At 30.0% G+C, this 144,179-nt stretch overlaps 5 protein-coding genes and 1 pseudogene across 7 annotated transcripts; 3 read left to right on the top strand and 3 right to left on the bottom strand.

Moving 5' to 3' along the window:
• The first annotated feature begins 25,162 nt into the window (after positions 1-25,162).
• LOC132922402 (uncharacterized) lies at positions 25,163-27,095 on the top strand. Its single transcript, XM_060985902.1, has 4 exons — positions 25,163-25,982; positions 26,114-26,615; positions 26,697-27,051; positions 27,086-27,095. The coding sequence occupies exons 1-4, from the start codon at positions 25,503-25,505 to the stop codon at positions 27,093-27,095; spliced, it is 1,347 nt and encodes a 448-aa protein (XP_060841885.1). The 5' UTR covers positions 25,163-25,502.
• Positions 27,073-30,016, top strand: LOC132921995 (uncharacterized). Its single transcript, XM_060985284.1, has one exon. The coding sequence runs from the start codon at positions 27,109-27,111 to the stop codon at positions 29,914-29,916; it is 2,808 nt and encodes a 935-aa protein (XP_060841267.1). The 5' UTR covers positions 27,073-27,108; the 3' UTR covers positions 29,917-30,016.
• Positions 30,017-53,124: 23,108 nt separating this feature from the next.
• On the top strand, positions 53,125-115,264 carry LOC132923181 (gamma-aminobutyric acid receptor subunit beta-like; annotated as a pseudogene).
• A 3,143-nt stretch (positions 115,265-118,407) lies between these two features.
• Positions 118,408-130,171, bottom strand: LOC132920486 (zinc finger protein 84-like). Of its 3 annotated transcripts, XM_060982912.1 has the most exons (7): positions 129,706-130,171; positions 128,456-128,779; positions 126,668-126,805; positions 124,252-124,327; positions 122,683-122,788; positions 122,421-122,599; positions 118,408-121,982 (listed from the first exon to the last, which is right to left on the bottom strand). In XM_060982912.1, exons 2-7 carry the CDS (start codon positions 128,660-128,662, stop codon positions 120,817-120,819), a joined length of 1,872 nt encoding a protein of 623 aa, XP_060838895.1. In that variant the 5' UTR covers positions 128,663-128,779; positions 129,706-130,171; the 3' UTR covers positions 118,408-120,816. The 3 variants fall into 3 exon arrangements, with proteins under 3 accessions (XP_060838895.1, XP_060838894.1, XP_060838893.1); XM_060982911.1 differs by lacking the exon at positions 129,706-130,171 and having other exon boundaries at positions 128,456-129,270; XM_060982910.1 differs by lacking the exons at positions 128,456-128,779; positions 129,706-130,171 and adding an exon at positions 127,836-128,156.
• A 1,063-nt stretch (positions 130,172-131,234) lies between these two features.
• Positions 131,235-133,364, bottom strand: LOC132922262 (ATP-dependent DNA helicase pif1-like). Its single transcript, XM_060985681.1, has one exon. It carries the CDS (start codon positions 133,330-133,332, stop codon positions 131,413-131,415), a length of 1,920 nt encoding a protein of 639 aa, XP_060841664.1. The 5' UTR covers positions 133,333-133,364; the 3' UTR covers positions 131,235-131,412.
• LOC132922399 (uncharacterized) lies at positions 133,346-135,052 on the bottom strand. The gene is made up of 4 exons (XM_060985893.1): positions 134,976-135,052; positions 134,343-134,844; positions 133,422-134,261; positions 133,346-133,359 (listed from the first exon to the last, which is right to left on the bottom strand). Exons 1-4 carry the CDS (start codon positions 134,988-134,990, stop codon positions 133,346-133,348), a joined length of 1,371 nt encoding a protein of 456 aa, XP_060841876.1. The 5' UTR covers positions 134,991-135,052.
• Between the last annotated feature and the right edge of the window lie 9,127 nt (positions 135,053-144,179).

Here is a 144,179-nt window from a genome sequence, read left to right as displayed (position 1 = left end):
CTTTCGCGGGATGTGTAGTGGGTGATTGCGGCTGTACTCACTTAGCTGGTTGGCTTCTTTTCCCGTTAATCATTGGCACCCGTGCGAATATTTTTACCCTCGTACACCCGTCACACAGTATATAATATACAGAGTGTTCGTCCTAATTTTTGTCTATAATATTATGCATTTATTCGATTTCCAACAACAGTATAAATTACTTAAATTGTTTATGCAATTGAAAAAGTGTCCCGTAGTAATACAAACTTTTTTTTCAAATGAAAGCTACTAATTTTGAATGTAAATTATTAAGTATTTGTTTTTTTTTTTAATGTTCAAGTATCTTTGTTGAAATGCAAACGAGTAGTTTTTGAGTAGTTAAACTTTGTGTTATTTAAGGTCTTAAGGATGATAATTCATTTTAAGATTTTTGAAGTTAAGAGGCCTGAGTAGAATTAATACTAGACTAAGTGTTAATTTTTTTTTTGTATGTAAAACTATTGTTAAGGACTATTTTTTTTAAATTTAGATTTTTAGATTCAACAACATTTTCAGAAAAAACTTAATCAAAATGAATTTAAAAAATAATAATAATATACAATAATATTGACTGAAAAAAACATTTTATTATTACAAAACACCCATAGATTAAAAAAAATCTAAGTATTTTAAAATATGGACCTTAAGCATACTTAAAATTTAACGAATACATTTTTAAAGGATAAAATGGTCGTGAGCATGCTTGGTGAATCGCCCTAGTTTATAATACTATTATGTAAATCACATTTTATAAGTACCTCGATACGCCTTCGCGTACGTTTTCTTCCACATCGTTTTATTAAACATAACATAATAATATTTTAATATAATACTTATTTATTATATCATTATCGCGAGTATTAGGGCACTGTATTACAGTGTAATAATAGCTGCATTTATATTAATAATATTAAAATATAATGTTTTAATAAAATAATATACTTACACGCACGACATATCACGCACGAGAGACGCTTTAATATTTGTAAAACATTATTTTAATAATTTATCAAGGTTTCTATAACACGTATCCCTTACATAATATATTATGTCATAACTGTTAATTGTTTCGTTTCTTCAGCGAATTAATGAATTCATGTGCTAATTGCGATATCGCGGCGTGCAAGGTGTAAGACACAACTTACTGTGTGCGTCAGTCTTATAATTATCTCTTCTGCGAAGATAATCGTGTTGGGGTCTAAATATTTTTTTAATAGAAGGCATAAACATCTCAAAACTCGATCCTAGTTGAGATATTAAAAAAAAAAAATAACATACATAAGACCTTGAAAATTCCACTGTAAATAATATAAAAATATAACTATAAGTGGTGTGTACACATTTTTTTATTGATACCGTAAAAAGAATTTTGTGGCAAAATCCGTTAGTTATAATTTAGATTAAATTTGTGACAGAGTTAATTAAATAATAATAATATTAAATAGTATGTAGCTTTGAGAGAAAAATATAAAACTTTGAGAATAATATTTTTATCCACAAATCTATATTTTTACAGCAACTGTATTTTAGCTGACAGTCGTCCGTTGCAGGTAATAGCAATATTTAGGTTAGTGCGTAATTTATACCAGGCAGTCGTTGACTGCAGTCTTGCAATCCAACTACGTGTTATGATATGTAACTGATTATATTTATCATATTATCAATCTACCAAAGAAATGATTTCAGTTCAATATGGCCCGAAGATCTATCGAAACTACCAAAACAACGACGGTGGTGCCTTACGCGCCACGTTGTATAATAATATAGGAAAACGGTTTGACAATAATGGCTTAGGTTTTTTTTTTTTTTTTTTTTAATTTAAAAATCAGTATAATCGTTTGACTACCGACCGCTTTTCCGGAAATACCGTTTATCCTAACTTCATTTTTTTAGTCACGTTCTGACTTTTTTGTGTTTATATTCAGTGCGCAGCAATAGTTATTGGGGATAAACAAAACGTTGTTGTTGATTTAGGTGTATATATTTTTATCGTAATATAACGTTAAAACCACTGATATACAAAATAATAAGGCAAAACTATATTATTATTTAGTATATTAACTATTATAATTGGACGTTTATATACGTTTATATACATTTACGCCCCTGGTAAATATTAATTTCTCGCTTCAAATAAAATGTCTATAAAACAGTTATCGTGCGATTGACTTCGTTTTTTATATTTTTGAACTTACGATTGAGTACACTCGAAATGAAGCAATGAAATACCGTAGACCCGAAAAACCAACACTATTGAGTATTGATCACAATCTTATGTGCAACAAGGTATTTAAATTTAAAATTTCGTATCGAAACTCGTATATTATTCTTGTTAATTAATAACAATCGTTTTATGATGACAAATGACTATTGTCAAATAGTCGAAATTCTAATGCAACTTTGAAATATATTTTTGTTAATTTATGTGGATAGGTTAAAAATTTCATGTCAATTTTCCACTAACTGTAAATATTTTATTAATTCTCCCAAATATTTGTTTTGACAGTAATTTCTATATAGAATTGCACTGTTTTTGATATTTTTTTGAACAGTCGTATATCTAATTAAATTGTAGTGAGTTATAGCAATATTTCTGTCCGAGTTTCTAGTAATGTTTGATTATCAACGAAAACGATAACAATATTCGGCAACGTTGCATAGAATTATAAAAACCAAGCGCACTCAATCTTAATAGTCAAAAAGGTCTCAAAAAATGTTATTGACGATAAGAACTGTGCTCAATCATATTTCTATCTTTAAAAGTGAATGAAAGGATGACGCTACTATTACAGGAGATAAGTAATTATAAAAATGTAATAATTATAATACAACTTAATTAAATGATATGTAATATCAATCAATATATATACATATTTTTTTAAATGCAATGTTATTATTTTGTATTATTAATAATTAATTAAAATTGAAAGCGACACTATTTGCCGTTTTCATAGGTAAACGTCAACGCAAGGCTTTATATTAATAACGTTTGATCTCAAATATTTTTGCACCTCCTATTTGTGTTCTCTCGTATCACTAGTTGAAATACTTTGTAGAATTTATCAAGCGTAGTACTATCATTAAAATAATTATTATTTAACTAGTCCGTTTTCATATTTTTAGCTCACTTATTTTTTTATTAAAACAGCAACAACATTGGTTATCGGTTTGTTATATATTATTTAAAATATATTCAAACATAGGGAAATTGCTTATTATTAAGTTATATTATTTTCAAGTATATAATTTTTACTTATAGTACATTAATAATTTAATATTGTTGCATAAGTATTTCGTGTGGTATCTCGATATGCCACAATTTGTGTGCCACAATATATATATTAACTATAATAATATAACAGCTTTTAATTTTTTGATTTAAATTTTATAATATAGTGTAATAATTATTATTTTATACATAAATTTGAAATCAAGTTTTGAGTGTAACGGTTAACTACTTTACTATTTTATTGAAAATCGAGTTATATCAGTAGAATTTTTAAGACTTAAAGGATGGTTTTTAATTAGTGGATTTCGTTTAACTATTGAAAATAGGATATTTAATTGTGTTTTATACAGTTTCTAATGATTACAGACCATTTTTGTAATTAGTTATTAGGAATATAGCAGATAAATAAATCGGCTATATATTATGTTCTCAAAAAAAAAAGAAAGAAAAAACTATTTGTGAATATTATTACAATTATTTTATTTTTGTTTATTATTTCTGTATTTTATTTTATTTTTTTTTGTGATTTTAAGTTAATTTCATTTCAATTTAATTTTGCTTGATATCAAACATATTTAGATTTAAGTAATAACCTCATAGTGTCGTATTGATTACATACTTTTATATTAAAACTTACATTACTTTGATACACTTTGATAACACTACTCAATTGTGATTTCTGTTACATTTAATCATACCTGACATACTTATTATTTTGAGCGTAAGGAAAATGGGCTACAGTGAACTTTTTTTCAAAAAGCATACGGTAATATTGATCCATTAAAATTTCACATTTATTACTGGTAAATTCAGTAATTGGACAACTATTTTAAAAGATTTGTATTATTTAATCTAGTAATTGGGCAGCCACATTTTAATACATTTTAAAATTTAATAAAATAGTATAATTTAATTTGCTATATCACTGCAATGCACATGAAACTTTACTCCAAACAACCGTATGTCTTAGGTAATAAATTGTCTAGTATTAAATAATACAGAATTATCAGCTTCAATAACAGCTATAGTTTATCATCAAATTAAATAGATAAAAATAGCAAAAAGTGTAATTATTTACAAAGATTATAAAACATTGCGATCGTAGCGTGCAAATTACAAGATTTACGTTTGAAAGCAATGTACTAGTAAATGAGTAGAATAACCATTTTTTTAATAATTGCATTAGGAGTTGTAATCTGAAAGAGGAAAACAAAATTATTGATTTTTAATAATTATAAATATTCTTTTACTCACGGGAGTCGATATGAAAAAATGTAATGGCAATGTGCCTAGAAAACATATCCAACTAAAATATATAGGCACTATTTTATTCTGTAATTATTAAATGTAATATATTTATATATTTTTGTGTTGTACATTTGTGGCCCAATCTCAGAGAATTTTTCCCGAGTGTGTCCTGAATGACCTTATTTAATGTTTCGAGTATGTCCAGAATAAGGTATCATCCGAGTGCGTCCCAAGAAAAAAAAGGGTCATTTTTTGACGTATCCTGAATGCGTCCAAGTTAATTTAGAGTTACCCCTGGGAAACAGGGTGTACCATGAGGAAGTGATCTGGCTTATACCCTAAAAATATTTGCTTATTATTATTTATTTAATTATCTTGGCTTACAACCATTTTTAAAAACTAAGTGAGTGTACTAATATTTTAATAATGATTATATTTTTATATAAATTATTTATTTTTGGTTAGTTTTCCAATGTCATAATTTTCATATAATTTAGTCTAGATTTATTTCTAGTTAAGTATTTTATTATATTACCTTAAACGAATTAAATTGTTTTCTAAATGCGTGATCTAATTTCTTTAGATACCTATTACGATTAGAAGTTTGAATCATTTTTTTGCATCTGCATGATTTGTTTTTAATATTTCTAAGAAGGTATAATGTTATTTACGAATAATAGGTCCCTAAGTATGGGCTTAGTTTCAATGTAAACTAAAATAAAGTTATATTATAGGTGCCGTTATATAGTATACGTATTATTAGTGATAACATTACGGATGCACTTGGGGTATACCAAAATTACTAGCGTTATTATGGCGGACGCACTTGAGCTATTAAAAAGGTATGATATAGATAACAGGACACACTCGGGCGACGCCCATCTCAGAGTACTCTTTAAAAATATATATTTCATTTTTGGCCCAATATCCGGGCAATAAAATGTAAACAAATATTGTGTACTAAACAGGTAGATAAAATGTGGCCCAATTACTAACCACCCATTATTTTTTGATGTTATAAAATGCTAAAAATAAAATCCAGTATTTTACGCGATACACAAGGGGTAAAGCGATTTTGTTATGATTTGAAATATGAAACGACCGCCAATAGGAAAATCCGTAACGTTCATGAACGTTAAACATATTCTACTTTACAGCAAGCAGAAATAATTGCTCTCTATCAAAATAATATTATACAACCATAAATTCTTAATTTAACACTCTCTTTTATACGACGGAAAAACGTTCGAATTTAAGTATGACGTTTCAATTGATTACACAAAAGATGCTCATATTTCTACTGGAAATATGAGTTAGAATTGACAGTATTGCCTAGCAATAAAATGGCCTTATGAAAACATTCTGTGATATTCTATATGAAAAGTTATATTAGTTGAAAATCAAGCGCCACCAAAACCATTGAAAAGTGTTCTTGAACGCACTCGCCGTCGATTTATAATTTTCCTCGATAATAAACGGAAGTATAATAGTCTGCATTTCAATTGAAAATATTATAGTGCAATGAACATTTTATAACTACATTAAAAATTCAAAGTTATCTCTATGATGTATTAGTTCAATATAACCAAACACTAATAAAGAACAACAACTTATCTTTATGTATTTAAATCAAAAATATGTCCATACTTAAGAAAGTAAATCATAAAATTAATCATTGTCATATGATTGTAAGGATTTTTATTATATTTTTCGGATGAAGCAAAACAGAAAATAATAGACAGATCTATAAATTTTAACCCAAGTAAATATAGGTAAACGCAGCTAGAAAAATATTATAGTTATTAAAATTCAAACGCACGTGTGGTGTTATAGCTGAAGAAAATTGTGAATAATATAAATATATTAGCAATATTATATGACTTATACGAGTAGATTAGTTTTAATCTACCCGCCGAATTAAAAACAAGTGTCGTTTTCTCCTAAACCACTTTCGAGCTGCCGAGGCACTCTCCTCTCTTTTTCAACACAATGTAAAATATCTCGTGGAAAATATAAGGATAATAACAATAATAATAATAAAACGTAGGTATATATATTGTTATGTACAATGTAAAATGATTAATGACCGGAACTTTCTTTTTTTCGCGACCGTGGCGTGGTAAAAAAGACCCTGCAGGATACGAAACAAATGGACATCGTCGCCGTCGCCACTCGGTTGTTGAATCGTCTGAATCGTACGACGCCAGCCTTTTTATTATTTATTTACTTTTTTTTTTTTTTTTAATATGGTTCGATCATATTTTATTCCATCCACCGCTGCGAACGTTTCGCACATGGCACGTCACAAACGAACGGCTCAGAGAAAAAGAAAGAGATAGCGAGAGAAATCCAAAAAAAAAAAAACTATTAGTTTTGCTAAAATTGGTTTCGAATTTTTATAATATATATTTTTCGAACGTCTCGATAATACAAAATATCCAATCTGTTTACAATATTTTTAATATTTAATATTTATAACTGTTATGTATATCTATGTGTAATATATATAAATAATACACAAAAACCATCACTGAGTGTTATTGTCATATATTATTATATTTTGGGCAATAATATATATATGCTAGAAACCCTGAACGACATTTTACAATGCCAGTTTTCAGTGATAAATTATATAATAAAAATAAATTGATAATAATTAAAAATATAAAAGCAACTTAGTGATCAATTAAATAATGTGTATAATAGTAATTAAACTAATACTATAATCAATACAAATATATATTATATGTACTGAAGCAAATGGTATCTATACCATAAGTGGTTTTCAGTATCGCTCTATGTCTATACAGTAGGGGATCGTGATCGTTAGTTATAAAAAGTAGGTATGGTTCCATGGGATTGATAATAAATAATAATATTAACACATTTTAAGATAGAGTAAAAATATATTTTAGTTTTAGTGGTAGTAGATTAACTTCGATCTTATAACGAATCGTGGTTATATTGTTTATAATAAACTTTATATCAATATTTTCAAGTATAGAAATAAAATAAAATTTATTGAATTACTTGTGCCTTGATCACGAATTAGGTGAAAGAGACGTCCAATTATATAATATTAGACTCAATGTATGTGCGTAGATTAGGTAGGCCTTTTATTTTTATATAATTATGTGGTTTTATAATTTTAAAAAATATCTTCTTCTGAGATATTTTTTAAAATAGGTACCTATTTAAACGTATTATTTTTGTAAAAGTCATTAAACGAAAAATAAATAAATACATATATATACAATTATATTGTATTCATCAATTTTTAAGAAATCATTATGTTCGTAAATATAAAATATACAGTTATTATTAATACATAAATATATTAGTTTTAAAAATTTGCATATAAATCTTAAAAATACCTTAAGCTAATAACTGCTTCGAAGGGGCAACTTTATAAAGCCTCCTGAATTTGTCTGGTTATTACAAAAAATGTGTTAATATTTTGTAAATTAATTAAAAAATATTGTAAATTGGTTTCTTGAATTTGCAAATTAATACTTATTCTTTTGTTAACTTTACAAATTTGTTTATGACAGATATGGTTTTTAGCTTATTATAACATTCTAATGACTTATTTGTTAATTATAAAAATTAATTTAAAATTAGTTCAAAAAATATTAAAATATTGGCATATTTAAAGTTAGACGGCTAGCAACTTTACGGGCATACAATTTCAAAATAAATAACAATTATTATTCTTTACACTTTACCTATACTTATAAATTTATAACTTTATCGTGCGTGTGCCTATATTATGTTTGGTCGATTATTACCTATATAAGTCACGCAAACGGTTTTAAACAGACAAATATATAAACATAGTATATGTTGACAGACACCGGACATTTTACTATAATAATATACACTATTATAATTATTACAAACGATATGGATCCAAAACCTAGAAATCCTGACAGCATTTAGATTAATAGGATTTACAACTAATAAGCATATTATACCGTTTGAATTATGTATTAATCCTTTTCAAAAATCATGCGTATTCGTTATGTGAACTTAGTCCTTCAGTACCACATAGGTACTTACACGGGTAACACGTCTAGGCACAAATGAGCCGAACACTTGGGATGAGTGAGATTTTTGGCCACGGTAGTGCGGGTAAGAATATGATTGGGTGTTTTTAGTATTCGTCAAAAATCTTCGAAATCTGGATTAACGTCCGAAACGGGTGACTTAGTAATCATATTGTATCCCCGGATTAATAATATTATTTAAATATTACAATAAACACTAAGGGGGTTGTAGTATGAACAGTATCAGCTCAAGCTCAAGCTAGAACATTGGAGATTATTAAAAATATATGTATAATTCACCAGAAATACTTATCGTAAACTCGTATGATTTTTAACACGCAAAGTAAACATTCATAATTTTGTTAATAAAAAATTTTTTTTAATCAAGCAAAAGCAAAAAAATGATAAAAAATGATAAAAATATAAACTATTTTAATTTTAAAATAATAATATAAATCTGTTTTATTTTTTATTTGTAAACTAAAATCTATAATCGCTTAGAATTCTACTTCAATGTCTTTATCATAATACCTATATTTAATAAATCCAAACTCGTTGGCCTGCATTTAAATAAGATGATATTTTTATCGCTACTATTTGAACTATAACAAATTTTAAATAGTATACTAATTTTTATTTTTAGGTTTTCAATATGCGAGTAACTGTTTCACTAATAAAATTAACCATTTTCGTATTGATCAAAAAATAACACGTGCAATATTATGAACTGCAGTAAACTTGTTTGTTTATAATATATACTCCGAGTATAATGGTCATGTGTATTAGATTTAAATATTTTAAATAATAAAAAGTATAAAGCATACATTTGTATGGTATTTATACAACATTGCTCATTATTATAAAAAATATTATAAGATATTATATATGTTTTTTTCACGTTTTGTAACGAATACTCGTATGTACTAAATATATATCACAAAATGGTCCTGGTTACGTCACTGTTCAATAAATATCTATCATATTATTGTGATGGATTTTAAATTTAAATTTAAAAAAAAACTTCTAATACCGGTAAAGCCAAATATTACATCACAATATAATTCAACGTACGCGGTTGGCCTTGTGTTGATCTCAATTGTGACCGAAGTGGATGCTGTTTTTAAAAGTTGAAGCGCATATTATACGCGAGTCTGCCTAACCCAAACGACGCCACCGTGTTCGGACTCCGGCAGTCGTATGTAATTTAACAAAATATTTTGACAACCGAATAATTATTACTATACACAAACGGGCTTAGCGATTTCTCGAATACCGTTGCTCGCATGCGAGCTCGGAAAACATTCGCTTTGGACAGTTTCCAGCGGTATGTATATTTTTTTGGTGAGGGGGTGAGGGTAAATGATAATTAGAAAGGTTTCGAATGGAGAGGAAAAATGAACAACAGAAAAAGGCGGTCACGATGCGACGTTTCCGAGGCAGTCATTTTATTATATAGGGTGTATCTTATATTCCCTCGTTATAACGTGGTTTTGGATTATTATGACGTATAAAATAAACTATTATTTCTTTATTTTTAATGGCCAATTTTTTAGTCCAATCTTATTATTTCTAAACATGCAAAAATACGAACCAAAAACCAACTTTATTTTTCAAATAATAATAACTGTTTTTAATAGTCCTACTTTTTTTAAAATTTTAATGGTTAGATCATTAATTATGCTTCACTACTTATTAAATACACTTTCTTAATTTTACTAAACTTGTAAACTTATGAACAGTTTTTATTAAAATAGTTTAAGTTATAATTATATTTTAATTACTAACTTCGCAATAATCGTTATTATAATACGATATAATATATTAAAATATGTACAACCTATCTTTTATGATTGCATTTAAAAATTTTTTTTCTACAAATATATTTATTTTAAAAAATTACTAATTTTTGTATTTTGCATGTTTATTTAACTAATAAATAATAACAAGTCAATTTTGAATTAGATTTTTTAGTAAAGTTGAATAGTTCTTCCTTATTTTAATTTTAAACGTTATTAACTATTATTTTTAATTCACACCACACTATTGAATTAAACCATGTAAATCATATCCATTTATATATTTTGAATTTGCTTTGTTAATAATATATTATTAAATGTTCATATTATTATGCACCTCAACTACTACCCGACAACCAAATCGCTGTCAATTATAATATTGCACGCATGTACATATATGTAACTATTTATTTGAATTTAAAGTTAATATAGATAATTAAAATACTTTTAATTTAGCTCTAATAATCAAGTTATTTCACGATGTATGTGCATTAATATAACTCAAATATATATTTCAATATTTAAATACATCAACTATAAATAAATGTTTAATTAACTTTGATAGTGTATGAATTATATCATTCATTAAATCAAGTCCAGCCTGAAGCTAGTCTGTATGGTTTGCGGACAATTTATTAATATTTACGTGTGCAATGAAAATTTCATTGCATATAAAACATGCATACACGGATGCAAGCAGCAGTATAATATGTATTATTTATCCCAGACATAACACTATGGTTTGATCACCATACTTGAATTATAAAATTCAACGTTTAGATAATGTTCAAAATCGTTTTCTTTGATTTATGACTTTCAAATATAACTTAGCTCATATGCAAAATTTTCTTTATCAAGCACTATTAAATTTGTTTGATATGCAAGTTTATCCAAACGAAGGTAAATAACGGATATTAAATTTGTATTTAAGCTGAAATGTTAGGTTTCCTCTATTTCAATATCCCTAATATAGAACTATAAGTACCACTATGTTTTATGCATTTACATATAAAAAAAAATATGCTTAGCTTCTCCTATATATAAGATAATGTAAATAGCCAATGAAATAAAAATTGAACTTGAACTTAAATTCCATTGAATCATTTAACAATAATTACGTAAACACATTTTTCTGTATTTAAATATATTTTGTGTTATTGTACAATTATTAATTATTGTGTGTTTATGTTGAACTATAAATTATAAATTATTGTAATTGAATTATATGATCTATTGGAATTTAAAAAAATAGTATTATAATAATATAAAGTATAAATCAACGAACGCTTAAATGATTCAAGTCGAGTGGCAGATTTACGGGAAAGAAACCAAACGTTACTGCAAAATGCTTCGTAGAATTCATTAAAAAATATATTATTTTAAATTAAATTTCATGCTAGATTGAATTGATTGATAATGATTACAGTTCATAAAAACGAAAACTGTTTAACAATTGATTGACTGAACCTTGTAAAAATAAAAGAAGGATCGATTTTACTTTGTGTCTAAAATATATTATGTTTGTTTAAATTTTAATTAATTTAACACATATATAAAAATACCGACAATGTTATTTAGAAAAAGAATCTAAAGTATAATGCCTTTGAAAAATATATTAAATTTCAGAACCCTTTCCTCCGACTAAGTAAAATGTTGGTAATCCGTCACTGGATTCTACTCTGCAGTATTATTTGATTTTGGTATTTCAGAAATTGAACAAATTTTATGAGAATATAATATTACAAAATAGAGTGCCCATGTTAATTTAAAATCAATTGATAAAATTACAAATTTAAATTTTTGTTCGGGAAGTTTTTCCTATATTTTTTGGTTCCGTTAAACTTACAATTTCAAATCAGTGGGATCAATAGTTTCAAGCGGTATACTAGCTTTATTAACCCCCTCGTCCTTACTCTACCAAACACGGCTCTTCGGTATCTTCTTTCATTTGAAACATTGAAACGATATTACAATAAATTTTGTTTGGATTATTAGGCAGTCAGTTGTTACTCGCATTGACGGAAAAGTCATATTTCTATTAATTGTAGTTATTTAAGTCAAAATTGTTTGCATAATATATGTCAGAGTTATTATTTAATACTAGCGGTACGCAGAAAGTTCAAGGGTGGTAAATGAATATTTCATAATTATGTAATTTTTAATCAAATCTAATAAAACGTGCCGTGCAAAACCGATAATGAAAATAATTTTTTATAAGCGTAACCGTAGGTTATACTAAACTAGCAGATAAGTGAATATGTTAAAAATGTGTAGACGGTACTTGAACGTTAAAATGTTGAAAACCACTGATGTATTTAATATATGTTAAGTTTATCCCCCTTTCCGACATCGTATAACTTATATCGGACAGTTTATATATTGCAGCCGTTTATCTGTAAGTGAATGTAAGTTAGATTTTATATATTATCATTTATCTAAGTACGGAGTGGCATACGGTGACCTAATGCGTTCTACGAGTGCAACTCTAGGCTGGACGAGGTTCAAGAAGTTAGAGCTTTTCGGAGACGAACACTCGGAATTGGCGTTCACACATTAAATTTCACGTTCGACTCGTTTACTATCCGGTCCGGCGAAACGTGTAAACGTCGTGTGCCCAAACTCGCTTTGTCCAGCACCGGTTGTGCGTATGTTGTGTAAAAACATGATTGGTTGTCGACGAACAACATTTGTCCGTTCGTCTTTTCTTCTATTTCCGACTTTGGGTCTGCGATTCATGAATTTTTATTTTTTTATTTACGGTTCTCATTCAACTTTAATTGAACCGTTCACTGTCGTAATGGCTTACATTGTACAATTCATTATTATTATTATGAATTTCCATCGTAATTAAATTTATGACCGAACAACAGTATTACCTAATCAGTCACCTTTTTTCAAGATGTATCCTTTTTTTATGTGAAAATAAATGTAATTAATTAATTACTTGTGATCAAACTTGTTTTTATTACTTACGCTAAAAATAAAAATAATTAATTAGGTATGTTAAGAAACTATTTCACAGGTATTCAAAAAAATGAATAACATGTTTTTTATGTGTTTCACTATAGATGTTTGATTCAATTTTATAAAAATAAAAAATTAACAAAATATTATAAAAATATTATATAACTCAAGTGAATGAATTTATTCAAATTATTTTAATTAAAACTGTTAATGAATTGACTAAACTTTTAAGGGCTATAGTTTTTAAAGTACTGAAACAAAGTCAATGGATTTGACAATCAAAATTTTCAGGAAAAAAACACTAACAGAATTCATTATAAAAATTATTATTAGGTAATATTATGATAAATAACCGTTTTGATTTGCTTTTGTCGGTCTAATTGCGTGTTAAAACATTTTTAATTTATCATACATTTTCCGTTAAAAATAAAGAAATTGATATTTTTTTAAATTGTTTGAAATTATATTTTATCGATTATATTTATTATCATTGATATGTTTACAATTTTACATTATAATATTATCATTGAAAACTACATGACTACATGAGATATATCTTTAATAATAATAATAAATACCTATATTATCTATTTCAGAGGAAAATACGGTTTCTTAATTTATTAAAATAAAAATGACTCAATTTTTGTATCTGTCATTACTCTGCGTAAGGCCTAAAGAAATCGTTCCTAGAAAAATTATTATATTTTTTCCAAATCTCTATAATAAGTAGATACAATATAAATTCGATTAACCACTATCGACGGAATCGGGACTATGATGGTTAACACATATTTTGCAACAAACGTACATAATATGTAGAAGCAGATTTATAATTACAAATTTTTATTTTAACTACATTAAACATTCGATAATAATGACTAATAAGTTTATAAGCAGCAGTGCTTTCTGTTGAGGCAAAAACACTTTAGGAAACCAATCTGAAAAATCTGTTTAGCAAACGCTTATTTGTATATAACAGTTCATAATATATATATATATATATTGATATTTTATATAACAAATAACGTGTTCAAATTTAAATGTTTGAGTGCACGTGTTTTTTGGATTTTCCATTCACCAGAAAGGGTAATCTATGATTTGCATATTTTTTGCGTGTAACGTGCAATAACAGCATGAAATAAAATTTACAAAATATATAGTTTAAAAATTGTAATAAATCAAAAAAAAACAAATATGAAAACGAAAATATACTATTATATATTTTTTTAACGTACTATTTATTTGAAGAACGTGGACACAATTAAAATATTTACTAAAACAAAGAAGCAAAAAATTGTGAAAAAAAATGCAATACAGAAACTACAAAATCAATCACGCTGGAACAATTTTTTAGATATTGAAAAAAATAAATACTGTAAAAATCTAAACTGGTATAATATTTGAAGAATCTGATTGAACCTGAAAAAAAAAAGAAGAAAGAGCAAACTTAAGAGAATTAAAACGAAATATAATATCCTGGATAATTTATAATAAATATACACTATGAATCGGCCTTACCCGACAAACCCACGGGTACTTAACGGGTAACAATGAACCCACAAACTGTGCACACCGTTTGGAGTCGGATTAACTGTAATACATATTACAATAGTACAGTGACCGAATGCTTGAATCCGAAGGAGATAGGAAAAAATGCAATATTATACCGACTCGTGATTTATTTGAAACAATTGGCGCCGATTCAACATTCTATTATAATATTATTATCTCCTTGCTCCTTCCAACGACCAACGAATTAAAACAATTAAAACAAAACAATTTTATCAATGTCTATATTAAATTGTTATACACCTACCTATTATAATTTTATTAGGTATAATATTATATAATATTTGAGCAGCCAATATTAATGAAAAGATGAAATGGCGCTGAATGAATTGTCATTGAAATTCAGTGCGATAATGCACGAGATTATAACAATTTAATAATATCATGTAGATAGTTCAACGTGTTTTTAATAGGTACAAAGATGCGCTTGCACACGAATCACGATTTAAATGAAAATATTGAGTTTTGCGTATCCTGTACGCAATCTGCGCTCGAGAACCATACGAATAATATTATAAAGCATTTTTAGACTGAATCGATAAGTTAGATTTTTTGAACTTTTACTTTTTTTCGTCATATAATTACAGTGTTATAAACCGAGTGCGAGTGCACTTAATGTTACAATAATGAAATCATACACATATGAGTCACATATGACATCTGTTATATAAATACTTAATAAATTGTACAGCTTCAAGTCTTTTTTAAACTTTGAATATAACTTATCATCGTTATCATCTCGGTCGATATTAATGATTACGAGAGTACAAATTTTCATAACGTTGGAATTATGTAATACAATAATAAGCGTATAAATATTATAAAGTTTAAAATGCGAGGTACAGTAAAAAATCATAATACATAATATTATTGTTGCGATGAATTTATTTTAATCATTATTATTATTATTTTTAAATATCAAAATGATTTCATATTTTTAAGTGGAAGATGATTATATCGGTTTGAATATAGGGATGTTTTAAAAATTTTAAAGTTGTTTATGAGTGAAATATCATATAATAGTGCACCACAATGATCTCGTTGTGACATTAACAACTATAAGTACGTAATATTATAGTTTTTTAATACATTTAAATTCTGGTAGTTAGTTTATTCATTGTATAGACCCCGAAATGTTCAACACTTATGACAAATCATTATGCAGCGTAAAATATATTAACGCAGTGTATCTAAGTGCCAGTGAGAGAGTATTTAAATCCAAACAGTCAAAGAACGCAAAATATTATATACCTAAACCAAAAATTAACCTGTTTAAAAATATGTGATTTATTGTATCACATATTACTACTTCAGTCGTATATTATAATGTATATGCAAATAGGTACCTGCTACCTACAAAATAACTATAATTTACTTACTGCAAATAATATTATGCAAAATACTAATACCATTAGAAATAAAGATTTACACAACACTGAACAACAAAATAAATTGACGCATTGAGTACCATATAATTGTAATATTGTATATAGTCACGTGAATAAATACAGTTTGTATAATCATTTGCGCTGTATAATGTTAATGTGTGTTTGATAGCATAATGTAGACATTTCGAGTGAAGTTTCGGCGTAAATATTATATTAATATACGTAAACATTGATTAAAGTTTGACATCCTAAACTACTCGACTGTTTACACTTTGGGTCTTGGTTGTTTACGACGTGTCTACATGAATTGCTTCGATACGTATTTTGGGGTTTATTTTTAACTCGAACTGCCCCAAGAGAATTGTTTACTGCATACTGCAGTATATATGTGTATTGTTACCTATACATATGTATACATTGACTGTAGGTAAGTACGTCTCTTATCATGTTGCATGATTATCATAATAATTATTAGGTTTATCAATTTTTGAGATAAGTGTAAAAAAAACTTTACAATTTTTGTCGCTTCTGCGATGTTGAATATAAATTTAAACCTGCATATAATCTACAGGTAAATATGCAAATAGTATTGGTTTTTATTGTCCAACCTAATAACTAGTAGAAAAATTACATATAAAAATGTTTAAAAATATATTTAAAAAAAAACAAATTTTAAAATCGCATGTATGCAAATATATTGCATGTAAATTAATACAATTTAATGTTTCAGTAAAATATTGGGAAACGAGTGGGAGTGGGTGCTAAAATATATGTTTTAGGAGATGTTGTAGGAGAGACTCACAGTGAATGGTGTATGCAGGTGGTGGATGATGTTGTTGATGGTGAGAGCGAGAGGTCATGCAGGCCGCGGGATTATGGTTTTAAGGATGATATAGGAAAAAGCGTATCGATGACTGTAGTAATGCTGAATTTGAAAAGTATTTGCTAAATAATGACTAAACGAAAATAATAGTAAAAACTCAGAAAATCTTAATTATAACAATTTGTTCTTTCTTTGTCAAACATCACTTTAGTTATTATACAGGAATCCGTTATCTTGGTTTTAAAAAGTCGTTTTTTTATGTTTCAGTTATGTAATGTGTTAATGATTCAAGTAAAACTGGTAAATTACTTGACGTCCTTAAATTGATCCATACTCCCACATGTCATTACCATAGCTTGTCACTCATAACTTGTGGCAGTATTTAAAAATAAATCAATAATATTGTATATTTTTGGAAAAATAACTACAACACAATAATTGAGAAAGGAAAAACGTTGAATCGATCTTTTGAATTTGGCCTCTCTTCCAAAATTGTATTCCGTATTAAATATTAGGTTACAAATTTTCTTGTGGAGGTTGCAAAAAGTTTCAAATAAGTTTCAAATGTTAGTACAAGTTGTGTTAATCAAATGGTTAAGCTAACTTCATAGAATTTATAACTTAATGACGTAGAGTAAGTGTATCATATGTATAATTTATTATTATTATGATTTGTTTTTTTTATTTAAAGTTATTCTCGGCACCAGCGCCTATTGGGAGTGATTCACGAATAAATATATATATATAGATAGATAGATAGATTGCAATATAAACTATCAAAAGTTCTTTTGAGAAGCAAATTAAGAATATACAGATGATATTCAGAGCAGATTAAAACGAGAAGATAAAAAACAAAATTAAATTTCAGAGCGATGACGTCGTATAACATAAGTACATTTTAAATAAGTATATTGTATAATAAATTCATTGGCTTAAAAGATAAAATGAATAAAGAAAAAAACATTGACAGTGAAAATGCGTATACACGTTGAATGACATGCCAACATTTTTAAAGACGTAAATAAACGTCATTTCTCGTCAAAAGATTATTATATAAACTACTTTTAAGCATGATCAGTACCTACCTATACTTTATTTTTTCGTGTACATTTTCCGAGACGACGAATTTTATATTAGCATACTGTCGTAAATGTAGTTCTACCGGAGCCCTGATTGAACAATTCCTGAATATCTGAGTAGTGAGTTATATAGTAGTTGTAATATTGTGTTTGACACTGAGCCACGCCATGCCATTGTTTATGTGAATTTAAAAGAAAAAAAGTTTTTATTTAATGCTATAATATTCTATTTGGGTCGATTTTGGTCGTGCTATATTTTTGAATATTTACGAATGAAAAACAAAAATATTATAACTTTTCTAATAATTTTGAGTAAAAACGATAAAAATACAACACCTAGTGGATAATGCTGGGTCAACGATAGCTATAATACTAAGTTTTTAATAACATTGTAGGGATTTATTTTTTTTTCGATTCACAAACCGTTTTGAACGCAATAAACGAAAATAAATGTACATGATATTGTGTGTGTTTAATAATCATTGTTATGGGCGTGACATAGTTATTTATGCGATAATGTCCGATGGATATTTCAATAAAAAACAAATATTATTTGATCTAATTTGGTTACAAAATGATAGGCATTATAAGCTATAGTTCAAATACCAAAATAATTTTAATTTATATACATGCGTTACCACGTACTCGTATATTATTCAATGAAATAAAAATTTACTTTCTTCGAGATTGATTGTAGACTTACTCAGCACTAAGTATTTTGTTTATGTATAATTATAGCATTCGTTTTTACTTGATTTTGATTTAAACTATTTTTTTAAATTTATCATATTGAAATGTAATTTATTACTTTGCAAAAAAATAAATGAATACGCATAATATGTATTCATTGTGTAGGTTGTGTATTCCGTTAGATATTGGTACTTCCAACTCAATAATGTTTTTATTCAACTGATTGAATCGAAAAATACTATGATTTTTAATGGTTTATTGTGGATCTTTAATATACCTATCGTGATGAATTTTCAAATTCAAATGACATTTTAAAATATTGAATAAAAAAAAATAATTATTGATGCCATTGACGGTGACAAACACACACTACATCACTATTCACTACACAATAATATACTATACACGTCGTTATACATATTACATTGTCGATAAAGTAGTAAAAACGTTCTGTTTTTCTATTTAGGTTATTCGAACAAATGGCGGGAACGTGAAAAAAAATCTGTATAATTATCGTAATTACAACGATCAAACATTTTTAACTTTGTTCAAAGACTAAATCATTATTCGTTTAATGTTTATAGGCTTCAGTAAATTTTCTCTGTGGGCCGTGGTCGTTACTATGCATTTTGTTTAAAAAATAATGTATACGGTGTTATCGACGGCATGATTTATTTATCTAACCGACCCTCTGAGAATCGAAATTATAGCGAGTATATGTGTAATATAATACCGATTTATTCAAGTCGAAATTCATAAAATATTGATTGTAACTTTGCGGGGGTGGTATGTAAATACGATTTTAATTTAATAATATGATAGTCAAATGTATTTAATTCCGTAGTGGCTCTCGTATTGTTCACGAGGAACAAATATAGTTCGGTAACATTTTTGAAATATATTCGAATTTATCATAAAAGAAATCGCATATTTACATAAATGTTTAAATTTATTCTGCAAGTTGAGACTTCACGTGTATAGTCAATTACTATATTTCAATTTTAAACGATGTTATTGAAAATATGTGTAATATATTATGTAAATGGTTATCAGTTGTTGAAATATTTTTGAAAATGTTCATTAGCCTTTTATTGCTAGTAGATGAGCAAAATATACATGACTATTTACTTTGATTTGTCCAAATAGCTTATATTATATGTTCCGATAAGAAATGTCGAAAATTAGGTTTTTCTATAAAGTGTGTTATTTTTAAAACTGTCGAAATTCAAAAATTCAAAAAATAATATAGATATACCACATGCAATCATATAATATATAACAATAGTTTTAATTGTCTCAATTCAATGAGTATTATTCTAATCGAATGCTCATATGGTTTTTATTTATTTTTCTATGCTAATGTTATAATGTAACGTTGTTATATTACATTTTAGATAAGTTCTGGATTTAATGTTGATACCTATTATGCTTATAATATCTTGATGGAAAATTTAAAAATATATTATAATGATATTATTCTACGAACTTTTTTGACTTTTGGGTTATAAAATACATTCTGGTAAGTAACAGTGACCTACCTGTACTTGAAGTCTTGAAATAAATCTAAATGATAGGTATAAAAGTTTTTCATTTAATATTTAATTACATTTAATTATGGGCAGTCATAATATATTAATATGGTATAGGAAAAATAATTTTTATTTTATACCTGCTATACAATATTCCAATAATTATTTAAAATCTGAATCTCTAAGTATCATTTATAGAAATTTCTTTAACGGGTAATTAATCTTATACTATAAAATATATAATATAAAAAATGTTTATACAAGCCCCAATATATTTCGTGACTACTTTATTATTATTGTTGTTGTTGATTCGACGTGTTTGTTGTACTTATCTGAATTTAAAATTAACATCTGATATTAATTACGTTTTTACTTGCGAAAACTTTAACGAGTTGAGTTTATGACGCAACACATTTCCTATATATTATAATATAAAACTTTGTCTATTTGAAATTAAAATAACAACACAAACTTCAAAAACTGTTGGTAGGAAGTTATAAGAGCAAAAGTTTAATTACTGTTATTTTTCGTTATTATTATTTATAAATTATAGTCAATAGATTTACGTGCGTAAAACTGAATCAAGCGATGATTAAATAAGGTTCTTTGAAAGTTTGAACTCAGATCATATTAGATAGAATTTTGATTCGTTATCAATATTTTGTTGATTTAGGTAATATTGATTTGCTAAACTGTTTAATGTTTCATACAGCAGTAATACGATTTAAAAAAAAAATGATATTCTTATATAATTATAATATACCGAAATTATGTCCGTCCGTGATACTATAGCTACCTATTATGATATTATAATATTGTAAAGTTATAGGTTATATGACGTATAATAGAGTAGATGTTTATATTCAAACGAGGCAAACTATTATATCAGCTATCGTGAGACCTTATGCTTCCCCGAAGTACTGTACTGCCAGGTATAGCGTGAGAAGTTTACTGTCGGACTTCATGATGGATACATCGTAATCGGTTAGGTTTCGTACACGTCCATGGTAACCCTTTTCTCGGGTTTCAAATAATAATTGATTAGATAAACGCGCCAAAAGGACATCATAACATAACGTGTCGCTGCGTTTTGAAATACTAATAACGACGTAATAATGTAATATAATATTATTTCTTTAAACATTTTTTTTTTTTTTTTTGTAATAAAGGATTTTTTTCATAATTTCGTGAAATTGTGAGTCTATAAACTTATATCATTACATTACTTTAATGAATAGCGAAGAGTAAAGTTTTATTTTAAAATTAAATTTTAACTTATAGTAATAATAATTATTCAAAATGTTATTAAAAAATTATTATTTTGCAGTGACACTATATTAATATGGCGTAAATATATTTTGAATTTCTAGTAAGAATTTCCAATTTCAAAAGTTTTTAGAATATCAGCAGCGTATACGTGTTATGGTCCATTCTGTATTCTATACTTTACTACTTCACTTATGGTTCGAAATGGATCACACGTACCTCGTTTATATATTTACACCGTGCCTATTATTTATTTAAATGCATTACCTTCATCGTGGTGGAATTTGACAGAATGAAAAATACTAGTTTAATATAAAGAGAAATGTATTAAAGTGGAAATGGACTATTTTAAAAAATAATACATCGTTTGAAAAAAAAGGCGTTTTCAAAATTAATAATTAATAATTAATATTTGTTTCGTACATCTATATAACTATTATAATATAGATCTATACAGTACACGTATAGTCTACACATGTCTATTACTAGGAAAATTTAACCATCAGATTAATTTAAACGGAACAGGAACATATCTAAAATAAATTATAATTGTTTAAATTAAATTTTTCAAAATTCCGGCAATATTTTTAGAAAATTAAATTGTGCATAAAGCATGAAGTATTATATTATCCTCCCACTATCAAAATATAATACATTTCAAATAAATTGGTCAAAACAATTAATTTGTAAAAAAAAATAATTTTTTCTACTTTTTTCACTACGTAAATGTTTTTTTTTTTTTAACTTTTACATGGTAGAAAATTCAAAATCGTGCATTTATTACTTCATAAAAATATATACATTCCAAAATCGCATTTCTCGTTTCCTATAAAATTTGTAGTATTTTATGAACATAATATATTATTTGTTGTAAAATCGACTGGAATATTATTTTGTGATAAGCCGTCGAATTGAAAAAAAAGCGTATTAAGTTTGAATTAATTAACGTAAACCGTCAGTTGCGAAAAACCCATTATACAATAATTAAACTCGTCAACTTTTGACACGACCTCTCGAGCCGAGTACGATAATATCACGTCCATTATTATTAATGCGTTGAATACTGTACCGATATTCACAAGAGAACAACTCTCAATAATATAAAAATTATTAGCGTCAAGAAAACCGTTTTCTTTTCCTCTCGACGAAAGAGTACCGTACAATAATATGACGATTGAGTATAAGTGCTAAAACCATCAAACACTTATTATACACTGCTATACGGTATACGTATAGTACAGACAATGTCAGACGGCGTGCCAAAATGGCCTAAAATATATGCGCGACATTAGTGCATATTATGTGATTTATAAATTAACTTTCGTTAACCTATCCGAGTTCTTATATTCACGTAGAATATGTGCACAAATATCGTAAACCAACACGACAACGACAACAAAAATCGATGTTATTTTTTTGCGGATTGCGTTTGTGTAAACTTCAATGATTTATCGTGTATACGTAATACGCGTTTGGGCAAATGACTTTAAAATATTACCTATGTTGCATAGGGTGACCTTTTTTTTTTTTTTTTAATATGGTGTAATGCATTTGGCCAAATTGTTCTAACGTATTTTTCTCTCTAATGGACTATTATGTAGTATTTCGGTGAACGCTACGGGCTTGAAAAATGTATTATTTTTCTTTTAAAAATAGCGAATATGTAATTAAAGATAGTTAATAGGTACCTATTAATGTGTATTTTGTTTTTTTTTATTCTTTATAAAATATCACAAATCAAGTAAAATATGTTCCTCGTTGATCATTAATTATATTATTTTTTCGTTGATAAACAGATACGAAATTATCACATTTAATTATTATTCGTCCGAGTACAATTCCCTTATTATTTGGACAATGACGGACATGTGTGTGGTTTTTAATGATACTAATGATAGTTTATTTAATAATTACGTCTTGTGAATAATTTGTATGTAAACGTGTTGTTCCGAATGAGTTATATTTTATTAATATATTTTTGAATACTATCTGTATATTAATTGATCACTTTATTACACACCGCACACGCGTGGTTTGCAGTCTAAATTGTCCAACCATCATCCAACCGCACATATTTTTATGTAACAAATTGTTTGCCAAGTCAGGAACTTTTGAATGAAATGCGTCCGAGATAATCGTACGATTCATGTTACTTTTTTAGTTACCAGCTACAGTAATATTATTTATAAGTAATATTGCCTAATACCAAATAACATTTAATTTGCATTACATAGTTAAAATTTAATATATTTTTAAAATCAAACATAGAATTTGATAATATTACAAAATAACTTATAAGTAATATGACTTATTAATCAAAAGTAACAGTTAATTACAATTATTTATGACATTTTTATTTGAATAACATTTATGGTATCCAAATTTAAAAATCTTATCTTATTTTTTACTTTGGAAAAAACTAAAAGATATATTTAATAATTCAACTTGGGACCAAATTTATATTTACCTTTATTTTAAAATAAGAGTGAGACACATTCGAGGCCTCGAGGGACTATTACGCGATTCATATATGTGTATCGGTATCGTATTCATTTTTATAGTCGATTACCTATCTAAAAACGTATTAATTGTTTAAATTTAATGTATTCCGATTCGTGAACTAAATCATTCGAAAATCATATATTATCTAACAAAAACCCGTTTACAATGTTTAAATAAAATATTTACTGCGAATCTCCTCCGTTCTCTATATAACATATATTACATCCTCGTAAAGTATAAACTTTATAATTTTTTTTTCGTACAACGCACAGCAGCAATGAATTCCTTCGAGTCCCGGGAAATTCTGAAATCGCTGTTGGTAACGAGATATGTAACCCGCGGATACCAATATATGATACAAAAATCGTATACACAAGATTCGTAATCGAAACACCTACTCTTAAAATAGCCATTTCTTCAGAAACTATATTTTAGGTATGAGAGAATTGAGCGTTTCACTTTACAACCAAAATCGACATTCCGATTTTCCACCAAGGACGTTTATCACCGGTTTAAAAATATATTATATTTCCATTTTCCACCACAATAAATTACATATTTTAAAATTTGGCGACGCTTAATATAAAAATATGAGAAGTTATTTGTAAATAACAATAATTTTAAATTTAAATAAAATAATTAAAGATAATCAATTAATAATCAAAATATTGAATATTTGAATGTACCTAATACATTAAATTAATACTTACAAACTAAATATATTAATAATATTCAGAGTATTTCGTATTTTGAGTTATAAAAATAATACAAAAATCCATTTACATTTACGTATACAAAATAAATAATTTATTTTAATTTTATTCACATAAAACGCATACTATGTAAGTTATACGAGTGGAAGCTTAATAAAATAAAATTTTAATTTTTTAAATCATACCAAAAATTATTTATCTTAATATATGAAAATGCATTGATAACGTAGTCTTTCGTCTCTTTTCTATTCATAGATAAAATTCACCTTCGTAATAATACTATCTACGTGATTTATCTATTATATAAAAATAAGTCCGGTTTTCCTCCCTGACGCTATAACTCCAGAACGCACGAACCGATTTCCACGGTTTTGCATTCGTTGGAAAGGTCTTGGGCTCCGTGAGGTTTATAGCAAAGAAAATTCTGGAAAATTCAGGAAAAATTCAACAGAAAAGTGGGGAAATCGTTTTTCACATACAGCGCCATCTATTATACATAGCATGTACTTCAAACCAATAGCAACGGTGCGTGATAAAGTGTGTGACAGATATCATTATTCTCTGTTCAGTTAATTTCATTTATTGTAAATTATATGGATCGTGCATTTGAAGTTAAATTCAACACTATGTCCATAGTCCAAAATGCCTAGAGAACGACGTGCGAACATCGGCCGCCGCACAAGACATGCAAGCCAGCAACAAGTCTATTCAAGGAACTTAAGAGAAGAAAGACAAAATATAATAAGAGAAAATGACCGATTGAGACATCGCGTGAGCACACGAAGATCATTGGCATCATACAATCGCTTGGCATTCCAATATGATCCCACTGCGAACTACAGTGATGATGAAAATTTGGATATTGGACGAATGACGACTATATGCCGATATTGCAATGCGGTAAAGTTCAAAAGAGAAACGGTTGGATTGTGCTGCGCAAGTGGAAAAGTCAAACTGGATCCATTACTTACACCACCACAGCCACTGAAAACATTGTTTGATGGAAGTGATCCCGATTCCAGCCATTTTCTTCAACACATCCTTGAATACAATAACTGCTTTCGCATGACTTCCTTTGGAGCTAATATCATTCGAGAAGGCGGCTTCATGCCGACTTGCAAGGTAAAAGATACAACACACATAACCAACACATAATTGCAACACATAACAACTTCATATACACCACACACTACACCATCACACGATTTACAATGTATTCATGAACAAATTTTAATGATTATTTGCAATTACAGATACAAGGTCAAATATATCATTTGCATGGTTCAATGGTGCCAACACCAGATGAACCGCATCAATTTCTGCAAATATATTTCATTTCGTCGATGGTGGATCAGCTGAACGTGCGGTGCAATATACAGGGAGCACAACAGTTAAAGAGACGAATTATTGAACAGTTGCAAGCATTTTTTCACGCTAATAATGCTGTGGTTAATATGTTCAAAACAGCATTGGAACGAATGCCATCGGATACGCACAAATTTGTCATAAGAGCGGATTGTACTCCGACAGGTGAACATGTGCGAAGATTCAATGCACCCACCGTTAATGATGTTGCTGCAATTATTGTTGGCGATCCAACTAAATCACGAGACATTGTCGTTCAGCGAAGAAGCAATATCATGCATCGTGTAAACGAGACACATCGTTTGTACGATGCGTTACAATATCCAATCATTTATTGGCAAGGGCAAGACGGATACGACATCACGTTGAAGATGGTCGATCCAATTACAGGTACAATATTCACACACTAATTATTTCCATTATTACTTTTATTGGTTTCCATTAACAATTCATTTAATTTTGCATTTTCAGGAGTATCAACGAATAATAAAAATCTAAGCGCAATGAATTACTATGCGTATCGTATGATGATTCGTACACATGAGGAGAATGTCATTCTGAAGTGCGGTCGGCTATTCCAGCAATTCGCTGTTGACATGTATGTCAAAGTCGAGACCGAACGTTTAGCGTTCATCAGATTCAATCAGCCAAAGCTACGATCTGAGGACTATATACACTTGCGTGATGCTATTCATTCAGATGGTGATGTTCAGAATATTGGACGACTGACGATTCTCCCATCAACTTATATCGGAAGCCCACGCCACATGCACGAATACGCTCAAGACGCTATGACGTACGTGCGAAATTATGGAACTCCGGATTTGCACATTTGCATTTTGTGCTTACTAAGTATCGAGTTTTTGGTGACACACGTTGTTATATGTACTCGGTGGAATGGCAGAAGCGTGGACTACCGCATGCTCATATCCTAATTTGGTTGCTGAACAAATTACATTCAAATGAAGTGGATGACATCATATCAGCTGAAATTCCTGATCCAGTCACTGATCCCCGTCTACACGACATTGTGACGACACAGATGGTGCATGGACCGTGCGGTGCATTAAATCCATTATCGCCTTGCATGGCTGATGGAAAGTGCACAAAACGATATCCGCGACCGTTAGTTGCTGAAACAGTCACAGGGAACGATGGATATCCAGTTTATCGTCGGCGTTCAAAAGAAGATAACGGTCGAACTATCAAAGTTAAAGTTCAAAATCAAGAGATTGAGATCGGAAATGAATTCATTGTACCATATTGCCCGCTGCTATCACGAATTTTCGAAACACATGCAAACGTTGAGAGTTGTCATTCGGCCAAATCAATCAAATATTTGTGCAAGTACGTCACAAAAGGCAGCGACATGGCTGTGTTTGGTATTGCGTCGGAAAATGTGAATGACGAAATCAGCAACTTCCAAATGGGCAGATACGTCAGTACTAATGAAGCACTGTGGCGATTATTGTCATTTCAAATTCATGAAAGATATCCCACAGTTGTACATTTAGCAGTGCATTTGGAAAATGGCCAAAGAGTTTACTTCACTGAGGCTAATGCGGCACAACGAGCTGAGAGACCACCATCGACAACATTGACTAGCTTCTTTGCAATGTGTGAAGCAGATCCATTCGCAGCGACGCTGATGTACGTTGAAATGCCCAAGTATTACACTTGGAATCAATCAACAAAGAAATTCCAACGTCGCAAACAAGGAACCCCAGTTCCAGACTGGCCACAGGTGTTTTCAACTGATGCACTAGGTCGTATGTACACTGTTCATCCTAGAAACGATGAATGTTTTTATTTGCGACTGCTGTTAGTAAATGTACGTGGACCGAAATCATTTGCGCATTTGAAAACTGTGAATGGCCACCAATGCCAAACATATCGAGAAGCATGTCAACTATTGGGTTTGCTGGAGAACGATTCTCATTGGGATTTAACACTTGCAGATTCAGTTGTTTCATCAAATGCGTACCAAATACGAACGCTGTTCGCAATTATCATCACCACATGTTTTCCTTCACAACCAATTCAGTTATGGAACAAATACAAAGACGCCATATGTGAAGATATCTTGCATCGCTTGCGTATTCAAACGAATAATCCTGACATCCAAATAACCGATGAAATCTACAATGAAGGATTGATTCTGATTGAGGATCAATGCTTGACTATTGCAAACAAGCTACTGATTGAAGTAGGAATGATTGCGCCAAATCGATCGATGCACGATGCATTCAACCAAGAATTAAATCGAGAGCTGCAATACAATGTTGATACATTGCAGGAATTCGTTAGAAATAATGTTCCGTTGCTGAATGAACAGCAAAAACAAGTATACAAAACATTAATGCAAGCGGTGGACAATAATACTGGTGGTCTATTCTTCCTGGATGCACCTGGAGGAACAGGGAAAACATTTGTCATTTCATTGATTTTGGCCACTATTCGATCAAGATGTGACATAGCTTTGGCGTTAGCATCATCTGGAATTGCGGCGACTCTTCTAGATGGCGGTCGTACTGCACATTCTGCGCTTAAGTTGCCACTCAATTTAAACACAATTGATACTCCAACGTGCAATATTTCCCGATCCAGTGCAATTGGAAAATTGTTAATGCAATGCAAGCTCATTGTTTGGGATGAGTGCACAATGGCACATAAGAAATCACTTGAAGCACTTAACTTCACACTGAAGGATCTTCGGAGAAATAACAACATCTTTGGCGGCTTGATGATATTGTTGGCAGGCGATTTCAGGCAGACGTTGCCAGTAGTTCCCCGTGGAACGCCTGCAGATGAATTGAATGCTTGCCTAAAGGCATCACCTTTATGGAATAACGTAAAAACATTATCGCTAACCACTAATATGAGAGTTCAACTTCAAAATGATCAAAGTGCTGCACAATTTTCCAAACAATTGTTAGATCTTGGAAATGGAAAAGTCCCAGTTGATGCGACATCTGGATTAATTACTCTTACCAACGACTTTTGCCGATTTGTAGACACTCAATTAGTTCTTATTGAAAATGTTTTCCCAAACATTAGTGAGAATTATAAGAATTATGCTTGGTTAAGTCAACGAGCAATTCTTGCAGCAAAGAATAATGATGTCCACGCACTGAATTTCACCATTCAATCAAAAATTGCTGGCGATTTGGTGACATACAAATCCGTTGATTCAATAACAAATCCCGATGATGTAGTAAATTATCCAACGGAGTTTTTGAACTCTCTGGAGATACCAGGATTTCCACCACATAACTTGCAACTGAAAGTTGGTACAGTTATTTTGATACTGCGTAATTTGAATCCACCGCGACTTTGCAACGGTACTCGACTTTCGGTAAAGAGACTTATGCCGAATTTAATTGAGGCAACCATTATTAACGGAAAGTACGCAGGTGAAAATGTATGTATTCCTCGAATACCAATGATTCCGACTGATCTTCCGTTTGACTTCAAACGATTGCAATTCCCAGTTCGCCTTGCGTTCGCAATGACAATTAATAAGTCGCAAGGCCAATCGCTTAGTGTTTGCGGGATAAATTTGGAAAATCATTGTTTTTCACATGGACAGTTATACGTTGCGTGTTCACGAGTTGGGAAACCATCCGCTTTGTTTGTGTTAACGTCAGACCAAAAAACAAAAAATGTGGTTTACCAAAGAGCACTACAATGAAACAATTAAATAACACTTCATTTTAGTAGGTAATTGAAATGAATTTATTACTGTTGTGAAATGAAATAAATATTTTCCTTTTCAAATATATAACAAAAAAAATTTTATTTCTTTATCTTTTAATCACCAAACGAAATGTTACATAAAACGAATCTGGTGGCGAAACGGAGTTCGCCGGGTCTGCTAGTAATGTATAAATTCTTAGGAAAAATACTGAATATTTTTTTTTATTACAAAATGAAAATTACATTATTTTCCAATACATATTACTATATTGGTAATGAACTTTGCGGTAAACGTAAAGATTGATTTTTAAGGAAAAAAGTGACATCCGTGGCCGTGAGTATAACACAAACAGTCCCCTATAACAGCTATAATACTTTTCGCGCCGTATAAATATTTATAAACATACTACGCGCATACAAAAATCATAAAAACTTGGACTCAATCACAAAATATTATATATTACCTTTACCGAAGCCGGTGTCAATTACCTCAAATAATTATTAAAACTATATTCTGTTTTCCGTGATAGTCAAAGGTTAGAAATTATATGCAAAACGAGTCTAAGACCACTGCAGGTTTCTTCTCGTTATAATATATTTTTTTAAATTCATAACTCATTGGGGACTAAAACCGTATAAAAAAGTAATAGTTCTTAAATAAAAACCTTTTCTACGTCTTATTTTAGAGCCCGACACTAACATTTCGAGAGCACTATAAAAGAATTGTTTCATATTAATGGCTTTGATCGTTTTAAATATTTGTATTAAAATGCTTTTTATTTTAACACAATTATATATTTGAACTACGTCTTAATATCAGGTAACATTTTTTGATTTTGAAAAGTGGATCAGAATTGTTTGTAATTATTAAAATACTGTAACTATTTTTAGCTGTAGTTAATTATGTCAAAAAAATAAGAATCAAATAATAAATAGAATATATTTCTATTAAAAAAAAAAAAAAAAAATGTCCTTAATATAAAATATCCGAGCGACTGTAATTGTATATTTTTATTATTGCCAGTTTCATAATCTCTTTGATATAATATTGCCCGCCGTGCTTCGCTCTCGGCTAAAAATGAATCCTTTTATTGTACAATGTGATGATGCTCCATCGTAACGTTTCCTACTGCATTGTCCGTCCACAATTTGTCATATGACCACAATCACCGTATTCAGAACGACCAATTATTCTTCACGACGAGGACCCCGCGAGTACTTAAACTTATCCACCCCGCATCCCAACTTCCAAGTCATAATTTCTTTCATGGCGTCTATTCTTTGTCTTATCTGATTATTTCTTTGTTCCTTTTTTTTTCAAAGTTAAATTATTATTATACTCAGCTGTTACGCTCTGCAATTGTTCCGCGGCTAATATTTTATTTCGCTGTTTTTATTTTATCATTTATATAAACATAATAATATATATTTTACATCTTTACAACAGGCCGCACAACTATTATAGAATATTATACTTTTTACTCAAAAAATAGAAATTATTGAAATTAAATTGGAAGAAAAACACGCGGTAATCTATAAACTATTTATATTTTCTAGCACTGCATGTGAATTCGAGTATAAAAGAAATTGTATGTGTATACCTTCATTATACGACCTGATGAACTGATTCTCTGAATCGGTCTATTATAATATAAAAGTTTAAAGTTGTATATATTTAAATTAATTATTAAATTTAATGCTAAAATATTATACCAAATACCTTAATTAAATATTACAATGTTTTAATTTATTGTCTGTTTCTACCACTACCCTATATAAATAAGTATTTTTTTTTTTTTTTTATAACTCAAGTATAATTTAAATTATGAAATTGGCGCGATCCTGCCCAACTGTTCCCATATTTTTTTTCCATCAAATGAATAAACGTATATTATGATATATATTAAATAGAATTAATAGTAACCTATTTAAAAATGTTATTTTTTAGTCGGAATTAAAAATTAACTAGTGACAACACCGCTGTTATCGATACCGTACGAACGAATAACTTTTCGTTTAAAGAATTTCAAAAATACTTCAATAATAATAACAGTGAAAACGCTAACGTCTATATCTTGGAATTGAAAAAAAATCCTTATCGTGATGCGTAAAGCAATAATATACATGTGGTGGTATCGGTGGCGGCATCGTTGGCGGCAGACGAATTCTTTACGACGAGGCAATAACGATCGAAGCGATAAGAATTGTTTCCTCTATAATATAAAAGAAGCCATTTCAAAACGATCAGCCGTCGCGTCGCGGTTCATGTATATATTTTCAAAACAACTAGTAAAATGTGTTATATCATATCACGGAAAACATTTTAAATGCCTATTGGCGAGTTAAGAAAATAATAATAAAATGTTTGTTGACAAATTCAAATATTAAGGTAGTATGACATGTGAAATATTGACAAATCCATGCCACAATAATTAAGTAGGTACATATATTACATCCATAACCTATTTGCATTCTACATTTTTTTTCAATAATTAACATCAATATAATATTCTAAATTTTTCGTGGTAACATATTGCAAGTAAATTAATTTGTTTCATCAGTAGCATTAATCGCAAATAACGTCATTATTATCTAAAATTATAGAAAATTCGATAGTGGTTATATTCATTGATGTTTGCAAAAAAAAAAAAATTGTTTAAGTCAAAATCTTGTTCAAAATAATCTCGATAAGCTTACATTTACCTATGATCTGCGAATAAATTATAATTACATATATATTTAAAATCCCATGATTGTATTAGGTATATAAGAAATATAATAGAAAATATTGCAATAATCATATTAGTATTATACTAGTACCTAATACCTATATATTATATTTATAATTTTAACATTAATTTTTACTTTAGTTAATTTTATACTATAATAAAAAATACATTAACGATGAGATCATAAACGATAAAGTTACAAGAACATAATTAAACCATTTTTCAAAGGAACCTATAACTCTACTGAACTTCAATTAGCAATCAAAAATATTTTATATTTCGTAGTTAACTGATAGTTATTAAAAGTAGGCAGGGAGTAAGCTATAGACATTTTAATGAAATGCCAGAAATTAGTTTGTCCAAAAAGTCTTAAAAACTATAATATTAATCACCACGCGTAGGTATATTATAATCACGTATTATATTTTACTGTCATTCACACCAATAAACATAAATTAAGAAGAATTAGAACATTAACAGTAAACTGTACATAAATCCGGGGCTACGTCACTTTGGTTTTACTTCTATTCTGTTCAGATCCAAAATGTAAAACGAGCAATGCCGGTGAAACTGAGCACGTAACAGTGCAGCAAGTATGTAACTATATATTGTAAGTGCAGTTAACTGTTGAAAAATAACAAATAATAATTGTTCGATCACTATAGTATTATCGTTTAATTTGTCGTGATATTAAACAAAAATAATAGTCATTACAATAACAATTCGGACCTACCTTCTCTGCGGTTTATTCAAAAACATGCATCATAATAATATAATATGTATTATAATGTATATTTATAATATTATACATGACAATAATAATGATAAAAAATACTACCCTTAATAAACCAAACTAAAACACTAAATTTATACAATAAAAAGATTCTTTTTGTAGGTACTTCGTTAACTGTGAAACGTTTATCTACATATATAATATTATGTTTTCGAAGAAACATCTCAGACACGGATATAATACAATTTGTGTAAACTTTATGAAATTACTTATTTAATTACGGCAATTTTGATAGCTACACACCGCCAACGCTTCTGCGTTTTCATAAATGTTTATAATAATAATAATAATACCGCAGTGCATTTAATTAGGTAGGGCAACTCAATTTCTTCGCGAACCGTCACGCCGATATAAACACTTTGAATGTATCCGAACACTTAGTTGCCAAAGTCTTCAGCATAATATTATAACTTAAATTCCAAATTAATACGACTTTGTATGCGTATGTGTTGTGTGTATAGCAGCCGATACTTAACTATTACCTGCAGCTTTTGACCTATATTTTTATTTATTTTTCATCGTTTACCATATAAAAAATAATAATGCTATTTTGATACTACAAAGTGTTCTAGTTTAATTAATCAACCAGTATTCTGTAGAAATTAAACAAATCGCTAAAACTAAATATAAATTATAAATAGGTATAGATTGTATATACTTTTTAAATATAAACATTATAAATTATATATGTATACACGAGTAACGTTCGATTTAAAAAATAAAATGAACACTTTTATTTATAGCAGAAATGGCATTTATCTACTAAATATAATCGTTTTGAATATTTTTAAATGGTCTGGTAATGTTCCGGTCAGCACGTCAGACACCTACAAAACATCCATTTATCATTATCGTTTTTATTATTATTCGTGGGTTTGGAAACAAAAGGCCCTTTCACGAAAATTAAAAATAATTTTTTGCCAATTGATGGTACCTATGTAAGTATGTTACTACCAAGTCGTTTACACAGAACAGTTATAATTTTTCATTTTTAACCAGTTTTTTCGTCAGGTGTTTGAAACAGAAAATTGAAGAAAAAAAATGGATGCCTGCTTTACCATTATGTTCCTGTTTATATAAACACGTAATATGTATGTTTTCACGTTGATTCGTCCAATACTCAGTTGTATCAATTTAAAATGTATTATTGTAACAAATAAAATCAAATGAAAAAAAAAAATAATAAATTGTCCTCATATATTATTGAAATGTATTTCGAGAACTGAATTCGTACTATATTATAAAAATAAACTATAAACTATAAACTATATTATAAAAATAAACATAATAATTATTTTAAGTATATTGTTTTTTTTTTTTTTATCTAAAACGACAATAATTGTCAATAATAAATATTATAATTATTATAATATTTATTACGCTACGTAAATATAATAATTTATATATACATATATACAATATTTATTTAAAAAGCGACTATGGATATTTCAGTGAATTAAATTTATTTATATTTGTAGTATTTATATTTATATTATTTATAAATACATTTTAGTTTAGGAGTTCAAATAATTATATATTTAAATTTTTAATAATAACAAATCTGTAATTACAGACAATGTGAAAAGACTTCAAATATGAAGAGAAATTTTCAGAAATTATACAATATAGCCCATATAGGTAATCTAAAATAGAATTTAACGCATATAAATATTCATACAATTTAAAGTATTAAATTGTAAGAGAATCAATATCAACACTATTAGATACACAATATAATTTTTTTTTTTTTGTATGAAAAAAGTATTCACATTTTTATTTAATATTTACGCCACAAAGTATACATATAGTTACTTATATTTCCGAAGCACTGAACACGTATACAGCATTTAGTTCATTATAATTGTTTGAAAATATTAATATTTATTTAATGAAGTTTGTTCATTGCAGCTTTTTAATGCAATAAAACAAACACCATAAATGTAACAGTACAATATTATTATAATGACAATTTATAAGATACACAAATAGTATTTTTTCCCCACGTAATAATTTACATATTTACTGTAGTGATTATGTCGTATTATTCACATTCATGGTAATTGACTATATCTGTGCAAGACTATCTTCCAAAATCCTTTTTGACTGGAACTAAATATTAGGGATTGTAAGACTGAGCGTTAAGGCTAAAAATTCAAAAAAAGCAACTCGCACAAGAAGAACTCTGCAGGAATCAATAGTGTTGGACAATCATAATCCTCTGAGAAATTCACCGTTACAGACCCTTTTCCTATTTCTAAGTGTAAACAGATCAAGTGCGTTAAGAACTGGTCGATAATCTCGTGGCTCATGAGTCATACCAATAACTCGGACAATTCCATTAAGAAATCTATATTGTTCACGTTTGTTCACAGACAGACTTGTATTCTACTGCGATTGAGTGAACTAGGGCAAATTGCCGACATGATAGAGCATTTTGTCTTATAAAACCCAAAATCTGCAATGCTATACCTACTGCGCAATCAATGCTGGACTTGAACAATGGAATATACTTTTTAAACCTTCTTGGAGTATTTGTTTTTCCATTAATTGTATGTATTGTCGTAGGCAATCAACGCCCGGGATGCAAATTGCACTGACGCCTACAAATAGATCCGACCTGACAGCTTTGATTCGGGTACGGTTGCACGTAGTCTGTATTATAGTAGTCTAACGTCTTCTGTAAATGATTAACAATATTACAATAGAACGAAATACACAATACGATATTATATACCCCAGTAAAATTCCTATTCAATTAAATATATTTGTTGATTCTAATTAGTACACGCGTTAAATTATGTGTAAAGATTTAAAATGTGATCAAAGGAGTTTCAATTTAACTGATTAAAAAAAATAAAAAATTAATGAACGATTTAAATGCAAGAGTTCACAGAAAAACTTGACGTTAACGCGATGGACTTAGATCTTAAAAAGCTGCATTAATAAGGTAAATAGCTAATTTAAAAAATGTATTAATCGATAAAAATAAATTAATAAATATCTATATATAGGTAATGGACGTCCAAAAGCGTTAATAAACTCACTAAAAACACGGGACATATCATTTTTGAAAATGTACGCAAAGTACGAACTATGAAAACATATAAATACTTAAATTGTTAATCTTATGACATTTTTTTAAACGGTAATATCAGTCGTAATATCTAACTCTTGAACAGTTGAATAATTTATAAACCAATTATTATAAATAAATATTTATTTTTAGGTCGACTTTAGTATAGATACAAAAATCTATTATTTATTGCCAAGACAAACCTATACGTGCCACATCATCTAGAGAATATAAATATATATTTTTTTTGAAGAGTTAGGCCGATTATTTTCGGTTATAAAAATAATATTATTCTATTACGTTTTCTAAAATAAACAATGTTTTTTCTGCGATCGAAAAAGTTGATTGATAGCGACGAAACCACTATATTATAAAGTTTTTGAACAAAGACGTTCGTCGAAAATATTGTTCTATCGAATATTATTAGCTCATTCATATTTTACAGTCTTACACTATTTAATACGTTGAGTAATAGCAACAAAAATAAAATAATATTCAAACAAGTGTTTCAGAATAAAAAATGAAACGATTGCGGTTGAAAACGAATTCAAGGGTGAATGATAATATATAATGTGCTTTCTCATACGATTTTTATACAATATTCACAGAATTAATTATTTCCGAACAAATAAGCATAATTTGAGTGCAGTTATTGTTAGAATATTGATTCGAAATGCATTGTTTTCAAATACTTGCATGCGAATACATTATTATTATTATATGTTATGAATAGTGCATCGAGATCTAAGAGCACAAGATGTGATCTAAACGAAATTTTAGCCTAGAAAAACCTAAGTAGATAATGGTGTATATTTAAAAAACACTAAAATACAATGAAATATTATTATGAGTATTTATTTTATACATTTCAGTAAGAGTATACATTTTTGGTACATTTGTTGAGTCAACGATCGGCTACTCAAAACTTTTTTTAATTGATAACTACCCGTGAAACGTGATAGGAAACGCGTACGTACTCATGTTATAATAAAAATCTTACGACGATAGTTAATGTATAATTAATTATTATTAACCGACTTTAATAATAATAATAAAAATATCAAACGATGCGATATAAATATAACATTATATTGTAGTAATATGTACACAGTGGATTCTTGTATTAGTAAATATAATCTTTTTTGAAAATTCATGTCTTAAGTTAGGACATGTGATATATATGTAGTCCATGACACTCACCAATGGAGATTTCAAATAATCAGCGCTGGATAGGTAAGGTAACGGCATACAATTTTTTAGGATTTCTAACGTTTGATTACAGCTATAGATTAATAATGTATAATAATTATTATTTACCATTTAATAATCTAATTTAGTTATATTTTCTAATAATGTTCGTATTAATTTATCATTATCGTAAAAAAAAAAATAAGATCACAACCAAACGTGTATAACTATTTACTAACCAGTTCATACTTTGAACGGTTCCCCGAGATTTTCTAGGTAACTCGATGGCCAATCCGGGTCTGTAAAATTATTATGATTAAAATACATGATAATAAATATGTATAATCTATCCAAAATATAACGTGACTTACAACTCAAGCCCAAATTTTTTTTTGTTTACAATTCAGACAAAATAATTAAATTTTTTTTTAGATAAAATGCTTCGAAGTTAACTAATTTGTGTTCAAATAAGATCTGTGACTGTGGGCTTATGGTAACACATGCTGTACGATTTTTCACGTTTACTTTACACTTAGTCGATATTTGCACCAACAAACTATTAGGTAATGGAAATTTTTACGCGCATAATAGTCAATTCTTCCGTTATTGTAATTTTTGTTATTATTATTGAATAGCAGTCGGCGTAGGTATACCTATATTACTAACTTTATTTAGTAAAATTTGTTTTAAAGTTTTTAACGATAACGTATACACCATTACACTGCTGCTGCTACTACTACTACTTCTACTACTTCTACTACTTCTACTACTACTACTACTACTACTACTACTACCACTGCTACTGCTACTGCTACTACTGTCTTTATTGTATTGTATTAGCGATGAAATTGAGACGCAATTTAAACATTTTATCTCCCTACGACGGTTTATTATATCGATCGCCGTGTGTTTATATTTGCCGAGAATTCGTAACAATGTACGCGCGCGTGTTTATATATATTTTCGCTCGGGCTCAGCTTGATATAGCTGCAGCAGGGGTGTCTGTGGAATGACGTCTTTCGTCATATATACTAAGCATAATATAATATTATAGATTATCGTCGTCGTCATTATTATTATTATATAGGACGCGGTGTGTGAATTTTCACATTTCGAAAGATAATATTATTGTTATTTTTCTTCCAATAAGTCCTTGACACGTCCTCGATACATCCTTATTGACTAACGTGCAAGGCATAGATAGCTGGTTTAATATATCATCAATTACAACGACCTTGTATAATATGTGAAAAGTTTTCGGTTTTACGAGGGTTTTACGTGAGATGTAAGATGACAATATATTGTGTTTCGTCGTTTTACCGTCCGATCCTGAATATAATTGAGATATAATATACGTATAGTAACATCATAAGCACATATTTTGTATCTCGATAGACGGTTTATCGTGTTGACTCATTTTTTAAATATTTTTACAAGAGAAGCTTCGGTAAAAATTATGTAATTCGGTAGTAAACGTAGCGTGTTACTTGATATTTTTGCTTTATGGAAAAAAATCAATCATAGATTTATTATTTTTAAATTATGATTAAAAAAAATGTATAAACGAAGTCGCTATGGTAACATAATTATATTATTTTGTATCGGTTGCTATAGGTATAATGTTTCAAAAACTTCGATTGCGTAAAAAAATTGTACTCAAATTGTGCAGGTCTATTTTATTTTTTTTTTTTTTGTTGCTTTGGTAACGTAATTATAATATTATTCGTGGGTTACTAAGGGCAACTTAGATATTGTAATGCAAAATTATAACGGTTGTAACATTATAATATACAACAAAATAAATTGTTATTACGAAAAAAAAAAATTGTATAACTTAAAGCATACATATATATATATATATTATAAATATACTATATTAAAATATAAAAATTAATTAATTATCGACAATATATTAATTATCAAAAGGGTACTTACATACTTACTTATTATAATTATTTCCGTATGTCAAGAAAATATACGATCATGAATCAAACAAACCGGTGGAAACATCTTCTGCAAATACATTATAATAAGATGTACTACGGAAATACTTTTATGTATAGTACACGTCATAAGATTATCAGACTTTGAACAAATTTATTTTACAGTTTGCTTATTTTTTATTTTTATTTCCCCAATAATCATAAATAGACATCGTGCGATTAACCATCTCTGATAACTAACACACGTAATATTATTTGGACAGACACGATGATGGATGGCAATTTTGAGATTATATTGGTTAAACACAATTTTTTTATAATTCACAATCTGATTTTATTAGCGTGTAAAAATAAACCATGTTATAACATTATTTTTTCAGAGGACTTCGAAAATCCCGTAAATGTGGTCCTCATACGTCGAGCATACTGCAATGTAGTACAGTGTGTTAATATTATATATTTTTATTATGACAAATAGTTCCAATACAGTTATATCATAGAGTGATTTTGGGTGAGCTCTGCAAACATAATCTGACAGATTGGTTCTCTTCTTCGCCGCCGCCACCGCCAATTCACTCGTATATACTTATATGGCTGAAATGGCACACTGCTATGGCTGGGATGAGAAAACCTCGTAGCATCTTATAAACCTTAGACAAGAAATAAAATCTAGGAATTGGATGACCTTGACTGACCAATAAAAAAGTTATTTTTAAAAAATGTGTCTGCGTACAAAAATGTCTGGCAGGTTATTAAGTGATTTTTAGAATTTATATTTTTATAGTAAGTTAATCAGTAATGTCACCAACCTCGTGAATTGGAATCGTGATCTCACTGCAGTTTTTTTGAATGAACAGACCGAGCAACGGTAACCAGCTACTATGGCTTTATTAAAAATGAAAGTTCATCACAGTGCAACGCTGATGAATATTTATGCTAAAAACAAATTTATGTTAAATTATTTTAACGACGAAATAGACATAGCAGTGCATATTAATTTTTATTTATTAACGCATCAAGTGCCAAGTGTTTATGCATATGTTTGTAATGTTATTGTGTTGGCAAAATTTTCACGTTTTTATAATAATTATTATACTTTATTATTTTTTTTATTGACAAAAATCCAGTGTTGGGTAGTAACGTGACGTGTAGTATGAGAAAATTATCATAGGCCCACCCCGAATTAATGTACTGTGTATAATTAAATATTCAACAAGTGCTAATAATATACTGTTCTAAATAGTAAATGTTCTGAAACGGTAGAATCTTATGGAGTTGATTATTAGATTATTATTACATAAATCATCTTTATCGACTTATTTAAATACATTTTATCTGATAGTTTTATTTTATATATAAACACTTTTCGACAGCAATAGATATTTGCAGTTCGTTAACACATTGGTTGATTCGTGCGGATACACAATCCTATTGCATTAAAAAAAAATATGTTTGTGTGTACTGTGTTTTAAGTTTTGTAACGGTGCAATGATTGTTCAGATAGGGAATGCTCAATAAAGTAAAGTATAAGTAACCAGTATATAAAGTTAAAAATTAACGAACTATTAGCAATCAAACAACTGGCAATAGATTTGAGATCTTCATCTAAATACTTACATTATTTGTCCCAACTAAATATGAAATACAATTTGAGATAATGTTTTATTGTTACATATTAATATATTATCATTAATAAAATTATCAATGTTTATCATTTTTTTTTCTAGGTATTGAGCAGAATATAAAAAAAAATAATCAAAAACGGATATAGTATGGTTAACCGTGGCAATCGCTTTAATTATATTCAAATATATTTCTACACAATTTTCTTCTTCTTCAAAAGTGTACTTTACGAATTTTGTTACATCAATTATAATTTGATAAATATTTTTATCCGGTAGGTATAAAATAAAACTAATTTAAAAAAATAAAATATTTGATTCTAACCAATCTAATTAATTTATTTTTATTACATTTTCAAATATATTTCCTATTATTGACATTTATAAATCAGTCAAAATCATTTAAAGATAGATTATGATATCGTTTATGTATCGTGCTTATTATAGCAAATTTAAAAATATTGAGATATCGTGTAGTACCAATATGATCAGCTATATTATTTGAGTGAGGCAATGCGATGCGATGGTCACACAGCTGGCCATAACGTGCGCAGTCATCGGTTCGAACCTTTGTACAGTGAAAAGAATACTACTTCATATTACTCCACCGTTGTTTCGATTGCTTTTCCTTACTCCGGCGGTTCCATTCCACTGGCAGTGACGTCCACGCACGTGGAAATTCTCTTTTTCAGAGAAAGGGGTGGTAGTGCACTAGACACATTCTACCCCTCCCAAGTGATAAGACATTGACAAAGACTAAGAAAGTCGTTTCAACGAAAAAAAAAACATTATTTGAGACAAACGATACAACACTAACATCAGTAGAGCGGAAATAACAAATTTTACACTCCCTTTAGTTGTGCAACTATTTAATTGACACTTTTGACATTTATAATATAATTATTGAATTTTAAAGTTATTACCTATTTATGTAGATAAGCTACTATCTCATCTTTGATAAAATGTGATCGACTTTTAATGAAATTAATAAAAACTTAGATTTTTCTCCCATCCTAAAATATCCATGATAATAAGCTACTATCGATTTCCTTCAGCTATTATATTATAATTTGTGCGTAAATAGCAAGCAATTTATTATTGTGAATATTTAGTATTATAGGTATTTAGGTATTATTCTACGTATAACTGTCAACTGAGACCTGAGTTCATAAAATCGATTGATTTTATGTTATAATTTATGGAAGTCTGTTTTGAGTTCTGTATGTTTATGACGTTGCTGACGATTAAGATTGACGGGCTTTTATTCCGAAGTAATTTAAAAATTCACCTAAATCTTTAAAAAATGTAAATAAAATAACTAAAAAAATCCAGATATAAATAAAAGTTATCTAAATTCATATTTAATTAATTAAAAAATGTTAATAATATATTTATATACATATATTTTTTTATAACATCGTGAACGCGTTATATTTTTTATATTATGTACAATTTATAAATTATATTTTTATTTTTATTTAATAGTATTTTATATAAGTTTTTAATAAGTAAAAATAATACGATAGCCATAACCGTTTGTTCACTAGTCTGTATATAATTTCATAAAATTGTTTAGAAAAGTATTCTGTTTCAGATTTCGCAATATTAAAACATAGATTTGTTATCAAAAAGTTATAAGTTGATAATTGTTTCACAAAACTAACGTACCTCTTATATTAAACAATTGCAATATAAATTGTTTGGAAAGTTAAAAATAATAAATGTAATATTCATTTTTAAAATAATTAATAACGTGTATTTCGTATAATATATAGATTATACGAAGCTAATTACAATTTTTAAGTATGATTTTTTACATTTTATTATAAATTCCTCAGTCCACGTATTTTATACTTAATAAGTATTCTTCTTTTTCTAATTATTTATCACTCGGGCAGTAACAATTTTGTGTTCTCAAATAGCAAACACTATTTTTTTTACAGATAATAATAGAAATATAAAAAAAAAATTTTTTAATGGTAAGTATACATTTAAATAATTTCATCGCCATGTACTAATTTTATAACATTTATTTAAAATTTAAACACATAATCTGATTGAGTGATAATTAAAAATAATCAAAAATAATTTAACGATAAGTACGAAAAATTAGAATTAAACTCATATTCTTATTTTCTTATAATTTAATCTCAATCCTTAAAATAAAATAAAATCATGCGTTTATAATATTATTAAAAATCGGTGACATAATACCTTCATAATATGGTAGTTAAAGTTATATTGAATAAGTTTTTTTTTATTTTTAATCTCATTGTATAATAATTGTGAATACTGAATACGATAAAGTACACCATAATATCTATTATTAATATAAAAATACAGACATAATTTAACTCAATTATAGATACCTACTTTAAATAATAAATATTTTTGTACGAATAGCGCATTATTTGAGATATTAGGTAGGTTTTTTGTAAATAGTTTTGATATAATCTGCAAACACGAGAACATGAAGATTAGCACATTATATTTTATGTATTTAGTATATCAGTAATTGATTTCTGATTTAAACTAATAAAATGCATTCCTATTTTAGTAATGTCATATTTTTTGCACTGAAACACTAATATTGTAAACAATAGATATATTTGTATATAACAATGTAACACGATAGCCTATCCAAGACGCCTTGTGATCAAATTATTGTTTACTTGTATTTATTTTGAAATTATATTTTGAATGATGAGCGTCAAATGCATGCTCCTGGTGTAGATAAATATTTTTAATAACATCCGTGTAAGTTGTCATGGAATACAATAAAATCAAACGCTTAAAATATGCAGTAAATTTAAATTATTATATTATCGAAATTATTTGCAGTTGCGGTTGTTTGATCACTTATCTTTTTCAGCGAGCACTCGCAACACTTAGATTACAATAAACACCTACTACATGCGCTAGCCGTACATAATAATATTAAATCTACACGTGATTGCAAAAACTAGGCAGCTATTATGCGTATAATCGCATCGGATCGGATTTTAATCGTTGATATAATATTATAATAATAATATGCAAATTCATGAAATCCCGAGCTCCGATCATTAGTCATACTGCGCTTCGCCTCGTGTATGGCTTTGTGCTTTAAAAGCCAAAAACGCGGACACAATAATGCGCGACGTGGTGAGTCCGATATACGTATAATAATATACAATATATACGCTTATTATTATTGCTGCCGAGCTCAAACCATTTCGCCGGTTTCCGACAAGTCGTGTGTATGTGTGTGTGTGTGTTTGTGTGCGTATAATATAGGTACCTCTATATATTATTACGTTTTGTTATCATACACAGTATGTACGTATTATATTTATACGCGATACCTATATATTATACAGAGTGATCCGTTTGACTGCTAAAATTATACAAAACTATACAACATTAACTCGCACAATAATTAAATCGTTATATCATTGACGACAATATAGTGTACCTCACAGTTAACAGTTTATACTGACTCGTCATCGTTTAAGCAATTCATCAACTTACCGGATAGAATTAGGTATAAATAATAAATATATTATATACATTCCCTCTAGTTGAAATAATGAGAGAGTTGTGTTGGTTGTACATTCGAACTGCACGAACCTGGGGCCGTTGAATAGTTCATATTTTAATCTAATTGAAGTTTTCTTAAATTATATTTTACTAGTTCCAGAAACTCATAAGGCTTAAAAGAAGTTCAATCTAACACGATAGGTGTATAGCGACTCACACGTAATGTCTGAAACACGAATACAATAATGCAGTACGCTATAGCCTGAGTATTACTCTGCAATGAGTAACCATGTTGTATCGATCGGTGAACAGCGATGAAGATCACATGAGTAGAAAAGCACTAATTAAACAATTAAATGAACTAATATAATTATATTGTATTATGTAATTTAAATAACGGCAAAATGTATTAAGATTTGTTTATGCGATGGGTTATTGCACTTATTATAGTGAATCGATTTAAAATAATAGTATTTAAAAACTGTAGAGTTAACTTTTGTCAATCTATATTACACAATACAAAATAAAGACTACTGTCCATGTAAATTATATTATACTTTTATATTCAACTTTCGTGTGACTTTCAAATCTTTCGTTTTATGAATATTATACGGTTTGATGAAAATAGTAGTTTTAGAAGAAAAAAATGTACTGTTATAAATATTCAACAGATAAAAATGACTTGAAAAATTAGTGTTCGTTGTATAGTATATGGTTAAACGAATCACTCCGTATATGCACGAGTTTAAGGTGTGGTATAAAATACGCCCGAGATACCTATATCGTAGTTGCCTTTTTGCGATATAATATATTATATTTTATTTTTTTCCAATTTTCTCGCAGTATTCAATATACTATTATTATATTAGATACCTCTGGTATCTATTATATTATTATATCATATTATACGCATACAACGCTGACATAGCGTGTGTGTTATGCAAAGACATCGAACGCGTTCTTAAATAGTCGTAGTCAGGATACTGTCAGATAACCTGCAATATCATCGTATCGTTCTCAAAAATTATCCAATGCTTTTAGAATTTTATAATATTTAATGATGATAATTAAATTTTAATTTTTTTGTATTTTTATTTCCGTATTAATATTTTATACAACGACGCGGATTCACAGAACACATTTATAGTATAGACAGTTAACGAAGGATAAACGAGGTCGTAAATAAAGCAATAAAATAACAGATAAAGCCCAAATTAATATAATATAAGTTATTATAATTCGTAATGTTTATATTGGCACTTGGACGAGGTCACAATAATTCACAGGTAATTAGTTGTAACCGTAGTCGTAACTATGGTTATAAAGAGATGACCAATATATATATATATATCATATGATAGGATCACGATTTTATATAGAAGTAGATAGAACTACAGCCGCGAATAAGACAAAGTTTTGTTGCTATATATTTTTCTAAAAATGTTGTTAAACTTTGCTTTCCCTTTTTTTTCTGTATATCTCGTTATTTATGGGAAATGATAGACGAAGTTGTATGCTGTTTTCCATAACTGCTCTCTTTACGATCATTCCATGTTTTATATGTCTACGAAATCTCACAAACCGTTTGAAAATCGATGTAGACATTTTCGCAATACTATTCGAAAACATTTGTAAGATATTATGTAGGTAGTTATCAAATGTATACGGGATAACCAATTGCTATATCAAGCAAATAATATGGTTTTATATTTTTATTGATTTCGTCATAATTAAATATCTGCCTACCTATATAATACTATACGTCATGTAATTTGGTATTACATTGCGGATTAATGATGATGTCTTTTTTAATATAATATAGTTTTCGGACCTTTGTTTTTTTTTTAATAATAACGATCGTCAGTAAAGCCGAGATAACTCGACAGCGTCAAGATAAAGTGGGTTATACCTAATGAAAAAATACAATCTTCAACCATATAAAAAGGCGTGGTCACGTAATAATATTATCCTAATATCTACTATCGAACTAATATTATTGTGAGCTGTAATGATATTATTTTCACCCGTTCACTCGTAGACGTTTCTGCACGATGTGGAGTACATACTCGTATTTTACTGTTAATGTTCTGCTCTATTTTAACCGACTGTGTACATTGTCAACACGATAATTCGTCTAAAAACGATGTCTGATAAACCTTGAACTCAATGTCGGAAAAGTTACTTGTATTTTATTAATTAAATGCATTGCGAATTATCTTTTAAAATTGTAATTAAATTATTTTTTATTTAATTACAATTAAGTGACTTTTTATTTTCAAAAATATTACTGGAGTTTAATGATTACAATTTCGCCAATAAATTAACAAAGGTCACCAGAATATTGGTCCTGTGCATAAAGCCCAATTTTTATTTAGTCCCACTATCAGTGGTGCCCAATATACATTTTTGGTTCAAAGTAAATACTTTGTAATATAAAATGTACTTTTATATATTATTTTATAAATTGATACACATTTTATGTATGTAACAAATTCAACAATGCTTGTATACAATGTATCCATTGAGTTATCAAAAAATTATTGCAAAAGTACTATAATGGTCTTAACGGTAAAGACATAAGCTTTACTAAATTATTTCTTATAGTTGGCTGATTATAGTTCAAATACTCTTCTATTAAGCTATGGTTCAATGGCTGATGCCATAAAAATTGTTTAAAATGAAAAAGACAATTTGTTATAATATATAACATGGGCTCATTAAATATAGTTCTAACGCTGACTCAAAATTTCGTACTAAAAATTGAAGATTTAAAGTCAAGTTGTACCTTTTACAGAATTTCTAAATTCTCGATAAATTATACTATAGATTGGTTCATTTTTATGAGCAGTCAGTGCATACCCCAGAGGAAATAAATTATTCATGTAAATTCCGTGTATAACTACTCGAAGGGCCTTGATACAGTTTTAAAAGTTCTATCGAAGAAAATAGTGTAACTTTCAGCCAATAATCGAATGCTCTCTACTGCTAAAAAAATTATTAATCTGTCGGGGTAATTATTCTCACTATCATAATATAATATAAATGGTTCATTACGTGTCGTAATGTTACAACTCAAGTGGTATAATAGAAGGTTCATTCTATTTTTTTTTTTTTTTTGTAAATTAATCGTTCATTTTAACTTCATATTCGTTCATTACGTTTAAAAATAACCAAATTTTCCAAATCATTGTTTGTTATACACCTTGCATTACAGATTGATCAGTTTTCACAACTCTGATATTGCCTGGTACGATTTTTGTTAAACAATTAATTATGTTGATAACAAATTTCATTGTTTATAGGTAACGATTTGTTCTTTTGTGATTTAATTAATCTTGGGTTAAGTCTTTGAATCATATTTAAATAGGTGGTTTTTACGTTAAAATTTTTATTTTAAAAGAAATAATTATTAAGTAAGAATAATAGTTTAAATTGAAAATGCCCATCAATGAAATCCAATTCTTGAAACCATAGTAGGTAATTAAAATGTTACCAAATAATGCATTTTTAAATTAAAAGTATTTTGGACTGCATGAATCGGACAAAAAATATATTATATTATATTCTGGCCTTTATTTTATCGACATTTTCAGACAATATATTAAATGGTTTTTATGAATTGGACTAAAATTCTATTTATCTTTACAGGATATCATAAATAACAATCATCAATATGGCATCATGTAAAATGTTTATAAAAGAACCAAAGAAAACAATACCTAATAATTATTTAACAAATTATGCATTATCTTTAAAATGTATTTCAAAAAACAATGCATTTTCCAAATTACTACTAATTAAATATGTATACTGTCAATTACTTATTAAAGAAATGTTACTGTCAGAAAAAATATATATTATAAATTAGTTTCTTAAGATGTATTAAAAAAAAAATTTAAGCAACGAGTAACTCAATAATTGTATTACAAAAAAGTAACTTAAATTGCGTAATAAATTGCTTACACAGTAAAACGTAATTAAATTACCATCAAATTAATTAAAAAGTAATTTCGTTACAGTAACTTGTAACACTATTAAGTTAAGTTACTCGTCTATATATATATATATATACACATCACACATTGCCGCAAGAGGAACATGTATTCTGTAACAAATATTATTATAACTATTCGATGTACATCGCATATTATAATATTATTAGCCTCCCCGCGCCGCCGAAAGCGACGGAAAAATAAATTATGTTTTGGAACCACTGGAAACGGTTTTTTTTTTCTTTTTTTTTTTTTTTTTTAGAACGACGAAAAATCGTGTTTAGTAAACAATAATAATATTATTATGAAGGGCGTTCGCCGGTGGGGAAAAAAAAAAAGCAACGTCGTTGAGGAGAACGCGCTCGTTGGCCATTGTTTTCGTCTGTCCATTGATCGTTTTGCCATTGAAGACAAAACCGTTTCGGACGAAAGCCGGGTCGAACCCGGGCGGCGACGGTGGTGGGTGGCGACAAGGGTGGGCTCGGCGCCTGGGTGTACCTCTCGCGGGTCCGTCGTCGTCGTCGTCGTGGTCGTCGCCGATGCCGCCGCCGCCCGAAACTCGTTCCGTATGAATGGGCCGCGCGCGACGCGGAGATGCGAAATTTTCGGTTTCGCCGCCGCCGCGCATCGCATCTTCGCTCTTCCCGCGGTATATTATCGTATGTCATATAATACAATGTACACGACAAATAACTGTTTGAAATATTACGAGAATAACGCGGCCATGGATACTGTCCCGTACTGACGGCGGAACGAGCAGCATCGCCAAAAATCGTGTGTACCGCGTTGGGAAAATGATAATATGTTTTCCACTTGAAACGATATCGTTTTCGCGGGCATCTTTAATTTTTTAAATTTTTTTCTATTTCATCGTTTTTTTTTTTTTTTTTTGGAAAACACTGCAGCTGATTCTAGCTCGCACGATCGTGCAAGAAAAATAAACTTTGCAAAGTGCAGCATCTCCATAAAAAAAAAAACGTTCTGTATGTACAGGACGTGTACATATACCGAAAAACCGTTTTAGCTAAGATTACTAGGTAAATATGCATTGGGAAATCAGTTTACTAAGAAAATATGCGGTATCTCCATTGTAAATACTGCTTTATTCTCTAGGTCATGCTATGTACTACGTTTTCCTTAGTATTAGACAATATTCTGATCGATACGATGTTTTATGATTCCTTTGAAACTTTAAACGGCCTTTATAGTGGATTAACTGCGTTTCACTTAAGCAAAAAACGCAGAATTATCCAATTACCTCGAATATGAAAAAAATCACGATTTTTAAAATTCGACGTTTACTGCTTATTTCACTAGCATACACACATATCATAAAATCGCGGTAATGACTAGACCACGGATTTTCTCGTAATAAAAAAATCGAAATCTGTAAATATTTATGTAGTTATTTTTGTCAAAATATGTATTAAAAACATGAAATATTTAACAAAAAAGTTTTAATTCAAAGTTAGTTTTTAAAATTGTAATCACATAAATAATAAAACCATACTAAATAGAAAAACAAATAAACGTAAGAGAAAATAGTACTCACTAGAGTAATAGATTGTAAAATATGTTTGGCTATATCAAAAATATTTTTACTTATATTAACATATTTACTAGGACTTTCTCAGTTACGATTTATGCAGACTGAAAATATTTCTCACAGAAATATTTTTGCACATATGCCTGTGAATAGGTTAATATAAAAATACGACGAATATTTATTGAAACAGTATATTATTATAATGTATTTATTGGTAAAATCTATTTAAAATATGTGAAATATTCAATAACATTACTAATCATGAAACGTTAGTAATTTTTAAACAGAATAAAGAAAATCTGCATTAACATCGTCGTTCCATAAAGCTAAAGATTCTATAATATTGCCAAAGATACGTTCTCTTGTTCAAAAATACTACATATATATTATATTATTATGTACAGGGTGGTTCGCTAAGTATGCTCACTCACAACTGTCTATAAAAAAGAGAAATAAAATATACGCACTTAACCAACTCACTGCGAAAATCGGTAACGAACACATCTATAGTATAGTTGTAGTGGAATTATACATCTCAGTTTTAATCGGGAAACGATTAAGCACACACTCTAATAAAATATGTTTTTCAAACGGAAATCAATTCCGTTGAATAGGAATAGATTTAGCTACGGAGTTTATCTTTAATAACATTGCTGTATAACAATTATTTATTTCAAAGAACTACGATGTTTGTTAAATAGATAATTAAGCGTATATAACTTCGGAGGGACAGTTTGAGTTATATAATCAGACTTGACTGTAATACTCGAGTAATAATAATATACAATATTATATGTCTTCGTCGTGATCATATAAGTATTATATTTACATAGTTATTAGTACACATAATGTTATGTTGTTTGCTCGTCAAATCGTCTATGAAAAGTGTTTCGTTTTAGGGTATACATTTTATTACATACCATATTATATATCATAGATATATTAATATATGTATTCAGTTTGGTGAGAGGGTACTTAAATCATTTACGTTTAGAGATTTTGGTCGACGGAGAATAATCATAATATATTGGACGATCACAACAATAATATATTATATTATAATCTCACCGACAACACATTCCCCTAGTTCGAAATATATACATATTATACGTATATATGTATATACAATCGAGTCTCGACCACTCGAGTTTCAAGAGGGATAAAAATAAATCCTACTTTTGTGTTTCCCAAGTTATATTTCTTAAATATAATATATACTATTATAAAACTTCAAGTGGCAATTCGAGTTATACGACGATTTGACTGTATAGCATGTGCCTTATAATTTACAATAATGTCGCTGTCGTCATTATTTACGTAATTAGTATAAATTCCATTTCCCGTTGAATCACCGATGAAACGCCGGGTTGGAAATCTAATTACATATAATTGATATTATATGCCATAGGCATAGAGTGACTTGCCAACATGCTCACCCTTATTTTTTAATTTTAGTAATTATTCATTTTCTCAAGTTTTAGTTAATGAAAGTTCTAAGTATTGTGGTATATTACTAGTATTTGATTACTTTTTATTTAATACCCTTAATCTTATCACATAATCTCATGGTCGTGGGTTGAGCCCCACGTTGGGCGCCACTTTGTCGCATACTCCGATCACTTCGACGCTGCACACGAATAAAAATGAAACACACACAATTTAAAATATAAGCACTGTATTAAACTATGGTAATCTATAAAGCGATCGTAAGTATAGAGCGGTCACCGCTGAAAAACTCATCTACGTCTTCTCTTATTTCGTATATACCTCACTCAATACCTGTTATCACATGTTTCTTATTTCGATATAGTTAACTTTTATTTACTTACTAATACTTATACTGATTAAGAATTACTACTGAATTCGGTAACTTATGATACAATTGTTTTCTTAATGTATTATCTAACGTATAGGTATAAAATGCACAATACAACAGTATATTTAGAAGAAATATTATTATTTATATTCAAAGAGTATTCCATAATACAAATTCGTTTTTTTTTCCAACGAGAATTGATGTTTGTGGTAGTAGATTGGGAAGTGATGAAAGTTATAGAGATTTGAAAATTATGGTAATTAAAACTAATCTACAACAAGTATCAGAATACATAATAAATATTACCTACATATATATTTTATAGTTTTGTAAGGAACTCAGAAACTACTCATTCGAATTTTAATCGCGATAAAATTGTCATTTTTCGAACAAATCATCTGGTTCATAGTCACTTAAAGTACCCAAACGAGCATAGTTAAAAAATAATTTTGTACCAACACTGCAGGGCACTCCTCGAACAGCGTAAAAAATCTGAGTGTTCAGAAACAATAAATAATGACGTGGTGGCCCTCATTAAGTATGGTTAAAAATTTCGAAAATCAGAATTTGAATAAATTCTTTTATTAGAGGAAAAATAAAGGGGAAGCAGCACGGTTGCAGGTGAATCACCCCTGTATTATGTCATATTTCTTCGGTTTTGAGGGATGAGGGGTGGTACTTGTGTCGTTTACGTTTAGAGATTTCGGTCGACGGAGACGCGCCGGAGAGCGTGTGTATGTGTGTGTGTGCAGTGTTCGTGGGCCGAGAGAAGTTTAACGACAACGCGCGGGCGGCGACGGGAGAGGTCGGCCCGTTGAATCAATACGGCGGCGGCGTGCCCGGCGCGCCGAACGGTGGCCGCCGCCGCCGCCGCGCTTGTGCCGTACACATATTCCGCGGCGGTGCGCGCCGGGCGGCACCCCTGCGACGGGGCGGGCGTCATCGTACACCGCCGCCGCCGCCACCGCCGCCACCGCCGCCAAGCAGCTGCTTGCGGGTAAGCACTGCTCGAAAGCCCGGAGATCTCCGGGAACGTTCGCACCGGAGACAACGCACGGCGGACCACGACGCGCACACCACCGCTGTTGTTGTTGTCGCTGTCGTTGTTGTTAAAGTCGTTTCCGCCGCCGCCGTCGCGCGTACAATTCGCCGCACTCGTCGGATTGATCCATTCCGTTATTTTTCCTGAAATTTTTTTCCCGTCCGATCCTTTTGGCCGGGGCCCCCACGAGACACCACGCTCGCAAGACGTGCGGTGGACGCCTTTATTTTGTCGTTTGATTATTTTCGGGGCTATTTTCTCTCCGGCCGTTGTCCGCGTTCCGATCATTATGTAACTCGCCCGCACCGGCACGGCAGCGCTGACCAGAAATCCTTCAAACGCGTCCTTTCCACGGCACACCGGCGGGCCGCTGCTGACCACGACGAGCACGAGGACGACGCCGAAGACGGTAGCGGAAGCAGAGGAGGCGGCGGCGGCGGCGATGGTGACTGCGTGCTGCTGCTGCTACGACGACCACACCGCCACGCCCGAGCCGCGATGACCGGCCGCGCCGCGCACACGGTGTCCGCGACGGCATGGCTCGTGGCCTGCGTCGCCTTTATGGCGCCGATGGCGCCGCCGGACGCGCACGCCGCGTGAGTACACGTCTCATCGTATTGTTATGGTTTTTGTTGTTGTTGTTGTTGTTGTTGTTTTGTCGTTCGTTAAGCGAGTCACTAGACAAGGCGGGAGGGTGTGGGATTACCGATCTGCTGAGGACCTTAAAACGGGGTTGCGTAGTAATCGCGGTACCGTTCATTAACCGCGATCCTTACCGGCAAGAGTAAGTTGAGCTCGACTTTTGGACACGGTACAATGACAGACGACGGAGCTGTGAGCCCGGTGCTTGATAATGTTTATAGGGGTCCGATAGTACCGCGATATATCCCCTAACCGCGGTATTAGTTGGTCGTTTTGCAGGACACGACGTTTGAAATCCATAACACCAGTCGTCCAACCCCGCCCAGTCTTCATTTCGGACTGGCGCGGACCGGTCAGCATTAATATCACATTGCATTGACGATAACACTCCACCGCGTCAATTTAGACTGGAATAATACAATTATTAATATTTGATTACTGCTATATAAAGCATTGACGAAAAGAGTAGGCATAGATGAAAATCGGTCATAATTATGATGGGGGAGGGGGGTAATTTCTTAAAATACAAATTTCAAAAAATGCACAGAAATTTAAAAATGTCGAGAATACGAGTACTTCGACATGCGTTCTAAAATCAATGTTTCCGTCTTTTTTTACGCTTATAGAACTGTTTTTTCGTATTTTCGAATTAATTCGATTTAAACCAACTGTGCAGCAAAAGCAAATCTACTAGCTAAAAATAAATAAAGTCGGTTACCGTTCGCAAAAGCACTTTAAGGAAAATAAACAAATTTTTTTCTATATTTACTTATATTATTCTATAATATGTACAGTATTTTTCTATTGGCAATTTGTATAATATAATATATAAAGAGGGGGCTTGAACGACTTTCTATAGCTGGAACAAAGCCCTAACCTAATCTTCTTTCCCTCTCTATCTCTCTACCTCTACAATTTCTATATCAATGAGCATGGTATGACTTTGAAATAAAACAGTTTTTCTGCCCGTCCGCGTACGTATTAATTCGTTATAAGTTGTGTAATATACAACACGCAGTCGAGTTCGAAAACCGATCCAAATCCTAACGGACCAATGAATGTTAATATTATAGTTACGTGTAACTGCAGTGTGTGTGTGTGTGTGCGTGTATTGTTGTTATTATCATCGTGTACGGAGACGCGCTGGTCGGAAAACCTACGCTTTTATTTAACGCCCGCCGAGTGCAGCAGTATATAATATTGTTCTATACCTATCGAAGAACAATAAAAACGGCGGAAATATGGGTTTTGCCATCCCTTCTCCGACTTCGCGTCGCTGTTTATATATATATATATTATAACTATTATTGTTGTACGCGAGCGTTATATACCTACGTAGTATAATATAGTGCATTTAAAGTGTGTGCGCCCGCGATAAATACTATTGCGCGTGTAACGGATGTTGGTTTTTCCTCGTTTTTTCCACCTACCGTCCCGAACCGTCGTGTGCATACCACACATGCACGACCCTCCGCCCGGGCGGTTTAAAGAGCTTTTTTAATATTTAAAAACATTTATTCTGTCGTTTTCCATTGCAACAATAATATATTTTCACACACGCTTACCTACCATAGAATATAATACGTTCTCCTGGGGACGTCTTGTCCACGGCCGCGTTCGGCATTACGTATGATATTTATAATATAATTATGTTAATACGACACACACACACACACACACACACGCGCATACAGATACACCACACGTAATATTCGGGTAGCCGGTGGTGTATTATAAAGGGCATTTGTTAACGACAAATGAATACGGCTACTCTGGTTATAACTTCGTGCGCAGTGTATTTTAAATATAATACCTACAATATCTTGTGATTCGTAATAGAAAATTAATAATTTAAATGGACTATTGCACAATGTAAACAAATCCAACAAAAGCTTGTTGCGATAAAAATCGTCGGTAAACACTGATTTGATTTTGTCACGGAAAAAAATAAAGGCTCACCTACTGTTATAACACTTGTAATATAATTTGAAATAATATCATAATGTAATTGTATTCAAAGGTGAAATTAGACACCTACAACGACTCACCAAAATATTATTGAATTGCCGTAATCGTATACAAATGTAACATAGTGTCATATTATATAAAAGCAAAGTACAGTATGCCTAAGTGTATAATATCGCCTTATCTCATCATGCAAACATAACACTCGTGTCTCATAGTTTCATATTGTCGAAATAGATTATATATATATATATATATATATATGTAATATTATAATAAACTTATTAGTACTTTAATATAAGTACTCTACTTTTCCACTTTGTCTTCGGTTACACTATTAAATTAACAATATGACAATAATCATGACGTGTTAAAATTATAAAATAAAATCAATGTGTAAATTTTTTACTTACTTATTTTGAAATCAGTACCGATTTAGTTCACTTCTCTCACAGCCATCATATATTATAGTAACACCGGTGATTTTTGCAAAATATATACATATAACAATTTACCTATATCTTAAAACAATATTTAAATTTTAAAAGTAAATACAACATATATATGTTTATATACACACTAGCAGGCTCTTACCCCTAGTTGATTCGCTCAGCACATTTTGCATCTTGAAATTTAAAATATTTAATATTTAAAAATAAATATGTACACAAAACTTTTTAAATAATAGAGAGTTTTAAGTAAATATTTATGTATTTATTTTTGGATTTTCGTAGCAATTATGTTGAGTGGAAAGCAAAATTTACAAAACGTTTTTAGATATAATAATATTATATTTATGAAATATGCGGTATATTATATATAAATGTTATTTAACGTAATTTACAATATTTACCTTTATAAAAATAGCTGTCACGTAATCGTACATAAATATATAACTAAAGTGCTCAATTGTTTCTTTTTTCTTCGTATAATACTATACTGTACACAATGTGTATCATTACACAATACATGAAATGAAAACGTCTTTTCAATAATAATAATATATATCATTATATATGTACACATCAATATATCTATTTATAATCCGTGTCTAGTTTTCTTACGAAAATGATTTCGTATTATATTTTCACTGTATATATATATATATGCGAGTCACAAATCTCCCTTGTGGCAGATTTGAGAGAAGGGATTATGACGCAGCTATTGCCTCCTGCCACCATCGTTTCGCTAATTTCTATTTTTACACCTGGTTATTGATTGAACGTTTTGGTAACTTTCAAATTTCGTACAGTTTATACCACAGTAAACTTTAGTTATTTCGTCGGCTCGCTATATATAGTACACATTTACAGTATAAATTAAGAGTGATCAACAGACGGCACGATATATTATAATATTATTTTATGAAATGGTTTATTATTTTTGACGCTAACAACTACTGATAACTTTCATTTTTTAAGCGATTTTTTTTTGTTTTGTCGTATATGAATTTCGTGATCTCCGAAATAGGTTTCCTCGGACGATCTCAACATTGTAGGTATCATAGAATACGCGCTCTACATTCATGTACGTGTATCAATCTAGTATGAAAATGTTGTTTTAATAAATTACCATAAAAATGTAACAGATGACCGAGTTTTTATCTCTCGGCGACGTATAAAAATAATAAGACATTCAAAAATAGCTCCGATATATTATGTATTATACATGCCTTAATATTGTATGGGATTAAGTGGCGTATCGGTAAATGCGACGATCCTCGCCACCCAACTCACCGATCCCATCACGAAATCCCCCAACGCCCTTCACGTGGCGCCAACGACACACGTCTTGCACGTTATTATTCGATCGTAATTCACACAACACGCGCGACACCGATCATTCGCCTTTTCCGATCGCATAATAATAACAATAATAAAAATATCGTTACGCTATGTACTTACACTGTTATTATTTATATAATATATTGTATTATTCGCGTACGTTTCTTATTAGGATATCGGAATATTATGCTCGTAGCATATTATATTATTATAATAATGGCGTTATTAATTTGTGTGTCACGTGTTAGGGATTCTGTGCCATAATATATTATGTATAATAAAATATATTATAATCGCTTAGGGCGGTCTCTTTTCAGTCGCGTATGAGATAAAGTCGAGCCGCGATCGTAAAAGTGTGCGTATTGCAGTATATCGTATAAGATCTGATTTAATATTAAAGTAATATTTATAATGATATATCGTGTGTCGTTATTTTACGATATTGTACGTGCGTGTATACGAACTTATTCTGAGCGATTGCATATACTCTATACACAATATTATATAGTAAAGTGTATGAAGATTACGCGTGTTATTATTATACCGCGCACGTTATAATATTCAATGCCCAATATTTCATATACGGAATATCATTATGTCTGTTATCTCGTGTCGGGGCTGCCAGGGTGACATTTGGGAACCACCGGCGAAACGTCGCGGTGTTACGTCACCGCCACCGGTTGCAGCGGTGTGTAATAAGCAGCGCTGGCCGCACGGGACGAAGGGAGAAACGTCGTGTAACGATGTTATTAAAAAAAAAAAAAAAAAAAAAAAAAACCACCCTGAAAATAAAACGCATTTTGTCTCATTAAACGCCCAAGGTCGTCCGCGTGTACACTCGTCCTTGGCCCGTCCCCTACAGCTAAAACGCAACGCGTACTTTGCTTTTCGACTTTCCGTCTATATACCTATACATACATATATATATATATATATACGTTATAATATATTTAGTCGTATATAGGCATTCAATTACCGTTGGTTTTATTTGTTGTACAGTAAGTTATTTTGTTTTATTTCGAACGAATGCGTTAAAACATCGTGTAGGTGCAGCACGGCTGACTGAAATCGTTTTCGTGTCGTAAACATTTTTATAGATTCCGAGCGAAACGAGGAATGAATTAATATACAGTTTAACAACGATGTGTTTTTATTTATATTTAATATGTCTTTGGTCGCTTCTTTTTTTTTTTTTGAAAAGAAACCGAGAAGAGAGCATCCCAATCATCTCGTGCTGTCTCTGTTGCCGCTAGTAAATCAGACGTATATTGTTGCAGTGTTTTAAAGATATCGTTTATTTGATTTTCTCACTTTTCCGCATAATGGCTATGAAAATACGAACCACAGTAAATTAATAAAGTCACAAACGTTTAAGTCGTAAAATCTAAATGTGATTTTAAAGTCATTATTAAAAAACTACCAACGCTATAGAAACTACGCGCTATTGCCGATTTGTTTGAAATTGCGTTAAAATAAATTGAGTAGTTTTGGAATCTATAATGGATATTTATTTTATTTAATATTCTGAATAATTGGAAATATTCAAAATATTTTTTTAGTTGTTTTTTAGATAATTGTAACTTATTTATTTATTTTTATATATTTAAGCTGATATTGTTTGTTTTTATATTCATTCGATAGTTATCCGATCTGATATAATATCATATAGCAAATAAATAAACGTACGTTATATATCTACTATGTATTACACTGTTACGTCCAATGGCCACAGCAGCCGTGGATCATTTTAATAATAATAATAATAATAAAAATATAATAAATGCACGCTTTAAAGTACCTATTCAATTATTAATATACTAACGTTTTATAATTCGTAAAAATGTTCGAATATAGTTTAAGTATTTAACAAAATAGTACATTTATTTTTTATTGTATGAGTTATCATAATCGAGGTCATCGATATTATTCTTAGTACCTACATATTATATCTAAATAACTCAAACCAATTCGTTTGAATTTCGATTTTAAAAAGGTGATTCAAGTTTAAAAATAAAATATTATCCTTAATATCGACATTTATTTTAATATACAAAATTTATGTATTTTAAAATATATAATTTGAAATTCCAAAAGGTAACCGAGTTAATCATAATAAATCTACTTGCATATTTTTATTTATCAGCCCATATTTAATACGATTTCAAGCAAATATCCCAAGCCCTTATATTCGTGTTAATAATACAATAAAACTGCACACTGCGTCAATTATATCATTCGCATTGTTTATGAAACCATCAAGTATATAGTTCTTGTCAACGATTGACACGTGTGTGAATGCCGCTGAAAATAATATAATATAGTGACAATTTATTCTTTAAAATCACACACATATTTTTAATTTCATGTTCCGATCAGAATATTATTCAGATTATTTTGATTTATAAAAATAAAGGAAATCGGTTTCTTCATCATACGTATTTAAAATTTAAATAGTAATGTAGTAGTAGTGGATGAACATTTTGTGTGGTAGATATACCCATAGGTATCACTACACTTTACTAATTAAGATTTCAAATACTTATAATTCATAAACATAAACGAATTGTCCAAAATTCTATTTTTATACATCGAAGTACTTCAAATAATATTCTGCTTTGGAACAAAAAATTTAAAAAAAAAATGAATTTTGTTATTATAAAAAGTAAAGAATTTAAAAAATAATATTGATAAAAAAAAAATAGGTAAAATATTATATCATTTTGAAAAATATCAATAGTTTTTTGAAATAATGATAGTGCTATGCGTTAAATGAATTACCCGGTATAATGTACATAACATAGTATTATAAATTGATAAATAATTATGATAAATTATTATTTTTCTTTTACGCACATTTTACTTTGTTGTTGTTTATTGTTCTTTCAGTTGTACTTATTGTAGTCGTCGTCGTCGTCGTCGCTGGCAGTTCTGAACAGTATATTAAGTTTTGTCGGGAAGTAGAACGAAATAAAGAAAAATAATATCTTAGAGAGATGATAAGAATAATTTATATCGAGCTGCAGCAGACCGTAATATTATATTATATATATTTATATATATTCGTATAGTATTGTGTCGCGGCCTTGTTTATTTTACTGGTGACCTTTTTGCCGAGGGTATTTCGGCTGTGTGGAAGAATTTACATAATCGCACACCGTTCAAAACTACTCGAAATCATTTATATATATATATTATGTGTGTATACACTGAACGAACGTCTTTTCGCGTAACAATTTTTTTACCGCTCCGAAAAGTTTTCGTCTGCAGAGACGCCATCGGGGGTGACGTCGCGCGCGAACTCAAACTTTATATATATATTTATTTTTTTTTTTGTTGTCGTATTCTCTCGTTTTCTGTGCACCGCGAATCAGCGACGAGTTCGTCTTCGTCGTGTACACATAATATAAATAATATATACGCGTGTACGAGGTTGTTATATACACAACAATGTGTACGTTTCTCTCCGCTGCAACGTTTTCGTCAACTCCGTCGTATTATTATACCGAGTCATCCACATAACGTTATAAACATTTATTATTTCAAAAAAAAAAAAACGCTAAGGTTTTTGAAAATATTTATTTTGTTTTAAGTCGCTACAAGACAACGTTTAAAAAAAAAAAAAAAACAACAATATTTCTTACTCTTTTTAATGACGACATAATAAGTTATATTGATCTTTTTTTTTTTGCGAGAGGATGCTACACCCATAATTATTATCCGTCTTATAAATAGATAATATAGCAAATTTACGACATAATTTTGTTTTATTAGTATTTTTTTAATGTTTGAGTGAATTGACTATAAATAAAATGTTAATACAAGAATATTATATGTGTTATCTCATCGGGTTAATTTATTTATCAAATTTATAACGAAAAATGTAGATCTTTTAATTACAATATTTTACGTGCTTATAAGTTATACAACTCATTTTATAGTTAAAATACCGTAAAATCTGACTAAAGAATAACCGTATACTTTTATAATATGCATTATTATACCTTTAAATTTGATGAAACTGACATAACTAAATAGGTCCCGTTAGATATGAATCTGTCATGTGGCTAGGGAATAGATTCTACAATAGTAGATATGTATTTTTGTTTTGTACCTTTTTTATTATTATTATTGATCAAAACCCTTCAATCACGTCAATGGTCATAACTTAACTAGCTTAGAGTATATATTTTTTTATTTTTTTTTTTGTTAATTTGCCAATTACTATTTTAAAATATTTCAAAATATAACGCACAAATAAATTCGTTTCAAAAATTGTGTTATTTTATTTATCACTTAAATCTGTGGTCCAAAAATGTTGTTCAATTGGTTAGGTTCAATTAGCTAACCTAACCTTGTATCAGTTGTATCTCATATTATAAGTGACACTCGGTTAACATAATATGCTTCATTGTGAGTTAAAGTCCACAGGTTGGTGGTTTTATACTTTTATATTTTTGTTAAGCTCGATTATTAAAATTAAAATGTATTTGCGATATAAATTTTCAAATTTTTCTCAATGGGTAAGCGGATAAATCGGGGCGTCTAGATGTTCGGCACTTCCTCGTTTCGACGACATGCAGAAATGTATTATTTGAGCGCCTCCGTGCCTCTTTATATTTATGCACCTAAATAACTTTACCGATTTCTTGTTTTTTTTTTCAGGACCCCAGGCGGCGGTGGTATGTTCGGTGACGTAAACATATCGGCGATACTCGATTCGTTTAGTTTGAGCTATGACAAAAGAGTAAGACCAAACTACGGAGGTGAGTGCTACTATGGTTTTGACATATTATTATTGTGACACTAACCATATAAAATATATATATAATATATATCATAAATTATGTTTAATTTATATTAACAATATTATTAATAAAATTATATAACATTATATAACATTTATAACTGTATAATAATATTAAATAGTTCGGGCACTATCTTCCAAATCGCATTAATATGGTATCATAATAATACATATATAATTATTATGTTGTATATATAAAGCCTATAACATATACGTAACAATATTGTTGCGCGTATTGTCTTTTTTTTTTATTTTACTCGACTTGCAATGCGTGTTGGCCATTATTGTCACGGTAAAAGAAAATCGATATCACTACTTCGGGTTATCAATGATAAAAAAGCTGGGAGAACAGGCCGTGCAACACATATCATACACCCGTGTATAATATTATAATAAACGACTATTCGATCGGTCGTCATTCTAAAAACGGCGATTACGCAAAGTGCTTATTAATATAGTATGATATTGTACTTTATAAATAGACAACGATATACACTCCTATACTTACTATTTTATATAGCATACATTCGTACACATCATAATGTCGTTTAGATGCGATCGCCCAAATCCAATGGCTTTAGGCCGTTGAGATATCACGTGTATACGGCCATAAAACAATTTACTACGATAATGCGTGGTGTATTACATTAAATATTATACTGCATGAGTGCAGTCCCTGCAGTATGCAGATTTACTTGATTATTATCTGTCACGAAAATCGGTCGCGCGAGACAGTTACGATCGTCGTAAATTTGTATATCATGTTGACAAAGGTGGGCATGTTAATTTATTAAAATAAATAAATAAATAGCTCCAATTGCGCGAATACAAGACCGTTAGATGAGAATAGTTAATACGATTAACTCTCCAAGTTTAAAGTTAGGAAGAATATTACTAAATTAACTCAGTTTAGAAAAAAAGTTAATATACTTTTTTAATTAGTACGCTGATCTCATAAAGAGTATTTTGTGCATGTATATACATGATATTAGGTATTTTAAAAAAAAAGCAGTAATATTAAAGTATTATTACCAGTATTAGATTATTTTTTATTTGAAACTGTGTATAAAGTAATATTAATATGTATGTAAAAAAACCATTAAAACACGAAAATTTCAAAAAAACATTTTTAATTTTAACTCGTTGTATTATTTTTAATGGTTACTAAAAAAACCTAAGTTATTTTAACATCCAATTATCAAACTAGTTAAGCTCTTAAGTTAATTAGAAAATGAAACAACCACAGTTAAGTTAATACGCCCACCTTTTATGTATTGACGACGAGTAATAAAATATATATCGTTCAATACGGTCCCGAGTTCTAAATATACAATCGATTGTCTTACATAGAGGCGATGAGGGGAGACGAATCATCATCACTCGGCGAAATTATGCAATATTATATCCTGTAAGGGTCATATACAATATTATTGCTACAGCAATGTCCACCGTGAGATTTGAAATAAAATCGCATACGAAATTCACCACCCCGACAGGACTGTCCTCGAAAATAAAAATATAAGTTCCGTAAACAGGACGCAGCAAACCTCTGTAATACAACATTTTTAAGTTGTATAAAGTTTGATTTAATATTAGAACTCAGTGGACTCGCATACTTTTTCGCTTTAATAACGTGTTAAATGTAATAAACTAATATACTTATTTTAAGTATTTTATAATTAAAAAAATATATATTCGAGAGAAGTTGCAAATTATTTCAATATTAAAACATCACATAGTATTTTTAATTAAAAATAATTAATTGTCCGCTTTTGGTGAAAACCGTTCACCTACATTTTGAATATTTTGCCTGTAATTTGATAGACCGTTTCCGCGTTCATAAAAAAAAGTCATGGCACGTTGTTGTACATTTTAATAATAATTCTTACTGAAAATTGATAGGCCGTCTATTTTCGGATATAGTAAAAATAATAAACCATTAGCGAAGATAAACCTTAATTTTGAATCTTACTACAGATGATAATACCTTATTAATGTGAATAATATTTTGACGTCAATCCAAACATAATTTTGTTTTCTCGTATGTATTATTTCAATTATGATATAATATTAAATGAAAATAAATTATCTAAATAGTCTATTATAATAATATTATAAATAGAACTTAATAACAGGAATATATTTTTTAACATAATATTACGTTAACGTTCTAAAGTGCACTACCGTATAACATTGTAATAATATTATATAATATTATTATCAAATAAATTGTCGAGGAACAAAGTACATAATATGTATTTCAATATATTAAAATATTATTTTTTGTACACACCAACGCGACATGACCTTTTTAAAAACGTCTTGCACAAACTGTCGGTAAAATTACCGTCGGACTTTACCGAGACCAACGGTTCAAACCACGGTAACCTCTGCGGTATTCTCAGGGCTTTCGGATCCCAAAACCGGTTCGATTCGGTTCGGTCACTTCCGATAAATAACAATATCGTTATGAACGTTAAGTCGGCGGCGGTCATGACACCCGTTTTTGCTTTACACCATATCATTGGTGTGAAGACGTTTCATTTCCAAACGGTTTCCAGTCTTCTACCGAATTTATAAGGCGAAATGATAATGTAGACGTTTTCGCTGTACAGCGTGCTATATATCGTACAATATTTACACGCAAACTCAACCGCGGAGAGAGTTATGTGTCGTCAGCGGCGGCGGCGGCGGCGGCGGTCGAGCCGAGCGTGCACCCCGCGCGAGGGCGTATATAACCTCGCGGTGGTCCCACATCATCTTTGTGCCGCCGAAATCGATTTGACCTGTAGCGCCCGCCGACATCCCTTTCGGCCGTCGCCGCCGCCGCCGCCGCCGTCGACGCGTATATATTATATTATTATTGTGTACGTGTACAACTTTAGATTTCAGCCGCCGCCCGCCATCGTTCGTTTTTTCACTCCTACTTTTTTTCCGCCCTTTTTTACTGATCGCAAAGTGCTGCAGCTTAGAAGAACATAACGCGCCCAAATGTTGCATAATAAAACAACTACCTATACGCGTGGTTTTTAACTTTACATTCGGATTAAAACGCAGGCGATGATAACCCGCAGATCATAATAGTAATTATAATAAATAATAATCTGCATTAGATTTTATTAGCATTAATCGTAAATTAAACCTATACATTATCCCGGTCAAAAGCGTGATCTACAAGTGCCTAAACGTAGTTTTGTGATCCATTTTAAATATTTTCGTGATCTTTTGCACTGAATCTAGTACAAAATAAATCGTATAGTATACTAAAAAATTAGGTGTTTTACCCAGGTTTCTCGCCCCTTTTTATCTCTAATTCGATTAAATTTGTTCAGTTATTCTAAATCTGATTTTTGGAATTTTTTAGTATATTTAAAAATAAGTTCCATTTGAGGAGTATTAAAATACGAACATTTTTTTCAAACGAGATAAACCCTTGAGAAGTTTCCGATTTATTTAACTTTATATACTTAAGATAATATGATATTATCTAATATCTATAATACTAGTATATAGTCTGTATAATATATATAAATAGTCTATGATATTTTATAATAATCCAGATACCTGCTATGAGTGCTATGGTTGTATAAAAAATAAAAATTTTATGTAAATTGGTAAATTTAATGTTTTTCTAATCATGTTCTTATTAGGTACTTCATATTATTCAGACGATTATCACAAATTATAAAATACTATAATAAATTAATTAATATAGTTTACTTATTATAATAATTGTTAAATAAATTTAAAAATATTATTAAACAATTATATCGTTCTTTATCTAATCAGTGAAATGTAATTTTTTTCTCAGATACACATAAATAAATATTACATAAGTAATAATGTTATACTTATCTACTATATTTTATTCTTGTTCTATTTTCTGTGTAAGCATATAGCCTATTATTCTTAGTACATAATGTTTAATAACTCGGAAACTACTTGTTTAAATTTTTATTTAAGTATGTACATATCTACATTACCAAAAAAAAAAAAATGTCTGCTGATTATTTCACAATAGTAAAAAGAGTATTTCTCATAAATCTTTCAAAGATTTCTTAAGTATTTAAAAATTTGGCCTTTAAATACATTTAAAAATTCCAAAATATCAAATTTTGAATAACTACATTATTATTGAAAAAAGAGGGCGGGTATACTTGGTGAGTCGTTCTGTTTAATACTTTTTATAAAATCGTCGACAATATGGCAATTTCGAATGATTCTAATTATATATATTTATCCTATGCCACTAACTGCAGTGGTATTCAGGTAATCGGTGAGGCATGCTATTTGTTTTTTTTCTACGTTTTAATTTCGTATTAGCCACATCAACTAACTTCCATGAGGATGCGACGTTTTGAGGTCCAAAAACGATTTTAATTGCGTTAAATTACTCACGACACTGCACTGGTGATCAAAGGCGTTTCTGGAATGGACATCGGTGAAGAGGGATAATCGAAAAAAACCGTATACCATAATATTATTATACGGTTTAATGCCTGGATAAAAGTCAATTTATATACCTTTATAGTAACCTACCAATAATGAAAACTTGTTTTTGAGATCAAAAAAACGCACCGTTAATCTGACTACTCTGCTAAAGAAAAAATATTTTACACGAATAAAAAAACCGTAATTTTCCACGAAATAAATAGTCGAAATATAAAATCTGGATTTTTAAAAATATACGGATAAAAAGTGACAAAATCGTTTGACGTCAATCCATTCGAGACTATTTATTTTGTCAAATGTAAATATACGGAAACCAATATATATATATATATATAGATATTAGGGTATTGCCGTACTTTTAAAACTTTACGGAATTCGATAGCAGTTTTTGTGTTTTTCAAAATAAAATAAATAATGATTTAGTATATATACTGGCATATAGTATTATGACGTTGGAATCACAATAATAGTATATTATTCTGTACAATATTACAATATTATCGGTAATTCTTGGCAGTGCCTTCCTGCAAGATTTTGGATTCACGGGAAAAACAACTAAAGTCATAAGAAATTTACTTCAATTTTTAAATACTCATACAAATAGCATATACTTACTAAACATTTGATTAGGTGTTACAAAGTGTTTCAATTGGTAGGCGTGATGGGTGAATAAATCGGTGGATCACGCGTTTGACCAGTATCAATGATTATATTATATAAATCGAACCCAACAACTACTTATAATTGTATATTGCAGTGATGCTCGAGTTCGGAGTTTCTATAATATGCATTAGGTATTAATAAAATATTTTTATCAAATGAGTTTACAATACAATTAATTTAAATAATAACAATGATAATAGAAATAATCAGTTTCACAACAAAACGTTTTGTTAATCGCTGCAGTCGTAAACCGAACTTTTCGTTCACCGCACGCCACGGTATGTAATATTAAATAAAAATCGAAAATTGCTTCATTTATAATATATTACATTATTTACTCCGCGGCAGATCGATGTTATTAAAAACGAGCCTGTAACGCCTATGCCCAGCTATCTTTATTACAATTTAAAGTTGGCGGTGCGTCATGTTCGCTATACGCGGAGATGATGTATGTTTTTATCACTATTCATATTATAACAGTGCGATGCAGTATATAATATGTCTCAGATGACATAGTGGCTTTTAGTCTAAAAAACGTTGACATCACGTGACACATTAAGTGTGCAGACTTAGCGCCAGTTTTTCTGTAAACCTGAAAACTGTCTGTACGAAGAAAGTGTTTATTATATATTATAAAAACGGATTTTTTTTTTTCGTATCATATTTTACACGTATACCATAGATAGAATATTAAACCAGCCAGAATATAATGTACGTGGTTGATTTATTTTTTATAAGATATTCAACTACACAGAGGTACTTATATTATATTATCATGTAGGTATTAAAATATTATATGTATGTCTCGTAAATTTAAAAAAAAGCAATTTTACAATGAGAAAAAACGTCCCAAGGGAAATGGGAATTATTTTAATTTCATTCGTGAAAATAGAATGTTGCAATAAAATAATCAGCTACTGGAAAATAAATTCTATTCACGTTTATATGATAACTGATATATATAACTACTATATGAATATAATGTTCCCAATATAAAATCTTTTAAATGCATATAAAACTTCAAATAATTCATATGAAAAAAATCTTTGATTATAAAAATAAGTAATGAATCATATTATGTCCAACATGAACCTATTAAAATCAAAATAACTGAAAATCACCATTTTAATTAATTAACCCTTAAATTTGAATTTAACACAATACATATTATAATAAATTATGAATATAATAAATATTCTTAATATTATCTTTTCAAATCAAATCGTAACCATTATTTTATTTGAGAACCATTTTATGTATAATGTGTACCTTTGTAATGTATTTCCATAAAACGCTATAATTATATTAAAAAACGAATACAAAAATAATTTTAATATTTTAATTGCAAAAAAATACTTCAAATGTAAAAATATGAAAAATATTAAATTATGTTACCAAATTAAATATCGTATATTATTGAAAGTTACATCATCTTTCAAAAGTTAAATCTTGCGAAAAGAGAAAAAATAAATTCGCTACAAATCGGTACAAATTTACAGCCATTATAAATATCAGCATTGGATTAATATTTGTTTCAATTATATATATATACATATATATTTTTTTTTTATATACAGTATACTAGTTAATATATTTATTACGAGATCACCATATTATAATAAATCACTGTTATTTATGTGTTCAGAGTTAAATCTAATTTTCCGCAACTATCCACGGGATGGAAAACTATCGTTGCATATGCGATAGTAATAATACACTGCAGTTTACCGTTAACGACGGTTTCGTTTTCACAAATTGAATTTATGACTCGGTTATCGATATTATATTAAACGGAAAAAAATTATTAGCGTCTAAAATCGATTGTCGCGCATTTGATATTGCTCATAATATCAAAATTAAAAATATGCAAACAAAAAACGGTATAGTCAGTGTTTGCATCCATCTCTTGAGCTTTTAAAAAATTAGTATTAAATCACAATAAAAAAAAAAATGCACTACCTTATAAGATATGTCACATAGCCTCGCAGTACAACACAGTGTATTTGGTATACGTACATGCAAGGCCGTACATGGAACGAATGACTAAGGGTTCACCTACAACCACTACTCACCGCACACACAAAAATGTTTTTCTCGAATTACGTAAAATTATAATTTTCGCGTTACAGTACATAGGTTTCCCTTAGCGCCCAATTAATAATTATATAATTATGTTACCGTAGCAACCTCATTAATTATACCTTTTCCTCTTAATAATAATAATAATAATATTATATTTGTATTAAATAAATTCGAATTTGTTTCATACTATAATATAGTTATATTAGAATTGGGTTACCGGTTAGTATTAATGTTGCTATGAATTTTGAAATTAATACATTTAGTTGGGATTATAATAATTTTTAAATAATACCTCCCGACAATCCGTTCCAAGTACGGCTTTGCATCCGTTAATAGACATTGTGGATAAGTACGGTTACCAATACACCTGTCTCGTCTATACCTACTCCCTTTAGAAAAATTTAAAAATAAACATATCAAACTATATCTATGTACTTGTTTTAATGTACCGAATTTCAGGTACGCCAATTGAAGTCGGTGTCACCATGTACGTGTTGAGCATCAGCTCTTTGTCAGAAGTCAAAATGGTACACACAAAATATTAACACAACACAAAACAATCATGATTTTTTTTTTTTATTATTTTTTTTTCTGCCTATACATAATAATATATAGTGTATTACAACAAACATTTTTTTACGCGTCATTCTGTATTATTAAAAATAAGTAGTGTCTATAAATATTTCTTAAATAAGAGTTGCGTGGTGTTTTGTACAATACAATTATTTAATTTTATAATAATGATAATATTGTTATATATATATATATTATTTTATTTAAAGAAAAAATAAGTCTTTTTTTGCGATTGCAATCTTCTTTCCGCTTTGTATTACTTACGTATTATTCTCCGCTAGAAAGAACGCTATAGAAGCACGCTGTAGAATCGTCGAGCATTTGATTTAGGCGTATTTTAAGACGTAAAACCAATTCATATTGATTTAGTACAATTAATCATACACCGGTTTAAACATGATATACATACCTGTACATATAGATTTCAAATACTATCTATAAATGATCTAAATCGAAAGTATGACTGTCATGCCCATTATGTTGTTTGCTTTTTAAAACGTATTTAATCATTACTTTTATTACAATAATTACTGAGCTCATAAATAAGTACAATTTGCTTACTTGATAGATAACACAAATTATAAATGTACAAATGGCATACTATATATATTATACTTCTGACACGTCAAGAGTTAGTTATATTAGAATCGGGCAATTATACGATTAATCATTTAAAAGAAAAATACTTAGCAACATAATTTATTATAATAACGATATTAGTTGTAGGCAATGTTGTGCATCTTCTAAGTAGATAAATATTAATCCGTGTATCTTAAAAATAATTTAAAGTATTTTTTTTTTATTTATTTAAATAAAATGATTATCTGAAATAAACTATTTAGACGATTAAATAGATTTTTTTGCAAGTGATAGCACAAACGCACAATACATAATTTAACACACTGCATTATTTTTAAAGAAATCATCAATGCATTAATAAAACTCTGCAAACGGCCGGCGCTGACATCATATCGTCTTAAAATAAAAATGAAAACCATTACTATTTATTTATTTTATTGTTCACTGATATATATTTTATTAGTTTAATTATTGTGCAATTTTTTGACTTGTGTGCATAACACGTACCAACCTGTATATCTGACTCGTAGAACATAATTTTTTTTTCTCATATTTGTGCGCAACGTAATTATTTTTGTTTTTTATTTTTTTAAAGATATAAATAATAATAATAACACATTTTCCTACAAAACACAATATACAAACACACACGCGTGCACGCATATAATATTACACACACATATATTACATCTATCACGAATAAACACATTTAACATGATAAAGAAAAAGAAAAGCTACACGTATAAAACGGTGTCACGTGATCGCGTGCAAATAAATTTTCCCGGCTGGGTGGCCGAGTGGATATTTCAAGCGCACAAATAAAAACGCCAAGGTATTTAATTCTGCCTTCGCCCTATACCTGTACAATATTATATATATATACGAGTACATAATATATATATATAATATGTATATGTATACACACGGCGATGTCTGGCACACGCTATATACCTCGACGCCCCCGAAAACATTACAGGTGTCAGGTCAACGACTATGAACGCTAAAAAAAAAAAAAAAAAAAACTTTAGCAACAATCGCTCCATATTATGTACATGCAATTTGTGCGTTTATCATAAAAGCGATCGCAAACTTTGAATTTTTTTTTTTTATCGTTATTACTCTTTCCGCGTGATATACGAAATTATTATTATCACTTTCGACTGCGATCATTCAAGTTCACATGTTATTATTATTATTATATACATTATATTATACTTACCCGCGTATACATTATAATGTACCCACTATTATTATTATTATTATTATTGCGACGTATATAGTAGGCAGTAACATTATGTACTGTATATATTATCGTAATAAAAAACATACACACACGCCACGACACGATAAAAACTTGATTTTTTTTTCACAGTAGGTAATTCACCTTCCGAGAACAATATTTATTGTTATTGTTTCCCGTACGTATAGGTACGATATAAATTTATAGCGATTCACTATTTTGACGGTCTCCGTTTTTGAATTCGTACACATACCTAGACGACTTTTATGGTATAGGAAATGTTTTTATAGAGCGTCTATGACGTTGTTGATCAAAATATTATTACATCTGATGACATTATGTAAAGATTCTAAAGTTAAATAAATATATTTCAATATTATGAACTATCAAACTTATATTTTACTAGAAACAATCAAAAGTTTTTAATTCGTTATTTTGATAGATATACCTATATAAAAAACTATGCTCATATTGTAAAACTAGTATATTTCATTTTTTTCTAAACATTTAGTATTTATAAAATATATCCATATAATACATCATAATTTTTAGCATGAAAAATTAATCAATTGAAGTCTAATAAAATTAAATTTAAAACAAGTAAATTAATTTAACTTCTTAAAATGAAAAATAAATTTGTTGATTTCGCGTTAATTAAAAAAAATTATGTTACGTTAATAGTTAAAGTAACTTGTTAAGTTAAAATAAATTTAACTTTTTAACTTGTTATTTCCAGCCATTTTATTTAATAATATTGATATAATATTATCATAAAATAATAATCTTTTTAAGTATACTAGAGCGGAAAATTATAAAATGTTTGTACAAACCCCTCGTCAACAATAACGTCGAACTATAATATAAGTTTGTGCGTGTTATACATTATTCTTTGCAGCGTCGATGAATTAACTTTAACTAACAGTAAGATATATATATATCGTTATTTTTATTTTTATTTTTAAATGATAAGATTATAATTTCGTATAATAATTTAAACATTAAAATTATATTATACATAAAAAAAAAATAAAAGGCAATTCTGACGAAATATTCTTGTTGAAAAATCGAATGATATAATAAAATATGTAATTATCTTTAACTACAACAGTGTACCTCGCGTGCTAAATGACTCACATTACAGCCAGTTATAATAAAATTAATACCTATAACGATTCCAAAATATTTCCATCTACAGTCGAGTAACACACGAATATTAAGTGAAGAAATGTATTATTCAAACGGTAGAAACGCTTTGTTGTTAGTGTAGTAGGGTTGTTGAGCACGCAATATATTGCATAGTTGTTTCGCGAGTCGTTATTATCATTGTTTTTATTTTATTTTTATTGTTATTTATCTTTTCAATTGTCCTCTCTGGAACAAAACGCGTACGATATATGATGATAGCATACGTACATAATAAATTATAATAGTGAAGGCTGCAGTGAACAATAAAACGCATATCATATTATAATAAACATAGGTAAACGTAGTAATAGTTCGCTTTTATATAATATTATAAATTGTAATATTACGTAGTAAGTTTAGGTCTGTGCATACAATTATACAGAGTAATTTACCAATGATGTTTGCCCACTTTTCTCCTTCAGTAATGTAGTTGTTCAAAATTCGTTTTTTGGAATTTTTGAATACACACAAAAACCACATTTTCTAATTCTCGAAATTGTTTGTACTACATAAGTAGTACGTGACGGAGTTACATACTTCTGTTTTTCAAATGACAACTTACTTTCCTAAAATATTAACATATCAAAATAAAAATTTGAACGAGTATTTTTTGTTATTTGACTTTGTGTGCTAAGAATAATAGATTCATGATAGGTTTCCAAGATATGACATTATGATGGCGTAGTGTAATTGTAATAAACTAAATATTATGTGTTATGTTTTGGTAAAACCATTTTTAAGAAATATTATTCTTAATATCAATATTTTAATAACCAAAAAAATATTCATCGATATTTTAAACTAGGTACATTAAAATTTTCAAAATAAACTATTCGCTAAACAATTTACAATAAGAAAGCAAGTTTTTATTCGAGAATTTGTATCACTACAAAAAATTTGCTTAAGTAGTACAAAAGATCTCAAAAACTTGAAAATATAGTCTTTAAGTTTATGATTTGGAAATGCTAAAATAAAAATAACTCGAATAATTATATTATTAAAGGAAAACGTTGGATTGAACATGTTTGATGAATCACTCTGTATGTTACAAAAACGTTATAATGTTATAGACTGTAACGTTTTACGCTTTTGTGTATCGCGGGGATACATTCTCTAAATGCTGAGCGTTTGATCGTCACTATACTAAATAAATATGTAGCGATGTAGATATTTATAATATATAGTAATATAGCTGTTGTAAAATTAGAAAACATCTAAAAACAGTTAATTTTGAAGCATAAATTAGGACATAATAGTAAAAAAAAAATGGGACATTAAACATTGTTTGACTACACGAGCACTAACTGCAATTATTGAACAAGTAAGGGCGACCACATATTCTATTTAAAACGGAATTGTCCCTTTTTTTAGTATAGTATTTCCTTATCCCAACAAACTGCTTGGACAGGATGCTTTTTGTTCCGTCCTGTTTTAACCCTGTTATCTCCTTATATCATACTTACTATAACTATATGCATAAAAAGAAAATTCTATAAACTAAAAAAAATACATATTATTGGTGTATAGTCCAGTGTAATAGTATAAGCTTCCCACTTTCCAACAAAGTGAACTTTTACGCAAAATGTAAAAGGTATAAATTATTTTCAACAAATATCATTAATAATATAAAAATAATAATAGTAAAAAAAAATTATACACATACAATTGTTAGAGGTTTCATTTTCAAACTGTGCCAAAATCATTTGTCCCGGTTTTTTTTTACATAAAACAGAGTCACCCAATAGTGTTGTTTCAATTTTCCTTGTTGTGGGAATAAGAATTTTGACATCTAGTCAAATTACCAAACATATTCGTGGAAAACCCACTCACTAATATTCTTTGACTCATTATATTGGCCGTATACTACGAAAACAATTTAAACCACAAAGATACGAAAAGATATGAAAACGTCTGCAGTTCAGTCTTCTTTGATATCTATCTCCTTCTCTACTGTGTAATTAGGCAAGACTTAGTACAAAAAATATACCCCTACGAGTCTCGATACGCTATAGAATTAAAATTAAGCAATCGTTCCAGCTCACAGGACTTAGATTGGTCGTTGTACACGTCCAATATTGTCTAAGTTCGTTGTCAATAATTTATAAGGCCTCTATTATACAGTTCGTCACTTTGCGCGGTAACATCGCCGCTTCTGTTCAAGTTTACTCAAGTTGTAATTGTAACTTGGCTAATTATATTTTCAGCCAAAGTTAATTCGCTCTTTCCATACATTTTTACAGAGTTGAATAAATACATTATTATACTAACGCGATAACAACACTGTAATTTCTTCAACAACCTACCCTGCTATCCAAACGCGAGACTGACTGCTAAGCGTCTCGAAAATAAATGTATAAATAAGCGTACCGAGGGATCACTACAACGCTCATGTCGACAATAATTAAATTATTATCAGTATTACCACTGTATTATTTATAGATACTATTAGAACGATGGTGTCGCGATGTTTTCAAAAAGTTACGACACTTTGTCATTGAGTTATAGCGATAAGTTACAGAAACTACGCACGTTATCTTGTTATAATAATAATAATAAGAAGAAGAAACCTAATTATTGTGCTGTAGACTTTCTACGGTCGAGATACAAAGTCGAGCATGATAACCGTCAATTGCGCACTTAAGGCGGATAAATGAAAATTGTTTCTTTTTTTTCGAGTTCTATTTGTGTCAATTAATCCATTTGAAATATCGTTATAAAACTTGTACAACAAAATTAAATCAATTAATCCAATAATTGTAAATTGTACGCACAATAGTTAATTATTATATATCATATTATTATTATAGGTATAATCAGTCGAATGTGTACTATGTATATTAATGTATAGGATTAAATAATTAAAAAATTAATTTAAATATTAGTGTTATTAAAAAATAATAATACAATTATATTAAATAATAAATTGTTATAATTCTTGAACTAGATGTTTATTTATTTTAAAATACATAATATATAAAATAATTTCAAGATGATATGTTAAGTTGACATAATTTTTTTTTTTTTTTTTAATTGTTTATTTATCAATAAATGCTTGTAAACGACGCGTGTTAAGACACTCGAAATACATACTCAAACACATATTATTATTTTGTATAGTGCACAAATGCGACGGATCTCGAGTTCAACCGGATTTTCCCTCTCAGCAATGCATTCGTATAAAAATCCGATTTCGATTCTATTTTTTTTTTCTTTTTTTTGCACACCCCCTCGAGAACCGTCGGAATCGAAGACCAACGTGACCCGTATATATTATAATATATTGGTACAGCGACACGAGCGGTTTTTTTATTATTATTACTATTTGTCATGTACACGAATGGTACCGGTGATCCGAAATACGCGTGCGATCGACGACCCTCGCGGGAAACGCGCGCGTGACGTTTACAATACACGACGATATAATAATAACAACCGACAATTTTTTTCCGCAGACGAGCTGAATAATTGATTACTCCGATATAATAAGCTATACCTATATAATAAGCCACCAGCAGAGCTTTAAATCGAAATTATATTTTTCGATTTTAATTTTAAATCGAACTATATCGATATTAGTTTTTTTCTGATTTATTTTTAAGTAATATAACGGTTATATAATTGTGTGTTTTTTTTTCTATAAATATCGCCGTGCTATATAAATTTAATTATTTTCTGATTTATTATTAGATTTTAAGCACAATCGTTCTTTTATTAAATTTAAAACATGATTTTCACATTCTTACAATTTTTATTTGTATTTCTACATATACGCGTTGTTTAGGCGTGCATCATAGGTTCGTTAGCGTGGCAACGCGTAGCTACGAGAATAGCAACATGAAACAAAATAGGTATTAGTTATTATCTATGAATTATTATAATGATAAACTATACTTGTTGGTTTTTATTAAATTATAATTTAAATAGCATGTTTTTTTTTAACTAAAAATGGATTTATTATTATTATTATTACTACTACCATAACACATTAAACATTTTCTTCAATTTAATTGGTTTTTAATTTAAATATACATTTTGAATATCAAAAAAAAAAATGTTTCATTTTGGTATTACTTTTAATTTATAATGCAATTTTTAAGTCTTGACAGTCACATACATAAATACTCGATATAAAGTATCCATTTAGTAATTTTAAATTTTCTGACTGAATTATTCAAACAAAATTGAAATTTGTACAATTAGTTAGTTATTGAGTTATTATGCATTGTGTATTAAGGATAAGAAATCCATGATAATGGGTTTGGATAATGAAATAAATTACTCATTTGAATTTTTAATTAAGTACATTAAAATTTCAAAAAAATGTTTCACTAAATGATTTACAATAAGATAAAGGAAATTATTATTTAAAAAATATAACAAAAATTTTAAGAATATAAATATTAAGCTTTAAATAATCATTGTTTATTGTAAATAAAATTGATTAAATAATTTATTTATCTAAAAATCAACTGCTTTTTTGAATTTCTGGCATAATTATCCATCTATTTTAGTAAAAAGGTATAGGTACTTAAAATATTTAAGAAAAAAACACAAAACTTCATTTCCTCAAATATTTGATTTTTGTAGTTACTACTTTTACCAGTAGCAAGGCAGTAACATACATATTACATTTTATGAATTCGTGCGATTTTTATTTGCCCCTTTGGATTACTATAATATATAACATCCACCTCCGGCGAACGCGTATATACATATGTAGTTAGTTATGTTTTGGTCCCCCGAGGACATGCCAAACCAACCGTGTCCGGACTCTGCGCGGAATGATAAAAAAAAAAAACGGCTTTGCGCCTCGATGAATGTAATAATATTATATTATAGAAAACGCCCTCTCCTCTTACACTATACCTTTTAGACTATACTTGATTAATTCTTTTTAATATTTAAATTATGAAAAAGTAATAACTTAAGGCAGTAAGTTATTACCAGTAAATATAATAAATGTTTTGAAATACAGTACCTTTATAAAACACGAGTACTCTTGGACGGTCTTCGTAAGAGGATAAAAAACGTTTTTTTCTTGCTATATTTTGTAATGGAGAGCTTCATTTTAGTTTGTATTATAAAAGATTTATTTTTTTGGAAATATTTGTATCGATTAATTCTTCGTGCTCGTTGGTGGGATAATCCCGTGTCAATGTGCAGTTTTTTGTTTCGCATAAACCAAAAAGCTTTGAGTACTATGAGCATTAGATCTTATAGGAACTTCATTTGGGGAATTCGCATTTTTTTATTTTCGTCGTGGAATTTCCAGCTCATACTGAGCAATAAGTTTGTGTTAGTTACAATAGCGGTCTTATTATTACTGGTAAAAAGCGTTTATCTGTATGGTCGAGGTGTGGTTTGTAAGGGGTATAAGATTTTCATCCTTTCAAAATATTCAGCAATATCACTAAAAAAAATATTTTGATTACACGTTACTATTATTATATAGTTCTTTTCTGTGGACGCTATTTTATGGACAACATTTACAACGAAAAATTATATTATTACGATTATTTTTGATTTGTTTTTAGAGAGGAGGGACTCGAAAAACTTTTCAGCGGGCTAAACCCCCGTAAAACCGCCTCCCTCCTCTCCCCTCCCCCGATTTTCAGCTATGAGGTCATCGTATAAATCGTTACTCCGTCCGTCAAAAGCGGAGGTTTTTCTATTTATATTCTATAATATTTATAGATATGTATGTGTATGTGTGTGTGTGTATATGTGTGTTTATAAATCAAACGACGGCTATTAACACCGCAGGTACAATAATTTATTATATAATATGTGGACGGGGAAGAGGGAGGACGAACCGCGCGCGTTGGCGCTTCGACGAAAATTGGGTCACGGAAAGGCGCGCACGCGACGCGACGGCGGATTTGCCTTTGTGCCGGCCGTGATTATATTATTATGCCCTCCCGCTCGCTGCAATAATTACGTTTTTCAATTAAACCACGCACGCACCCTATATGGAATAATAATCATAATATAATTCATAATAATATAATATTGTACCTTTTATACCTATTTCGATTATAATATACAACAACGATGCGTCTTTATATTATTTTCAATTATTGTATCTGAAATATTATTATATTATATTAGCATATTATTATTATTTTTTTATATTATTATTATTATTATTATGAATTCGAAGTGTGAAATTCTGCGAATCGCACTACGTTATTATACTCACTTTTCGTCGTCTATGATATAATATAACATAATGTCTGATGAAATCGCTCACTAAACTGTTAAAAAGCCTAGTGGGGGGGGGGCATGATTGGGCCAGGAAAGTGGCTATTCTAAATTTACTCTTGTAATACACTGGTATCATTGGTCCCACAGTTTTTACAAATAATTATAAAATGTAAATAAATTAAAATTCATAAAATTACCATAATTTTTAGTAACAAATAAAGTAACACATCTTTACGACTTTACAAACAAGATTTCAAATGCATTTCTTATTCTCATGATAAATTTCAATTAAAATTATATTTCGATAAACAGTAAGGGTTTTTCGTCAATGAACTCTCCGTTTGCGGTGCATGGTCGAACTGCGTATTAATTTCGCTTGCATGTACTTAATTCACGGGTCCCTTATTGGTTTTCACCGCACGGCTGTAAAATAACACTCGCACCGTCGATGCCGTCGCCAGTCGTACGGTGCACCACCAAATCATATCAGCGAAATTCCAACAGGTTAACGTGATCAGCTGCGCGTCGGTCAGAATATAAAATAACAGAAAACACAAATTACCCAATCCTTACGAAAAACAGGCGTTTCCCGGCAGAAAAAAAATTAATTTATTCGCGCTCGTTTTGTGTAAAGGGGTAACCGTTTTAAACAATATACTCATCCGTCAGTGCGGGGACAAGGATAACGCTCTGCGGCATACCTACAGATTATAATTCCGTAATCCATCTCTCGCAGTACCGCCATCCGTTCTCGGGCCCGTCAAACATATTATATTATATTTCGTTTTATTCGGATCGGTCTAAAAGTATGTAACTAATAATATGTAGGTACTACATTAAAATTAAGTATCTAATACTTAATACACTTAAAATTTAAAAAAAAATTCAAAATTTGACTTTAAAAAATTTCGAAAAATAAATGTATTTCTCAAAATGTGTATTAAACATTTTAAATTTCAATAAGTACTAATACTACCAATGCAAATCATTTTTAGCTATAATAATAAAATATAAATCACGACAGACAATAAACATTAAAAAAACTAATGACAATAATTGTTTCATGTTACTGTCATTGATTAAAATAATAATGACACAGAATAATAAGAAGGTAATTTTAAGAAACACATTTTACACGGGTTCTTGTAAGAGGTGATACAAATACTTTATTTTGTGATCATTTTAGATAGAAAGATAGTAATGTACTATGGAATAATACATAATATTGTAAGTGACCAGTCTCTGGATGATCTGCGCATGCGAGAAATACTTAATACTAAATTAAACATGTGATAATTTACATTACGCATGCGCAGATTGTACATTTCACCGAGAGACTCGTCGTTAATGTCTTAAATTTTCGAGAAATGAATCAATCTATTTTATGCTGTCTAGCATGCACATTACCATGGTAATGGGTGAGTGGGTGACCAACAAGCTATATGTATTTGAAAGCTGTGATATATTTTTTCAATTATATTTACAACATCGGGTTAATTCATGTTTCTGTTCACTATCGTAAATGTACTTATAATCATATTATTATATACACACACATACACGCCGCATATAATATAATAGATATATGATGTAAACTATTATCATTACAAGAGGGTACCTTACCAGGCACGCTCATTTCAATTTTTTTCAAATTCCGATTATCGGAATTATATCTTCGAAACCTATATATCATGAATATATTATATTTATTAGTACACAAAATTAAATTAGTTATTTAAAACTATTCGTTTTAATTTAATTTTAGATACAAAATCAAAATTTTCAAAAAAGGCAGCATCTGATTTACTGTTTACTGAAAAAATAATGGTGATAGTCATTTTGGAAAACAGATTTTAATATCTATCATATGGCCAACAAGTACACGTAACAATTCAAAAAATCAGAATTTGAATAAATTTATCGTTGCAGTGAAGAAGTGAGGGGGGAGGGTGAGAACGATAAACGGACCACACCCTGTATATAATACTACACGTTCTACGAACACGTGAAACACGCGCGTAGGTAGCCAGGTAGGTGTATATATTTCGCGAGCCGGTCTAATGTAATACGCGATGCACCAGTAAACCTTAATGGTTTTGCATTATTGAATGCGTGTACATCGTGTTTGGTATTCATGGGGTTTCCGGACGCGGCCGCCGGAGTGACTGGTGGCTCCGCCGCCGCCGCCGTAAACGCGCGTGCGAATCCGCGAGCATGCAAAATGTATAAAACCTTACGTTCTTTGAATACGTTATCAAGGGACGTTCATAATTTTAATCCAATTCGGCGACGGAGAGGAACTGAACGCGCGTGTATATCATGGTATATAATGTATATATAATAATAATAATAATATGTAAGAAGCCAAGAGGTACATAATATACAGCAATGTATAGATAATCGTGTGTCAGCTCTTACAGTGTACACATACAGGGCGATTCATTTATCGCACTCGTCCCCCGATGTCTGTCTCGTAACGTATTATTTATTTAAACTCTGATTTTTGGAATTTTTAAACACAATATTATTTTCAAACTCTTGTAAATTATTTAATTGTACAACATTTTTGTACATTTTGATATACCTCTACCTAATCGAAAATTCGAATAAATGGCTTGGCAGCTATTAAAATATTGACACAAGGATAAAAAACAGAAAAATTATTTTTCACAATTATGAAATATATGTCAATATGTCATATATATGTTTTAATACATGGACCGTTTTTAAAAATTACAAATATTGACGGTTTAATATTTAATTTAATTAATTTCTAAATCTTTTAAATCTTCGCAGCTTGTATATCTTCCAAACTCGTTATCATAGATCTATGATATTATCCTTAATACTCAATGTTGAATAACTTAAAAACTATAATTTTTTAAATTTCGATTTAGATATATCATGCATATGATATGTCATTGCATAAATTTTCCAGATTCGAAATATTGGATTTTGAATGACTGGATTATTGAAGAAAAAGGGGGGTGAGCATTGGGCATCCTGCAGATAGCATCCTGTATATTGTAGTTATTATCATATGATATATATATGAACTGAAACTTCGTGCTTCTCGGTCTGGTCACAACCCCGCGCAACGCCTCTCGTTTTTCCTCGTACACCGCCACTTCTGTCTTCAGGCAACCAATCCCGTGCTGTTATTTCGGCGTTACGCGACCCGCAGCGGACAAGCCGTGTACTCTTTTTGCAGACTCCGATCCAGCAGATCGTTATTATTATTATTATTAGGGCGTGGATTTTAATGAACTAAAAAACAAGGAAAATGCATGTAAAAAACGCTTAATACACAAGTAATACAAAAAAACTATAAAAAATGCTATTAAATTTTTTTCTTACATAAAGCAAATTAGCATTATTGCGTTTGATGCAATTTTTAAATTAAATGACCGTTTAGCTATCTACGAATATGTGCTCGTATGTTAGATTGCATCCTTATTCCCCATCCTCATACACGTGAAAACAATTTTGTTTGACAGACCATCGAACAGCCACTGCTGACATTCACTGATGCATAAGTAAAATCTTGTACGTATTAAAAATAATGATATGATAAAGCTAAATAAAAAACATTTAGTTATTATTATTATTTTTTTTAAATACTGTACCAATTTAAAAAAAAAATCAAACTTTACGTTTTATTTTCAAATATTTTGTTATTTGAAACAAACTTTTTACTTGTGAAGCAATTTTTTTAACATTTATAAAAATAATGGTATTTAAATCCATGCCCTAGTTATTATAATAAACGTACTATAATGATTGGACGTCCAAATAAATATCATGTTCGACAAGCGGCGTACGTACTTGTTATTTTTGTTCTAAACCCGCTTTCAATGACAGCGTGATCTTATCAATAATATTATCAACACGATTCCAGCATAATATATATATTTTGTTAACAATAACAGTATACCGAATTAAACTTTACGTGATGTATTATATCTATATCATTATATCGTTTAAATATTTAACAATACAAATCACAGACGTAGCGGTTAGGTCCTATATTATTATATTGTTGGCGAAACGTTCGATAACATTTTCAACAATTCTATTCGTAATAACATGATGTATTGTTATAATACGAACGACCATTAAATATTTATAATATGTCAGTCTGCATAGCGTGCTCAAGAATGTCGAATGACTGCAGTGTGTACACGGATTCAATTACTATATGTAATATTTAAATCAATCTACCATACCCATCTGACTTTACCACGCCCTCGATCTTTGTCCGATTCAGTTAAAAAAAATTAAAATGCAAATTTCGATAAACGGTTACAGTTTATACAAATCAAAATCGTTATAGAACAATTACAATAATCTAACTCACCGATAACCGTCTTCGTATTGCTCTTATACGGATGCTTCTGAAGTCACTACAGCCAATAAGCTAAAAATAAAAAAAAACGTTTAGATTTTAGGTGCAAATTATTTTGAACTCTGAGACGCTCGAGAATCCTCCCGTCACATATATATAATTTTTCCGATCAATGCAGTAAATTAAAATCACAAAACCTTAGTATCTCAACGATAGTTTTGCCATTTAAAATTTTTTGCGTTTCTAACCATGCAATTTTCACTATTATGGTTACCTACTTTCGTGTTCTTTTGGGTGTGTGTAAGTATATATTATGACATGACTATAATTTAAGGCATTCGTGTTACGTATACCGATCGAAATCGTGTACCTATCAATATAGAGTTATGCGTGCACGCGTATAATTATAAAACATTAATCAATGTTTTCATGAGCTTCTCACGAGTCACGACAAATAGGAAGCTGTTAGTTACTGTCGGCACCGAGCACTACGGGTATATTATATTATACCTATATGCGTGTACATTTAATACCTTATATTATACAATATTTACTGCAGAAACTAAATCATCGGCTATATTTAATAATATGATATAATAGTATATTATAGTTTATTACCATAAATATTCAACGATATCGGTATAGTAACAAATATTTGGCCCTATGACATAATTTTAGAATTTGACAATATATTATTTGAATTCAATTTTATTAAAATTACTGGGTTAGGTTCTGGAATTAGCGAATTTGAATATTTTAATTCGATGAACACAAAACTTCGATTCAAATTTCAAGAATAAAATAAACTTGAGCCACTTAAAACTAATTTGGAAAATGCTATATGTTGGTACCAAAATTATAACAAACCGCCAATATAAATTAAATTATAATAAAATAATTATGTAGGTTAAAATTGTATTAAGTCCCCGATGAAATGCCAAATTTTTAAATTTTTATCACAATACAAGTACAAAATATCAAAAACTCTTGAACAATACGCTATGTTTAAAAAAAAAAATTGTCATTCATTATTATATTATATATATTATAATATCTTAGGTAATATAATGTTTTGGTGAATACGGCCCTTTTACATCCGATTAAAAAGATTTAGATTTCGTGATAATTGTTCAACAATCAGTTTTTGGGATTGATATTATACTTGTTCATTAATACAGGAGTAGTAACATGCATAGACAGGTATCTATTGACAAACATTTGCACTATATATCCAGACATACGAAATAAAAAAAAAGTTAAATTTTAAATTATATACGGTTTTTAGAAAGTAATTTCCCGGAAATCGCTTTTCCCAACGCTTTTAACGTGCACGGAAACGATATGTGATAGAGGTATCCGCGTGTCATTGACAGCATTCGCTCCAGTTGTTTGTGGCAGTAGTGTATACAATTATTAATATAAAATTTGCGTATTATGTATTTATATTTTAATAATAATGATCCATTTAACGTCAGAATCGCTCCGTATAATATATTTTTGGGTTTTTCGCATTATTTGATAAATATCGAGTAGCGTGATGAGTTAATCTTGTTTTGGAATAATATCGTTATCGTCAACGTCAAACATAAATTCCACTTTCCCACTCTAAACTCATATAGTGTCGCTGCAGGTGTCAATTTTTGTAATTAAAAAGCGATATTAAGAATTATCCAAAATCATTTTGAATCAGACTTGAAATTATATCAAAAATATATTTTTAAATCGTTAATATCGTTTTAATGACGAGTTTCTTACGTTAAACCGAGCACTCAGTATATGTGAATTCGTATGTTATGGTCGTGGCTCAGGAAAACGTCGTAAGAACGCGTTATTTATACGCCACACACACACACACGATTTATAACACGACCGTATGTACACGGTACACGTTACGAGTTGTACACCGAAGCGAACCAGCTCAGCTCGGTAGGAGTATATCATAACATGCACGTGTGTGTTGGTGTATTATACTGTATTATATCCGTCGAATTCGTGTGTATATGAAGGGGCGCCGTCGCGACGGGGTTAGAAAAACATGACCTACATATAATAATATACTATTTATATATAAACTCGTGTACACACATATATATATATACAAGCACGGAAACATGAGTACCACGCGACTATTTACAACCCTCTGCGAAGAAATTCCCGCCGTACTACTCTCCACTACAACTATTATACACACACACACACAAACGTCCATAAGTACACATCACGTGTACACTGCTCTTACCGAGTCCGTTTTCGGGGCCAACGATCAATTATACATTACATAATATATATATTGTACGCGTTATTTCGACCACACTCTCCGGGACGGAAGACATTCCGCAGAGATCATATTATTATTATTATTATTATTATGTGTGGGAAGAGTCGTACACAGTATATTATATGTGTGTGTGTGTGTGTGTGTGTGTGTGTGTGTGTGTGTTTATTATATTGCACAGAACCAATGACTCTCGGTGTGCTGCTGCAGCCCCGAACGGGATTCTATTAATTGTATGACGTGTGTGTGTGTATATATATATATATTATGTATAAAGTGAAGGATCGTTTAGGTAGAGAAGTGGTGATGGCATGCCAGGCAGGCAGGATATTAATAATATTTAGTCCTTCAACCCACCGCGCCGTGTTATTAAAATTCCCCACCGTCCACTATACGATATGTGGGTGTGTGTGTGTGTGTGTGTGTGTGTGGGCGAAAGTATGGCGTGGCGTACACGCGAGCGGAGACTTCAGTTCGGCCGGAGGACGCGGAGGTAATTTTATCTGCACAACGGTCTCGGCGAACGTGCGCCGTTTATTAATAACACAAATTAATTCATCCGTATACACGACCACTATACGACCAAATTGCCTATACCCCATATAACCCGCGGCTACCATCAGCCATAACGCAAGAATCGATTTAATATTACAATATCCAACAGCGTGTATCATTTCCGTTGATTAAACTCCGTGTTTTCGAATACCCGTGTAATAATATCATAATACGATATAATTATTTTGGCGTACCGCGTTAATTATAAGTCAGAGTTCAGGACAATTATAATTAGTGTAACGTTAAAAATAAATACTAAAAAAATACGCTTTAAATACCCGCAAAAATCTAATAGTTCTAATACTGCTGTAGCAATATGCGTTATATTATTTTGTAACAAATACATAGTACCTACCTAATAATAATATTATATATTTTAACTTTTAAGAACTATATTATTATTAAACGCCTACACGTCGGTGTACCGAAATTGCCTATACACAGTGCCGGCTAATGTGAATACAACAATATTATATTAATAATATCGGTAATAAAAATAATTTATAACACTGTTATTTTCTTAGCACGTTAGGTCACCATAATATTAAAGTCACACATTTAGGCTGATTTACGTGGTAGGTACCGTATAATTTCTAAAAATTATACATTTTCATGAATAACATTTTAATATTACGCCTATATGCGATTCGCACAGCAGTAAAACCGTATTTGAAAATGATTTAAAAAATTTATACTTTCAAACAGTTAAAAATATTACACCATTTAACAGTTAGTCATTCGGAATTGTTAAGGGATTCATCAAGGTTTTTTTACCTCTCACCCCGCAAATGATCTGTTGCCGACTGCAACTCACGCCGATTAAACCGCATTTTTCTACAAATATAAAAAAATATATATAAGAGTGACGTGTAGGCTCAATGCAGTATGCGCCGACGAACAGAAAAAAATCGCGTTGTTTCGTATAATATAGGCATTTGCGTGTCGAGACCTATCAAATTCGTTCCGCTCCGCGCGTGTCGCAACAACGGTAATAATAACCGAACCTCGTAATATAACAAAATAAAAATACGATAGAACCAAAAGGAAAAGTGGTACCAGCTCGACATGTACGCGTATTATTATGGTAGTACCCACTACCCAGGTATACTACCATAATAGAATAGGCGTGTTTGCGAAATATAATACGCAAAACGGTTCACATAAAAATGATTTAACATCGTCAGCCGAATTCCAATTGCATGCGAATGAAGTCGCGACGATTGTTTTTAAGTCGAATTCGGCACGTTCGTCGAGATCGTTGTACCTATTGCAGTGTTTTACGACTCGGTATAATATTGATATTTTTTAAGTCGTCTACGGCATTGATATTATAAACATATCAGTCGGTATAAAATTCTACGGGCTTATTTGCTATTCCTACTATACCTGCGATGGCTGCAGCAGCGGTATATTATGTAGTTCATTTCCCGTTGAAAACACGAGGTATGACGGTTTCCACGAGGTGTTTTCATTGTTGTATTTTGTATCATGTGCTATGAAATAAAATTACGTACAATATATAACGGACGCGTCGAAATAAATCGATCGAAATCACAAAGTTTGATGGTATATTAATGATTGCCGCGATGTTAAACTGTTATAGACTGTTATAATGACGAAAACTGTTATAGACAGAACGTGATAGTTAAACAACAAAGCATCAAACCAACCGTGATGTTTATTACATACTTATAACACAATTATTATAATATACAATGTATACGTGTTGAACGACAATCATACTCACCCTCGCTTTTCCTTTAATAATATTAATTTAATTAAATACTGATTTTTTTTATTTTCAATTATACTTAAAGGTCATATTCTACGATTCTTGAGATCTTTATTTACTAGTAAAATAGTGTCGTGTCGATATGAACTTTTGATTTAAATAAGAACCCTTATCCTTCTTTTACTCTAAATTATTAGTGCATAGAATTTTTTTTAATATTGATGTATTTAATTTAGAATTCAAATGAGTATAGTTCTTCAGTTATTTTAATATGTTTATACTAAGGAAAATATCTATTATTTGTTATATTAAGACTATTTTACGAATTATTAATATTGTTAGATTAGTTTCCAATAATTAAAATGTTTAAATCACCATAATATATTCTAAACCAATTATCATGAACCTATAGCTATCCTTAAGGCACATACAGATTAAATAACTCAAAAATTACTCGTTCAAATTTTAGTTATGAATCTCCACGTGGCACTTCTTAAGTAGCAAAAAATAAAAAAATAATATAAAGAATTCGAAAATGTTAAATAACTGGATAATATTAAAGAAAAAGATTAATAAACCACTTTAAATATTATATTAGTCAATATATAGATAGTAGAGACCGAATAAGACACCTATAAAACCAATCAAATCATTTCTTCGACTATAATATTATTAAATTAACTCGTCGTCTTAAAATAGTATACACTATGATATATTATCATTTTCGTTTCGAACGTCCTAACCATTGGTATTGACTTCAACATGACATATTTTCAATCTGTTCCATCGAAAACATACGCGTTACAAAATGGATAAAAGCATAATAATATATAACAATAATAGAGTATAATAATATCATTTATTGTATATTATTGTTATACATTTGTTTATAATAAGATATAGGTACGACGAGTGTTAAATATTCCATGGTCACGGTAATAACAGGTACAAAGAAAATTTCGATCTGTATTAAATATAGATTTCGTCAAAATAAATATAATTTAATACTATATTATTACATTATATTGAGATGTCGATCCCTTCGCAGTGACGCGAAAACCAGTTGTGTGTATATGTATCACAAAACGGGCTATGGAATAATTTGTATTAAATAATTTGTTCAAATATTTACCTATGTAACTTTTTGTTTTAAATGTTTTAAATTTCAAAATTTTCAGCACTTTATAGTAGAGGTGAGACTGACAAACAGGTGAGGTGAGCTGAGGACAATGGCCATAATTTATTTAGCCCAAGTTTATCAGACTAATCAAGACTTTACTTTATTAAATTTATAATTATTTTTATAATATTTTCCTTAAATAATATAATTATTTGGTTTATTTTTATTTCAATTATTTTCTTCGACGTTCTACAAAATTTAAATTTACAATCATTCAAAAGCATAGCGATGCAATGCTAGAAATATCATTAAAACGTGTTTTTTTTTTAAAGAATTTTTTAAACATGTGAACTTTAAAATTATTTGTAAAAAAATGTTATCATCTTAATATTTAAAAATTTATTTTGATAGAATAAAATAATATTTATAACATAAAACGTACTGCACCTTTGTGTGTATCTCTATACGCTTGTCTCGATGGATACTATAAACATGTCTGAATAATACTAAATCATGTACGAATTCGGTCAGTTTGTCAAAAACAACGATCATTATAATATTATACCTAATTAAATATAGTATAATATTATTATTGTTTAATAATTTGAAAATACGTGATAATATAATATTATATTATTATAATATATGGCACTGACGTTTTAACATATCATTGCAGGGCCCCCAGTAGAGGTCGGAGTCACCATGTATGTTCTCAGTATAAGCTCCGTGTCCGAAGTACTAATGGTACAAATATGACGATAATAATATAATATAATAATAATATATATATACTGTTACTTTTTTTTAAATGTTTCGTGTTTTTTTGATAGTAATATTGACAATAATATTGTACGAACGACACAATATTATTATAATTTAATATGCATTATACTATGATGTTTTTGATGAGTGTTTTCTACATATTATATAATTATTATGCGCATACATTATAATATTAACTATACCAATAATATAATATTATATTTCGATGAATTTCGGTTTTTACATATTGTCTCGGACTATGTCATACCGATTTCGTCCGTTATCATGCGTGCCTATGATAATATAATATTATATTGGTATGATGATATTATATATCGATGCTTTTTTTCGCTTCATCGTTTGAGAATCCTAAACGAAAACGACTTTTTCCATATTATTATACCTACACCACAGACAACGCGTATACTTTCGTTATCGGTATACTCACTGTTATTTTTGATGTTTCGTACTGTTGCTAAGTGTTCGTGTTGTATTGTACATCGAAAAAACGATCACACACAATTAATAACAATAATAAATTATGATAACAATAAGCGATGCGTTTCAGAATGGGACTAAATGACGTTCCCTGCATGCAAGTCCGTTGCTTTGCCAACCGGGTGCCACTCCCTATTACACATAACATATTAACGACGTTTTCGTTATATATCGCTTATGAAATTATTATTATTATACGTTGTTTTATTGTGGTAAAAATACATATATATATATATATTTATTATTTTAGCGGCGCATGACCGGAAGAGCTAACCGCAGTCCATCGGACACGGCCGTGCAGCAGCTAAAATAATAATAACATTGTGCGACGACGGGATATAATATGACGACTGTGCACGGTTCACATAAACTCAAATTATTTTGTAACATATAGAACAATATTCTTCTTTCTACATATGACTCCAGTATAATATTCGATTCGTGCCCTCTATATATTATACTATGTATATAATATCTCGAACAACGGCGATACTGTGCATCGCGGGCAGAATATTATATTATTATATATATATATATAGGATGCTTTTCTTTTTCCGTGCGTGTACCGCGATTGCGAACGGTTTTTTTTAGTTTTAACTACCCGCATATCCTTCTCCAACTGACCTTGCTGCGTTTTATTTGCTTTTGTTGTTGTTGTTGTTGTTGTATTGTTATTATTTCTATATACCCGGGCTTACGTCATATTTTATGAGTTAAAACGTGCGAAAGTACGACATGGTTTTTAGTTTCACTTTCGTAAGCGCCATCGTATTGTGTAGGTATTATATATTATTGTTCGGTGTGCTGAGAATTTCAACAATCATCCGAATGACGCGATTTTTACGAATCTATTCTCTAGAGGTTGGTAGTACCTGCGGGATTTTATTTTCGGTTTTTTCACTCGTTCCATAATTTATTGCGGTTCTTCAAGTCACGTGTTTTACCCTGAGACTTCTCATTCGTCTCGGCTAATAAAGCTAGTTCGGAATTACAGCTGATTCTATTATATAATAACCTTAAAAAAATGTATTGTACTGCTTATTGATTGGCATTGTTTCATTTCCACCGCCGCTTGACATTACAATAATAAAATACACCGAACGCTGTTAACGGGTTGCTGGGGATTCACCAAGTGTGCTCACACCTGTTTTTAATTTAATAATGATTTTTTTTCAAATTTGTGATATTTCTAATTCGATATTTGAACCCGTAGTAGTTTTTGAGCTATTTAACTTTAAGTAGATACGGATATTATGTCCATAATAGTGGGCTTGGAAGGTATGGGGACTGTGATTATTTGAAAATGTTAGTAATTTACATTAATATATCAGCATTTTATATTTTATAAAAATCGCCTGACCAATAAATACATACTAGGTCCCATATTACATAATATATTTTCTATTGAAAACCAATATTCTTTTTATATACATTTTAATAAAACTAAAAACATCAACTACAAATTTTTATTAAAATAAATTATCAAAAAAATCATCTGCTTATTAATAATCTACAGTAAAAACAGTGATTCTCATTTGAAAAAAAAAATAATTAGTATATGGGCATATGGCATTTGGCGACAGAAAACTTCAAATTAAGTACAAATTTAAATAATTTAATATTATATATAATATTATGGTCCTCGAGTACACTTGGGAATTTTAAAAACCATAATTTGAATAAATTTACCGTCAAAGGAAAAATGAGGGCGAGTGCGTATCCCCAATCGCCCTATAAAGGTTTAGAGTAAACGTCAGAGTGTAATTAAATCATTCATCCCGGAAGTGTCCGCGATCCATCGTAGTTCAAAATCTACGAGCGAGTGTATAAAAATCAACATGATTGGACAACGTACTTGTAATCGTATAGCGGGCGAAAAATTGTTTGCATATTTTATTTTTTATTTTTGCTTTCTCCGCCCTTGCCCTTATACTGCCATACAGTCCAATTTTTTTTCAAGTAGCTTGTATACAACGAAAACGTACTGTAAAACGTTCGCAATCGCGTTTCGCCAGTCGAATGTAACATGCGCGTTCAATGTTTACAAAACGAGTAAAATATATTATATTATATAGTGTACGATATTTACAACGACACGCGTGTAATATTCTATACTCCATATTTCCAGTTCCTTGTTGTAGACGACGCGATATTTGATACTTATGTTATTTACACACATATATATATATATATACAGTTACTATTTCGCAGGTAGGTATATATATATATATATATATACAGTATATTGTATATTGTGTGTACGATATATTATTATTGTTATAAAATAAGTGACTATTCGCTTCGTGAGTTCTGAATTGAATTCGAATACCGTTTCCCATTACTATAATATTATTTATATTTTTATATATTGTGTATTACAGTATAGAAAGGGGTTTTTTTTTTTTTTTAACAGTACTGAGCAATATCTTATCCGCATATTGTATATTTTATTATGATCCCTTCGCCAGGCACACGTCATGCATATATAATTGTCAAACGCCATACGTCAATCGAATATATTATATGATAAATATCACCAGGAAACCACACCCTGTATAATATACATAATTTTATGTATACAACTTATATATACAGTAGATTCTTATTATGTCGAACGTCGCTATCTCGAACTACGTTGAAATCTCCTTGAATTACTATTAAATACTATAGCGTTTTGCTCTCGATAACTCGAAATAAAATTAATCGTTTTTCGTTATCTCGAATACACAAATAATATTTTTATTACGGTAAGAACAAAAAATAATTAGCGCATTCAGTATAGTGATTGTGATTTCACGCGTTGGTAGTCAATAATTATAATAATTCATAATATACAATATAGTGAAATGGAAAATAAGCATAAATTAAATGTCCTTAAAATTAATTTTTGCATTCTTACATAACAAAAATGATATTAAACAAACTGTAATGACAGATTTTTTTTAAAAAAATGTATTTATTCATTATTGTAGTTTATTGATATGTATGTAGTATTAGTACTTTAAGTATTTAAATTATGCATTTTAAACATTCATATTATTTACTATTTTTTTTTTTAACTTTTTTAAGAATTTTAATAAAACTCGATGTATCGAAATGTTTGATATCTCAAACTTTTTCCTGTTCTTCTTGAGATTCGACATAACGGGAATCTACTGTATTTATATAAAATGTGTTACCGTTAAAATATGAAACTAAGTATAATTATAGTTATTTTATACCTACATAGACCACGGTTAGGAATATTCATTTTAAAGTATATACATCGTTAACTAGCTGCAGAAGATTAAATATAAAATATAAAACGTAGAATTGTGGAATACTTACCTACTATTTATTGTTACAAGATTGATTTTGGTGACATTTTGAATTACACAACTCTTGAGTATAAAATTATCGTGGACGTGAATAGAAGCAAGAATTTCCATACATCATACGTTCGTTACAATATGTGTAGTATCGACTATCAATCCGTACTGCCAAGTGTAGAAGTACTTTCTGGATGTGTTTATTAATTTTATTATTAAATAAAATCATATTATATTCAATCGCCGGACCTGTTAACAAAACCAACTATTTTATACGTTTCAGAAATTAAATTGTATTCTAATCACATCCAATTTTCGCTAAATAACTAAATAATCGCGATAGGTTTATACAACTTGAAGTTCAAGTATGATAAATAATATTATAATATAGTTTTTCGTCTTTATTTGGTTAGTGAATAATTAATAAGTATCTAGATATTTCATGAAAAGAACATCATCTCATACTTTAACGCTAACATAATATTATATGTATATTATATATACAGCTGGTGCGTATAGTAGGTGGTTTTTGTATGCCGCGTACGAACCAATAAATATAATATATAGATAGACACAGATAAACTACGTCAACACGGTCTGTAGAATGACTTTTGGAGACGGCAGAAAACCATATTATATTGCATCCCGAATGACGGCAATAATCGTATTCTTACGTTTAAATTCGATTCCCTGTAGATACGAAGTAGTAACGAATACATCAGTTTAAAAATGTATGCTGTGGCGTTTCTGCACGGTATCGAAGTGGCGTTCAACTGCTGCAGGTAATGCATATAACACATCGTACGTACATTTCGAAAATGACTACAGGATTTCGTGATTTACGGCAATCGGTCTTTTATTTTTTTGTTTCCAAACAGACTTACATGACAACTTGAACAGTTTTATTCGCCACCGCTGCACATTTTCCACTTTGAGTTTATAATACTGTATTCTGTCTGAAATTTGTACATCGCGGTTACGTTAGACTCGCCTATATACGATATTGTTTAAAATATTATCAATAAAACCAGAAAGCATCAACTCCGCCTAATGGTTGAAGTGGGGAAAAAATTGTCCGGTAGGCAACAACTATACTAAAAATTATGAGCGCCCCATATCATATATTTAATACATAACATATTCAAATCATAAATATATATATTTTTTAAATAACTATATATTTTGAAAAATACATAATACGAAATACTCGTATTTACATTCTATGAAATCTGTTTCGTAGTGTTTAAAAATTCGTAATTAAACTTTTATATTACTTACATAATTATTTGGTTCTATAATATTATTAACTATCTCTATAACATACACAACTATTAAATAAAAATACATAATTTGAAAGATATCTAGTAAAAATAATTATATTCCAAAACTATATTACAATACTTTTTAAATGTACAAATTATTGATGGAACAGACACAGTGAAACACTCGGTGTATATAATATTACGCATGTTATAATATATCATGACGAACCAAAATGTCATCATAAACAATTTCGACGATTTATTATAATATTATTATCTACCATACGTGCATGTTGCTATTATCAGATCATTGAAAAAACAGGTTTTTTACAATATTCGAAAAATTACAACATTAAATGGTACAATATTATTAAATATTTTATACAGGTACTAGCAATTCGATGCCCAAGAAAATGAATAATCAAATCATTGACGGGTTTAAAATTTCGTGAATTTATATCGTACCTATTTTTATAACAACTTGAGCTCAAATGTATAATAATATGTGACACATATTATGTTTTAGGTATAGTTTTAAAAAAATTGACTTGTACCAAATACGTTTCAAAAAGTTCTGAATAAAATTAGATAAACTTTTTATTATATATTATTTTTTAAATTATTTCTTTGTAATTAATACATATTCTTACATAATATTTAAATTGAATCATTAATTATAAATATTTTGATTATAACACGGCTGTCACTAATTGTTATGTACTTGATTATTATCCATATAGTTTAATCTGAGTTCGTGCAACAAATAATAATCGTAAAACCAAAATTTGGTATAATAACTACGAATAAACTATTTATATGGTAATAAATAGTTTTAAGCGTAAGTTTGATTTTTTTTTAATCTGGTGTTGATGGGCAATATTATATTTTTAATTATTTAATAATTATTATAAAAATACTGTTCGTGCATTATTTTCTATTTTTAAAACGAATAAATGACTCAAAATTTTTCAGTAAGGTTCATTCGCCCACTTATTTTATTCTTTTTATTTCACAATAAGCAATTTCGTAAAACTTTATACATCACATTTTTGGATATTTTACTATGATTGACGGAATATAAATTTAAAATACTACGAACCACTTTATTAACATTTTTTACTGCGCACTACATTTAACTTACAGTTGACATTATATTATACATATATTATACGTATTATATTAAATAAGTAGTAAATATGAACGGTGATGTTAGTAGTAGGAAATGTCTGTCTTTTTAAAATTTCATAATCATTTTAATATTATTTATACATATTAATATAATATTATCACATAGTGAATACTATTAATTATATACTATGTATATTTTAAAACTCAGGATATAATTCCTGTATACCAGATATGTACGTTGCGCTTAAGATCTATTTTAAAATCGAAAAATTTTAAAAATATTGAAAACTTAATATTATCATGATAAGTATGGATAGAATTACCGCGTCGTTGTATAGTAGTACAGTAGATATAATAATAATATATTCATCGCGTTCGTGTTAATAGGAGAGTGTCCTGGTTGGTCCGGCGTTCGTTTGCATTTTGAGTATACCCCTAAACGTGTTATTACCTACATACCTATTATTATTTCAGATGGTACCGCGAGCGTGTGTCACCCTGCCTATAATAATATTATTGATACACCTAATATTATAGGAACCTATTATAATATTCTATATATTATTACACCGTTGTGTTTTCGCGGCCAAAGGTAATTCGAAATTCGGAGCTTTAGTATAATATGTATATAGAGGATCTTCTAAATTTTGTTTGACAAAAATATAGTTGCAACCGCATAAGAACACAATATCTAATAATGATTTCCACTACATTTTGTCACGTGAAATTTGGTAGTTCTCGTATATATATTGTATAACAACCGTTGTCTGCAGGCAACGTGTGAATGTTGTAAGACGCGTTAGTAGAAAATCATAAAATTAATTGAAATATTATATTACAATCACTAAACGCCGAATAATCAAACCGATTGCGATTGTTTCTTTATACTTGACAGTTGTTTTTTTCAATACCCAGTAATTATATACCTACGAACATAATAATTTGATTTGCTCAATGCATCACGAGGACTCGTATTACAAATATAAAGATGATAATAATAAACTGTAAAGGTATATCATGATTATTTTTCACAGTGAGCGTCGAATTTCGAATATTCCTTTATAATACATGTCACATGCGCTGAAAACAAACGGTAACAGACCGTTTAAAGGAGTAAAATGTGTGCAATATTATACTTTGGTGAAGTAGTGAAACAATATACATGATATTACGATATTATTGTTTTTGGTGTTTTCGATGTTGGTTTTTATTATATTACCTATATATTATATAATTTTGTATTTTGATTTGGTTTTTCTACGTTCCCTTAAATCCTTATTATATAATATATTATATATAAATGGTATAATACTTGTTATTCAAAATTGAATGTCCGTCAGCAGTAAAATGTGTATATATATATATATATATTATATAATATGTATATGGAGTATACACCTAACGAAATGGCAATACACATAAATAAAACGGAAAAACAAAAAGTCCGAATGCATAATTAATGACTAGGATTATATATCAACATATACATATTACATAATATATACATATATTATATACATACATGTACAGAGTGATCCGTTTAACTGGTTACACTGATTTCCCAAGTCATGTTTTATGTTTATTATTATTATTATTATTATTTAGTATGAAAAATATTTTAAAATACTTTGTATTTTCACTATTACAATGATTACGAAAATATTTAATTTATACTTTGATAAAACAAATAAAATAAATACGATAAATTATTTTTAAAAACAATCCATAAGTGTGTTTTAATTTTATAATCGAGAGCGCAATACTTTTCCAAAAATATAAAATGTATATCGAATATTCGACACATTTTTTTCTTTTCAATAATTATTAGAGTTTGTAGTTTAAATGAAATGAAATAAATAGTTTTTATAAAATAATTTTTAGTATACAATAACCATATTATGTCACGTTTAAAACGGGTTCGTTCCTTATTTGAGCATCATTATGTCCCCCTGTTATAACAAACATTGAACAGGACGCTTTTTAGTAGATAGTTCTGTTTTAATTCCATTATCTCCACATTATTATACATTATATGGGTATGCGAGTAAAAGAAAACTCTGTAAGCTAAAAAAATTACAAAACAGTGTATTTTTTTCTATTTTGCATTAGAATATTGAAACTAAATTTAATATAGTTATGACTTATAACAAACCGTTTTTGTGTTGTAACAACCATACAATTATTTCCAAAATAGTATTAAAATTAATACCAAAATCATTATACAATTTTTTTAAGGGTTTTTTTTAGAGTTGGGCCGAAATTGTTTGACCTGGATTTGGTCGATCCGCTGTAATATAAGATTCACTTCACGTAAAAATACAAAAATTCTTTCAAAAATACAAATTGTTGACTTGGAAATTTAGTGCCTCCGGTTAAATAGTTCACCAGGCAGTGTATAATATACATATTATATAAATGTCGTTTGTGTGTGTATGTGTGTGTGGTGTATAATTTCGATTAGCCACGCGCAAAGGCTGTGGAATAATACTATACGGCCGATTAAGTTTGAATACAAAATATACGACGGCGGTGTTGTCGCGTGGGAGGCGTTTTGCATGTTTTGCTCGGCTAGACGCGGGTGGCATCGGAAGGGTTGGCCGGTAAACGAGCTCGATTCATATTTTGATTTATTTATTTATCGTCATTTTTTCAGTATATTTTTTCTCTCGCCCCTCCCGAGCATACTCGGACCACCCGGCGTCGTTTCCGGGCGCCACAGATAAGTCTCACCGCTTTAACCCAGGCACATAATATAATTGGTCATCCCCCGGAAATAACAGTGTATAATATATTATAATATACCTACACCATGCTGCGCTATATAATTATTATACTCGAACATACATAATATATATGTTATTATTTTAAACAAAGTTTACGCTCAACGACCTTTATTGTCGTCCGCCGCATTGCGTTATCACGGGAGCGGGCCAATAAAGTATACCGCAAAATGTAAAGAGAGGTGGAGAAAAGGGCAAACGTTATTATTATATTTTTTTTCGGAAAACCTTCCAAAAACTGTTTCCTTTTTTTCGGCAAAGGTCACGTCCGTTTCAGCATTTGAATTTCAATGAGTTCATTCGGCTTGCGCACCGGTGGCAGATCCCACCTGCAACACGAAATTCGGCTGAATTATATTATATTATTTTTTCATCCATTCTATACAAATAATAATAGAAGTAGTAATGTAAATATCAAATTATAAAAATATTATTGTCTGTGACGAGCAATGAAACAGTCAATCGAGGTCATGACATTATACATTCACAGCGTATCTACATAGTTGTGGATACAAACTAATTAGGTACCTACAGAATAACATAATATTGTTATGTTTTGCGGGTAAAAAAATAATACGATTCTTAGCAGTATCTTACTTACGTTGTCATAAAAAATGATAGTATTTATGTATATAATTTTAGTTCATAGTGCTTTTATCTTATAAAAAATTCAGGAAATATTTCGTTTTGCCAATAAAAGACATAATATTATATCATAAATTAGAAGCAGGCGCGTAGCCAGTACTCACATGTGGGACGGGTTTTACAATTTTTTTTCCTTTACGTATATATTAATAAGCACATAATATTTTAATAGATCACCATGTATATAAATCAATATCGATGTCGCTCCCGTTAGGTATATCATATTATTAATTAAAACCAAACAATAATATAAGTATATAAGTATATATGTACCTATAGTTAATTACATGTTATTTGATTATTGGTAACAAATATTTTTCACAAATTTTAAAATATTGTGTCTACTTAGATTACGTGATTTTTTCAGCTATACAAGTATGATGTAAAATACCAAAACGTTAACATTCATGGCATTTTAGTAAAACTTTAAATAGTAAAATCTATTTTAGTTATTTCATTTTTCGAAACATATTAATTTTAAAGACTCAAATTGTTGACAAATATTCAATATAAATTTAATAATTTTCGATTATATATTTTTTATTTTATTAAATCAAAACTGAATATAAATCTATAAGATAACGCTTGAAATTAGGAAACAATTTTTTTTAACTTTATAGCCAATGAAAAACAGTGATTTATTCGAAAATAATATTATAGTTATGAATTGGTTTAAAACTTAAACGAAATTCTATACGATGGTATACAATATACATTGTAAGAGAATATTTGATAACTGAAATACTGCAATGTTGATCTGAACTGTAGTGATACAAAAATAAAAACGTACTATGGTGAGGTACATTTACTTGCAGGCAATACCTGTAATTATATAACATGATGGCAACATATCATTTAATCGTAAGCCAAAAAGTAAAACGAAAACGTTGTTAGAGTTAAAACAGAGGCCGTAAGGTTTTCAACGCCCACGAACCCTTTCAATAACCCCTCCCACCTGGCTACGTGAATGCATATTACAATTATTATAGACTGGTGAAAATGCAGATACTAATTATAGCAATCAACGGCGAAATACTTATGTTTCCCTCTGTATACATACTTTATTAAACGTTTTCACACCATTTAGCTTTCATTATAATAATATATTGTACTATGGATGTTCCGTGCTAGCCGACAAATGGTGCATGGTCAATTAAAATTGCATGTTCAACGCATGTTAGATAGATTGCACGACACGCAACGTTTGAATATCACTGTACTTAATGAGAGAAATAAATGGGCATTTTACCAAACGCACTTACGCAAGTCCTTGGCGTGCAATTTTGGATTTAGACTTGCTAGTTGCATGTATATAAATTTTAATTTTATATTTTTACGAACAATAATAATATACCTAGTCTACGTTAAAATTCATATTTAATTACTACGTGTAAATTATTTTAACATAGTGTAGTACACTTCGAGTAAATCATTACAATTTCATTATAAAATTAAAACTTTTTTTATCATCAAAATGCAATACAAACATAACATAGTTACCTAATCGTAATACTAACATTAATACGTCGAGTATTTGAAATCAATTTATCAACCGTTTTATTAGTTGTTTTATGATAATATTTCAAAAACGTTTAATCGCAAATAATAATATTATATTATTACAAAACAAAGGTTTGATTTGACTCAAATGCGGTTTAAAATTATAATTATTAATTTCTTTTCGATTATTTTTCCTCAGGGCGGATTTAGATATGTATGGTGGCACCAAATAAATAAACAGTGCCTGCAATTAGCCACGTTTTTATTATTAAATGAAATTTAATATTTTCAACTTGCTACTTATTTAATTAACTTACCTAAATTATAAAAACATTCAAATTAATGTCACTTAATTAATAATATAAAATAGGTAAATAAAGTCATATAAATACAAATTAAATACATATTCTATATTTTTTGGTTAAATTATTGCAAAACCACAAATATCCCGGGTCTACAATTCACTCAGATACCTCTAAATCCGGCCCTGCAGAGTAAAAAGTTCCGCGAAAGATTTGAAATACTCGACTTATTATTGTACTTGGTTAATCGGTGCAATAAAACTAATCGTTTTTGTTGTTTTTTTCCCCACATCGAAAATATAGGACTTCACATTAGATTTCTACTTCAGACAATTCTGGACCGATCCCCGATTGGCGTTCACCAAGCGGCAGGGTGTCGAGACCCTGTCCGTGGGATCGGAGTTCATAAAAAACATCTGGGTGCCCGACACGTTCTTCGTCAACGAGAAACAGTCATACTTCCACATTGCGACCACCAGCAACGAATTCATCCGGATACACCATTCAGGGAGCATAACGCGGAGTATTCGGTAAATGTTATTAGATTATTATTTTATATTAAATATAGAAAAATATGGATACGGGACAAGCAAAAAAAAAAACAACAACAAAGTTAAAAATGCATAACGTTAACGGAAGATGTCATGTTGTCATGTATACTCCGTGACGTATTTATGAGGAATAGATTTCCTCCATTGCCCTTTTTTTTTTTAGACCAGATATAAGAATTACAGTTTTTATTGTTATAAAATGACTTACACGCAAAATAACTGAAGTTAAAATATTTCAACTGCGCTAAAAAATTATTTTATCTCTCCTCCTCAAAAAAAATCCTATAATATAATTTCAACTGCGCTAAAAAATTATTTTATCTCTCCTCCTCAAAAAAAATCCTATAATATACGCTTATGTGTATGGGGACAAACGATATATTCTAGTCTATAGGCGCAATCACACATGGGAATCGTCGTTGAACTCTTATTAAGATAAATATACTTACCTACATCACAATAAATATTGTGATTTCCAATTTCCCGATTGCAAAAAACAGAAACCGTGGGTATTATTGTATACAAAGTTACATAAATTATCGTTTTCACGCCGTCATAAATAATAATATGCATTATAGTATGGTGGGTTACTTTGAAAGTTATTATCTATATCATATATTATTGATATATATTACAATATTCAGTACCTATATATTATATTTATTGGGATGGTCCTCATTGTACTTAGATAACTTTTTTGTTTATGTTACTTCGATATCGTGTTTTCCTTAATGTTTGAAGCGATAATATCATATATTTCGTATGAAAGATTATATAACACGACGTGGAACGGTAGATACAGCGGGTACCAATGAATATTTTTTGTTTGAAGGCTAAAACATTTTGTTTTCCGGTGAAATTTCAAAATGTCTTCTTCTATTAAATGTTCATAAAGTGGTACGAATATTTTTATTACAGATTTATAATATACAACAACTATACCACAAAATGCATATTATCATTAAAAATTAGATAATATTTGTTTACAAAACTGAAAAACTATATTGGATTACCCACAAATCACAATTTTCCAAATACCATGTATTTTTAATCAATATATATTTATGTGTATCTGCGTGCAATTTCGACGTATATTATTAACATAGTCCACAAGGCTTAAGATTTATTTTAAGGAGGTTATGTAAAGGGGGGCCCAAGCGTGCTCGTTATAAACAAACATTTCTGTGCAACTATACGCGAGTACAGCAGGTTGTCCATGATGTCTAAAATAGGTGCGTACCTATAACATTTCGGTTATAAACGATTTTATAAAATATACAATAATAATTGTATCGACCTATATAATGTTGTACTTGCCGCTCGTAAAATAACCTCCATCGCAGCGCATCGCCTGTAGAAAAACGTACAAGCCATCATACGCGTTTATATAATATTATTATACGTATTACACGAAACGGTTTCGTGCGTATTGGCAAGACGATGATCGAATTATAAATACGTATATATATACTCGGAATCGAACATGTATAATATATGATACCTACCCGATAGCTATATATAGTGTTGTTCATATATCGTATAATATAATATTACTATAACATACAGTCCCAGATGAGCGCGAAAATACGATATGTCATGGATATGTGACGTAACTAATGAATTTTAATGGTAATTTAATACTATAATTGTCACGACGCTCGTTTGAACTCCTATATCTGTATATCTAATAATATAATGATTATAACAATACCTATATGTATGACGTTTTCAATGTTGTGTACAGTTTGACGATCACCGCGTCGTGTCCCATGAACCTGCAGTACTTCCCGATGGACCGACAGCTGTGTCACATCGAAATCGAGAGCTGTAAGTGTCTATGTGTATCAACGTTATACGACGCATATTTTATTATAATATTATATTTTATTGATCGATCGTTATCGTACGATAATGACGGCGAAAAAAATCTATCTGTAAATTTTTTTTTGTTAATTTCGGTGTCCTTCTACCCAGCAGACAGCACTAAGCCACGTGCCCGAGGAGAGAAGGACCAGGCACATTGCACCTATATATCTCAAACATATTATACAAAAAATAAATAAAATTACGCTACATAAAAATATATATTATTATCAACGAATTTTTGCCATTTAACCATCACAGCGAATATGATTTTTTATTACATTTTTCTCCGACGTTTTATAATAATATATACAACGCGCACGCATTACAATATGAGCTACATATATTTATATGTTTTGTTTTTTACTAAATCATCAATACAGGAATATCAATTAAACGTAAGAGACACTCATTATTTTAGAAAACGCGCATGGTTATTTACACAATTTTAAGTCGTTAAAAAATAACATTTTTGGAAAAAAAATAATATTTTCGAATAACTACGTTAATAGTTTTTTGAAATAATGAGTCTTTTACGTTGAACGGATCACCGGTATGATATAATAACTTTTATTAAATCCGCACACAGCCTAAAAAAAATGACTACACACACACACACAAGACTAAGCTTATATTACGCATACTTATTTTTTTATTATATATTTAATTAAATTTGTATATTCTATTATGTATAGACTTACCTTAAAGTTTCGCGCGCGTCACATTATCATCATCATTCGTATTGCGACGGTTTGTGGTGAGTGACGCGCGGCGTTCTGCGCGTACTGATGGTTTTTTTTTCATTTTTTGTCACGTGATTCACAGTCGGTTACACGATGCGTGATATCCGGTACAAGTGGAAAAGTGGTTTTAAATCGGTCGGGATTAGCAACCAGGTGCAGTTGCCGACGTTCCGAATTCTCGGGCACAGGCAGAGGGCCACCGAAATTAACCTATCTACAGGTAGATTATTGACACGCGACCTAACCATCACGCACACGCGACTTATAATCACGTGATTACGCATAATTACAATAAATAACGTATACATTATTGTACAGATTTTTACTATATTATATTATGTACATCGACGTACGATTTACGATATGTAATCGACACACGTGCCTATATATTGTACACTATTTGATAGTACGCTTAATGTCATAATAATTATTATATAATGTACAAAATAATATATTAACCTGTAATATATTAATGTCTCGTTCGATATTCTGTCGAGCGCGTGCCCGACACGTGATGGGTGGGTCTCCGGCTCTGAAAACAGGTCTAAACGTTAGAGGTGTGCATTTGTGATTTCCCCAGTTGGTTATACGATGAGAGACATCCGGTATAAGTGGAATGAGGGACCAAACTAGGTGGGCGTATCCAACGAAGTGTCCCTGCCTCAGTTTAAAGTGCTGGGACATCGGCAGAGAGCTATGGAAATTAGCTTGACAACAGGTAATGTTTTGGACGAAAAAAATATCTCCAACGCAAGTATAATAATAATAATATTGTATAAAAATTGTATTACAACGTAATAGTATAATTGTTTTTGGTGTTTTGACGTCAAAGTATATTATGATGACACAATATTATTTGATCATAATACTCGATTGTATAATAACGTGTATGATATTATGTACATTATAGCAGACTTTAATTTTTAACAATTTTTTCGAAAATGAACTGTCACGCATAATCATGCCATCAATAACAATAGTAATTAAATATTCTGCCCTCCTGAAGAAAACACAGTGAACGCTAAAATTAGAAAAAAAAAATTAAGACATTTCGTGTTTTTCCAACTAAATGTTCAATATAATTAACCTACCATGATAAAATAACGCAGTTCGTGAATATGTCCTATAAAATAAAAATATTTTTGTAAAATGAACCTTTTTTACAAACCAATTTCCTATATTGCATACTCGATAGTTACATGCAGTGATTTTATTTGCTATTAAACTATTTTACAGTATTTGTGCGCAAAAATAAACCAACACATTAATACTTAGACATCTGGTTAGATACAATTATTACATATTAAACAGATATATTAAATCATCAATCACGATTATACACTTATAAAGTAAATCGATTAATGGTAAATTGAATTTTACTGTTACGGAGCTACTGAAAAGAGATATTTGGTGAATATACTACGATAGAATATGAAGAAAGTAAAAATAACTGAAAATCTTAATTAAAAATTATATAACATGTATCGATGCCACTTATTATTGACAGCTCCTACATTATATTATTTTCAAAAAACAGAGAGAATAGTGATTTTAAAGTGAAAAAACGTAGATAACAAAAAAATTGTTTTCCTGACAACATTGATTTATGGAGATGTACTTCCACTCTATTTAGGAGGGCAGTAGTCAATTTATATGAACAATAGTCTTAGTAAGGTGTACGTCACATTGCTGTCATATTTTTATAATAGCTATGTAGCCACAAAAAATAGTTGTAGTCAGGGCTCGAAACCAGTTATTTGAAAACTTCATAAAACCTTGGTTTTTTTTTATTTACCATCACCGTAACCGCAACCAAAACTAAAAGCTTTAAAACCCTAGTTAAACCATTCATTAAACCATTAATTAAGCTTACAATATTAAAAAAAACTATTCATAAGACTCAATAATTAAAAAAAAAAATCCCACTTATAAAACAAAAAACGTTAAAAGTTAAAACTCATATTGGTTGTTTCCAGTTTTCTTAGATTAATTAAAAATTATTACTTTTACAATTTTAGTTAAAATAAATAATTTTATACTAATATTATGTATTCAGCAAACCTACAGACTACATTATAAGCACTAATTACGTAATATTTATTTATTTTTCTACTCTACAATTGTGTTATTTTTTTTTTTTTTTTTACTATAAATATAACATTAAAGTAGGTATAGTATTATAAAGTTTGAATTAATAAATCTATTAATAAATATCTTGTCTCTAGTGATTACTGCCTTATTAGCAGAAACTAAGAACAAGGTTTTAACTGATCGAAAAACCCAAGCCAAAACTAAAACATTGCAAAAACCAAAAAAAAAAACATGGTAAAAAATGATCTAAAAACATAACAATTTCAAAAACTATACGGTACCTACTTTTAAACCAAATTAAAACTGATTAATCTTGAAACGGTTTCGAGCCCCGGTCGTAGTGTAATGTTTCAAACTGCATCCGAATCCGATTCGCACGTGCACTATACTAATTAGACGCTGTGCAGGTAACTATTCGAGACTGGCTTGCGAAATCCAATTCGTGCGATCCATGGGCTACTACCTGATCCAGATCTACATACCCAGCGGACTGATCGTCATCATATCCTGGGTGAGCTTTTGGCTGAACCGGAACGCTACGCCGGCCAGAGTGGCGTTAGGCGTCACCACCGTGTTGACCATGACCACGCTCATGTCGTCCACGAACGCGGCGCTGCCGAAGATATCGTACGTGAAATCTATCGACGTCTACTTGGGCACGTGTTTCGTCATGGTGTTCGCTTCGCTGTTGGGTTAGTGTGCAAAACGATCATGACGATCGTTATTATTGTGTAATGCGTTGACGGCATTTTAATGACTAAATCCGTTTTCCTCAAAAAAATGAAATACCTGTGTATTCCTCCGCTACTTTTCCCCGCTGTTTATTTAGAGGACCGTTGAACATATTTAATATGAAGTAAATTTAAATTTTTTTTTTTTTTTTTTTACTTTTATTTGAATTATACAATCTATACAATGTTTAGTATAATAAGCATAATGGAGAACAGAAATAGAAATAAAGTGAACAGAGGGACTTGAGTGGAGAAGCCGCCCACCGACGACACTCCGGCTTTTTATTTTTTTATTCGAGGAGTAGGTCGCGACACCATTTCTTCTTGAGTCTTTTTGGGGGGTTTCCAGGCATTGGGTTGGAAAGATTTTTTGCAAGAATGTTCGGATGAACGTGGAAGTGATTTGTGGTAGCGTTTGTAGAATTTAGAGGCGATTTCTTGTACAGTTAGCAGTTTTAAGTCAGTGTGTAAGGAGTGGTTCGAGACATAGAAAGGCGCATTTGTAATTAAGCGTAGAGTTTTATTTTGGACAACTTGAATTTTTTTAATATTAGATTTTTTTGCTAACCCCAGATTTGGACACCGTAAGTCCAAATAGGTTTTATCAGGCTTTTGTATAGTGTTAGTTTGGTACTGATTGAGAGTTTGGATTTAGAGTTTAAAAAGTAGTTAAGGGAACGAAAGTCGAGAGTTTAGCTTAATTTTGAGGTATGAATATGGTGATTCCACGTTAATTTTTTGTCAAAAGTTGATACCTAGGTATTTTGTGGTGAGTGAAGTAGGAATTTGGATGTTGTTGAATGTGATTTGAGGGACACAGGCCTTGTTTTAGTGTGAAAGTTATATGGCAAGATTTGGATTCGTTAATTTTTACTTTTCAGTTTTTACACCAGGATTCAATTTGAGTGAGGTGGTATTGAAGCATGTTTGAAGCTATGATAGGATTTTCATGAGTCGAGATAATTGCTTTGTCATCAGCGTATTCTGCGACAAGGGTATTAGTGGAAGTAGGCTGGTCCGCAATAAATATGTTGAATAGCAAGGGGCTGCAATTGCACCTTGGGGAGAAGTAAATTCAAAATTAAAAATCATTTTGATAAAATTTAGTTAGATATTACTTTTTATAATAATTTAGAACCACTATACCTGATAACTTAATACCACCTATAATGACGTAAGACTTTATTCATTTCGGACAGAATACGCCACCGTCGGGTACATGGCAAAAAGGATACAGATGAGGAAAAATCGTTTTCTGGCCATACAGAAGAGTCGCTGAACAGAAGAAGGGTGGCCACTGACCGCACATGCGCACTCGCATCAACCAGCAGCGTTCCGGCCATGGCAACATGTCCGCCCACGGTTCGATGTCCGGCCACAATACCCTTTCCGGCCACACAATACGCTATCCGGCCATAACACGCTGTCGCACGGCCTTGTCTCGGTCACGGCTTACCACCTTCTCACGGTACGATGGGCGGGCTACGGTGGACACGACAGCCACCCTCGGGCACAGTCACGGCGGCCATGGTGGTCACGGCGGCCAAATGCTCGTCTGGGGACATGGACCACCTGCCCAGACAAGCTGTGAGTTTTGTTGTAACAATAAGTGATTTTTTGACTGGAAACACAGCAGATTCTATTATAATATTATGCCCGTTACCATTATTGTATCGTGAGTCAAATATACTCCAAACGAGACTTTTTTTTACGGTTTAAAATTCTAAACGGTTTAATCCAGTGAGTTAATTATAAAAAAAGCAAATTATATTATGAAGTTATAGATAGTTATATATTTTTTTAATAAAACTTATTGGTAAACACTATAATATTATGTTTAGGTATATACTTATTACTTAGATGTTACACGTTTATCGCACACGTTTATTAAATAAAAATCCTTTCTGATTTTAATTTAATCTACTCCAGTTATTAACTGCTCCAAAATCGAAATGTAAGAAAGTGTCTTATAGTATTATAGTTAGTTCATATATTTTTTATCATACAAGGCTATTTATAAAGACAATTAATGATGAATTTCCAATATTTCCTGTGTCCTTTACATAGTCTGAAAATTTAGTACATATAAACAATATATAATGCATTTGGTTATAATTTTGTACTTATACTATTTATTTATTCGTGAGGGTGGGCCGCATAACTAACAAGAGGTAAATTTGAAAATCGCCATTACAACTCTAAATAGATCTTTTGACTTGATAACATTTAATAAACTCAATATAACAGTTAATGATATAATAGTATTGTATATCCTGGGTCGAGTAAAAAACAAGACAATAACTATACTTGATGAAATTTATTTACTCCTTTCGTGAACAATTTTTCTTATAAAATTGTCATATACAACTAAAAATTAGAGAAAACACGTATATAAAATTGTCGTTAACATTGTTTTTTAATTTTCAAATATTAATGAGTAAATAAAATGAATACCTAACAAACATTTTTTTTTTCGATTTGGCATATTAAATTACCGAAAAATCACTGTAGTTGAATTCAATCCCACTTTAAAACTGTTGGCCACCGCTTAAAACATAAATTGCAGTGCGTCTAGTAAGGATTCTCGTTTTTTACAGAATGTGCGCTTCAAAGCTCACGATTCAAAGAACTACCTCAAAGGCGGGTCGCTGGAAAACACCATCAACGGCCGCGGGGACGACGACTGCAACATCACTCCGTTGCAGCCTCAGCACGTCATGCACCCTAACAAGGACATCAATAAGCTGTACGGAATTACGCCCAGTGACATTGACAAGTATTCCAGAATCGTGTTCCCGGTGTGCTTCGTGTGCTTCAATCTAATGTACTGGATCATCTACCTACACATCAGTGACGTGGTGGCCGACGACCTGGTGCTGCTCGAGGCGGACAAGTAGACTTATTCGCAGATTTGCGCCGCGACGACGATGACTCCATAATATATTATATTATAATATAATACTATTATAAAATATAACATTTTTATCTAGGTTTAGTATAAGAGCTCAACTACAAAAAATACTGCATCCCGAGTATATTAAATTATTATTATTATTATTATTATTATTATTATAGTAATTGTACGATTATAACATTATTATTAAGTGATTATTAGGGCCGAGAATTATATGCCCTAAGAACTAACTAAACAATATTCATGATGATATGCCCTAAAAATTAATTAATTATGCCCAAAAATATGCTCTAAGAAAAAAGTAAATTCTAATGTAGTTACACGAAAATATTTTAATACCAAAGTTTAATATACAATTAATTACTTTTTGAATACCTTGGTTTTTACCTACGATATCTACCCAATAAAAATGTGATCTTTAAAATAAAAAATATAAATTTCTTACGTTTAATGTTAACAAAAAATTCACTAATTAATAATATTTCTTTAGAAAACAGCGTTTTTCCTTGTTTGAGCCTGAAAATCAAACACAATGTTTGTTATTTTCTAAAATTTAAAAATATTAAAATTTCAGTAGGTATATTATTTTAGAAAAATCTAAATTATATATTAAAATGTAAAAATGGATTGAAATTCAAAAATATGTCCTATATAGTATTACCGTGCAATATCGTTAAGCCAGAAACACATTTTGGTATAAAACTATAAACCAACCATTTTTTTTTACCATCAAAAAAAGATTCAAAATCATAGAAATATGTGCCCTAGTTATAATAACATCATATACATAGGTATAGACAGAATTTTTTTGGTTATTATATCTGCAGGGTCTTTCGCGTGATCAGCTCTCTATTTTATCGTTTCAACTAAAACAAAAAAAAGCACACGAACTCGACCCAAAAAAATCCGCTCCATAATATTCTATAAACAAAATAAATGTCCAAACAAAAATACCGTCTCAAAAAAATACTTTTAAATCCTTTTTCCGAAAATGTTCCGTCTATAAAATAAAAATATGTATCACAATGTAAAATATTAAAACGACTACTTAAATTACTATTATACAACTAAAGAATTTATTCTAATCTTACCCAACTATTCGACCGTTGTCGTGATAATAACAACGATAATAATTATTACATCACAATATTTTAGAATGGCCAACCGACATTTCGTTTTTAAGTGGCATTTATCGTGTGATTCAAATGGACTGTGGCTACATTCTGTCTCTCGGGATATTTTTCAAATAAAATTTAAAATAGTACCTACATTAGTATAATTATTATTATTATATGACAGTTATACAGCCCTGGGGTAGTAGTTGTCACGTCAAGTTTTCGAATTTCAATATATTTTGACGATAAATCAATATTATATTTTCGTAGTGACGTGATTTAATATACTATACAACTGCAGTGCTCAATCATCGTTTTTTATGTTCGATATTGAATCGTGATATTCACGCCTACTTACGATTACAATAATTATTGTTATCATATAGCAGTTAATATTTCTAATCCATTCTTAAAACGGTTATAGGTTTATATGTTTACCCGCGCGTTTATTTGGCGACGTATTTACAAGGTTTTATATTATACTATGGTAGAGATGGATTACTCACCCTCGACCCTCCCTCCAAATTGACCTTTCAATTATTTGTTTTCAATTCCAACTGAGTTTCTTTCTTATTCGCTGTACATTTTAAATCCTAAAAATTATATGCTTCCATGTGCTTAGTGTAAATTTGAAAAACATTAAAAATGCCTAAAATGTTTATTCATGAAAATAAAAATTGTTTGTTATTATAAATTCGTAATTATTTAATTTAAAATGTATAGTTCGTACAGATTCGAAGTAATGATATTATTATAAATAACCCAAATAATTTCGATTGGAGCTTGAACATAGTTGTTTTTTTTTTATTTCTAACACCCTACACTGACCGTTTTAAAAAGGTGTTCTAACTATCCGCGCTACTAACTGTATATAGCATAGGTACATTATACAGGTAATATTATTATTACATCTATTATTACTTAAACGGAAAAAGAGAAAAATCGATGGATCGACACGAAACACGAGCGTTGTCTTAAATCTCCAAAAATATTATTATAATTCTATTTTATTATGTAAAGTCCTCCCTTTTTGCACGATAAAAGCGCACACAAAATATTATGTTCTTCGATGATATTAAGTTTATATAGGTATGTATAGTAATTTAGTGATATGATTTTTCGAAGAATTTTAATTCATTTATTATTATTGTAAAGTGTAAACATTATAATGAAAACGACGATGATTATTATTATTATGATTATTTGATATTAAATATGGTGAAAATGAATAAAATTATAATGTTTTTGTAGCGTTTTATATACTGGAAACAGAAATAAATAATAACTATTACAAAATTAATTTAACGCCATCGTAATGATGTAACGTGTAAATATAATATTAAATATTCGAAATTATATAATATAAATATGATGATGTTATGCATAAATGATATAAAATAATATGGTGTACGTGTTTCGGAGTCGATTGCATTGTCGACGAATGTAATATCGCTCATTCGATTTTATGGCATGCGTCGCATCGATTATATTATATACTATACAATAATACGTATGTATATAGTAGATTATGATATTATCGAGAAAACATGAAAAAAATTAAACAAAGTTTTAACAGTAAATAAAATTCAATTATTATTATTAATGTATTATTATTATTATTATTATTATTATTATCGTTTCGTGTTATTGCGGTTTTCCTTTCCGGCTGTTAAAGCGAACACGGTTTTGATTTCTTGAAATTATTTTTATAAACGACAAAACTATATATATATTATATTATTATATAATACAATTAATGAATAATGAATGCGTGTGTGTACAAAAAATAAAAATAAAAAACAAAAAAAAAAATGATTATATAAATTACGAAATAATAACGATATGAATATATTGTTATGCAATTGATCAATATTATATTCTAATACGATTAAATTAAAAAATGCAAATCGACATATTTATTTTATGTGAATATGACGTGTAATGTTAGGATAAAATATTTTTTTTTTACATTTTCAGTGATATTGTCGCGTGCCCAATGAGTCACGAAACCCAATCGAAAAGTCTAGACATCTCAATAATATACGAAGTGACGTAGCTAAGATTTTTATTTTATTTTGAGGAGGAGGGTACTCTTTACATGATTAGTACGCTGATACCTCGGATATATTACATTTCGTAACGATCTTCATATAAATTACAATTTTAACATTATGTCATTCGTATAATAACTTCACTAAACACACGGCGTTTTCCTGAAATTTCCAGAATGGCTGCAGTCATCTCAACAACCCCCTTCCTTTGGCTACGCCACAGGCTATGCGTGACATTGACTCCCTGCCGTGCAATATCTATTATCTGTTGGTACGATACGCGATTTTCCGATAACATCATTGTGATTTGATCGATTTTCGACCGTGACGATGATATTGTATCGCATCAGCTGCACGTCCGTTTCCTAACTAAAAAGCAACGTATGCAAAAAATGTGTAAAATTAAAACCAAACAAACAATAACAGGAATAATACGAAAACGATTTATGTATTTATAATAATATAGTAAAGGACATAACAGTTGCGAATCAGTATACTCATTATATAATAATACAATTATATTATGTATACGCTATATAGGTATATAATATTCTAACTCCGTAGACGACATCACTGTAATATTATTATTATTATTATTATTATAACCGTTATAGGCCTATGCGATTTGATTTATTTTACGTACACTTTTTAAAAGCACTTTCAACTAATTGTGATTCGCACATTTTAACGATATTAAATATAAAAAAAATATCAAATCGATGCTGCATATACTAGAATATGTAATAAACATAATTATTTATACGTTTGTACGTACGTCGTACATAATATAATATTTATGCATTGACGTAATAAAAAAAAAATTTGACTTCCTTAGAATTAATAACGTATGAAAATAATAATAATAATATAATACAAATTAATTAAACGATAAACGGTAGTTGTTTTAAAATGTACAAATAACTACCATCGGATATTCTAAATCTTGTATTAGGTTAATGTGAATCTATAAGAAAAAATATTGTTATAATTTTAAGTTTGTATATGTAGTTTATTGTCACGAGTTGTTTTTATTTCGTTCCGATATATAAGAATAATTACTGTTTATTATATTATATTATTATAATTTATATTATTATTATTATTACCTTATATTCACTTGTTTACCACCTGTTTGTATTTGCTGTTAGACGAAACGTAATATTATTATATTATTATGTTTTACCTTCGTGAAAAAAAATTGTGTCGATGAAAAAAAAATACTATAAGGTTCTAATTATTATTATTATTATTATTATTATTATCTATTTGGGTGCTTCCGTTCTTTGTGTTAGCAAACATAATACATATAATATATATATATTATGTAAAACGACATAAATGTACTTATGCGCTTACACATATTTATTGAACGCATATTATTGTATGCATGTGTTTATGTGTACACGTATATAGTATTATATTATGTAACTATATTATTATTATTGTTTATATTGTTTACGTGTCGGTAATATTATTTTAAGTTATACATAATATAAAATATAAATGTATAATAATATAATATATACGTTTAAGTACTATATAATTACATATAATAATATGTATATCTGCAGTGTACGATAAATTATAGTCTACTAAATCTCACTGAGCTCAATAAATAAAGTGAAGCGAATCAAAACGCCGCCAAGAGCGAGCAAGTGTTTTTCTTTACGCCGTCGTCATTGCTATTCCTTCTACCTTGTATAATATTTATGCTCTCAGTCCATAAATTCATCGCAAATCGCAGGTGAGTTATCATTACGGAGAGATCCCGGAGATCGGCACTATATGATGGATTCCAGAGTGCTACAAAATCCTCAGCTTCCGTGTTTGTAATGAACTTATCATAATTGTATTACCTAAAATAGAATAATTTTATATTAAATAGGCGTAGCAAAAACGAAAAAAGGTATTTTAAGTGGCATTAGTAACTAATGGAGCTAGTGATTAGTTGTATCGATTTCATTTGCTTCGTGTGGAAAAAGCTTTTCTTTTACGATGACGCATAATAGAGTCGTGGATTTACATTTCACGACGAAAAATCTAAATGTATCGCCATTCGCCATATCAGCGAGCTAAACTCAATAATACGAGTAGGTACATCCAATGACTGTGTCAGCTTTCCGCATTCCGCTGCATTAACATGTAGAATATCTTTTCAACTAAAAAATACAATGACATGTTAAAATTGGAAATCGTGATGCTGTTTTTCATGATATTTTCCCCCTTTTTCTGTAAAAACATTCTATGTATACGTGTATCATAAAAATAATAGTTTATATAATCAATCGTTTGTCTTATAATTATTTAATTATTTAGGGCAAATTTATCTAATTTTCTGGTATAATTCACGGAAATATTATATTATATTTTAATATAATAACGACTATATTTACCGTCATACGAATTTATGTGGTGACCATTTTACCACTCCCAAATTACATAGAACTGCATGTGTGAGAGCTCCATATTGTTTAATTTTTATAAAACTTATTCGATATTTAGAAGATATTAAGTAATTTATAAGTTACAGAGGAAATAAGAATAATAGGTGAACTAACTTCAAGAAATCCACTCATGTAAAAAAAAATGTTTAAAACATTTTGAAATATACGAGAAAATTCACGAGAATTCTAAACCAATTTTAAAATGTGTATGTTTAATTTATTTAATCTTTTGCTTATGTTTTACATTTTAACAGATGATTTTTTAATAAAAGCTTATTTAAATAATATCTTTATGAATGTCTGTATTTATAGTTCCACACATTTTAAATTATAGTAGTTTTTTAATTAAATTTTAAAAATTACCTACTTCACTCTTCAGCTATGGTAAAATTTGTAGTTAAGTAAAAATTGGCAATTATGCCAGGCAGTTTATACTCTCAACGGTAAAATGCATAGCCTATAGGTGTGTAAAAATCGCCTGTTATGTTAGACAATTTTTACCCCCTAGGTAAAATGTATAGGGGATAGGGTAATCCGGTCCTACTTATGATGCAGGTTCAATAATGAGACGTTAGATATATTGCAATGATGAATACAGCAGTGATGGCACCAACTGCAAAAGTTGAGATCCGTTCACCGTCACCCTCATTATCGATAGGTAGGTACTGCAAGTTTCTGCGAAACCAAATAAATCAACAGCCAAACCAGATGTGTCGAGCCATGGTATCACCGGTCCGCTAAATAAACGATGGAATTCAATGTCAAACGTTTCCGTGCAAATGATGTCTGATGAAATTGAAATCAAGTGCACTCGCCAGTGCAAAATTCACTTGCTGCAAGTATTTCAACAATTGCAAAAACCACTCGTGGAAAACATAGTTATGGAAGCGGACGAAAAGGTTTGTCCGTCGCATGTTTTGCTGCGCATAATATACTGCCCTTATGATAGATATTCTTTTGTCATGAACAACTTATTATTTCAAAATCTATTAAAATTTTTGAAAATATTTTTCTTACATACTTTACAGTTAAAATAAAACGATATATTTAAAAAAAAAATTATATTTTAAAATATTTTTTATCGTTATATTTTTTTAAGTTTATTATTTTCTTTATAATTACTAGCTATTATTTCAGAAAACTTTATTAAGGTATACCGTGTACAGATACAGATATACATGAATATATATTTATAAATTCAAATAAAAAAGTACACAATAAAAAGTCTAATATTAGGTACCTTTTTTTCAGGTTTTGAATCGACGACGCCGCGGGAACAGCTTTTGCATTGCCTCCGCGAATACCTACCTAAATAAATTAATCTAAATTCTACATTAAGTCATAAACTATCAATTAACTGTTTTCTTTCAATTTGTTGGTACCTATATATGTTTAGAAAATATAGATTCTCATAATCTTTTCATTACGCTTACCCTTTTCAAAGTAACTGGTTATTAGAACAAGTTAGGTATTATTTGCGAATACATCAATCTGTATCGTGACTTTTATCATCTTAGTAAGATAATTTCTTTAGTTTTATTTTTAGACACTTCCTTTACTGAATAGCAACATACAAATTATTAAAATATTCAAACACTTTTCCAACTTTTAATAAGGACGCGTTTTTTGTTTCCGTTAGTTAACAAGTATATTTTTTTGAACGTGATTCAAACTATACTCAAATCTTTTTTAATATCTTTTAAAACAATTTTAAATTTTCATCGAAATTGGTCGAGTCCATAGCAGTATAAGCTACAAACATATGAAAATTAGGTACCTAACAAACAATTAAATATATATTATTTTTTTTATTTACCTATCTAAAAACCAAAAATTAGCATACCAACACATAGGGTCTATTACCTAGTCAATAAGACAATACTAATACAATTGTTTTATGTAATTAACAATAAAGCATAACGTTATTGAAAAAATGTATATTCCCACAAACAGTAATTAATGACATTAAAATGGATCATTTAATATCAATATAAAAGGAAGTGTATATAGAATTGTGGCTATAGGTAGATTAAAAAACTATGAGATACGACCTATTTTGATTATAATTTCAGAAATCATTCTTATTAAGATACTAAAAAAATTAAATAATCGTTTAAACTACATCTGAAAGGTGATGCTGTACAAACTATTTTAAAAATTATTTTTGATTACTTACAATCCATATGAAGTAGGTATGTCTATAAATTGTAAAGATGTATGAGTGCTTTTTACCACGAGTTGTTGCTGTTTTTAGTTTTTTTCAGTGCTAAGCTAGGTAATTTTGTCAGTAACATAATACAAAAAGATACAAATAAACTATACATAGAAATTTAAATCAGTTTATAAAAAATGAATTTATTCGTTTAATATCACTTTGCGGTCTAAAGATATATGTCAGGTTCAACAACACTGTTAAAACAATTAAATAAAATACATCATAATTATTCTGAAGACTTCATGAACTATTGAAAATTAAATAATAATAATAAAAAATAACAATAGGTAAACATATTAATAAATTATTGCAATCAAGTTGTACTTATAAATACAACTTGATTGCAATGAAAGATAACTGATAATTAATATATTACACAGATGAATATAATAATATTAAACAGAGCTACATCGGCATAATATGCTTTAATTGCATGTAATTAAATACATTTTAGTTAGTTTTATAATAAACAATTTATTTTTAATCATTTGAAAAATGAACTGATATATTTTTTATAACTATATAAAATAGTAAAATGATTAAAAATTTATTATACGAAATGTGTCATATATCTCAGTCGTTTATAAAAATGTAAGTGCATTGGTTGCAATTAAGTTAGTAGAAAAACATAATAATAATAATAAAAATTAAATAAACAAACAAACAAACGATAAGTGAAAAACAATGGAGTGTGGTGGGAGGGACACTTATTCTTAAAAGCAACTTAATAGGTTTTTATAAAAAGTGCTTTAATAAATGTTAACATTAATTGTATCACTAAACAATAAAATAAATATAAAATAGTTTAAAAACACAAAATTATAATAATAATATTACGATTATTGTATTTAAGTTGTTCTGAAATAATCAAAACGAACAAAATAAAATTCAATTAATCTAGACAATAACACGTGTGTACATATGTTATTGGTGTAAAATGGAAATTGAGCAAACGTGTAGATAAAAAACAAAAATAAACCCAAAACCCACCATCTCCAGAGAACATTTTTGTCTTAAATGTCTAATATAAATATATATAAAATCTATATATATATATTTATATATATAGAATATGATGATAAATAATAATATAAATATAGTATTAAACAAAATGTTTGAGTAAATAGTTGTCATAACCAAGATAAATAATTGATTTACATATTCAAAAAACTAAATAAGATTATTATTAAAAAAAAAAAAAACAGCAATCAAAACTGTATAATGTTGGAATTAAATTTTCAATACCTAAAAAATTAGATTTCATAATTTAAAACATTTTCAATATGTTAAGATTTTTAGAAGGTACCCACATGGTGATAGTATGACAACTATTTTCATACACTATACTTAATTAAAATTAAACGTATTTATATAAAATATGATAAATAAAAACCACCTTGGTAAGTAATAATAATATAATAATAAAAATTATGATGAAAAAAAAAACAAAACATAACTATGTAATATGTTACAATAATAAAGGTAAACAATGAATACAGAATATAATAACGATATCATAATGGACAATTGATCCTAATTAAATATGTTAAAAGTATTATTTCATTGACCACACTTAAAGACTGAAATAATAAAAAGCTAAATATCACGATTCTTTCAAACTTAAAATATTTTGTTATCAATGAATAAATAAAACATGTCATTAAATTTTTTCTATTTACAATTTTTGGTATTAACATAATCATTAAATTAGTCAAAAAGTAATAATGACAATTAATTAAATAAAACTTTAAAATCTGAACAAAGTTGTAGAATTTAAAAAATAAAACAAGTTTAAGACGAAATATAATAAAATACCAAGTATTTTTTTTACGGACTAAAAGTCCACCCTGTATAATATTATATAATAACAATAAGATAAATTGATGTAGTAATCATTAATATTTTTGGAAAAGTCTGTATTGGTAAACAAAAAATTTCTCAATTTTGGTAAATAACGTCAATGATTGTTAACACACAATAACTAAGTTTTATTAAATTTTTTTTTACTTAAATTATTATGTTACAGCCTTTGTTTGACTTTTGGTCCGAATAGGCTACACTGTAGATAACAATATATGAAAATAAACAAAAAGATGTTAAAATTGTACATAATATGTACGGTGGCCCAGCCCACTGTATTTCCTACTTTTTCGCATTCAACTAACAGGAAAACAGGAAATCATGGGGGGGTCACCCTGTATACATAAAATAGTAATAATAATAAAAAAAATATTAGCAAGTCAAGATAGCTAGCCAATAAATAAAACTAAATACAGTATAGCATGTCCATAATTTGAAACTATTAAGGGATCAATATTGATAGTTGAACTGACTCTTTTTTTTATTAGTTTTCTTTAATATACCAATCGACTGACACTACTGACAGGCAATATTGATCTGTTAAGTTCTATATATTTATAAAACATACTATGATGCAACATAATTTAAAATGCTGCCAAGCCAAATTCGTGTAAGCTATTAACACACCCAGAATCAAATTATAAATAAAAAACCCAATATTAAACCACTTCACATCCAAACAAAATTATCAGTCACTGTATTTCCATGGGTTGCCATATGCTGGTTGAGTAAATTGCTATCGAAGAAGGCCTGGCCGCAAGACACACATTCATATGGGGCAGGCACCATACGCTCTTCGCTATGCAAATTTTTTTCATGCCTTTCAAGATGAGCTTGTCTGGAAAATGTCTTTCCACACGTATGACATTCCCATTTGGTATCTTCTATAGAATTTCCATTTTCGTCACCAGATTTGTTTACTCGTCTTCTAGTCAACACTGGTTCTACTTTATGTATGCGCTTCAGATGGCGCAACAAATGACTACGGCGAGAAAAGGTCTTTTTGCAAATAGTACAAAGCGTGCTTGGTTTTGGTCTAGCTTGTTCGGGTTGTTGTTCGTTGAGTTCAAGCACACTCACTGGAGGAAGAACTTCGGGTTCACCTTCAGACTCCGATAAATTTTCTGTTTTAATATCTACCAAAGATTTTTCGGGTCTTATTTCCGAAAGAGTTACTTCAGGAAGTATTTCTGATGAAGATGAAGGTATTATACCATTATGAATATCCAAATGTTTGCGTAGATGTTCATAGCGAGTAAAACATTTTCCACATTGCCAACACACAAACGGTTTCTCTTCTAATTGATTATCCAATATTAATGCATGTTCATGAGCCCGTTTTCTATGTCTGAACAAATGTTCTTTACGCACAAATCTCTGTTTGCAAATATCACAACAGAAAGGTCTCGGCATGTCAGACGAATTAGAACAACTTGGTATGCACAAAAGATGTCTGGCTAAATGCTCTTTGCGTATAAAACGTTTACCACACCGTTCACACGGAAATGGTCTAACAGTACTATGCGACAACATGTGGCGCATCAAATGTTCCTTGCGATTGAAACCACTAGTGCAAACACGGCATACATAGGGTTTCACGTCTTCGTGAGTCATTTGATGACGTTTCCATGAGCTACGACGAGGGAAAGATTTCCCACATGTAGGACAAATGAATAAACGTTGTTGAATATCAACTTCAACCGGTGGCTGAGGTTCTTCTTCATCGCGGCAAACACCTTGATCAAACTCATAACATTCGCCACACAATGAACATGGAAATGCACCTTTATTGATAATATACCGCCTATGAGTTACTACTGTTGAACTTGACTCTCCTAAAACAAACGTAAAATAAAAATATTTTACAAATCAAAAAATTGTAATCTATAAATATTTTTAACTTGGATAAATAGTATTTATTCTAATAAAGTTGACAATTGTATTGACAATATTTCTTTTGTTTAATTATTAAAATACCTGTAGTTTGGAAATTTAACTACTATTTTAATTTTATTAAAGTTTGTAATTAATAAATAGGAACAATAGTTGTTTTTATGGTAAACATTAACATAATAGATTAAATATATTTTAAGTCTAAATTATCTATATAGTTATATACTTGATAAAATGCTGTTAGAACTTGAGATAAAATAACAAATTAAAATCAATAATAAATAAGATTTTAAAGAAATTTATTAAAATAAAATATTATGATAGGTAATAGATTGAAAAATAATATATAATGTATGTAATTATTTATAATTATATCTTACCTGATTTTAGCTTTTCAATTGTCTTTTCAAATACATCCCACATGGATGGTAAAATTTCTCTTCGGATGCGTAAATTATCAACAATGTCTTTATCAGCATTACTCAATTCTGTTGGTAACTTTTTGGAATTATTATACTCTATTAAATAGTCACCCAAAACACCTGTTGGTCCATTCTTTCTGCAAATGCATACAATAATATTAATATAAATCTATAACAGATTAAATTTAATAATTTATATTGAATCTATGAAAATACTCACACTGGTTCTAAATTGAATGTTTCTTCTTTCATTAATACATAATCTTCAGGTGATGGTTCCCCAAGGAATGATTTTTTAGGTGCTCCCGACTTATTTTTATCTTTACCTATTATATTAACACAATTATAATAATTAATAATATCAAAATATTGGTGGTATAATATGCATACTAATCAATCATAATTCATAAGCTAACAGGACTGAACAAGATTTTAACAAAAATGCTTTACATTTTTAAAATCACTTTAAAAATCAAATTATAATGTGTATATGAAATACATATAAACACATATAATAATAAGCTTTCAAAAGTTGATAATTGATATATAATTATTTATAAGCTAATATATAATATAATAGTTAATCTAATTTAAAATATAATGTTTAATACCAATAAAAGAAATCTTAGTGCAAAAAAATTGCCATGTTTATAGGTATAATCATTGAGAGTATGTAATTCAATGGGAGTGAAAAATGAAGATGATTCATTAAACAATTTACAGACAACTTTTTTTTTTTACATAATATTTGTAAATATTAATTTTTTTACGTATAATTTATTATCATGGAATATTTTTTTAAATTATAAGAAAATATACTAATTAACTTTGATTTTCAATTATTTTTTAATTTAATTTTGAATTACATTTAAGAAATGTTTTTATCAATAATCATTATTTTTAAATTGTAATTTTGTTTGAAAAGTTAAACTGTGCTATTAAGTAAATGTATCGAAACTTCACTTAAATTATTATTCATTATTCACCATAGTCATCATAGTTTTTCTAAGCTTTTGATACAATCAGTATAATTTAAAGTAATTATATATCTGAGTTTTTTATTTATCAAATTGTTATGTACGTTATGGTTATTTATACATACAATTTGGAAACATTTTATGATAGCACAGATCAAAATAGAAATGACGTTTTATCAGATCAATTCTTGTTTCATTAGAATATCAACTATTAAGTATGGAACTAGAAAGCTAAAAAAAAGTATCCATAAAATGATAATATATTAGAAATGTATATCCCTCTTGAGTTTCTAAATAATGAAAACTAAATACTCCATTAACAAGTATTATAATATTGTTTCATTACAGTAATTACTTAAAAATAATTTAACAGGTTTTAAACTTTTAACATAAATATTAAATAATATATTATTTATTAATTTAAAACCTTTATTATATATTATATCCATGGTAATAATAACATGCTCCCTGGGGTCACAGCTAGTTATTCTTATAGTATCACACAATTTTGCCAAAACATACAGTGTCTTAAGCCTGACCAACTGGTTAAACTACTCAAACTTATTATTTTTTCTGTTTGGGTGTAAATTTAATTGAATACAAATCCAGAACTTTTTAAATCTATAATTAGGTAGTTTTTTATCATACAATTTAAAACATTTAATAAATGTACTTATTAGAACATACATAGTATAATACGTATTTTGACTTAATCTTACCTATAAATCTATACTCCAAAATCAATACCTATACTATACTATAACTAACAATACTAACAATATTTTTAAACATCTGAATTTCTATATACATACTTGTATAACTTTGTTCATCATCTTCATCAGTTATGTCTATTACTAAATTGTTCGCCGATTCATCACCATCATCATTCTATAAAAATAAAAATTTTAAATTAATATGAATATTAAATTTATAAAGAATCAGGTCCAGTTATGGGTAACTTTTACAATACAATACTAATGTACAGTAAAAAAAAAACTTTTTATATCGAAATTCAAATTTTAAATTATTGTTGATAAAAACAATGAGAATTGAGTCATTATAGAATTTATGATTTATGATGTTCTACTTCCTAAAATTATAGTATTTTAATAAATATCAAAACAACCTGTTGTTCACAAAGTTAAGTTGGCTGTTTTCCAGGAAGTAGGATATTATTAAGATGTCAGCACAACATTTGTTTTTTCTTTCAAACCCACAGGCAATATAGAAACACATTCATATAAAATTGTTTTTTAAGATTACTCATCTAAGAGTAAAATCACTTATTCGCAAAAATTATAGAGAATAATATTTTTGAGGGTTTGACATATCAATTTTATATTTTATCATTATTTGATCTTATATCTGACTTTAAAATCATTTTTGTTTATTTATTAAATGGATATTAAATTGTTTGAAGCAATATTTTAAAAATCGAAGTCATAGCCTCAAAAATATTATTCTCTATAGCTTTTGTAACTAGGTGATTGTACTCTATGGACTAAGATTAAACAAAATCATAAAAAAAATTATGTTGTGTGAACGTGATTTTATTGTGGTGTGTGTAGACCAAAGAAAGTAAAACCATGCACTTACATCCTATTGAATAAATAAAACAATATAATTATTTGTCTACTTAGACAATTATTTTTAAGAAAGGATCACCAAATCATCTATGTATTTATTACAACTGTTTCAAAATGATACAATATACTTTTCAAAATAAAATATGGGTATAGATTTCTATAAATTCTTCCCAATTGTATCTATGAGAAACAGAAGAGTATTTATTTTGAATTGAATTTTGTAATTGATATTAGCTTATAAAGTAATAAGCCAAATTTAATAATAACTTGAAGGTTACCTAATAATTACAATTAACATTTTTTAATTATCATAACTAACATGATTTATCCAAATTAAAAAATATATTAAGTTCAATCGTTAATCTAAGGACAAAATATTAACACAAAATAACTTTTGCCTACATATTTCATTATATAAACATAATTAGAAAAAAAGAGCAACTGTGATAGTGTCACACTGTGATCAATTATTTTCAAGATTATTTTGTAATACAAAAAGAATCCACAAATATGTCAACTTATGTCAATTATATTGCTATATATTAGTTTATATATAGGGTTATCACACATTTATTTACCATTTCAATCTGGTTGGATACAAATGCAGAACCATTAAGTTTAGCTTTAATTAATATACACATCATCCAATATTTACATATAATTATGAAGGTATTAGCTTTTGATAACCGAATGAAAATTAATGACTAATAATATGATATGATGGTACACAAGTATTCACTAAATTCCAATTTCCATGTATTGACTAATAAAGGCGGCAATTAAAAAACATATAATAGTACTGTTAATTATACTCATTTTGAGTTTATCATAAATGATTTATTATGAATAATAAAATTAATTAATATTTAATTTGATAACTAAAAATGGTCTACATCCATGCAGTATGATTATGCAACAATAAAATAAATATGTCATGAGGCCATGTGGTGATAATCAGAACCAGCTATAATACATATATAGGTCGTCAAACAACCAGTCTTTTTTTTTTAAATTTACATTGATAGTTCTAGTACAAGCATTACTTTTCCATTTTCTTCTATTTAGATTTTTAAGAAAAACAAAAACAATATGATAATAGTTAATGTTAAAGAAGAATGGTTTATAAGTATAAGAATCTGAAATTAAATTTCAAACACATCTAACTAAATAAAATAAATATTAAAATTATAAAATTGTCGATCTTAATGCATAGCTGTGTTGCCTAGCTCGACAATAATTGTCATATTAAATACTAATTTGATAAACTAGGTTAGTAAAATGTATAATATGAAATCATTTTTAAAATAAATATTGTAATTTTGGTAAAGAAATATTGATCTTGGGGTATCCACAATACATTACTATCTATTAGTTATTATAATAGAGAACTAAAACTATATCAACAATACCTACAACAAGTTATTTTTTAATAAATTTATAAGAGGTACATAATAATACTATATAATTTAGTTCTAATATTGCAGTATCAATTAATAATTATATAAATAATTATATTTATAATAATAATATAGGTACTATAATAATACCTATGCTTAAATACCTAATAGGTAGATATGGAGGTAGATATATTTACATTAAATATAATAAGTAGTAATAATTATGTAATTTGAATTTAATATACTTTATCATTTCCATCTGGAAGTCGTTTCAAGGGAATGTTGTTATTTCTTGAGCACATCTCAGAAAAGTGATCCCATTCATTTAACAATGTCGAGCATCCAGTGCATACAAATTTGGACAAACCATCATCCTCTGATACCTGAATAAAATAACATATTTTTAATTTTTTATACTTTATTTTCTTACAATTTATTTTCAAATTATTCATTGGGTAGGTAGTTAAAAGGTATTTATTTTTACAGCTGTTGTTATTCATAAGCTCAATCAATCTAGAACTGATTAAAAGTAGATAACTACTTACTCAATCTATGTAAGTAGATATCTTTTTTTTAAATGCACAATAAAATACATTATTCTTTTTAGGTATTTAACTAATTTGGCAAATTATTGATAAATCAACTTTATATTACCTATCGAATTGAATTATATAATAATTAAAGAATAATTGGGTTAAATATATATTAGTAATTCAACCACGATACATGAAAATTATACTTTCAAATGCCAAGATTATCATTATTAGTAATTCACACAATGTTACAGCATAAATTACAATTCAACTTGGGTACCTACTAGTTAAATACATTGTTTCAAGAATTTAAAACTGGAAATTATAAAGAGTAACAGAATTTATAACAAAATAAAAGATACAATTGTTTAAATCAATATGTAAATATGCAAATATAGTATAATAGTCCAGGCTACTAGATAACAACAAAATCAATTAAATTGCTTAAAAATCCTAAATCAAAATAAGATTAGCACTACTTACGACCTAGTACTAGAATCAGTAAAGTGCAAGTATGACTAACTTTGTAACTTGTGTGCCAAATTTATTTCAATAATTACAAATTGGTTTATCAGCAGAGTACCGAGAATAAGTAAACGACATCTAAATCAAACAAATAGAAATACCAGGAATATCATATCATGAGAATGGGATGAACTATTAAAATTACATAAAACTACTATGTTCTACGCATGATTAACCGACTAGTTAATCATGGTTCTAAGTATGGGTAACATACGCTATGCTAAACCATGCTAATTTGATGATAGAGATTCAAAGCTCAAAATAACTAAGTATTAAATGTAAAATAAGTGTAATAATGTAATAAATGCAGTGGGAAATGTAAATGTAATAATATATTTAAGTGATAATAACTAACGCCTGACAAGAAATCGACAGACTTTTTAGTGTTGGGCAGACACCGATCGAACGAAGCAAAAACGACATCAAGTGGAAGAATACCTAAAGGTCTTCCAGACTTGAACGATGTGTGCAGACGAAAACCTGGCCAAAGGCCAATATTAAACTCGACAGAGAGCCGCCACCGCCGGCAAACGTCGGGAAACTGTGAGAGTAAAAGAGGTCGCCGGCGAGCACGTCGAATAGGAAAAATGCCGCCAACACGTCGGCCGTGCAGCTGTTTGATCGCAAATGTCGTCGTTATCAGGTGTGACGCAATCGTCATTGATAGCAGAGCCAATATTGTTATTTCAAAAGGTCGGCGGCGGCGGCGGCGGCGGGTGGGGAGTACTATTATTATTGCACACACGCGTCATTTGAGCGCGATAAAGGCCGAATGACCAGATCCGAGAATAACGACGGAAAATTATAATAATCGTAGATAAGCGGGTTTACGTAGAAAACTCGGTGGACCGGCCTGGCGGCGAGTGCCTACGCGACATCAATAATACATATTATTATTATTATTATTACACTTTTACGATGATAGCCACTGCGTTTATAATAATGATAGTCGTGTGTATACACGCGGTCGCTCACCTGTATCCGCAGGTGCTTGACAATGGTGTCGCGCAAGTCGTTGTCGCCGGGGCGTGTCCCGCCACAGCCGTCCGAGACCGCGACAATTGGATGCCGTTGATTTTCGGGCAGCGAAGGCATGCAGCATAACCTGCAGCTGATCGCAAAGGCCGAAGCCGCAGCCGCGGCGGAGGCGACGGACGGATCGTCTTCGTCGTCGTGCGCCATCGGTGTGCGGCTGCTGTCGTCCGAGTGAAATGCCGTCGTCGTCGTCGTCGTCGTCGTCGTGACTTATGGTCGTCGCGCGCGCACTCGACGACGGGTACGGTCGCGGTATTCGTCAAGCTGTACGTCGAACGGAATAATTAATTATTATTAATAACACGAATAATGATTTGAACTCGTCGACGCGATGACGACGAAAATCGGAAGCCCCGCGCGAATGTCGTCGCAATAATATTATTTTGTGCTGCGCCAGCCACGGAACCACGGACGTCGGCGGCGTACGCGAAAAACGGACGACCGTGTGCTACGGCGGCGGTTACGAGAGTTTCACGGATAATATTGCGGGCTGCGGCGCGGCGCGGCCGGGGACGAGCGCAGCGGCGACGGCGGCGGGCCACGTAGACGACGGGTGTGTGTGTGTGTGTGTGTGCGAGTGGATTACGATAAAAAAAAAAAATGGTAAAAGAGTGTACGAAAAGAAAAAAAAAAAAATGATGCGCTCCGGCGGCCCGCGGGCGACGACCGTGTTCAGTGCGCGGCGCATTAAAAATTGGTGGGGAGGCGAACGGGCGAACCGCCTCGTCGGCGCGGCGCGGGCACCCGAAACGGTTCGGCGTCGGCGGCGACGGCGGCGGCGGCGGTGGAAGCGCACAAGCCCCTACCCAAAAAATTTCCCCGAGAACAATAATTGATATATCGGTGGCGGGCGCAGCGGACGGGTTGCGTGCGTGTGCGAGAGCGCGCGTATTGTGGGGGGGGGGGAGCCCGACTGCGGCGGCGGCGGCCGGTTCGCCTGCGAGAGAGAGGTCGTTCGGCGTTCCGCTCGCCGGGCGGCGTTTCGTCATTGGCGGCGGTGGCGGAAGGGGAATTCGGCTCGACCGGGGGGGGGGAGCTAGCGAGAGGGGCCAGCCGGTGCGGGGAGGCGACGGCGAAAAAAAAAACCGTATAAAAATATATATATTTATATTATTATAAAAACGTACGCGAGCGCTCTGCCACACGAAAATAAAACCCGTCGGCGGCGCGGGGCTGTTGTAATACTGTACCTGCTATAACGTGCGTTGTCGGGCTTCTATTTTTGTGTTTTCCGTGCGGTGGTTCGGTCGCCGCCACCATAATATCAATAACATCATCATTACGAATATTATGATATTATTATTATATTATATTACCCATCATTATCGCGTTCGACGATGATATTATTATTACGATTATAATTGGGTGTTATTAAAAATATTTTGTTATTATTTTATAATACGACGATCGTGTTTTATTACATAACACTATAACCATTCGTGGGGGGGGGGATCAACCATAGCTTTTCGTGGTTAACACGCGCGTTGTTGAAAAATCAAATGGGTACCCACTCATATGATATAACACATAATACCTAATGCACCGCGATATGGTCCGTCAAACTCGGGTCGCGAAATGAAAAAAATTTAATAGAAATTCCCGGGGCCGAGGACGACAACACCGACGAGGGCACCCGAACGGCGACCGTAGAACTCGGCGCGTACGTAATAATAATATGCTTTATGCATTTATGCCTATACACGGCGGCGACCGTACACCGGTGTCCCCCCCTGCACCCCGCCCAAACTGGTGGCTTATAATTTATTATGTTTTTATCCGAATAAGTGTGACGCGAGCGCGCCCGAGGGGGGAACTGCCGCCACCGCCGCGCGTAGAGAGTTGTTGACCGTCGTCGCCGTCGCGCCGTTTTGACACGGCACGAAACTATACCTATACGGTTAGAACGTAGTAAAATGTCAGAAAATAAAATAAAATCCCGATTATCGATGCCCTCCTTCAGTTCCTACCTTGCTGCAGCAGTTACCTATATACCGTCGTCACAATAATATTATTATTTTGTTTTCATGTAACGCGACAGACAGGTAGATTACTCATGTCGATACAGTTAGTTTGTTTTACTACTGCTTTATGTATTTATTGTACATAAAGTATACAATGTGTTTTATAACAATATGGAAACGACTATAGATACAATAATATGATGGTGTTCATATTTATACTTGTGAGCCGGGCCGGATGTAGGGGAGAGTTAAACGGGCTATACGGTGTAGGAGTGCCTTTACATTTAGGGCCCGCGCAGACAATTATTGTCTGACAATATATACATATATTTTATTTAAATGTATACATATTATGGAACTTAAATTATTGAAATTAAATTTTCATAAAAAAAATTATAGAAGATTTTGTTTTTTACGAATTGATGTATTTAACGTAGATATATTCAAGTAATGTTATGGAATATGGATGCGAAGAAAAGTTATTGCGTTTCGTCCCCTAAGAAAAAAAAAAGAAAAAAACTTCCAGGCATTTACTTTTACGTATCATTACTTATTCGGGATGAGGCCACGCGAGGGATTATTTATTTAACCATTTACAGCTCTTACTATCAAATACATGTATCACTGTAATTTCAATTGAAATAAAATTGCAATATTATGATGATACTACCTATATAAAAAGAAAGAAAAGTGTATAATATTCTTTTCCCCATAATAAGGATACAATGACTATGTTTTTTATAATTACACTAGCAGACCCGGCGAACTCCGTTTCGCCACCAGATTCGTTTTATGTAACATTTCGTTTGGTGATTAAAAGATAAAGAAAAAAAATTTTTTTTGTTATATATTTGAAAAGGAAAATATTTATTTCATTTCACAACAGTAATAAATTCATTTCAATTACCTACTAAAATGAAGTGTTATTTAATTGTTTCATTGTAGTGCTCTTTGGTAAACCACATTTTTTGTTTTTTGGTCTGACGTTAACACAAACAAAGCGGATGGTTTCCCAATTCGTGAACACGCAACGTATAACTGTCCATGTGAAAAACAATGATTTTCCAAATTTATCCCGCAAACACTAAGCGATTGGCCTTGCGACTTATTAATTGTCATTGCGAACGCAAGGCGAACTGGGAATTGCAATCGTTTGAAGTCAAACGGAAGATCAGTCGGAATCATTGGTATTCGAGGAATACATACATTTTCACCTGCGTACTTTCCGTTAATAATGGTTGCCTCAATTAAATTCGGCATAAGTCTCTTTACCGAAAGTCGAGTACCGTTGCAAAGTCGCGGTGGATTCAAATTACGCAGTATCAAAATAACTGTACCAACTTTCAGTTGCAAGTTATGTGGTGGAAATCCTGGTATCTCCAGAGAGTTCAAAAACTCCGTTGGATAATTTACTACATCATCGGGATTTGTTATTGAATCAACGGATTTGTATGTCACCAAATCGCCAGCAATTTTTGATTGAATGGTGAAATTCAGTGCGTGGACATCATTATTCTTTGCTGCAAGAATTGCTCGTTGACTTAACCAAGCATAATTCTTATAATTCTCACTAATGTTTGGGAAAACATTTTCAATAAGAACTAATTGAGTGTCTACAAATCGGCAAAAGTCGTTGGTAAGAGTAATTAATCCAGATGTCGCATCAACTGGGACTTTTCCATTTCCAAGATCTAACAATTGTTTGGAAAATTGTGCAGCACTTTGATCATTTTGAAGTTGAACTCTCATATTAGTGGTTAGCGATAATGTTTTTACGTTATTCCATAAAGGTGATGCCTTTAGGCAAGCATTCAATTCATCTGCAGGCGTTCCACGGGGAACTACTGGCAACGTCTGCCTGAAATCGCCTGCCAACAATATCATCAAGCCGCCAAAGATGTTGTTATTTCTCCGAAGATCCTTCAGTATGAAGTTAAGTGCTTCAAGTGATTTCTTATGTGCCATTGTGCACTCATCCCAAACAATGAGCTTGCATTGCATTAACAATTTTCCAATTGCACTGGATCGGGAAATATTGCACGTTGGAGTATCAATTGTGTTTAAATTGAGTGGCAACTTAAGCGCAGAATGTGCAGTACGACCGCCATCTAGAAGAGTCGCCGCAATTCCAGATGATGCTAACGCCAAAGCTATGTCACATCTTGATCGAATAGTGGCCAAAATCAATGAAATGACAAATGTTTTCCCTGTTCCTCCAGGTGCATCCAGGAAGAATAGACCACCAGTATTATTGTCCACCGCTTGCATTAATGTTTTGTATACTTGTTTTTGCTGTTCATTCAGCAACGGAACATTATTTCTAACGAATTCCTGCAATGTATCAACATTGTATTGCAGCTCTCGATTTAATTCTTGGTTGAATGCATCGTGCATCGATCGATTTGGCGCAATCATTCCTACTTCAATCAGTAGCTTGTTTGCAATAGTCAAGCATTGATCCTCAATCAGAATCAATCCTTCATTGTAGATTTCATCGGTTATTTGGATGTCAGGATTATTCGTTTGAATACGCAAGCGATGCAAGATATCTTCACATATGGCGTCTTTGTATTTGTTCCATAACTGAATTGGTTGTGAAGGAAAACATGTGGTGATGATAATTGCGAACAGCGTTCGTATTTGGTACGCATTTGATGAAACAACTGAATCTGCAAGTGTTAAATCCCAATGAGAATCGTTCTCCAGCAAACCCAATAGTTGACATGCTTCTCGATATGTTTGGCATTGGTGGCCATTCACAGTTTTCAAATGCGCAAATGATTTCGGTCCACGTACATTTACTAACAGCAGTCGCAAATAAAAACATTCATCGTTTCTAGGATGAACAGTGTACATACGACCTAGTGCATCAGTTGAAAACACCTGTGGCCAGTCATTTCCGATCTCAATCTCTTGATTTTGAACTTTAACTTTGATAGTTCGACCGTTATCTTCTTTTGAACGCCGACGATAAACTGGATATCCATCGTTCCCTGTGACTGTTTCAGCAACTAACGGTCGCGGATATCGTTTTGTGCACTTTCCATCAGCCATGCATGGCGATAATGGATTTAATGCACCGCACGGTCCATGCACCATCTGTGTCGTCACAATGTCGTGTAGACGGGGATCAGTGACTGGATCAGGAATTTCAGCTGATATGATGTCATCCACTTCATTTGAATGTAATTTGTTCAGCAACCAAATTAGGATATGAGCATGCGGTAGTCCACGCTTCTGCCATTCCACCGAGTACATATAACAACGTGTGTCACCAAAAACTCGATACTTAGTAAGCACATCCATCATAACCTTGAGTTTTTGCTGAAATACTCTGGCGATTATGTCATGGCGATCTTGCGGTTTTTGACCCGGTTCCAACTCGCGTTCAATTTCCGTCCACTTCGGATTGCATGTGACCGTAATAAATAAATCCGGAGTTCCATAATTTCGCACGTACGTCATAGCGTCTTGAGCGTATTCGTGCATGTGGCGTGGGCTTCCGATATAAGTTGATGGGAGAATCGTCAGTCGTCCAATATTCTGAACATCACCATCTGAATGAATAGCATCACGCAAGTGTATATAGTCCTCAGATCGTAGCTTTGGCTGATTGAATCTGATGAACGCTAAACGTTCGGTCTCGACTTTGACATACATGTCAACAGCGAATTGCTGGAATAGCCGACCGCACTTCAGAATGACATTCTCCTCGTGTGTACGAATCATCATACGATACGCATAGTAATTCATTGCGCTTAGATTTTTATTATTCGTTGATACTCCTGAAAATGCAAAATTAAATGAATTGTTAATGGAAACCAATAAAAGTAATAATGGAAATAATTAGTGTGTGAATATTGTACCTGTAATTGGATCGACCATCTTCAACGTGATGTCGTATCCGTCTTGCCCTTGCCAATAAATGATTGGATATTGTAACGCATCGTACAAACGATGTGTCTCGTTTACACGATGCATGATATTGCTTCTTCGCTGAACGACAATGTCTCGTGATTTAGTTGGATCGCCAACAATAATTGCAGCAACATCATTAACGGTGGGTGCATTGAATCTTCGCACATGTTCACCTGTCGGAGTACAATCCGCTCTTATGACAAATTTGTGCGTATCCGATGGCATTCGTTCCAATGCTGTTTTGAACATATTAACCACAGCATTATTAGCGTGAAAAAATGCTTGCAACTGTTCAATAATTCGTCTCTTTAACTGTTGTGCTCCCTGTATATTGCACCGCACGTTCAGCTGATCCACCATCGACGAAATGAAATATATTTGCAGAAATTGATGCGGTTCATCTGGTGTTGGCACCATTGAACCATGCAAATGATATATTTGACCTTGTATCTGTAATTGCAAATAATCATTAAAATTTGTTCATGAATACATTGTAAATCGTGTGATGGTGTAGTGTGTGGTGTATATGAAGTTGTTATGTGTTGCAATTATGTGTTGGTTATGTGTGTTGTATCTTTTACCTTGCAAGTCGGCATGAAGCCGCCTTCTCGAATGATATTAGCTCCAAAGGAAAGCAGTTATTGTATTCAAGGATGTGTTGAAGAAAATGACTGGAATCGGGATCACTTCCATCAAACAATGTTTTCAGTGGCTGTGGTGGTGTAAGTAATGGATCCAGTTTGACTTTTCCACTTGCGCAGCACAATCCAACCGTTTCTCTTTTGAACTTTACCGCATTGCAATATCGGCATATAGTCGTCATTCGTCCAATATCCAAATTTTCATCATCACTGTAGTTCGCAGTGGGATCATATTGGAATGCCAAGCGATTGTATGATGCCAATGATCTTCGTGTGCTCACGCGATGTCTCAATCGGTCATTTTCTCTTATTATATTTTGTCTTTCTTCTCTTAAGTTCCTTGAATAGACTTGTTGCTGGCTTGCATGTCTTGTGCGGCGGCCGATGTTCGCACGTCGTTCTCTAGGCATTTTGGACTATGGACATAGTGTTGAATTTAACTTCAAATGCACGATCCATATAATTTACAATAAATGAAATTAACTGAACAGAGAATAATGATATCTGTCACACACTTTATCACGCACCGTTGCTATTGGTTTGAAGTACATGCTATGTATAATAGATGGCGCTGTATGTGAAAAACGATTTCCCCACTTTTCTGTTGAATTTTTCCTGAATTTTCCAGAATTTTCTTTGCTATAAACCTCACGGAGCCCAAGACCTTTCCAACGAATGCAAAACCGTGGAAATCGGTTCGTGCGTTCTGGAGTTATAGCGTCAGGGAGGAAAACCGGACTTATTTTTATATAATAGATATAAAGATATGTATTATAATTGGTGTATTTTTTTCCAAATCATTTTAGTAGATACATACGACATACCCTTTTATTTTAAGCATTAATTTCCACCGGCTACCCTAATACACGTAATCGATAATCGTGTAGGTAAATCCAAAAAAAAATAATCTCAGAGTAGACCACTTAGTCTATCTATCCTGACTAATAATACTTGTCCCTGTAATAATACTTAAACCGGATTCCCACTGTAACATGCCATATAGAGTTGAATACAGCCGTACTAGGTAACATGTTACCGTTTGCCGACATGTTTTTACTTATATTCAATATGCAGAACATGGTGTAGTAGAAACCCGACTTAATGCTACACCAGGCACATCAAACACGCGGTCCTCGGCAATATTTTTTGTGGCTCACAGCCTCCAGGTTTGTTAGAAAATTAAGCAAATATAATAAATAATAATTTGATTTTTTATTTATAAATTTAAATAATATACTTAAATAATTAAAAATACTTATAAATAAATGAATAAGACTAATTTGGTTTCAACTATACTGTGGTACCTATTCACTATTAGGTAAGTAGTTTTATTTATGAATAATGTGTATTAATATACTTTTTTGTCTACAAGTTTTTTTTTGCTCCACGTATAATATTTTATTTTATACTTTCGGCCAAGTTGATACTTTGAGCTTGATATGCTTGTACTACACCGTATCGTATGAGTATGTATATTGTGAACTCCCTCCACTATATTTTCAATATTGCACTGGACTAATTATTATAAGTAGATGTAGAGCTCAATTTTGTATTGATTACAGGTTGATTTTTGGAATTTTTGATTTTTTTCGCCGATTCGAAGCATTCCAGTCAAAATTAATTGTGAGGGGAGAAGGGAACTATCAACAATAATTACTGTCAAATCGAGCTCTTCACATTATTATACAATTTATCGGATGTAATTATGTAAGGAGGATTACTTCTTACTTCATACATGCTATCGAGTTGAATTCAGCATATTCAATATTAGGAAAGAAAATGACGGTGTAACTGTGTAAGTTTAACTATACGTTACAAAATATCCCTAAGACCCTAATGGAAATAGGAAATCGGCCTAAGATTATATTTATATTTCAAACCTGTGAGTGGGCTATAAGATGTGACTCGGATAGTTGGGGGTTTCTGAAATCGAATTCTGACGATGCTTGAGCGGCTGCACAGAATCAATATATAAACACGTCGACGACACGATAAAACACGAAAATCGCAGTAGGAATTAGGAAGCGTGTAGAAAGCAGGAACAACAAGCTTTTGGCTGCGACTGCGCAGTGTTATTTGAAATCGATGTGAGTTGATATTTGACGATCGCGTTTATTTTACGTCATCCCGTGTTTTTATTGTTTGTATATTTAATATTGTAAATTAAATACTATAACGTTTAGTGACAACGGTCACATCAACATACAATTGTAAATTGTCTATATTACCTATTATTTATTAATATTATTATTTGTTTGGTATATTATAAAAATTCGGCAAACTACACCTCACAGACATTATCATGCGCGACGATCGATATCTCGATGGATACGGGAAAAAAATCCAGTGGAAGATTTTCTTCTTAATGTACTGATGTACCCTATATGTGGCTATATCCTATACATCCAATGGTGTATTTATGAAGAAAATATCTTATTTCGATATATGCCCCTCTACTTATTAACCATACCTATGTATATACATTTTATCCAATACTTTAATATTTATTTAGCCCATACCCATTGTCTATATTTTCTTTAATCTTTAGTATTTGCAATTTATATTATAAGTATAAGTAGTATAAGGTGTAACTGATAAAGTGATTACAATATAACATAATGTCTCTAAATTATCTTGAATCACGCAGATAATCAAATTTTTCTTGATTATTTCAATAAACATATGTTTAGAATAAGAGATTTTTCTCAATATTTGTCTGATCAATTTAATATTCAAAGTCAGGTACCTATTACGGATGGATTGTAATATTGTTTTAATAATATGTCTGTAAAGCCGTAAAGGTAAAATACTCCTGCAGAGATTTACTATCAAGTTTTTTTTTGTTATTCTTACCTTAATTTTTGATTAACATAAGTATGATATACCTATATATATATATATATATATACATTTTTAACAAAAAACAATAATAATATATTAAATTTGAAAAATTTTATACTTAACTACTGTAGCTCTGTATATATTTTCCAAGTTCTTGGAAGCTGCATTTATTCTAATTTCTGATTTACTAGGTACTATAAAATGTATTAGAAGGAAAATGAAAACTATAATATAGAAAGAAAAATCAAATTAATCAAATACCAACAACTACATTATATCAATTATGATCTATTCCTCTAATAAACTTTTATATATTTATTAAAATACTATTAGTATTATGCGCGTCATTCATTTGAACGAATGACCCAAAATTTACCTGAGTTAAGCAAAATTATTATTCGGGTTGAAAAGTAACCGATCATTTGGGCATATTTATAAATCAATGATAATGAATAATATTGTTAGAAAAAAAATGTGTGTAACTATTTAACTAATTAAACCACCTACAGTAAATCCAAAAAAATTAGATTTCTCCTTGGTGGCAGAGACTTTTTTTCGAACATCCCTCGTCGCTAGCGGCATATAAGAAAGTCATACGTCTTGCGCATCATTATCACAAATACGTGGTAGTTGCTACGTGACCTTATAATGAAATTCGCCCCTTTCATCATCAGTGATGAAGATTTATATTAGGGGTTACCGTTATCTGCACGTGACAACCTGACCACTATTTATTTATTATTTTTGAGCTGTTATATAATGATATGTGAACATATACCCAGCGGCGTACTTAGGGGGTGTCCTGAGGGTTAAGCCCCTCAATTTTTTTCTATTTCTATTAATTACTGAAGTATCACAAAATATTATTGACGAATGACGAAATATTTTAAAACTGCTTTGAAAATTGAATAATAATAATAATTTCTTTATTTACGGAAATAATTTCAGATTAGATGCATAAAATAAAATATATAATATCAGTATATACATAATGTATATTATATCTTTACATATCTAACAATTAATATTAAATTAGTGAGGAATATAATATAAAAAGATAGTTAAGAATTATAATTATTAAATAACTATGTAAATTAAAATAAATAAATATTATATTATATTATGAATAACATAATTAACTATTAAGAGTACAATAGAGCAATAAACATAGGTTGGAGAAAAAGAGAGAGAGGGAATAATACGATAAAAGATAAAATAAAAGTAATAATAATGCATTGTTTTCTTTGGAAAAGGCTAGCTTAATGGATAAGTCATGTTATCAATTAATCGGAAGAATCGCATAAAAGTAATTAAGTACTGAACGAGTTGGCAATAAAAAAAGACGCCTAACTTTAATATTGTGAGATTGAAGTTTTTAAATTTAAGTATTTTATTTTTTATTTTAATATAATACATCTATAACAATATTTGTTATTATTTATTAACGTCCCCATTCGGCAAATATACGAGTACTTATACAAAATGCATCAAACTGATCGGTAAATTTAAGTGTTATTAGTTTTTATTTATTCAATAAAATTATTTATTCTTTATTCCTATCATAGTTATAATCAAAAATTGAGTTGCAATCCTAAGATTATTTTACAAGAAAATTACCACTTATAAGGTGTATGAATATCAGGTATGGATTAGTGATGATGTTATGACAATATTTGTAGAGAAAAAGTATTACCAGGAGTCAAAAAACCACCGAAAAAAGCCCAAAATACGCCACGTTATGCTGTATAGTGTATACCAACCATTACAGTTTGTAAGTCAAATTGACCATTACAAGTTTGGCTTGATGAACCAGCTTCAAGGTCTAAACCCAATGGTCGATAAAGTATTATACGGATTACGGTTTTATCTTTACTAACTGATGAAATTATCGTGGTTATCCGTTCACGATTGTACCGTATAAACAATGTAGACCGTGGTCGAGGTGACTGCCTTCTATATAGTTTACGTGATTCGTGATCTGGCAACCGTGAATTATTTTTCGTCGATGCAGGTCTTAAAGAAAAACGGCGGTGGGGCCGCCGACTGGTTTTCTCCGTGTTCAATGTGTTATTTAAACCTCAGTAATTCATTTACGATTGACCGACGGAAAATATTACAATATTAGGTATTTTATGTAAACACACGTGACCGAGTAACCACCGTTATAATTTTCAAATCATCTGTGGAAAACGCAGTTGTCGTTCTTTTTTCTGATTCCACCGTGCCTTTCCATTAGTTTTTACGTTATTGTTTGCAAATGCGTAAAGTATTGTGCATTGCGACGACATCTCGACGAAATGAGTAGGTAGATTTGCATAGATGTTTTCGTGACGGAGAGAATTTTTCCATTTATTCATCTCGTTATTAAACGCACCGACCAATCGTGTAACGACTAACGACGAATGGCTAAACACCGTGATGAGTATTATATGATCGTTTTCCCTCATAATAAGATGTTGACATTTAGCGGAGGATGAAAAGGGGGTAGATAAATAAAATATCATCTGGGTATAAAGGTCTGTGTACGGAAAAGCCACTAACGGCATCATTTAAAAATCGTTTGAAATTTTCGATTTTTTTTTTTGTAAGAAAACTGTGAGGCAAACATTTAAAAAATCAACATGAACTGCATATTATTACTATTATTCTGAACCAAAATACACTGTATAACGTATATAGTTGTGACGAAACTTTTCTGTACGTTTCGTTTTAACTAAAAATAAATAACTTGTGATTCTACGACTCACATATTTTTGTCTACGTATATGATTTTCATAATATCAATAAATTATTGACAGGCACAGGCATTTTATTAGTAACTATTATATTTTGTTTTTAAATAAACAATTTTTTTTAAACGTTATGTTGACTTATAACCGAACATTCTTTTGTTTAAAAAATTGTGTACGATAAACTCAGAGGTCTAATATGTAGATTTGAGGAGGCCCATTAAGCGGTTCCTGGCACCAACTAAATATACGTAAAGTAGTTACGACGCTGATTTCAATGTGCCCGAGGCTCGATAATCGTTTTGTGAGAGACGAATGTAATATTATTATTATGGTCATTGTTAGAGTGTCGAGAGTCACAACAACTTTTAGGTTTCGAATTTAATTCAAATGACGCCGCAGTAAATGGAGTCAAGTCCCGTTGTGTTTGCAAATTGTATTTGTATAAACTCATTAGTGTGATGATAATGATAATGATTATTATAATAATACAAGCAGAGGAGGTGATACGGATGAAGATGAGGTTATAATGTTATGCGTATCATGTGTTCGCTGTATATACCTAATATACGATTACAACTATAAAAATTATTATTATACGTCCTACATTTATCCGAACCAATGTGTGACAACTTGTATGCGTCCATATTACATTACGAAGTCAGAACTCTGATACCTATCTGCTAATCAATTTAAAATATAATAATATAGGCTACCTACCTTTTCGATAATTATAAAATGTTTGTGCAGTTACTATAGATGTAACCTATATATTTCTAATTTATTAGCAGATATATATTTTCCGAGTTCCGACCTCATATTCGATGGAATAGCCGCATAAAGGCTGTCGACTGTCGTACATAAGTTTGCAACGGAACGGAATCGATAGTTTTCAATTTGTATCGAAACCAATATTTTATTCGTTCACTATCCAAACAATTCGCAATCACATGATCAAAATTAAAACATTTGATTGAACGTTAAGTTTCTAGTTGGTTATTATAGGTATTATATTTGTTTGTGTACTTCAGTGTTTTAACTCGAAAATAAAATATAAGCGTATTGCAATAATAATGAATGAGAGCTGCAGCTGAAGAAAATGATGTTATGAATACCTGCATACGCATACCTACTGCATACTCGAAATAAAACAAATATTTTGGTGGGGATATACTATGCCTCCGAATTCCCCCACCACCAATAAATATTAAGTAATTATATTCATCGGTAATCATACAATATATTGTTGTGTCTTGGGTATTGCTGCAGTATTATCTTATATACCTTTGTTGTTGTATGAATCCGAATACACATATTCTACAATTTAAAAAATAAACACAGGTAGGTAGGTGCTATTTGTTTAAATTTTATAATTTTTCGTGGACTAAACTCATGTCCGACATTATGTTAAATATGTAATTATGTATCGGTCTTTATAAAAATGTATAAAACATTGTAAAACATAAATTTGTTTGTTGCGTGTGACATAAATTCATTAAATAATATAAGGACCTATGTAATTATTGTTATTATTATTTTTTTTGGAAAAATAATATTATATTGTATGATTATTTGCAATGTTTCTGTTAGCTAGCTGAAGCACTGCATAGCTTTGAGTATTTAAATGTATTATTATATAAGTATACTTACAAATTTTAACGAATATATATATAGTGATTCATAATATTATTATATGCCAATTATATCGGTACTAGTATAAGAGGACAAGAGGTATCCCGGGGCCTCGATGTCTTGCGTTTCATACCATGGCTATTAAACATTCGTTAAAAAATAATTGAAAATAAATTCCATTCGGCATGTATACATTGTAAGTAACATATAGTAACGCATTTTAAATTGTGTTTAATTTCGTTGGTCTTGGTACTTCAGTAGTACCTACTTATATCGTATTCGTATATAATATTACCTGAAATAATATTGTTTTTAGTACAAATCCATGTATTATAAAAAATTACATATATTGTTCTAATTGCAGTTGAAGTAAGATAGAATTAACTCAGATTGATGCAATTGTAAACTTTTATAGTTTTATGACTATACATAATATTACTGCATTATTCAACAGGTGTACAGAAATAACGCTGTAAAGTTCACTTTGCATGGCGGACTATATTGATGACTAGCCGTTATAATAGTGAGTTATTGTCACATATAATATAAATTTATAACACCCTTTACGTTCAGTCAGTACATTGATTCGTAAAGTCGTTTCTCTAGCAAGATTTTTACTTTTAACAAAAATATTGTAACAATAAGCAATTTATTGTTTTAAACACTGTATGTATGTATATTTTAGATACATATAAATAACGACAATAGCGTCGACTTGAACAATTTTAATGTCCAAAGTTATAAAGCTTCTTTTATGGTTTCATTACGTCATAGTCGCCAGACTTCAAAAAATGAAATTATTTTATAATAATTATATATGTGACAGGTTGTTTCATATTATACTGTATAGCTCTCAAAGTCTCAAATATAAAAACAATTATCGAGTAATGTATATAAAACTTCTACACGTGAACATGATGTCATAATTATAATTTTTAGAATTTCTACCATTCAATTATTGGAATTGACATATTTGACATTGCACAGGTTAACAGGTTTATACCTGGGAATAAGTCGAAAACACGCTACTTTCGGCAAACTAACTTAAAACCATTTAAAACTTATACAAGTTAAAATATAGTGTTAACTATTATTTTATTCATGTCTTCAGAGTTTAGACGATCTGTTAAATATAGATTTATTAAAAAAAAAAAAATGTATTTTTGATAAAAATAATACATGATGTCAACGTTTTCCTTTTTTCTGCAAAAAAATGAATCTCAATTTTTACGTATTCCTTTTTAACTAGCACACCGTCCATAAATAATAATATAATTGCGTTTCTTATAGTGGTAAAATTTTTTGTTTGCCACACGCCTGCATATATTAATATTTTTCTTTTTTATTATATTTTCTTTCAGGGTTATTATAATTTAAAATTTTAATAAAGACTTACCGAATACAAGCATTATTTGGTATTTTACGATATAGGTATCTAAGTGACTAAGTATATAAAATATAACTATTATTAAAATCAATGTAATAGGTAATGAAATGTCTTAATGTAGTGGTTATGATAATAAGTATAATATAGGTAGTAGATATTATAAAAAAATTACGCTTATAATATTTCTTATAATTTGTCATAATAAATGTATAAAATCAATTTATCCCTAAATTTCTGATAATATTAATAATCTTATAAAATAAAATGTAAAAAGCTGTGAAATAATAAGTAACCGCTGTTACGTTGAGTAAATAGTGTGTAAAGGTAATAGATGTATTAAACTTAAATTTAATAATAAATTATCGTAACAACAAGAAACGATTCTGTAAAAGAAAACAGTCTAACATTGTAATCCTGGTTACAAATTAATTATTTTTAATAATAATATATCTATATATATATAGATATTATTTATATCTATATATATTTATTGTTATTTTATAATATTTTTTTTTTGGATTTACTGATTATTTTAAAAAGTATTTAAAATTTTAA

This window comes from Rhopalosiphum padi, chromosome 2 (assembly GCF_020882245.1).
Source record: "Rhopalosiphum padi isolate XX-2018 chromosome 2, ASM2088224v1, whole genome shotgun sequence".
In the NCBI taxonomy this organism is placed as follows: Eukaryota; Metazoa; Arthropoda; class Insecta; order Hemiptera; family Aphididae; genus Rhopalosiphum; species Rhopalosiphum padi.
This window is presented reverse-complemented; position numbering and strand designations above follow the sequence as displayed.

What these genes read in the sequence shown, in the direction of transcription:
- LOC132920486 (XM_060982910.1), bottom strand. Translation starts at nt 128,141, where the DNA reads ATGACGATTGCGTCACACCTGATAACGACGACATTTGCGATCAAACAG. An exon ending in CTGTCGATTTCTTGTCAGGC is followed by an intron (nt 126,806 to 127,835) that starts GTTAGTTATTAT and finishes TATTTTATTCAG; the next exon opens with GTATCAGAGGATGATGGTTT. An exon ending in AATTGAAAAGCTAAAATCAG is followed by an intron (nt 121,983 to 122,420) that starts GTAAGATATAAT and finishes CGTTTGTTTTAG; the next exon opens with GAGAGTCAAGTTCAACAGTA.
- LOC132921995 (XM_060985284.1), top strand. Translation starts at nt 27,109, where the DNA reads ATGTACTCGGTGGAATGGCAGAAGCGTGGACTACCGCATGCTCATATC.
- LOC132922399 (XM_060985893.1), bottom strand. An exon ending in GATGGTCGATCCAATTACAG is followed by an intron (nt 134,262 to 134,342) that starts GTACAATATTCA and finishes TTGCATTTTCAG; the next exon opens with GAGTATCAACGAATAATAAA.
- LOC132922262 (XM_060985681.1), bottom strand. Translation starts at nt 133,332, where the DNA reads ATGTACACTGTTCATCCTAGAAACGATGAATGTTTTTATTTGCGACTG.
- LOC132922402 (XM_060985902.1), top strand. Translation starts at nt 25,503, where the DNA reads ATGCCTAGAGAACGACGTGCGAACATCGGCCGCCGCACAAGACATGCA. An exon ending in GCTTCATGCCGACTTGCAAG is followed by an intron (nt 25,983 to 26,113) that starts GTAAAAGATACA and finishes TTGCAATTACAG; the next exon opens with ATACAAGGTCAAATATATCA. An exon ending in GATGGTCGATCCAATTACAG is followed by an intron (nt 26,616 to 26,696) that starts GTACAATATTCA and finishes TTGCATTTTCAG; the next exon opens with GAGTATCAACGAATAATAAA.